Genomic DNA, 121896 nt, shown 5'->3' with positions numbered 1-121896 from the left:
AGCTGCCACACGGTGGGATCCGAGGGCAAGCTCCATTTCCATGCTTCCAGTTACAATGCAAGGGAGGGGATTTACTTCAAAGCACACTGATTTTATTTGGAATAAGGTTTGAAGTAGGTCAGAAAAGCTTCTAAAAACGGTGTATAAATAGGCCTAAAATAAAGAGTTTTCTCCGGATAATTGTGCCAAAAACGTAACGGTAGAGATATTCACTATTAATATTAGATAAGCCCTCATGGAAACTAGAATAAAAGAAGCTAATTCACACTCTATATCGGCAGTTACTTTAGTGCTCATGCAGCAAACGAGGTGTAGGCCTACCACAGGGGGTCTGAAACGTACAGCTCTTCAGAGGTTTTGGACTGACTTGCACGATTCCTGACCATTAACAATGCTGTTTAGTGCTTATGGAAGTTTTAATACAAAACAGAGGTCTAATCGGTTAGACCTCTGACTGAACATAACACCAGCATTTCAAGGGAGATGTTACAGTGTAAAATCTCATTTTTGAAGGACTACCTTTTAGCCAAAGTCAACTGCGGACAATCACCACAAGGTATTCTCTAACAATTACAGAATCATGAATATGTACTGTGCCTAAATATATTCAGCCATGAGGAAGCTCAATGTTAGCACGAAATTCACTCACCGAGATGGGTTCTTATTTAACAGAAAGTTAACCTCGTTTGTAAATGTAGTCTATTAAACAAAAAGGTACACTTTATTTTAAAGAATGTGGACATTTTGATACACAGACGTGAACAAATGAAGTGTTTACTAGCCACAAGAATTTAAACAAAATTCAAAAAACCCAAAACATACAACTCTTTGCAATGATCATACGCGGCAAGCCCTTTCAAAGCATACCCAAAAAAAAGATTGGCTAGAGATGTACTGCAAATGTCCACTTTTGATCCCGCTCCCTCACAGGCTGCATGTAATCGAAGGGTGGGGGATGCAACTGTGTACAAACTATGCTCACTCAACAGTGGTCTCCGTTTATCAGTTCAATCCAAGCAGCACACACTGCTAACACACCAACTGGCATGTATGATATAAAACAAAAATGATATAAAATCTGACATCTTCAATCCCAAAGCAATCCCTCACTTTTAATTCATGTTTCGCCTTTCAACGGGCCCAGGTATCAGCCCCTCAACAAGAAATCGTCACTTTGACCTGGACAGGAACTACAACACTTCCACTGCGAGTCTAGTCCATCTATATTCTTCTCACAAATAAGCGCCAGGAAGCGCCCATGTCCAGGTCAGCAGCTTTCGTGACTCCGAGGCTTGATAGACCAACAGTACTCCAGCAGCTGTCGGCTAGCTCCTTCACGCAGACCATGCTCCAGTCCTGGACAGAAATGCGGGGCAACACCACATTTAGGTAAAATAATGAGGCTTCTTCACATTGATTCCATATTCCGACAACGCTGGTGCCAAATCTTCCATTGTCAGAGTGTATTTCTTATCCTGAAATCAATGAAGAGAAAGGTTAAGCAAACCTAAACAATGTGTGGAAAATGAAGAAACTCAGAAAGTCATCAAGTACAAGATACAATAATGTAAACAGAATCTCATACAAGTAGAAGATGACCTCATATCAATCGGCGTGTGGACGGGCAATAGAAAAGATGAATGGGGAAAAAAAAAAAAAGTAATTTCATAAATTGCTTTTAAAAATCAGATTATAGTAAGGCGCATCAACACTGCATTAATGTCCAATTCACATGCAACTTGTTAACCGTTTAATAAGGAGTCAATTTTTGTAGAACATACAAAGCTGTCATATCACTGTTAAAAAAAGCCAACTCCCACACGGTTGCATGGAGACCAAAACTGAACCCCCCCCCCCCCCCGCCCCATCCAAATGATCGCCTACCACTTGTATTCTGCATCTCATTTTAGCATACACATTGGTGTCACTGGAGAGTTCAAGGTTTGGAAAATATAAAAAGATTGCAGACAAGGTCAAAATGGATAATTCGGCAGGTGGTGGGGGGGATTAAGGGGATGCAGATGACAGCACAGTCTGCAGTAGGCACAAGGTGGAAGTACATTGAACAATGATGAAGGAGTTGTGGCTTGTTCGAGTTACTCATTACTTCATGCTCCTTTCCTTTCGTTTTTGTTGCATATTAAACAAAACAGAAGATGATGGCTGGAAGGTTGGGAATTAATCCTAGCCTCTGGCATTGCTCTGGGCAACCGTCCACCGTTCTTCAGCCCGTCATGCTAGTTCAGAAAGGGCAAGTAATTGACCGATTTCCATATGGCTGGACCCCTTTTTACAATGGAGCAAACCGGCTAAGGAACAGTGTGGAAGATTGCCCAGCGCAGTGCCAGTGGTACAGATTTGAACAAAAACATCCACCCATCCCTTCTTTTGGTTCTAGTAATTAAGCATTCATTAATACAGGTCACAAAATGTTCACTTAGTAGTGATTAACTATTGGGGAGTAAGAAATGGTGCACTGCATATGTACAATTGAGGTGTCGAGTTACTGTTATAAGGCTGCCTAACAGTCTGCAATTTCAATTCTCCACCTCACCCCGATTAATGTATTGCAGAGTAGCCATTGCATTTGCATCCGCGTCCAAGAATTCCCAGGAACCAACCATGCCTTTAGAACTGTTCGACTACAATAAAGGAAGTGGGCTTCTTTTGAAGTTTGGCACTTTAGGCCCATTTAGGTTTCACCAACAGCAGTAGAACTGAATGAAAAAAAAAAGGTAACGAGAATACCAATGTCTACAACTTCAATGCTTTAGTTGGGGGGGGTGTCTATAGGCATGGTCGATGAGGTGTTAATTCCTTTTGAATGAGAAATGATCGAGGGCTCCAACTCAGACACGCCCACAAAACCAAAGTATGCAAAACCTCATTGGGACCAGGATCCTAAAGTTATGGGAGCAAATTAGAGAAAACAAGAATCACCAAGTGCAATTTAACAAATCGACTTCTGGGTGGGGCTTTAAAGAAGCTGATCTAGGAGAAGCATTTATTATTCGAGTTTCCCAATTTAACAATGCGCTGCTTTACATTTCTAGCTACAACGCTCCATTAAATAGACAATACTTATTTGAAGAACGTACAAACCAGAGAATGGCCTGGCACAAGGAAAAAAGCGAAAAAGCTGAGTACTATGTATGTTGCATACAAAGCCATAAACCAAATGGGTGTTCAAACACAAATAAAGCTTCATTCTAGTATGTTTTTCCCTTCCACTAGACCCAAGCCTGCCACAAACGTACCTTGCTTTTGTTGCGGGAGCTAACAGATGCTGTGCCCTTCATCTTGCAATGCTGCAACGCATCATTAGCAATGTCTGAAATGAACTTCTGTGCAGCCAGAGAAATTAATCGAATTCTGAAACAACAAAACACAAGTTGCCAATAATCCAACTGTAACTAAACCATGCTTTCAAAGCATACAGTGGTAAAAGGTTTATAGGTTCCGCACACTTCCAAGGGCTGTAGTGTCTGTTTATTACCCAATTTATCAGTACTCAATGTATTGACCTCGAGATGAGGATTCTGATCTTTGTCTGGTGCTAAAGCTTAACTCGCTGAGCTCTCTGCGGTGGTATAATCAATCATTGGGGCAGGATGCAAGCATTGTATAGTTACGCCAAAACACCAAGTAGACAGAAAAGAAAAAAGGGCCGTCTAGAAGGTTTCAAGAGTAAATGAGGACATCGCAGTTGGCCCACTGGAATTGAAGGTCGCGATTTGGTATAAGCATTCTAAATTGTTTACTGGCGAGAGAGCAACTAAGGAATTCCATGTTAAGTGTACATCAAAAAAAAAACTACTCCTTAAGTATAGTTCAAAGAAAAAACTAAACAGCATGACAAGGAGCGTAATATTATGCAATTATCTTTAAGGCTACTCAACTGCTGCCATTACAAAATAGACCCTTCTGGTATAAACATTATTGAAAGGCAACGTACTCAACATTTAAAAAAAAAATACATGCTTATCAGTGCACAGTAGATACTAGTAAACCGATGCAATTTCAGTCACTGGCAACAATCTTACTTTTTTAAAATGCTTTAATCAATATAAATTATTCATATCTAAAAAACATCTCTACAAAATTCACAAACTAACAAGTGTGTGTCAACAAGGTGACTTGTGCATAAAGTTTGACTGTAACAACTTATTCAATAATTACTGTTGTATAGTAGATGCTGTCATGACATGTCCCCACTCTAATGTTTTACACTAGGATTGATTCCGTTCGTACTAAGCTGTGTGTACTAAGCCAAGCTATATAGCTTATAGTCAAACCCAACATGTATGTTTCTCTTTATACATAAACAATTGTTTGGAGAACGTCAGGGGAGACTGATGCCGTATTGCATGAACACTACATTGGTTTATAAAAAAAAGAAAAATGTTGAGTTGGTCACAAGCCAGTATGTTTAAGCGTTAGACAATTGTGTCGTCTTTGCTTTAATTTCTCTGCATTCAATAGTACAAGTTGCCACCAGTCTCTCTTTAATTCGTACCCGTCTGTCAAATGCCAGTTTACGACTTATTCACCGGTTTTGTAGGTAGCCAGGAGCGAATCATCAGGTGAGAGTATTTCCTGAAGTTGCCTTATGCAAATCTTCTGTCCCAAATCTTTGCTTCCACTAATGCGGGGAGGTTAGTTCTTTGTTGATACACGATTTAAGCACTGCTCAATAGTTCATATGTTTGTTAATCGTGACTGAACTTCCTAGCGATCCGGCTTAGAAATATTCCAAACTGCTTGTGAGAAAGACTCACGAGCAGCTTGGAATAGTTCTGTTTCAGGGATGACTTCTGATTTGATTACCCTGAAGTCTCCCCCAAGTTTAGTGTACTCAACTGCTGCAACAAACAGTAATAGCATTCTGACAGTGCAAATGTCCATACGGGTGGCAGGGTAATTTCACTATAAAGATAGCGAACGTTACTCACCGCAGGGACTACCGTACTCTTGGCCCATAGGCTCTCTTCCACCATATCTTAGGACTTACTGTCGACCTGTTAGGTACACAGTGGGGCAGTCTTCCAGGAGAATATATTCCTTGTATAATTTGATACAGACAGCACCTCACCCCAGCCCCTCACCCAGACACCAACCTCAGCCTTGCCCAATCAGGTCCCTTTTCCATCCATCCAGTCCATAACAGAAGGACTAATTTGGCAGGTGAGGGTGTACAGAAGGACAGATAGGAGTAATAGCTATCATGACTATTACACACCTTTAACTACTACATCCTGCACCCCCTTCCTCCTTATCCTTGGGAACAAACCAAACAGTAACCCATAGAGGAAGATAACCCAACCTCCCCATCCTTGTATTTCCTGCACAGCAATGAAAGCGCCACTCAACATCTGCCTCCCCCCCACCCCCGCAAGAGTTCAGCAATGCTACGGTTCAGTAGCTTAAAGGCTGATTAATCATGCATGGTATACTTGTTAACATGTAAAATAGTCTCAGGAGGACCACCATTTAGCATAGGGTAAGGCTCCCCATCAGGGATAGCGGTAACTTGTTCCATAAGTCAATTGTGTCCTCTATGCCAGTAATAATAATATCGCAGAAAAGTGGACTGGCAGAAAAGAGTAAACTGCATTTAACACGAACATAAAGGCAAAATAATGCATAAGAGGATCAAATGCGTATACTTTAACAGCTTGCATGTCCGAACAACATTGGACCACAAGCTTTACATGGCTTTAAAACCTGCTTCTGGCAAGCTGGACAGGGCAGAAAGTGACGAGTTATCACATCAGGAATATAGTTCAGTTTAATTACTTACATTCGAGGGTCAGATGCCTCAAAGCCAGCTCGATTAAGGTAATATCCAGTTACTGCATCTGGAATCTGTTAAAAGAGGGTACAAAATGGCTAAATAAAATGTTTGAATTGGTACAGCACAAAACATACAACTATTATGAGAAGAGAGACTATTGTAGAGCTCCACTTGGACAGGCAGGGTAAGTTAAAAAAAACGTCTACATTACAGATGTACCTGAACAAATAAAAGTGTTAATATAGATACAATTTGTAAATTTATAAGTTTGCAATTTGATATATGCTTTTGATGCCATGCATTATATTTTTTAAACCCAGCTACAACATTAGAGTGAATTATGCCTAGTAATAAAATGCAGAATACCCACTTCAACAGATTGTCAGTTATACCCTGTTAGCACACCATGAGTTTCCACCGTGTTAACTTAAGCCATCACTACCTGCCCTATCCCAGCAGGTTTTACTTTCTGCTAGAGAGGAGGCCAATACTCCAACATTCTAGGGCCTGGATGGGCAAAAAAAGCTACAACCTGTGTAACCACAATAAAGATGTTCCTGCCTCGCCCCCACCCCACCCCACCCAGGGCAGTGGCTGCTATTGGCTTGCAGGCTGGTCCAAGCTTGGCGGGACTACCGGCCTACAAGCCAATAGCAGACAGCTCCGGGTAAGGTCACGGACAGTACTTTTATACACATTACAAATCTTGCAGAACCGGACAATAACCCCAATGTATCACTGTCTGGGCTGAAGTAGTAACTGGATTTGTGCTGGCAATACTTCCAATCAAGTTATCCCATATTTGCACAAAAAAATGCAAAACTGTCTATGGTGCTGGCTCCAACAACCACACAACTCCTCCCATTGCAACTGCATTTCTAGCTATAGACCTGGCACAAAGGACATGGCAGATATTAGCCCTGTAACAATACAAGTAAGACCCAAATGTTCCACTTTATCACTCAGTATATAAGAAGTAGCCAATCCCAAAATAATCTAAAATGTACAAACCTAGTATATTCCCAGTTTGAACGATGTATATACAATCCTAGTTTTGCTAATGGGTCCATTTCCATTTTAGCAATCACATGGTGTACAAAAACTCAGTATACACAATTGCAGTATACTACAGCTTTACCATTGCACGTTTCCAGCATACTCCTACTGGATAGAATTGCAGTACAGCCCCAGTTTGGGAACCCGTTTGTATACTTCCAGTGTGTCAACTAATGTATTCTGGGGTTGCTAATAAGAGTATAGGTATAGTATTTACAACCTGGTATATGCCTGGCAAACTTCAAGTTTATGAAAGAAGTAGATTGTACTGGTTTGCAGAATTCTAGCATACTCAGAATTAACTAGGACAATTCCACAGCAGTCTCCTAGGTTGACTTTCCCTGCACTCAATTTGCAGAACCCGAAGAGATTACCAATTTCGCAATCCCAGTAACATGACAGTATTAGTACACTCCAGTTTGCTATTAGCATTTCCAGTTTGCACAATCCCAAAAAGATTCAATTTTGCAATACGCCAGTATACTATTACAGAATTATTCGAGTGCACTCGCAATTTGTATAATCCAAGTAGATTTCCAGTCTACACAGTGGAGTCACAGTTCTGCTGCCCATCCTAGCGCATTCCTGTTTTTCGAGAACTAGCTTGGAAAGCCTGGTGCTAAGGTGCAAGGCAAGCAGTGCCTACATGCTTTACTCTGAAATGAGGCGAATACACCAGAATAATTGTCAACACATAAGCATGTGTCGCACCGTTTATGCCATGTCACTGCCAAGGCGATCCTTTCAGCCCAGTGGAATGGAGCACTATTTTTACGCATCTCCTTAGAGAATTGCCAGATTTCAATACAGCTTCAAGACACGCGATCTATTATGCGAATGGCTAGTTAAAGAATTCAGTTAACTAGGAAAATACCCATCGAAGACTAAAATATATACTTCCTTTGATTTTGTTTCTCTAAAATACAGCAATCTTAAAAACACTTTTTTCGCCCCCTACTTCCCAAACTAAGGCATAAGATACTCTTCGCTCAAATTCACATCTAAAGCCCTACTGGATGTGCTCCCAATAGATTCCCTTTGAGCACGCTCCGTGAACACCTACGGTGATCAAACAAAAGATATTCCCAGTTTACAGTATCCCAGTGTAGTTCAGTTTAAAAAAAAAATAAAAAACTTGAAATATCAATGAAGACACCCTAACCGTGCAGCTCCACTAATTGGGGGCACTGTCCCAGTACAATGCACTGTAATGCGACAGAAAGGTTGGCATATGAAAAATGCTTCTTTTCTTAGATTACTTTTAGGACCTGCAGGTTTCGAGTGGGTTGGGGAGAAACCAGCGGGGTTATTTTAGGGTATTTCAATATGGTCCTTTTTTCTTGCACTTCCGAGCTTTGTGAGGTCAATCAGAACATAGGCCCTTACCCTCACACTGGCCAAGCTAGGGGACCAAACAGTAACCCCAGCTAGTGCAAACACAAAGTCGACCTGGGAGTCCGGATCCCCGACATCTCCTGCTTAACAGTGAATGTTCAGGGGCTTAATTCGACAATTAAAGCCTAAAAACTGTCTTTCAGAAGCTCAAACATCTAGGTTCAGCGTTGGGGGAAGATAGGGTTCTTGGAGCACCAAGATGAAGCAGCACAATACACCTTTGAGGCCTACCCAAAGACATTTTGCCGCTAGCATCACCAAGACGAAGTGAGTTGCCATCCTCGTCGGAAAAGGGATTCGGTTGATAGTTAAGGGGATAAAGGGCCTAATTCACAAAAGCGTTTTAGAATGGCAAACCCCCATTCGAAAATGCTCTGTGAATTAGGCCCAAAGAAGGGAGAGATATATAGCACTTAACACTAGAATGGAGTGGAGGGCCAAAACCTGACCTAAGTTTCGGTCTACCCCCAAATACAGCACAGGAAGTCTTCTTTGAAGTCCTTGCACGCTCCCCGATAGGCTTTGTAAATAGGGAATCGGTTATAGCGTTTTGTTTTTTATTGCGTAGCAGACCCCCACCAGGAACAAAACGCTCCCATCGACGAGCACAATTTCCCCAACCATGGTGGGAATTCTGAGGGACCTCTCTGTGAGAAGGATCCTGGACACACATGGACAAACGGGACTACACGTTCTATTTAGCTGTGCAGAAGGGATTTTTTTGGCGCCTGTACAACAAAAGTGTTTCAAGGCGCCACAAGGCAAATGGGGAGAGACAAGGGGAGGAAAACATAATGGCAGAAAACACTGGTGGTCCTACTATGCCTTGCAACATTTAGATGTGCAAGTACAGTGAAGAGTAGTGCAGAGGAAGGGGGGGCGAGAAGATATGGGCAAGTGCTGGTGAGAGCCCTGGAGGGAAGTGCTGAGGGGTGCCATGGTGGCTAGGTGCTAGGGCAGAGGTGCCCCAAGGGTGGGATGCACAGCCACCCAGTGAGTAGCCCACAAGGGTAGTGCTGTTGAGGGGTGGGGGGCTCGGAGGAGGTGTGGTCGGGTGGGCAAGGGCGGAGGGGTGATTAATAGGGGAGGGAAAGGGGTAGAGAAAAGCAGAGTTGAGAGGTTTCCGGAACTTAAGGAGGTCCAGCTGAAGTCGGAGGGGCGGGGAGGCTGTTTCAGATAGGCACCAGCCGAAGAGAGAGAGCTGTCCCCCACACTCTGCTTGGAGAAGCGTTTGACAAGCAGGGAGTTGGAGTTAGAGGAGCAGAGGGCTCCAGCAGGGAAGTAATTAGGGACAGAAAGTTGGAGATGGCGTGGTCCCAGGCCCCAGAAAGCCCTGTGGATGATGCAGTGCGTCTTGAATTTGATCCTTGTGGCCACTGGGAGATTTTAGGGCAGGACAGATACAGTCCCTAGGATTCAGGCCAAGAATAAGTCCTGCAGCCCTATTCTGGATTAGCTGAAGGGAGCGTAGGAGGAAAGGGGGAGGTGGAGGTAGAGGCTGTCGCAATAGTCCAGCCTAGAGAGGACCAGAGCTCTGGAAACATTGAGCTTCTGGGGAAAGGTAAGAAAAAGGGAGAATTTCTCGAAGGAGATGAAGCTGGAAGTAGGACTTTTTGGGAAGGTCCAAGATGTGAGGGGTGAAAGAGAGGGGAGTCTAAGATGACCGAGGTTTTTGGCCTCAAGGGATGGAGAAAGTAGAGGGTCAAAGCAGGGCGGGCAGAGGGTGGGAGGGAAGCAGGGTGCAGGTGTCCCAATAAGGATCACTTTCTTACTGGCATTAAGACAGAGGGTGTTAGCAGCAAACCATGTCTGGATAGCTGTCAGGGATGAGAGAGGAGGTACAGTGAAGTTTGAAGGAGAGCTGCGTGTCATCAGCTACCAGTGGAAATGAGGAGAGAAGGAGATCAGGAGAGCAAGAGGGGCAAGATAGATGCTGAAAAGCCATGGCGATAGGATAGAGCACTGGGGAATGCTGCAGGTATGGAGTGAGGTGGTGAAGGAGAAAGGGCCCAGCTGCAGCTGGGAGAGATGGTTAGTGAGGAAAGGTCAGCCAATCTGGTGCCCGATCTGTGATGCACAGGGTATCGAGGAGTCGTTTTATCAGGATAGAGTGGTTGACCATGTCAAAGACACAGAAGAGGTCGAGGAGAATGAGAACATAAGGAGAGTTGAGAGTCAAGATTTGCAAGTATGTCTTCACAGGTGTTCAGAAGAGCAGTTTCCTGGATAATCAGCATCCACATTGATGGTCATGGAGGCAACCAGCAAGTTCAGTATGGAGGATCAGTTGAGGGAGGATTAACATCTTCAGGAGTTTACCCAAGAAGGGGGTGGTGGGGATAAGACTATATAGTTAGCCGGGCAGGATAAGTCAGCAGATGGCTTTTTAGAAGAGGGTGCCCAAGGGACTGTTTGAGGGATAGAGGGGAAGAGCCAGCGGCAAAGGAGTGGTTACAGAAATCATTGAGGGAGGAGAGGTTGTACTTAATAGTTCTGGAGGAGCAAGGGAGCACCTGTTTGGATAAGACCTTCATAGAGCAAAAAAACATCAGGTGCTATGGGCAGGAGGGAGGAGAGTGCAGGGGTGCAGGGAGGGGAGTCAAGAAGGTTGGTGTGGGAGTGACGGTGGTGGAGAGGGAGGACAGGATGTCCTGAGTTTTGGATGAGAAATGGGAGGCCAATGCGTTGCAGAGTACCTGGGAAGGAAGGAAAGAGGTGGCGACTTCAGTTGGATTGGCAACTTCCTTGCAGATATTGAAAAGTTCAGCCGTGTTAGTGGCTCCAGAGATGAACAAAGCAGAAAAGTGCGCGTCAGTAGCCAACCACCAACCACAAGAGTATCTATATACTTGATGCACGCACCAAAACTATTTTGGCAAGAGCACAGTTCTAAAGATAAACACCAGCCCAAGTTACCAATATACATAAAATATGTCACCCATGAAAGGATGCGTCAAAATACAAAATATCACTAAGTGGCATAACGAGATCCCTGGGTACGGGTGGTTTGGGTGTCCATATTGAAATACTTTCTAGCCGCACAACAGGGCCCCTCCACCTGCCCCCCCCATGTTGGATTGGCAGACAGACATGAAGACCCCAAAGTGGAAGGAGTGAGGCGGTAGCCTTAGAAACTCCCTCGCCACGCTCGCACCTTTATAAGGAGAGATTAGGCAGAATTTGGGGAAGGGGGCTACGACTGACATCAGAGTACATTAAGACAGGGTGGGCCAACTTCGCAGGATTCACATAGGCCTGGGGCTATTAACCCGACGCACTAAAAACTGAGGAAAAATCAAATGCGCTTTTGGGAAGTGGGAAATAGACGCACCATTAAAAAGAAGCTACTTTTGTAGGGAGGGGGAAACTCCTAACCTTTGCCGAGTGCAGGATGAAGTTTAAATTTGTAGATTTGGATCCACCAATGTAAGTGCTTTTCACATAGATCAATAATAAGAAAAATAAACAAAGGATAAATGGTTTATGTATTTGGTTTAGCCAAGTTGTCACTTTCTCATACTTTACATTTTCATTCATATAAGTTATGGGGTTAGTAAGTTCAGTGACTCGCTTTAGTATCCTGATCGGCCAATTGGGCCGTTTAGTTCAGCCCAAAGTGCCCCATCCTAATCAGCCTTCTCATTTAGCCTGGTGTGCCAACTCCATGGACTGAAGTTTTGCCCTTAGGGATTTTTCAAGACAATTCCAAAGGCCAATATAGAATCGATAGTTAACATTTTCTGGTGTATACAGCTGCGATTGATCAAAAGAATAAGGGAATGGGGGTGGAGCGGTGGCACATACAAAGAAACATCAATACGTTGATGTATACATTCTGTCCTTGATCTGTTAGTACTAGAAATTGTTTGGTGAGGAGGCAATGCTAGCCAGTCACTACACCCTGTGCCCCAAACAAAGGCAGCCATCAGAGTGGTCAGACTTCATTTTCTTTTCCAATGGTGGTTGGATAATTAGCTTAGAAATTCCAGTGGGAAAGAGTGGTTGGATTGTGTGATGGGGTCACTACCTGGTCTTGCGAAGTGATTGGTATATAAATGCAGAAAGGTTTCCAAGAGGTCCTTCTGGGTAGTGGCAGGTAAGGTAAATCCCGTTTAGCCGACCTAGGTGAAACAAACAAGTTAAAGCAATATATGAATAGGAAATAGATATCCGGTTGTGTTGTTTGAGGAATATTACCTTCTTTTCTTACGAGTCGGATCCTTTGATAGCTGCTCTTATGAGTTGGTAGAATCTGTGTGTCAGTATTTGTAATCCATATCTGATGCCTAGGCGATATGAGGCAAATAGATTTGTTGTGGTCAGTCAGTACCACTTAGGACGTGTCTAGCAGAAATCAATTAGTTGCACATGCGGCAATTCGCAAGCATAGCTAGTTCTGCCGATTTGATAGGCATTTCACAGTTAAGTGCTCCTCATGGTAGGCTTACAAACGTTAGCATTACTTGCATTATATTTTAATTACAGGGCGTGAGGTTGCCATCTGCTTTTCTGCACGTACCTTGAATTTCCCTGCTCCTCGCGTGCAGCCGCTGCCCGTCTCTGCATTTGTGTGCTGCTGTAAGCTAGTTGCTAATAAACGTTGGTTGCTCAAGCGACGAGGACGCTTTGCGTGACGACCTGTGACCAAAGTTCTTACGGTTGCCGTGGAACTAGGAGTTGGGCAGCTCTAGAATGGATCAACAGCTTGCATTCATCATCCGATTATTGTCGCATACTTACTTTCTTTTAGGCACGAACCTTTGGTACACATACAACGTGATGTAAAGAGATTTTTGGCAGTCTAAAGTAGCGTTCAAAACATAGAAAGGTATGTTTTCTTGTTCTTTTACGCATGGTTAAGTCTAAAAATACTTTAGATGACACATGAATTGCTAAATGGTGATGTTGATTTTCCTTCCTTTTCTCCCTCCCTCCCCCATTTGTTATGATTGGGTGGACCTTTGGAATGGGTATGTATTTAAAAAAACTATTTTGATATTCATTTCAATTTTCACATTATAATTTCTTGTCATATGATGTTAATACGTTTGGTGAAATGAATTTGCCTAAAAGGGTCATTATAGCCCTGAAGATGGTGTGATACACGCCGAAATGCATTGGCTTTGTTTTTTAGAATTGCAGACCTTTTGTTCAAATGACTGCCTGAATTGAAATATCAGGAATGTAAACATCTCCTGGATTTTATACAGGAACTCTTGCTTATTATTCTGGGACGATCATATATGTCTCGACAGTTTTCTTTAACAAAAATGAAGAAAATGGAAGGATATGAAAAATAATCTCATACAAGAGTACAATTACTATGCTCTTGTAGAGCCAACAGAGCGCCAGATCGAATGGAATATTTTCACCCCATTTCTTAAAGGTGAGGGTAATCCCATTTCAAGCAGAGTTACATTATCTATCGCAAGAGATGTGGTGGTTAGTATTAGTTGATATTGCACGAATGTGATCTCTTTGGCAAGTGGTGGGCAGGAAGTTGAAGTATATGCTCTGATGTGGCCTTATGGTTGGGAGAGGACAAAGGTGAGGTGTATTGTGCTGCCCCAAGTGACAATAGTTATATCATTTTCATAAGAAATATTGCATCTCTGTCTCGTAGTTCAGACCTTTTGTTGTTGCTCTGAATATATACATCTTCAATTTTTCTTAGATAGTTCTCGGTTGCCTGCATGAGCTGGGGGTTTCATTTGGTCAATAGCCAGGAATCTCAGCTTCTTGGTGTCTCTGATGTGCTCAGTCATCCAATGTTGTGCGTGGTTCTGGTTTGCTGATTGAACTAAGATTTTCTCTCCTCCTGAGTCAGACTTGTCGGATAGTACTACCCACATATATCATACTGCAAAAATATGATTAGACAACATAGGTGCTACGGCAGTTAAGAAAATTCTCAATATTTACTGTGTGTCACATTTATTTCCATATTTCATGGTCTTGTCCAAAGTATTTATAAATGGCAAACGGAAACCACATTTGTGAAAACCTTTGATTTTATATACGTTCTGTGAGCCAGTCGCTTCCTGGTTCTAGGTTCCTCATGTGACTGGGGCATCGTTTATTACTGAGGGTAGGTGCCTTGGTGAAAGTGATAATTGGTTTAAAACCAATATGTCCCATCAGTTGATCATCTGTCATGAGTATGTGCCAATGTTTGAGGGTTCTGGAAATCTTGTTACTGTATTCTGTGATAAATCTGCCATAATTGCCTGTGGCAATTTGGTTCTCTTTAATTGTCTGCTGTTAGGTCCTCTTGTTCTCTGCAAGATTTTAGATTCTGCTGTGGAAAGGCTAGATTGATCATATCCCTTTTTCCTAAACCTCTGACCAAATCTAGTTCTTGCCTATAGATTTCTGTCTAACTGCAATTGCTCCACAAAACAAAGATTTGGATACATACAGATTAGACACTGGATCACAAACGCTACAGTTAAAAGGGCTGCTACCAGTAACCCAGGGGAGCTAGAACTTGCAGTACAAGAATGTGGGGTGAAGGATAGCCCCCTGGATGCCATAAATAAAAGGCCAGAGTCATTTATGAGGGCTCACCAAAATAAAAGGCCAGCCCAGAAATTATGTCGACATAAGCCCATGGAACCCAAATCAAAAAGGAAAGAAAGTGGGCCTCAATTTCTAAATGCGGAAATGTCCGCAATTTCATGAACGAAGAGAAAGACATGTGTATATAAGGTTTTGACAAATCCATGGAGAGCTGCACCCACAGTGCACAGTATCTTCAATGTGATGCCAGAATTGTGTAAGCAGCCGCCGTGAAACGGAGCATTTTACATGTACATTGAATGAAAATGTCATTTAGTTTTTCCCTCCTCTAGAGAAAAAATTTGCTCAGCAAAATGCTCGCCAGACTCTCAAAGTGTGAACATGATTTCTGCCTATCACAAGCTCATCCACATGGACAATTTCAAAGAAATATGCATATATTGTTAAATTGTGTGCCTTGTAAGATGTCATTTAAAATGCATTTATGTACGAGTTTACAGGCTGTTTGCTGCAAGGGACATGGATAACGATTTCTTCAGATGTGAAGCCAAACTCCAGGGCCTCCCTGTTGGCCTGGAGATTCAGACCTGGTTGTCTTCAGCCATCAAGTGCCTGTCCTTAAAAATACAAGCCGGAATATTTGAGATCAGAAATGCGGGAGACCAGGTAGGTTCTGCAGTCACAAGTCCATAAAGAAAATCCATCACTAACTTATGGTATGGAAGCTTTACCAAGCATGCCGGATAAAATTTGGACAAAATTAGAGGGGTATTTTTGGTGTAGAGTTTTGAACTTGTCCCAGTTCACGCCGGTGGTAATGATTAAGAGAATTAAGTCTGCTTTTGGTGCAAGCGGTGTTTAAACTTAAATTGATGCACCATAGAAAGATCTGGCAACCATTTTGTCCAACGATCTTCAAAATCATCAACAAAGAACTTCAGGATGGAACAAATCCAAAATTGAGGTCATGGGCAATTAAAAACCAGATAACTCGCCCAGATCGACTGCACTGAAACAGATCTTGTTGAAAACCCAACAACGGTTGTCAAAAAGCTGGATGAACTGGATTGGATAGCTACCAACGACAAAGCATCTGCATATAAACTGACTGGCCTATAAATTCAAAAAAATTAAACCAACTCTTGGGTTATATGCAACGATTCCCAAGTAGAACACATAGGTCCACGTTTCTAAGAGCATGCTTAAACCTACTTCGAACCAACAAAGTCCTAGCAATAAGGAAACTCATCTACAAACAGATGCCGCTATTGCGAGACACCAGAACAAGTGGAAACACCACGGCATCTCCTACTATCATGCCCGGGCTTGAATGCAAAAAGAGCCATATTTTCCTGAATCTGCGAGTCTCTGAAGAGGAAGTTTGGTGGAACCGCTTGACGAGTGGTGAACAAACCTCAAAAACAATAACAGAGGCAAACTTTTTCCAGAACATTCACCTGGTACACAAAAAGGGTACTCTACCCTAAACGGCATGATGCTGAATTTGAGATATACAGCATGGGACAGGCAAGTTAGAATTCGACGAAAGTAATTCCGTCCCTGCGCTCCATCGTCGGAAGGATGCAGTAGAAGTGCCACTTGATGTGTTTTATCTTGTTAAAAAAAAAAAAAAAAACGATTTAAACAAGAATACAACAAAAAATAATTCATAATGCCCATTAGGCAGCTCTGCTTACGTCATGTGCCTGAAGAGGAGAACTGAAACTTAGAAAAAGGTGGGGGCCAGAGAGACAGAGGATTTGAAAACTGCACCTCGACTTAAATATTGGATACACACATTTTATCACACAAAATAGAAAGTATATTGCACAATGGTCATTGTAGGCTTTCATTAAAGGTGGCAGTTAACCCCTTCTAACCATGCTAAAACGATTTTGGTGGGATAAACACGTTATTAATGAAAATGTGATTTGCATCTTCCTGGATGCCTAGAGATGTGAAAGTTGATAAAAGCGTGCCTATGATAATTAATATGACGCCCATAAAGTGGCATATTTTTCACCGATATGGCTAAATGAAGAAAAACAGCATCTCTGCATAGGAAAGGTTTGCTGATTCGAGACTAGTTTATTTAATTCCAATTAAAATGTAGTTCTCAAAAATGTATTCATACGTGAAGATTTAAAAATTCAGGGTACTTGTTATGGAGAGATGTGTGTCAAAACAGGACCGACCCACCGGTCGAAGTGGGATGATGGAGATTTCTCCTCCCACAGCCATTCCAAATCAGTCCCCCATTCTCTTGTCCCATCAGCACACAGGTGGGTGGTGAACATCCACCAATCCCTTTTGCGAGAATCATGACACATTGGTGATGTAATTTGCCATATAATTAAGCCAGTTTGCATGAGAGCTGGACTTCTAATAATTCCCCAGAGGCAACCTGCTGCTGAAACCCGCAGAAACATCCCAGCAGAGGGCCCCCCAAGACTTGCATTGGAGGCAGGAGACATAGAAGCCGATTGGGAACCCTTGGAGGAAAGAGGGGAGACCCATGACTGACCCCCTTGGCTGTCCCAGCAGTGTGTTCTGAAGCTACCCGATGCCCAGTGCAGACCTCTCCTGTAAGTAGAACTACCCCCAAAAGCCCTAGATTGTATAGGCCATACATTTTTCAGCCTTGTTTTAGTTATTTCCCCATTGAAAAATCATCCTGTTTGCCTGTGTAGATCCTTAGCATATTCATCGAAGTAAAGTAAATCAATTAGTTCCCCATTGAATTCACGGGATCTGTATTGTTGGCATTCAAAAAACCAACAATCTTCCCACACAGGGTGTAAAAACGAATTTCCACATTGATCCCGTTCATTGATCCCCTTCATGTTTGGGTAGCCCCGTAGTGCCTGTGCAAGGTGCAAAACGAAATTGCTAGTGTATTCATTGTGCTCTAAAAAACGAATTTACCCATTTGCATTTTCTTTCTCATGTTGCATCTGTGATTCCAACCCCGCCTGTCCGTTTTAGGTGTAGAAAAACAAAAGTAATTCAAAACCAATTTTCCCATTGTGCTCTGCAAAACAAATTTTCCCATTACCTTTCTGTCTTCCAAATTGTTTCTGTAAAGCCTTTACGGATTTCATTGTGTTCTTTGTGTTGCCACAACATTAGTGGCTGATGTAATCCATTTGTGATATTTGGTTGACTAAATTAATAAATATATTCTTAATACACATCTGCCTGGTTCCTAGTCCATTGTGGCACTGGGCATTTGTTGGGGTTGTGTGCGAGACGGATAGGAGGCCTCATCAAAAAGAGCCTGAAATCAATAAATGCGCTTAATTGTGCGCCACATTCATTGTGGGGGAAGGAGCTCCACGACTTGGGTATGACCGTATAATAAACTGCAACAAGATAAGAACACTAAGAGGATCTCTCAAACATAAGCTGCTGGAGAAGTCTGAAAGGGGGGAAATAAAACTACATTACGTGATCAAGTGGGAACAAGCATTAGGACAGGAAAATCTCAGAAGATTAATGGCGGAAAATCTGGCAGCGAGCCCATAAGAGCTACAGGTGTACACAGATCAAGGAGGGTGCAATTAAACTATGCTTTTGGTGGTACCACCCCCCAGTGACATCCATACAAATCTACCTGATAAGCTCGGAACGGTGCTGGTACGGATGTGGGGAAGAGGGGGCATGATACGCATGTGGTGGAGCTGCCTCCGCGAGACAGATTTTCTGGCGAAGATGAAAGACATCACAGGCCACCAGGCTCCCCCACAACACTCAAGTGGCGATGATTCTGGCTGGTGTCCCAGATGACTACTCATTCCCACTCAGATCCACGATTGACACAAACCACCCAATTATTGCTGGTGGCGTAAATAACTAGCGCGTGGAAATGGCAGGACCACCCCCCACCTCTCAGATAACATTGGTGGGTTAATATTTGAGAGAATCACTGCTTTAGTGTCCAATTCGATGCCCAAATACTCTCGGGTTTGCTCCCCACCTCCCCTTTTAGAATTTGTAGAGGAGGGTAAGGAAACGTGTTCTTCATCCAGGTTATGATCTCTTTGCCGTTAACGGATATGTTCTTTGAAGACTAAAATGAAATGACGCTTAAGATAAAAAAACATGTATATATACACCAGACAACAAAGATTGACAGCTGCTGTGAGGTTTCATTTTAACTGCGACAGAATCCTACTGCGAGTTCCCCAATAGAGACCAAGAATGCTGAATAAATGCCTATACAATATACTTGCCCAGCCACTTCAATGGTGCGGCCTGTACATTCTGAAACAGTATTAATATTAACATAAATGGTTATTACCGTGGGCGTGTAATCCTCCAGCTGCATCAAAAAATCCACCAGCGGAGTAGTGGAAAGGACCGGCTTCACATCTCCATTTGCCGCTCCTGCAGGTATGTAAACCCCATTGGACATGGATCCTTCTGAAGGGGCAGCAGCTACAGCTGCAGACACTGGAACTGGGGGGGGGGGGGAGGTGGGGGAGAGAAACAATATCAGTTACCATACCCAAGCAGTATAGAGGCACTCCATAACTATACACGTAAGTTCTCAGTTGCTTGCTAGCTAGTTTTGCTCCACATAACTTCCTTACACATGACAACCAGCCCTTCTCGTTTGAATCACAAAAACAAGATGCAGGGTATCAAGACATCCAAGGATAAGTCTGCCCCATATCAATACAAAACAATGCTTTTATAGGACGGAAAACATCCACTAACATGGGTCTGCAAACAGGCGGGCTGAAAGAAGTTGTAGTCGAAAATGTGTGGAGAGCCAATTGTTGCATTACAGTCCGGTCCAGTCATTACACCCGACCTCTTCAGACGCAAAACCAAGGGATGGCACTAAGGCAAAATTCACAGTATTGCAAGCTCTATGGCGAAGAAGGAACGCCAGCCAAATCTACCTTTACTCCCACTTCCTTGAATGCCAGAAAGACTGAAAATAACAGAAGCCCACACTCTATGGTATTTCAGGTGCAATATCTGAAAATCACTGAAGGAACAAAACACGCCTTCACTGTTAGGTTACCCGTTGACTAGTCTGATGAGCTTATTTAAGGAAACTGTTCCCAAGTGTTCAGTCGAACCCAACCGTGAAATCAAACTACTTTATTAACAAAAGGTGTTCTAGGTCTATGCGTGTTTATATTCCATTAGATTACAAATCAATAACATTAAAACGGTTAGTTGCCAAGTATCAGGCATCACCCAGTAGGCAGGAGATACTATTGGGAAACAAGGGTCAGTGTACTGCAAATTTAACTTCCACCTGAAATCCAACTAACTTTGTTTATGACATGTGACGCAGTATACTTAATCTTGCCATATCTGTTCTAATGCCCCTTCATACACATTGTCAACAGAGCTTATGTTAAATAGGAAAATGAGTTGGCCTGAGGAATCAAATATAGGCCCTGGTAGACTGTGGGTTGCGGGAGGAAGAGAGCTAATTAGGCTCCAAGCAGAACTAACATGCTCCTAGTGATTTCAACCATGGTAATTGAAAAACAGGTCTACAGGAAAGAGTCAAGGCGAGAAGAGTATGGGATACATTACTCACCATGATAGTATTTCTATTGCTTTTATCTGCTTGGATTCACATGCTCTGCATAGTCGACATCTATTGTTAGTCGCAGAGTATTACAAGATTTGTTTTCGAAAGTCGAAAACTGACGTGGACAGGGCAGGTTAGTAATACTATCCCTCGTGTGACTTGTACTGTACCCATGGTCTTTCAAGCGTCGAGGTCCCTCAGAATTGTTTCTGACATGAGGTTGCATGAAGTGTAGCACGAATACAGATGTGATAAAGCAGACACAGTAATGAGCCAAAAAACACCTATGCATCTTCGACTCCAGTAGGGGAGGAAGTGTGGGCACATGTGAATCGAAGCAGATACAAGCATCAGAAATACGATTACGGTGAGTAATGTATCCCTTCTTAGATTTGTGGATCTGCTTTATTTTTTATTTTTTTGCAATTTCAGCGCACAGAGCCCTGAGACACCTAGGCGCTAGTTACAGAAGGTGCATAGTACATTAGGAAGTACACTTATTGGTTACAGGCAGAATAGGTGAGTGTTTACAGACTAGCAAGGCCTCACCTCATGGTGCGGGGGGGTCTATATCAGGTGTACTGGTACAAATAGGTAAGATGCAACATAGTATGGATGCACAGATTGGGAAAGCCTCACCTCAAGCATGCTCAGATCACATGCTCTGAATAGATTACCAAGCAGTATCTGGAAAAGGAGGTGGGATGTGAGAAGGTACAGCAGCAAATAGATGTTTTAGAACCGTATGTGCCACCTGTGGAGGGCGGATGTCTATGGAGGGCGGATGTCGGTGCAGAGCAGATGTCTATGGAGGGCGGATGTCGGTGCAGAGCAGATGTCGGTGCAGAGCAGATGTCGGCGGAGGGCGGATGACGGCGGAGGGCGGATGACGGCGGAGGGCGGATGACGGCGGAGGGCGGATGACGGCGGAGGGCGGATGACGGCGGAGGGCGGATGACGGCGGAGGGCGGATGACGGTGGAGGGCGAATGCCCTTGGAAGATGGGTGTGGATGGCGGAAGACTGTGGAGTGCGGATGCCTGTGGAATATGACTGCGGAGGGCGGATGACTGCGGAGGGCGGATGACTGCGGAGGGCGGATGACTGCTGAGGGCGGATGACTGCGGAGGGCGGATGACTGCGGAGGGCGGATGACTGCGGAGGGCGGATGACTGCGGAGGGCGGATGACTGCGGAGGGCGGATGACTGCGGAGGGCGGATGACTGCAGGAGGGCGGATGACTGCAGGAGGGCGGATGACTGCAGGAGGGCGGATGACTGCAGGAGGGCGGATGACTGCGGAAGGACAGTGAGCGTACAGAACGAACAAATACGAAGAGCCAATTAATGTGCTGAACAGATGAATGTGGAGAACACATGAGTGTAGAATACGGCTGAGTGAATTTGGAGAGCACATGAATGTAGAAAACGGTTGAGTGTAATGTGGGGATGAACATGGACCGCGGAGGAGCTTAGGGGACGACTGAGTACAGCTATCGGCTGAATCTGGCGAACGACGGAATGTAGCGAGCGGCTGAGTATGGCAAGCAGCTGAGTATGCCGGGCGACCGAGTGTAGTAAGCGACTGAGTATGGCGAGAGAACGCGTATGCGTCAAACGAACGAGAAATAAGAGCGAGAAAACGAGTACACAAAACAGATAAGTACATTGTACGGAAGAGTGAACGGAGCTGACGAATGCAGAACTGACAAAGTGGCGGATGAGCATCTGATGCGAATGAGTGCATAACAGATGAGCCTGGGGAGCGGGTGAACGCACGAAACAAATGAATGAATGGACCAGAACGCATGATTATGCTAGATGGAGGAGTACGCTATACGGATGAACCCGCTGACCCGATGAATAGAGCACAAGAGCAGATGAGAAACAAAACACATCGCACGGACCGGACCTGACCCCTGTGGATTGCGTGATGTGCAGTCTTTGATGTGGAACGCAAGGAACCGTTGTAAGAGCATACTTCATTTCACACCCCACGCTTACTCTCTCCTTACACCACCACTCAAGTAGAACACAGAGATACTATGACACCATTCGGTATAACTGTTCTCATATCAACATCCACCACTCACTCCCCATCACTCTAAATAAACATTGCTGGTTTCCCACCCCCAGCCAAGCGTTCTCGTCAGGTCTAACGCTGCCTCAATCGGACTGGATAACTCCCGCCAGACCGAACACATACTCCTGATTCCTCAACCACCACACCTATCGCTAGGAAGCAGCTACCACAAAAATGCCGCACCAGCTGCACACATACCTGGTGCGCACACGCACCTTTGACCCTCTCTAATCTCTCCACTGACCAGAACCTCGGTTCCCAAGGGCGTTCAACCTACCAGCGCCTTCAGACCACACCAATGGTATATAAGGCGCTATATAGCTATATAAATGCAAAATAACAATAACCTGTGAATCTGCTTTAGAGTGAGTGTCAATGCAATAATGCTATGTGAATGTATGAATGGAACTGCATATAACAGCTTTGCAAATGGCGTCCAGAGGGACGTTTGCAATGAAGGCTAAGGTAGCTCCATTACCTCTGGTAGAGTGAGCGCTGGGAGTGAAAGGTAAAACTTTTGGATAGGGAATAGCAGAGCTGCAGGCACTTATTTGGAGATGGCGTTTTTTGATATGCGATGGCCCTCTCTCCCAGGTGCTTTGGAAACAAAGAGCTGGTTTGTTTTCCTTAGGGATTTAGTTTTGTTCACATAGTACAAGACCACCCTCTATAAATCAAGTGTGTGGATGCTTCTTTTAGCGGAATTAAATGGATTTTGAAAGAATGTAGGAAGTTATATGGATTGATTAACATGGAACTTTGAAATGACCTTAGGTGAAAACCTACGATGTGTTCTGGGGACAACTTTGTCTTTGTGGATTATGAAGAAAGGATCTTGTACGGTTAAAGCCTGTAGCTCACTGACCAATATTATAGAGGCAATGGCTAATAGGAATGCAGTTTTTTTTAAGTCAAATGTTTTAGGCTGGCCTTATGCATAGGCACAAAGGGTGGACCCATGAACATGGGGAGCATGACATTAAGGTCCAACCCGGTGGCCAGTTAGAGATGGGAGGGTATGTCCTCTTTACCCCTTCCATTCATGATTTAATGACAGGAACCTTTCGCCAGGACACCTTGTTTTGTGAAGTGGTGTAAGCCGACAGGGCTGCCAGGTGTACTTTGATGGAGTTGAATACTAGGCCGGAGTCTAGTAGGTAAAGCATGTAATTTAGAATGTTATCTGGGGAACATTCAGTTGCGTTTAGGGTTTGTGGCTTGCACCACATCACAAATCTCTCCCACTTGTTGATAAAGCAGTGCCTGGTGTTTGGTTTCCGTGCCTCCTTTAGAATATCCATACACCTTTGTGGAGGATTTAAGCGGCCAAATTATATGACTTCAGGAGCCAAGCTGCCAAGTTCATATATGGAGGACGAGGGTGGAGGGATACTCCCTTGTGTTGTGTTAGCATGCTGTAGGGGAGGGGTACAGGAGCTCGATTGCGTCACATATCACCAGTTTGGCCAGATGTCGAAACCAAGGTTGTCGCGCCCACATGGAAGCAACCAGGATTAGAGTCACTTGTTCCTAGTGCATCTTGTGCACAATCCTGCTGAGGAGTGGCGTTTAAGGAAACGCGTAAGCAAATTTCCCAGACCAGTTCATCCATAGGGCGTTTCCCTTGAACCCTGGTGGGGAAACCTGGGCGCAAAGTCTGGGCATTGCAAGTTTAGGCTTGTGGCAAACAAATCTAACTGGGGATGACCCCATTGGGAGAAGACTCAGTCTAGGATATCCTTGTTGAGTTGCCACTCGTGTTCTTCTGGTAGAGGGTATCTGCTTAGAGAGTCTGCCAGAGCACCGAGTTCCCCTGGAACGTGTTGAGAGGTTAGGAACATGTTCCGCTTGAGTGCCAACTTCCACATTTTCTGGGATAGTTTGGACAGACAGAGTGTTCCTCCCGGCTTGTTTATGTAGAACATGGCAGTCGTGCAGTCTGAGGACTTGCACTGTTTGATTTGAAAGTTGTTGCTGAAAAGTTAGAAGAGCCTTGAGAACTGCCAGTGGTTCTAGGAGATTAGTGTTTTTGGGCTGTAGTGTGTCCACTGGCCGTGGGCTATGTGGAGGAGGAAGTGAGGCCACCCCATCCGGCAAGTGAGGAGTCTTTAGTTAGGATTGCTTGTGCTGGTGGAACTCAAAAAGGGTTTTCCCTTTAGCAGGTTGTCCCTGGACCACCAGCGAAGAGCCTGTACCAGGGTTAGCGAAACTACTACATCGTCCCACTGACCACTTAGCGGAGACCATTTGGCGAACCACTTCGGCATTGGGCTCAGGCGCGCGTGCGGAACCAAGTGAATGGATGAGGCTATCATCCAATGCAAGCGTATTGCTTTGTGTACACTTAACTGGTGACTGGCCTTGTAGCGAGGTACTTGCAACACCATGTTTTGTATTCCGTTTGATGGGAAATCCAGCTGCTCTTGTTTTTAAAATTGCTCCCAGAAATGGTTTTATTTGGCTGGGGACTAGACTGGATTTCTTTTCGTTGATGAAGAAACCCAAATTGAAAAGAAGGTCTATCGTTTTTTGTGTGACAGATATTTTCAGTGCACATGGAGAATTGAAATATGATAGAGGCCCATGAAGGCCGCGCCACGTCTGGGCGACAATGGAGTTGTCCATCGAGGGCAGTCAAGCAGTTGGATGCTGCTGCGGCAAATGCATACAGTAAAGAAAGGATGATAGGTCTACGAATAAACTTAACTAGTCAAACTCTGCAACTTGCGACCAACCACTATGGCAGAAAGAAGCAATCGGAGGGACCTCGACGTGTGAAGGACTATGGGTACAGTACACGTCACACTAGGGATAGTATTACTAACACGCCCCGTCAACTTACGTTTTTGACTTTCGAAAACAAGTATTGTAATACTTTGCATCTACAACTAGATTGTGCAGAGCATGCGAAGCAGATCCACAAGCCTCAGATATATATTAGAGAGACACACACTTTACTACAGTTCAATATCCACAGCGAAAGTGCCGACGATCATTCTTGGAGGGGGAGCCAATGTGGTTATAGTTAATATATGTCCCTAACGTGGACACTTGTGCTAGCCATTTAGAGAAATGTGATGGTTATGAGTCAATTTGAGGGGGTGTCTTTAAGATGACATTAACCCTAGAGTTAGACAGAGCTCACTCCACGCAGCACCATGTGGTTAGCGCAATGGTCGGAAGTTGCCCAAAGTCACTCACTGGTGGATGAGTGGAGTCTTGCACATCACCTGAACAGAGAAATCACATTCCACTCACAGGTCCAAAGGCCATCTGCTTGTATAGATTATATGAGGTCCTTTGTGGTCGATTCCAGTGCAACATCCCGCCTAGGACATTATTTGGCCACCCCCTGTGTTGTGGTCATTTACTTGGCCTTCTGGGACCACTCGCCTGCATCATTGGCACTTTAGAGTGGAGATAGTCCATGATCCAAATATCCATGATGAGATGGCACAAGAGAAATTAAATCTTTGACCGTAACATGCCCTCAGTACAGGACTTTCACATCTTTTAAGGTTTTTATAAGGGGTATAATGCCCCTTATAAAAATCTTAAGATTCCCAGACTATGTGAAAGTCCCCTACTGAGGGCACATTACGGTCAAAGATTTGAGTTACGGGTATATGCATGTCTAAGGAGTGGGTGGCCCTGAAGACCATACAGGCATCCCTTTCACGGCTTGAGCAAGAAATTGAGGGTGACACTAGGGAACTACTCCAAGATAACATGCTAATAAATCAAATGTTTTCTCGTTTTTACACGTCACAGCACCCCTTGAAAGCATTACAGAATACCTTGATAAGGCGACTCTGGTATGGCTAGATGAGATGCTGGGTGCCCAGCTTAACCTCCCCTTCAATGTGGAGGAGTTAATATTGTGTCGTAATATTGTCACTGTGGCGGATATCAAAGCACTTCCCTAAAGCAAGGTTCCTGGCAATGATGGCGTAACCAGCTAATTCTAATAAAGAATTTTCCGAGGAGCTTGCCCCTTATCTAATCCGGCTCTTCACATGCTCACTTGAGAAAAGGTGTCCTCCCAGACTGTACCCGAACCGCAGTCATAACAGTTCTGCGCAAACTGGGCAAGGTCCCCCTGTAGATGCTCCTCTTACAGACCCCCTGTCCCTCATCAATACAGACAAATGGTTTTCAATTTGCAGACAGGCTCAAACCACACATGCCCGCCTTGATCTTGCTGGATCAAGCGGGATTCATACCTGGCCGTTCCACACAAAACAACCTCAGGCTGCTCTTCGCCTTGATGCATAATGTGGACCTTTCAATTCCAGTAGTTATTGTGGCGCTTGACGCAGAGAAAGGCTTAGATTATATCAAATGGCCCTTTTTAATTTGAAGTGCTCTGCAGATCAGGGTTGGGTGTACATTTTCTCAGGTGGCTTAAACTCCTATATAGCAGTCCTAGAGCCGTTTCACGAATGGTATACAGTCTGAAGTCCTATCACCCTCCAGAGGGACCCGGCAGGGATGCCCATTGTCACCCCTTTTGTTTGCCCTTGCCATTGAGCCCCTAGCATGCTACATTAGAGAGTATGACAAACACAGGGGAATTAAGTTAAGTAGAATATCGCTGTACGCCGACTGCATGCTTCTGTACATCAAGCATCCCGCTTGCAATCTACAACCAGTTATAGACGATACCCGTTATAGACGATATGACTACCTATGGGAACCTCTCAGGGTTGAAAATAAATTGGGGAAAATCAAAACTCCTCGCGCTCATGCCGGCGGTCCAAAAAGATGAGGTTAACACTGAACTTGCATGGAGATGATAAAATTCGCTGTGTGGGCATCTCCATATCCACTAAAGTAGCAGGCCTATACAAGGATAACTACATCACGACCCGGTTTAAGGGTGCCGACAAGCAGTGCTGCCCTAGATCTCGGGAAGAAAACGCAGGGGTATTACACATGTTTTGGTCCTGTCAGATTATACAACAGTTCTGGCCGGAAAGTGCAAATCGAGTGACAAGGGGCAGGATAACCCTGGATAGAAGATCCCCGGAAGCATGCCTGTTGGACATATTCCCACGCAAGCGAGCGCACTTCATATTGCCAAGATGAAAGATTTAATTTATGTGCTAGCAAAGCGCAAAATTGCAATATCCTGGAAATCTGCAGGGAGCACCAATGTAGAAACATGTTGGAAGGACCTACAAAGGTGGTCCATGGCTGAGATGGTGGTCTGGTATAGGGCGGTCTACCAGGGAATCCGGAAAACAAATGACGATGTCAAGTCATGGAATGTGCTTACCCAGACGATGTAGATGCAGGAAACAGTCAGTGATAAACAGGGGTTGTTGCTTGTGGCACAGAGGCGGAAGGGAGGCAGGAGGGAACAGAACAGTAGACACTGGGATCGGACAAGACTTTAAGGCAACTTTTACGGTTTAGGGTGGTGAAAAATGGAAGGTATTTGGCGGTTTAATTATGCCATGCATGACGAATGTTCACTGTACATGCTGTAGTAAAGATGGCCAATAGAAATTGTTCAAACAATTTTTTTTTTTAAAAAAGACAGCACAACCCTAGAGTGCAAGGAGGCAAAGATAGATAAATAGGTCCTCCTGCCAATATACCCAAGCGGAGAGTATGGCACTGGGCAAAAAGGCGATTGTTCCCAAAATACTGTACATGTTCAATAACGTTCCATTGATACCCCCAAAAGGATACTGGCTTAGGGTCAAACTCTCATGACAAGGTTAATCTGAGCTGGCAGGCAACCAAGGGTGGCATACGAGAGGCTAGTCAGACCCTACGAGCTGGGAGAGTTGTATGTTCCCAATCTACACGCTTACCTGGCCGCACATGCACAATACGCTGCATGGTTGTTGACTGACCAGCAGGAATACCTTTCTGTCCGTATTGAGAGGACAGTCATGCACCCGGACTATTTAAAGGCTATACTATGGAGGAAGTGCACCTCAGTGAAGAACGAGGTGCAGACTATAGTCACTCAGACAGCCTGGAAGAAAATGCTGGAGAGGGTCGGTCTGTGTGGCCTGTATGCCCCAGCTTTTTCCATCTTTTTCATTGTAGGCATTCCCTTAACCCAGGACAACATTTCCCCGACAGCACTTTGAGGCACTGGGGTTAAACACACCGGGGGACATTCCCTGAAGAGTTTTACCGACCAGGGTTCTCCAGCCCCACATGGTGAGGATGCCATGTCGGCTGCTAAGGCCCAGTGTTGGCGAGCCCTGCAGAGCAGCAGCAGCAACCAGGCAGACACAAGTCTGCATCAACTGCCGAGCAGAAGTCTGCTCGGCGCTTTTATTAAGGTAGTCACATGCTTATTTATGCATGTGACCCGACTCTTGTGACTCAGCAAGAGCCCTATGGCGCGTTGCTGACGTTACAACAACGGGAACTTGATAACACTGCAGCAACTCCAAGAGAGGGGCCCGTGAACGACCTTGCAGCTTTTTTTTTTATATACGACGCTCAGGACCACAGTGAGGCAGCATACTGCGAGTGACCCCAGACACCCTCTATTCTCTCCCTTAGCGAACATGTAACACCAATCCCCAAACCCCCCGCCCACCCAAGCTGAACAAGGTTATCAGTTAGTTACAGGTTGCTCAGAACGCACACTGTTAGGCCTTAAGACGATGACAGGAGAGGTGGGAGGGTGCACTGCAGGACACATTCACTGACAAGCAATGGTCACAAGCGTGCACACCAACTAAAAATGTTGCCAACAGCAAATTTCCGTTAACACATTACACATTTCTTCAGACGCATCACCCCCAGTGCTGGTCATTGAGCCGGCTCTCGGCGGAACCGAGATCCGGCACCAGATGTGTAGCCGGATCTCGGGATCCGGCCAGAGTCAGCCACCCAAGCATTGAACCACGCTGGAAAAAAATTAAAAAAAATAAAAAGTCCGCGACGGCAGCATTGCCGTTTACCGCGGCTTTGGCACTGATGTGTAATTCACAATGCTCACTACATGTACAACTGAAAGGAGTCAGTTGTACATGTAGCGAGCATTGTGCTTTACACACCAGTGCCAGAGCAGCATAAAAGGCAATGCTGCCCTCGCAGGCGTTTGTTTTTTTTTCGTTTTTTTTTTTGGCACAACAAAATGAGCCAGGGCTCATCAAGGGGGCCTGGCCTAACTGCAAGGGTCCTGCTGGGCCGTTAGGCCACGCTCCCCCGAGGAGCCCCGGCTCAATGGGCCACTGGCACCCCTGCCAGGAAGCCTTTTGTAGTGATCAACACCCTCTAGGCTTGCCTGGCAGGGGACAGGGCCTCGCCTATTCAGCCTTACTGGTGGCGCTGCCCCTTGCCAGTTGAGTAGCAGCATCGTCACCATTAAGGATGAATAGGCGAGGCCCCTGGAAGCAGAGGCCCTGTTCCTTAAGACTGCAACTCCCGCGAATCTGCGGGAGCTTCAGTATTTAGAAAGCAAGGCCTCTGCTTCCAGCAGCCTCACATTTTCTCCATAATGGTGGCGCTGGCCCACGTGCATCACTTGATTAAAGGGATGCCTCGCAGGTGCGACGCCACCATTATGGCTGATAGGCATTTTTTTCTGGAGCCTGAAGCTTTCGCACACGAGGGAGAGCTTCCGGCTTCAGAAAAAAAATCCTTTTCGTGTAGTAGCCGGGGCTGGCAGGGGAGATTAGTGGGCCCAACAGGGCCCCGCCTCAATTCGAAATTTCGGAGCCTGCTGGGGTTGAGCCCCGGCAGGCCCCGTCCCACTTAAAGTCCTGGCTGGCGGTAAAAAAAAAGAGAGAACACAAGGAAGGTGGTGGCGGACAAGGAATAAGGAAATCCTGCACGTAAAGACTTTAAAACATTTTATTTATACCGAGACTTGCACCTTGTGGTGAAGGGCTAAAAGGAGAACTGAAACCACTTTTTTGCTTCAACTATTTTTGTACGGGGTCTTGGCTGCAGGGCCATGTAGAGAGAGACGTGTTCCCAGAGGAGCTCCAGATGATCCTGCATTAATCCGTCACAAAGGTGCACATGCAGATGCCTGCTGTGGAAGAAAACACATGTGCATGCACATGAACATATGGGGACTCTTTGAAGACCGTCAGTCACCACGGGAAGTGCTGGTGCTACAGTCCTGGGCATAATTAGGATGGCGGGGACCTGCGATGTCTGGATCTAAAATGGCGGACGAGCGAAGAGAACAAAGGAGCCCTTTGAGAGGACGCATCTGTAGGTCCGCAGTGAGGAGAAACAAAGCTGCACGACATACAGTTAACAGAAAACACAGCCGCGGTCCCAACATACAGTGTGAGCTCGTTGCCGAATAATCATAATCTGGGAAGTGACGCTCGGCACAAGGCAGAGTGGAGGAAGAAGGTTGATGCGGTTTATTGCCCAGCTGACTGCCTAAACTGATATTAACTGAAGAGAGCAACAAGAGGCAGTACCGCGCATACGTAGAATATCGCTGTGCTACCTGATCGCATAGGCGGCCGTCACAGCCTGCGTTCTGTGGTTGCAGGAGAAGATACATTGTGGCAACGAACATTCGGATACGAGCGCTGGGCTCGTAGGGTGCGGCGGGCAGTAATCACGAACTGGAAGGGTTGCTGGAACAGTGTGCGACTCTGTAGCAACGGCGCCAGAGACATCGAGTAGTGTCGAACAGTGGATGCTGCTTTCCATAACGATGGTTGCTTCATAAATAAAGCGAAATGGATAATATGTGAAAGGCGGCAACACATACAGCTGATGTTGCTTTTTATAACGTTGGTTGCTGTACAAGTAACAAAGCGGTATGGATAATGTGTGAACGGCGACAAGGTGAAGTGGGGCTGCACCCAAGCTGGGGCCCTGAGGCATTAAGCGGCCCAATCTGAGCACAGGAATATGCCGTGGAGGGCGAATAGGGGCTGGGCCCGATGGAACTTCACTGCGAGCTGCTGGAGTGACAGTGAAGGCGGATGACCTCAGGGCATTTGCTGGCCCACAGTCAGCATCGGGCGGCCTCCTTGACCAAGGGGCATGAGGAAAACACCTGAGGAAAGACCCCAGGCCAGACAGCCTTGGGGCTCACGGAGCACTGGAGGGAGATTGAAACAACCATAGTGGAGGCCGGGGGAGCGACACGGCATGGGCGCAGGTACGTGGGAGGACCCAACCCATTCTAAGTGTGGAATGAGTGATAAGGACACACCTGAACACAGTCAACACGGTCCCAGATACGCTTAGAGTGGCCTGGCGCCGCACAGACTTTTCTGAGGGGGGGGGGGGCTACCAGCCCACACCTAAATAGCATTGCATGATGTCTAGCAAAACTGTCAGACCCAAAAGCAAACAGCCCATGCTGGAGGCCTATGCCAAGACGCCTACAGGTGCAGAGGGCGGTAAAAGCAATGACACCACCGCTGCAGGGGCGGAGATACCGGGCACGATCCAGGAAGTGCTAGCAGCGATTGCAGACTTGAAAATTGCCTGGGAGACCAAATTGGGCCTGGCAATGAACGATTTGAAAGTGGGTCTTGATCTCAAGATCGGAGCGGTCCAAGAGGAAGTCAATCTGTTGAGACAGGATGTGCGGACGCTCGCAGAGCGCACTGGAAACCTGGAAAAGGAGGTGGCCCCGAACACAGCGGCATGCACCGCCCACGGATCGGATCTCCATGCTCTTGTGCAGAGTGTGGGCAACCTGGAGAACAGGGCGGAGGAGTCAGAAGGGCGTGCCAGATGCAATAACATTCGTATTGCTGGCCTGCCGGAAGGAATGGAGGGGCCTAACCCAACAGAATATGTAGAATCCATGCTTCTGCAGGAAATAACTGGTGGTGCACTGACCCAGGGGTTTGCAGTTGAGAGGGTGCAGAGAGCCTGGACAAGGAGACCACCCCACAGGAGCCCCCCCGTGGCCGCTGATAGCAAAGATCTTGAACGATCGGGAGAAGATACTTGAATTCTTCCGGAAGGGAGGAACGATAGAAAGGGAGCCGGCGAAAATCACGGCATACCCAGACTACACTCTGCACGTACAGCGAAGCAGGATGAACTTTGGGGCGTGAAAAAGAGGTTGAGAGAGGCCGGCCACCGATACATGTTGCTCTACCCAGCCAAACTGAAAGTGTTCTCCATATATGTGCTAGTAGGATCGGTTGGATGTAACCTTTCCAATCAGATGAGTGGGAGCTGCGGGGAGACTATGCCTGAACCCCTTAGTTGTACATTTAGTTAGGTCACTGTTAGATCGGTGACGCCCCGCGGGGTCCTAGTCCTCGGTTACGAGACAGGACCAGACGCGGGTGGGCCTGAGATCCAGGGGTGGAGCTGGGCATTTGTTAGGGCATTGGGGCAGGGTAGTGTGCAGTGGGGTAGAGGGTGGGTGGGATACGAGCCGGACTACGGGCCATCAGGGAAGACATCGGAGGTCAGAGTGGATGGGGAGTACATAGAGTAGATGGCATCGGGTAATCTTAGAGTGGCGACTTGGAATGTGCGGGGCCTCAATAGTTAACTAAAACGCAACAAAGTGATGATGTACCTAAAGAGGATGCGTATTGACATAGCCTTGCTACAGGAGACCCACCTCACCAGGGAAAAGTTGGAGGTGGTCAGAAGAAAATGGAAAGGTATCGTCATAGGTGCCACATACTCGGCATATGCAAGAGGGGTAATCACATGGGTGGCACCGCACGTGCAGTTTCAGTTGCTCAACTCGACTATAGACCCAGAGGGCAGAATGGTGGTGGTGGCGGGACTCCTGGAGAACAGGGAGGTGAATATCATAAATTTGTATGCCCCCAACCACGATACAGCGGCATATTTCAGGTCCTTAATGAAATTAGCCCTCTGGTGGGTGGCGCGATGGTGTGGGGAGGGGGATTTCAATTGCACCCTGAACCCTAGGTCAGAGGACAAATCAGGGAAACCGGCGCCAGCAGCTAAAGCATTGCGGACACTGTTGATAAACCTAGGTCTTGAGGACTCAGGAGAAAGCTGCACCCAATGGATAGGCAATATTTGCACTATGCTGCGCAACATGGCCTGCATACGAGGCTGAATTATGTGTTTGCTGATGCTGAGATAGCGAGAGAAATGGTGGGGGCGGAATACAAGGCCCGAGTATTATCCGACCATTCACCTTTGGTCGTAGAATGGCAACATCAACCCTCTCTAGCGCGTATCCCGACATGGAGGCTCAGAACTGAGGCTCTACGGGATTTCGAGAGGATCTGAGGGAGGCCATTGAGGAATACTTTGAGATCAACACGGGCAGTGTACGCTCTATGGGAACAGTATGGGAGGCATTTAAGGTGGTGGTGCGTGGGGTAGCTATAGCAAAATCCAAAGGGCTCCAAGGGGGTATTGAACGGGAACTGCAGGAAACAGAAAGGGCTGGAGGGCCTTATACAGAGCGAGGGGGCCCACCCGAGAGAACAGCGTCAAGATAAGGGACTTACAGTTAGCTCGTAGCGAACTCTGGGATAGATTATGCAAATTAAATTATAAGAAATATACAGAGAGGCTACATGCAGGGGGGGGGATAAGCCGGGTAGATTATTGGCTTGGTTATACAAAAATGAAACCCCCCGCTCGGTAATTAGAGAGGTCAGGAATGAGGAAGGTCAAATCTGTAATACCCAGAAAGGAGTAAATGAAGAGTTCCTCAAGTATTACAGACGATTATATGAGGACACAGGAGAGGATGCGAGTCAAGAAATACTGAAAATAATTGAGGACATAGGGCTGCCTACCTTAGATGAGTTAGAATGCACAGACTCGATGCCCCCCATCAGCTCGGACGAACTGGAGGCGGTGATCCAACACTTGCCTACATGTAAAGCGCCCGGGTCGGATGGGTTACCCAGCGAGTTTTATAAAACGTATAAACAGGAGCTACTCCAGCCGTTGCTGGCCAGGTTTAATGAAGCCTATGAGCAGGGAGAACTGCTGGCGTCCCTCCGCGAGGCAGTGATCATCCCGCTCCTAAAACCAGGCAAGCGGGATGTGGAATGCGGATCCTATAGGCCCTTGTCCATGCTCAATCAGGATAGCAAAATCCTTACGGCAGTGCTACCCAACAGGCTAAAGAAGGTGATAGGTAAGTTGATACACCCGGACCAAACTGGTTACGTCCCCGGTAGAAATATCACAGACCACAGGAGGCTGCACCAGGTCATTGACCAAACCGAGGGAGACTCGGGCGAGCTGGCCATCGTGTCACTGGACGCGGTCAAAGCTTTTGATTCAGTGAGATGGCCGTGGTTGAAAGCAACCCTGAAAGGATACGGAATGGGACCAGGATATATCAGATGGGTTCAGATGTTATATAGCTCCCCGATTGTAAGAGTTAAAACCGGAACCACAATTTCAGATAAAAGGCAACTCAGTAGGGGGGACCAGACAGGGATGCCCCTGGTCACCCATGTTATACATCCTGGCATAAGAGCCGCTGGCAATATGCCTGCGGCAACAATACGGGGAGGTGGGGATTCATACTACAGGGGGCACACACCTGATATCGCTGTATGCGGATGATATGCTTCTCTATTTGCGCTACCCGGAGGAGAATCTGCAATATGTGCTGGATCGTTACGCCACCCTCTCGGCCATATCGGTGAACCCCGGGAAGTCTAGTCTGTTCCCCTTGGGAAGGTACAAGAGCACTCCATTGGAGAGGCTGCCCATCTTGCAGATACCATGGCAGACCGTGACATTTAGGTATCTGGGCATAAACATTTACCACAGGATAGAGACAGAGCACAAACATAATACAGAGAAAGCGATGGAGGGAGTTAAGAATAGCATGGCGCTCTGGTCTAGATTACCCCTAGCCATGATGGGGAGGGGCAGCTCTGCTCAAAATTGTGGTTTTGCCCAGACTCTTGCATTTCTTTGTGACTATCCCCTACCTGATCCCCAGACGCTTTTTTGTGAGGCTTCATAGCATGTGCAGGGACTTCATATGGGGTAACACTAGGAACAGGGTGGCCCTGTGGAAACTACAGAACACATGTGATAACGGGGGCATAAACCTGCCGTATTTTGAACTGTGTTACTTGGGACAGTTGCTGTACGTGGCTAGGTGGTTGTCTGCGGAAGACTCGGCAGAAGCTAGGCTTTTGCAAGGCGAATCAGCTCCATACTTTGAGAGAGACAGTGTGGCTGCATAAAACTAAAATGGCGAGGAGGGGGGAGACTATTGAAATTGGGCTGGTAAGTCTGGCGCAGGACATGGCGAATGGTGGGTGACCCAGATCCGCTTTCTCAGCAGGCCCCGCTGGCAGTGCTATGCGGGGACGACTCCCAATTGTTTGAAGGGGTCCGCAGATACTGGGAACCAGTGGGCTTAGCCACCCTTGGAGATATATGGCAGGGTGGGGAGGCATTGGGATTCCAGAGGCTGCAGGAGGAGACAGGGGTACATAGAGGCCAATACATCACTTATACCAGGCTCATAAAAAAGGTGAGGGAGAGGTGGCCTGAGACGGTGGAAGAACCTGATGCCACCCTAGAAACGATGTATGATGTCTCGGAGGCTGGGCATGAAATATCTAGGCTACATGAGCTCCTGAGAGCGAAGTTAGGGAAGGAGCTGCTTCAACTAAGGCATGACTGGGAGGAGGAGGTAGGAGAACCCATGATAGAGGGACAGTGAGACAGAGCCCAAAGGTACCATAACAAGGTGTCCCAGAATGCGAGACTCCAGCAGATCCAGCTGTACGTCACCCATAGAGCTCATCTGACTCCCAAAAGGATAGCCAGGTTTGGGGGCGCGGCTATACAGAAATGCCCTAGGTGCGGGGAGGAGGCAGGGTTGCTGCACATGTTGTGGGCCTTCCCTGAGGTACACAGATTCTGGGAAGAAATAAAGATGAAAATGGCTGGTGGGGCTTGACATAGGGTCAGCTTGGGCATGTATGCTTGGGATTTTCCCCAGGCCACGTAATTCAAAGCATGTCAGTAAGATGAAGGACCTGGCCAATATCTTGGCTAAGCGCAGAATTGCGATGTGCTGGAAAGCAGCCCATAGGCCCAGAGTGGAGATGTGGTGGGCGGACCTCTTGAGATGGGCAGAAACCGTGGTATGGTTTGAAGCTGTCACCAGGGGAGGAGAGGAGGAAGTGGGCCCTCTGATAGCCTGGAGGCAACTGGTGACCTCAATGGCAAACCCCCCCCACCAGGCCAATCATGAAACAGAAGACTCTGATGAGTCGACCAACACTGAGATTCCTGAAAATGCACATGCAGAGGACGATGGTGAGACGGCTCGAGTTTGTGGGGTGGGAGGGAGGGGGAGGGGGAGGTTGGAGAATACCATTGTATAATGTGATGTTTGGACTTTGATTATGAACGTCCTAAAAAAGGTGCAATGTTTGGTGCGTTTAATAATAAAAATTGTTTACCAAAAAAAAAAAAAAAATCTTTTTGTACTACAAACTCTCCTAAAAGAGACCCACAGAACTTTGTCCGGACAATCCCGAATTGAAAGGCTATTGATCTTGTGTATTTTTCCATTATTGTACGATGGGAAAAAAAGTCTGACCGTACAATACGACTGAAAAATGCGAGCACCAAAAGGTCCGAACCTTTGGTGGTAGCATTGCAGGTAAGTGAAAAAAATAATAACGACTGCGGGGGCTGCAGGGGTTTCCCCCGCAACACCCTGCTCACTATACTTTACAGTGAGCAGGTGTTGCGGGGGAAACCCCTTCAGCCCCCGTAGTGTGTGTGTTCACATGAGAAAGGTGCAAACTTTTGGTAGTTTGCACCTTTCTCATGCAAACTTTCCGGCCGAGGCAAAATCAGCCGCGGTCGGATCACTTAGAATCATTTTTCCTAAGTGGTAGGGCCAAATAGCCAATAGGGTTTGGTCTAAGGACTATTTCTTTTGGACTTTTGATGAGCACCCTTACTTTTAGTTTGTTAGATAGGGAATTACTCTCATAGCGAGAGAGCCAGATAGCCGGTTTTCTTATTACATCTGAGTCCAATTACTCCTTCTGGTATGCCACAGCCCCTAGTGATTGGCAAACAGCATCTTTATTCTGCAGGCAGTCACACGCAATATGCGAAAAAGCCACTTCTAGCTAATAAACGAATGCCCCAGTGCTCATGTTCTTCTCAGAAATAGTTTTCTTTGTTGTTTCAGGCACATACGCTAGACCGATATTACTGCCATGCACATACACCCAACATTAAACAACTCCCACTTTTTCGACTCAATAGCCACCATAATTCAACTGTATCCGGGTTATAGTCAGATTCGAGGGGTGGTGGGTTGCCGAACTGCATCAGGATTGCTTAGACAAGTCTTACATCAGGGTTGACCATTGGAAAGGGCCTCTAACGCATTACTTCAGCATATCCAGGATTTACAACAATGAGAGGCATGTCGATTAAAAAACCCTGAAGATCGAAGGTGCCCTTTACTTCCCAGTGCACAATTAATATAGCAGAATGGACTAATGTCAAGACTGGGGGGGGGGGGAAGGGGGGGGGGTGTTGGGATCTTGAATGCTTCTCTGAACATAGCTACTTAGACCATTATGCCACTCACCCCTACTCACTTGTTTTAGACTTGGAGACACTGAAGGCTCCATTTGGTACAGCAAATGCTCAGACAATACAAGGGGAGATAATGGCCTTTTACGCCAATGAAGCTACAGTAGGCAACCAATCTACTTTATGGGAAACCTTTAAGGAAACAAAGTGTAATTTGTACATCCATCCCTTTTGGGGTAATTTCAGAAATAGTATGGATTTGTAAAACAGGGCAAGTCAACTAGAAAAGGTTGCGAGTGGCAGAGCAGAAATGGGGCGGGAGAATAGAACAATTGATGTTCTGCGTGGCAGACCGTTACAATAGCTATCAAGAATTGAGTAAATGTGATTATAGGACCCATTTAACTAGACATGATAAAACATGTCACACCTTGATGTGGTTGGTAAACAGAAAAATGGACCCAAGTAAATCTTCAAATAGAAAATGCTGAAGGTCAATTAGTTTGTGATCCTAATAATATTAATCAAGCATTTGCCTTATATTATGAATCGCTTACTCACAGAAACCCAGGGTAGGCCTGAATAGCAGTTATCGGACGAGGCCTCTGTTCCTGATCTGTGCAATATTACTTTACTGGGTGCTCCAATACAGACTTCCGAAATTGAATGGGCTAGGACCAACGTGAATAAAAGCAATATCCAGAGAGGCGATTGTATACCCGTCAAATGTTATCAAATATATCAAAGATCCAATAACACTATGGCTACTGGCCGTTTATAATGAAACATTTGAAAATTGATGCTTACCAAAAGAGGCAATGATTAGGACATAATTGAAAACGGACAAAAATTCCACCAAGCAAATTAAACCGATACCCTCAGCGATAAAATACAATTTGGGGCATTCAGACTCATTGGACACATATGAAAAATCACTGAGGATCAGTCAGGATTTACAATGGCAAGTACCGCAAAAGATTTTGATAATGGAAAGCATGTTGCAGGCAAGCGATCACTGGGCAATTATTTGTTTGGATGCATGCAAAGCGTCTGTGTCGACCGTTATTATGGGTGCAAAATGTGCAGTTACCACTAGCTAGTAAGAAATGGTGTGCAGGGGGGGGGCGTGGCTATCCAAAGACACCAGCAGATGCGGCACCGTTGAGCTACTGATCTTGGATCTCTCCCTGACCGCATTTAACACCCAATAAAGTAAGCAGGATCCCAAAATTGAAGGTGAACATCCCTCAAGCATATGTGCAGCAGCTGTCTGAGTTATATGGCAAACGGGCGAAGCATCCGAGGCTTGCCGAAGTCCTGTGGCTGGAGAACGAGAGACAAAATAACAGGTGCAGGCCTCCAGATAAGGTGCGTACCAGGCATTTTTACGCATGAAAATATTGTAAATACGACAGCTTTATTATTTTCCTGTGTACATTTAGACACAAGTTTAGAGCAGGGGGCAGTGCAAAGGTCAAGAAACCAGAATGCGTCTTTTGATTTTTATCTACATGGTTGTAATTGCAGGCCGTGGATAGTCTCTGAAATAGAAGGTATTTCTCTGAAGCCTTTCAAAAAAAGAAACTACACTGATTAAAATAAATGGTTTCTTTCCATTCAGCTTCTGCTGTGTTGATGCTCATGGAGCAAACAGAATCACTGTGAATATTTTTTAGCCTTGCATTTTAGGATTGTATAATTAATAAGATGGAAAACTAAGTTGCAATTGAGAATTAATCTTTTGTAACAAATTATGCTTTTTTCCAGTGAAAGCAAACCAGTATTGCACAATTGTACTTTTCAGAGTTTGTGCATAATAATGCGGCTGCACATAATTTGTACACTTATAATTTACACTACAATTATAAAAACAGTGCGTAAAATTAGGCACAGTCTAGTTTACATCCATTCCACCTTGCAGTCAAAGGGGTACATTACTATAAATGGTCAGTGGCAATAGAGTCTTTGCAAACAAATGAAAGTTACATTTGTAATTGAAATAGAAACTCAGCAAAACCTGCCCCTTTGATAATTCAGATAGGCATTTAACTTTATGTAGCACTTCATACATGGTTTGTCTAACTGTGATTATTATACCTCAGTCGATACTCTTGTTTACCGACCTCTGAAGGATGTTAGCCAATAAGATAGCTCAGCCGGTTGCTGTGATCTATGCGCGATCTGTAGGTTGTAGGTTAGAATCCCAGCAAGGCCAACTCAGTCTTTCATCCTTTCGAGGTCAATAAAGGAGTACTGACTTTGGTTTGGTGATAATTGTGATAAAAATGTTCTATGTACAGCACTTTGCCAAAAGCACTAAATAACCATTCGACCACGAGATTAGATATAGAATTTAGCATCGAGTCCTTGCCTCTCTGCACGGTTGTACCATAACATTGCTATACCAGGAGGTAGTAACAGCTCCAGAAAATGAGATTTTTCATTAAACACCCAAAGACAATTCTGCTATCGAACCTCAAAACAATTCATGTTTGCTTTACTATGCAATTGGCTAGGTTTTTGTGTTTTCCAAATGTTAATATATACAGGAGAGATCAACTGGACAGACCTTAGAGAAATAATGAAAGGTGTTTTCTGTATTATGCAGAAAGCTGCCGCATAGCAATGATTTCCATACCGTTTTTTGCACATGTTGGCTGGATGTCACATACATTATACTTTTGCAAAGGAGAAAAGTAATTTTTACTCTCGTGAAAACACTTATATTCTCAAAGTTTAAAAATAGGGAACAAAATACTCCAACCTCAAAATCTTATCTGGAGCCCCGAGTGGGTGCATCTGAGAAAGCAGAGAAGGTGGGCGGCCCTCGGTGGGGAAAGAGTTGCCAGTAAGGCGTCAGTGGTGTGTGAGCCTGGTCCCCTGCTCCCCACGGTGTGACTGGGAGCGGAGGCGAGGAGTACCGCGGCGGAACTCCAGGCCGTGGCAGGTGAAAAAAGAAATAACACATAGGGGAGACCCGCGGTAGAGCCAGAGGTTGTGGGCAGGGCAGCAAGGAGCCCACGGTGGAAGGGCTACCCGCCGGAGGCATAAAGGAGGGTGAGAGCAAACGAAGAGGAGGAGGAGGAGGGGAGCAAGCACCAGTAATAACTGTGCTGCTTGGTAGAGCGGCACTGCTAAAGATGGTAGTGCTCCCAAGGCTCCTCCATTACTATACTAATGTACCATATAATATACCCAAAGGCTTCTTTAAGAGATTGGACACTATAAAAGTCATAGTTTTCTTTGGCATAATTCGAGATGCCGGATGGCACTAACAAAATTGCAGAGGCCGTATGACAGAGGAGGAATTAAAGCTCCTCACTTGGAGGCATATTTCTTGGCGTGCCAACTGCAATTCGTCACAAATTGGCTGTCGGACAAGCAGACCCAAGACACCTTATTACTGCAGCTGTATTGCACCCCATTCTTCTTGCGAGAGGCGATATGGACCATAGCTCCCTTTGTCCTGGGACCTCGTCTGGTTCTGACATTGGGTAGAGTGATATGGCATAGAGCTTGTCACTTTCTAGGGAGGGAACCACCCTACTCTATTCAGGCCCCACTGGTGACAATTAAATGAGATCCACATAAGATTAAATATCAGAATTATTGGGAACCAATGGGTTAGGCCACAGTGGGTGACTTGTTACGAGATGGCAAACCAATTGACTTTAGTACATTCATTCACTTCTGAATTAGGCATATACATGGGGCAGCATGGGGGCGTGGCTACGAGGGCCATGTAGGAGGACGTGATCTGGAGTAGCTCCCGAGATTCTGAAATGATCCGGGTGTAAAAGTGCGCAACGATGGGCCGACGACTGCTGAAAATACACATGTCGGTGTGTGAATGATTGGGCCACGCTTGGTGAACTTTTGGAAGGTGTAGGAAGAACGGCGGCAGAGATCTGTGCGGAAAGGATAAGGAGCGCCGGAGACAAAAGACGACACAAAATGGCCGACCAATGTCCGGAACAAAGGAAGGAGCAGGCTGCACGCTGATCGAGCGAAAGTGGCGTACTGGGTGCGCAATTGTCATTTGTGCAGAACACAGGTCCTCTGGGTCATGTCGAATAGAACGGTGAGGCCGAAGGCGAAACAGCCCACCCTGGACGACTTCGCTAAGACGTCCCCTGGTCAAGACAATACCAAGAGCAAGGATAAGCCGCCTGCAGGCAGCATGACGACAACGGGCGCTAACCAAGAAGTCCTAGCCGCGATTGCAGACCTAAAGGCGGCCTGGGAATCTAAACTCGAATCAGCCGTCACTGAACTGAAAACGGCACTGGACCTTAAGGTCGGAGAGGTGCAGGAGGATGTTAATCTACTCCGACAGGACGTCAGGGCCTTGGCGGAGCGCACGGAGTCCCTTGAGAAGGATGTTAGCCCGAATACCGCGGACTGTGCCTCCCATAAGGCCGAATTGCATGCCCTGATACAGAGAGTGGGCAACTTGGAGAGCAGAGCGGAGGAGGCGGAAGGACGCGCCCGACGAAACATCCGCATTGTGGGCCTGCCGGAGGGATTGGAGGGCCACGATCCCACAGAGTTTATGGAGTCCATGCTACTGCAAGAGATACCCGGAGGAGCCCTATCTCAAGGACTTGCAGTGGAAAGGGCACATAGAGCTCTAACAAGGAGGCCGCCGACAGGAAACCCGCCTAGGCCGGTGATAGCCAAAATTCTTAATTACCGGGACCGGGAGAGGATATTGGAACACTTCCGCAAGGGAGGAACGATTATACGAGGAGCGGCAAACATCACGGCCTACCCGGACTATACCCTGTCTGTGCAGCGTAGCCGCATGAACTTTGGGACGGTAAAGCGGAGACAGAGAGGCAGGCCACAAATACATGTTACTGTATCCGGCAAAATTGAAAGTTATACATAAACACAAAACTTTGTTTTTTGAGACCCCGGAGGATGCCATGGGATGGCTCGATGCGCAGGGATGTCCCCAGGAGTCAGAAGTTCGGACGGAGAGAGAGCACGGAAGAGATAAGTAATGCACGAGGAAGGTGCCACAAGATCGCGCGGCACGGACCCGTGGGTAGAGAAGGTCAGACTATTGCACTAGATGTTCTGAGCACTAATTATTATTGAAGTAATGGGAGCCTTACAGAGCGGATCTCTTTACCCCACAATAATCTTAGTTAAGTGGCCATTAGGGCGACTTCACCCTACTGAGCTCTGTGCATTGTTTGGTGCTTGCAAGGCTAGATGTGGGGGTGCCTGAGTTCCGAGAACGGAGCTGGGCAGCAGTTGGGGTGTGTGGTGTTGGGGAAGGGACGGGTGGGAAGTTGGGAATTTGTTGTGTATTTAGTTATGGATAGTTTGAGCTGGTACAAGAAGCTACAAGTAAAGATGGAGAGCTGTATCTGTATCACGTGGGCAAGGGGGATTCGCTACACGGAAGGCAAGAAGACACTCATGAGCCATGGGAGACCTTAAGATCGTAACATGGAATGTCAGGGGACTCAACAGTTACTTAAAGAGAAACAAAGTCATGATGTACTTGAAAAGACAGAAGATTGATATTGCGTTGTTGCAGGAAACACATTTGACCCGGCAAAAACTGGAACTGGTGGGGAAGAAGTGGAGAGGTACTGTAGTAGGCTCTCCGTATTCTGCCTACGCTAGGGGAGTGCTGGTCTGGGTGGCAACCCACGTTCCGCTCCAACTTACACAAGAAATGGTGGACACGGAGGGGAGGTTGGTCATATTAAAGGCTTTGGTGGAGAATAGAGAGGTGTGCATTATAAATACGTATGCCCCCAACCAAAACACTGCAGCATATTTTAGAACCCTGTGTATTCATCTGGGCGCGTGTATGGGAGGAGCGGTTATCTGGGGAGGGGGATTTCAACTGCGTGCTCAACCCAAAGGCAGACAGATCTGATAAGATTGATAGGCCCACCCCAGCAGCCAGGGTATTGCAGACATTACTAGACGACTTCGGGTTGGCAGATGTTTGGAGGCTGAAACACCCTACTCGCATTACTCAGCTCCGCAGCAACTGCATACAAGACTGGATTACTTTTTTGCCACGCCAGATGTGGTGATAGAGACCACCCAAATAGACTATAGAGCGAGGGTCCTGTGGGACCACTCACCTCTGGTTCTGAGTTGGCAGTACTGCCGCACCAGTGCGCGGATGCCGACATGGCGCCTCCGGGCGGAGGCGCTCCGGGACCCGGTCTTCAGGGAAGATATCAGGGATGCGATCACACAGTACTTTGAGGTAAACACAGGCAGCGTGGACTCAGCGTGCACGCTCTGGGAAGCCTTTAAGGTGGTATTGCAGGGTGCTGCTATTGCTAAATCAAAAAGGCCTACAGGGTGGGGTCCTAACGGAGCTAGAGGAAGCGGAAGAGAAACTGGAACGGGAAAGCAACAGGGCGGGAGGGGATGCGGAACTTGTACTCGAACTACTTATTTATTTATTTAATGCGTTACAGTTTAACTAATAAACTTTACACATGAATAGCAATAGAATTCATTAATAAGATTAACGTTACACAGCTAAAATTTAACATTCTTAATAAAATAAAATATCTATAAATATAAATATCTAAAACTACAGCAAAGGTGTGCAGAGCTTTGGGAAAGGCTCTGCAACCTTAACTATAAGAAGTATGTTGAGAGGCAACATGCAGGTGGGGATAAAACTGGCCGCTTGTTGGCGTGGTTATCTAAGAGCAAAACCCCCAGGCTCCCGATTAGGACAATAACTAGAGAAGACGGGGAGATGGTCGACACCCAAGAGGGAGTCAACGAGGCATTCTTAGACTATTATAGGACATTATATGAGGACAGAAGAGGGGACAATCGAGAGGAGATTAGAGAAATCCTAAAAGACCTAGAATTACCCAAGATTAGTGCTGAAGAAAGGGAGGAGCTGGACGCACTGATTACCTTAGAGGAATTGGAGGAGGTGGTTAAGCAGCTACCCACCTGTAAGACCCCGGACGGATTCCCTGGCGAGTTTTATAAAACATATAGAGAAGAAGTACTCCCCCCCCCTATGCTAGAGATGCTCAATGAGTCTTGAGATGGGCCGGCTGCCGGAATCGCTTAGAGAAGCGTTAAATTGTGCCACTTCCTAAGCCTAACAAGCCAGGGCATAGCTGCGGCTCCTATAGGCCTTTGTCAATGTTGAACCAGGATAGCAAGATATTGACGGCGGTCCTGGCCAATAGGCTGCGTAGAGTTATTAGCAAACTGATACACCCGGACCAGACAGGTTATGTCCCCAGCAGAAATATGACCCACAACCATAGGCGACTCCACCGGGTGATTGAAGAGGGAAACAGGAGCGAGGGGGAAATGGCGGTGGTGTCCCTAGATGCAGTCAAAGCTTTTGACTCAGTGAGGTGGCCATGGTTGCTGGATGCCCTGGAAGAATACGGGATGGGGCCGGGTTGCGTTAGGTGGGCAAAATTACTATACAGTGAACCACTGGCCAGGGTGCGCACAGGATCGGTGATATCTGAGAGATGGCAACTCAGTAGGGGCACCAGACAAGGGTGCCCCTGGTCCCCGATGTTATACATTCTAGCCCTGGAGCCCCTGGCAGTGTACCTCAGACAACAATATGACATGGTTGGTGTTGAGGTAAGGGGAGAGAAACATCTATTCTCCTTGTATGCTGACGATTTACTACTATACTTGAAATATCCGGAAGAAAATATTCAATATATTCTAGAGGTTATGGAAAGGTATGCAGAACTGTCCGGCATAGCGGTGAACCCCCAAAAATCGAGCATGTTCCCACTGGGGAGCTACAGAGGAGACCCTCTGGAGCGGTTGCCAGTGTTGTCCGTACCATGGGCGGTTGATTCCTTCCGCTACCTCGGAATAGATGTGTACCATACGGTGGAGGAGGAACACTTGCATAATACCGAGGTGGCTGTGGGAAAAATCCGAACAATTATGAAGTTTTGGGAGAAGTTGCCGCTAGCGATGATGGGACGGGGGGGGCGATGCTCAAAATGGTGATCCTGCCCAGACTGTTACATTTCTTCAGTAATATACCATACTTGATACCCAAAAAGTTTTTTGTCAAACTGAATTGCATGTGCAGAGACTTCCTATGGCATGGCACTCGCAATAGAGTGGCGCTATGGAAGCTGCAGAACTTCCATGATAGAGGGGGCATTAAGCTGCCAAATTTTGAGGCCTATTATGTAGCTGGTCAGTTACAATATGTAACCAAATGGCTTTATGATGTGGTAACTCCTGAATTTAGGCTGTTTGGACAGGACTGCACTCCGTTTTACCTAAAGGAGATTATCTGGGTGCCTAGACTTGAAATGAAAGAACGCCCGGGTATGATGTTGCTTGGGTGGAAGATGTGGCGCAGAGTATGCCGACTGATGGCGAACCCGTACCCGTGTTCCCCACAGGTGCCGCTAGTCGCCTTGGCTGGGGGAGACAATCAACTCAGAATGATAATCAGGACCTATTGGGAATCGGTCGGGCTGGTCACATTGGGAGATGCATGGCAAGAGGGGATCATTAAGGACTTCGAAGAACTGGGAGAAGAGGCAGGCTTGCACAGAGGCCAATATGTCAGGTATCTTAGGCTAGTGCAGATTATTCGTAAAACCTGGCCAGAAACTGTACTGGCGGAGGAGCCAGACGGGATAATGGGAACAATATATAACACATCAGAAGGAGGGCACGAGATCTCTAGATTGCATGAGATGGTGATGACCCGGGTGGGGAAGGATTTGACTCATTTGAGGCTGGCCTGGGAAGCGGAGGTGGGAGCACAGATGACCGATGGGATGTGGGAGCGTGCTATGGGATCCCACAAGGTGGTGTCCAGAAATGCCAGATTGCAGCAGATAGTTATACATAACGCATAGAGCCTATATGACCCCGAAGAGAATATCTAAGTTTGTAAACACAGGAAGACAAGCATGCCCAAAATGCGATGAAGAAGACCCTGATATGACACACATGTTCTGGTCTTGCCCAGTGATCGAAGGTTTTTGGGGGGGAGGTGGCACAAAAACTAGCAGATAAAGGGGTCACGCCAACATAGATACGGCCTGGGCCTGCCTGTTGGGAGGGTTTCCCAGACCACGGAATACTAAACATGTTGGGAAACTGAGGGACCTGGCATATGTGCTTGCAAAAAAGAAGGATTGCCATGAGCTGGAAGCAGTACCACAAGCCACGGGTGGAGGTATGGTGGTGGGATTTGCAAAAATGGGCGGAGGCTGAAACGGTAGTATGGCAGGAGGCATGTAACAAGTGCGGGGAAGAAGAAGCGGGTAACCTGATGGTATGGAGAGTGTTAATAACAGGACTGTTTGGCACAATAATGGATTCTGCAGCTTCGGAAGGAAGAGATACCCGGCCACACGCAGCAGATACAGAATGAGAAACACAAACAAGCTCTTGAGAGGGGGGCAGGGGGGATTTGGGGAGCAGTAATGTGCATTAACTGATGTTCACGAGTCTGTTGTAAATAATGCTGCAAGTTTGGTTTGTATTGTTTATTTGTTTTCAAAATAATAAAAACTTTAAAAAAAAAACATGGGGCTGCACATCACACACGTTGCACTCCTCAGCGGAGTACAGAGCAGATGGCCGGGTATGGAGGGGGCTACAAGAAGATTAGCTCATAGAAACATACGATATAGCGTAGGGGGAACATACAGAATATAAGTTATTCATGTCACGGTGGGGAGATATGCTTGAACAGACCAGCGCAGTTGGGAAGAGGACTTGCAGGAGCAGATCACAGATGTAGCCTGGGGTCAAACATTGGCATTTCACAAAAGAGTATCCAGGAACGCAAGGCTCCAGTTGATTCAGTTATATTCGTATTTATTTTAATTTATATAGCGCTTTAATCCAAAGCACTTTACATGAGGAACAAGCAAATACATGACATTAAATCTAAACCGGAAAACAGTACAAGGAACAATTTACATTATTGATGAGGTTATGGGCAAGTGGAGAGGGACCAAAGTGAGAGGTGGGTAGGAGGTGTAGGTGGCTTCAGTGGTGTGAGAGGAAGCAAAAAGATGCTAGGGGGTGAGTGGAAGAGATAGGATTTTAGAGAAGTGCAAAATGAAGGGTAGGAGGTAAGCGGTTCCAATGGAAAGGAGCAAGAAGTTGGAATGAGCGGAAGCGGGAAGGGGCACAGGGTGGAGGAGGAGAGAGAAAAGGAAGTGATCCGCAGAATGGAGAGTACAAGAAGGAGTATAGAAAATGAGACGGTAGGGAGGGGCAAGACAATAGAGGGCTTTGAAGACTAGACAGAGGAAGTAAAATTTGAGCCAACCTAGTGAGTTAAGAGAAGAGGAGATGGAGTCCTGAAGGTGAGAGAAGGCAGGGGGAGTGGATAGCAGAGTGGTAGATAGATTTGAAAGGGGAGAGGAAGGAAGTCCAAAAAAATAAATAAAAACAAAATAAAAGTGGAGCAGTAGAAGAGTCTGGAGAAGATGAGGGAGGAGATTAGGAGTTTAGTAGCATGAAAGGTTAGGAAAGGATTCATTTTTACGGATGTTGTAGAGGTGGAAGCGGCAAGATCTGGCAATGAGAGAAATGTGTTGAGGTCAATGTGGGGACCAAGGTTGCGGGCATGGGGAGAGAAGGGGAGTTGGGAAGGGGGAAAGAGAATGAAAGGAGGAGGGGAGGAAGAGTGTTGGCAGGGGAAGAATCGGGAGCTCGGTTTTATCTGCGTTAAGAGTAAGGAAGTGAGAGGACATCCAAGATTTAATAGAGATGCAAGAAGAAAGCTTATGGTGGATGTCAGGAGAGAAGGAGGAGAAAGAGAGGAAGAGCTGGGTGTCATCAGCATAGAAATGGTGTGATACACCAAAGGAGGAGATAATGGGAGCTAGGAAAGAAGTATTGAGTGAGAATGTCACTCCAGGGCGTATTTGACCCCGAAGAAGAAGTTTAGCAAGGCAACGGAGCCTGCCCAAAAATCAGGGCAATTAATGCAGATCTGGTGCATATGTTCTGGGCATGCACGGAAATACGACTTTATTGTGACGAAGTTGCACAAGCCCTGGCCAAGGCGGGAACACCACTAGATACGAGCTCACCTACAGCTTGTTTACTTGGCATTTTCACGCGCCTGAAACAGGCGAGACATGTTAGTAGGTTGAAATACCTGGTATATATCCTGACGAAACATAGGATAGCAATGGGTTGGAAAGCATGCAAGGGCCCAGAGGTTCACCTTTGGTGGAGTGACCTCCAAAAGTGGACACTTGCTGAAACCTCAGTGTGGCAAGAGGCAGCCCGCCACGGCCAGGGAACACAAAATGTGGACTTAGATTTCTGGAAGCATACGGTGCAGAACTACACTCTGCATTCCACCAGTCCACTACCACAGCCCAAAATTCCACCGCCCCCACTTACATACTACATGTTGCAATCTTCCAAGCTACCATTTTCCACATTCTCGTGGTTCGAGATATCAAGAACCTAGAAAAACCTGGATACCTTGAAATAAACCACTACTTACTGGTACCATATAAACATGCTTAAGTTACATGAACTGCTTTTGTGAAGGTGCTTAAAGGGGCACATCTGCTACAAGAACTTAAAGCACGAATCCTAACACACGAAACCTTACAACTTTTGCTCACTGGGCGTTTGCCAGACATGCAGGAGCAACTTTAGGCTCATCAAAGGTTTACTGGGATCCCAAATTCAGCACCCCGATTTCAAGCACACCTCTGCAGGTCCTGCAGCCAGAGGGCAGTCCACTGAATCCCATCATTTGCCACTGGCTTTTGAGGAACCACGCGTTCAATACCAGCGTGCATTTATAAGCAAGTATTGCTAGGCAGCGCCTGCTCCCCATTTCCCCCCCTCCCCCTTAGCTGTCAATGCCCGGGTTCTCCAGAATGCTTCCCTGCAGGGTCTCACCGCTCGCTCGCCTCTCCCCCAGCTCTCTGCCGGGAGGGATACCGCTCACAGTGCCGGGCGCCGCTCCAGGGGCTGCTGAGCCAGCCCCGCTTCCTGGCGCTGGAGTTCCGACGGAGGCGGGCGCTCCGGAGACAGCCATGGCGGAGGGGATGGGCTTGGCTTCCAGGTTAGCGGCTGGGGTGCAGTTCAGCTGTTCCGGTTGCTCTCCGCCAGGGGCGGCGCTGCTCATGGCGGCCACGGTGCAGGCCCCCCGCAGACCGTGCTTGGGTAACTGACAGTCCCCACCTCTCCAGGCCAAGCACCCACGGCTCCCGGGTCCAAAGCTGACCACTAGTGCTGCGGCAGCGCTCTCCACCCTCCCCCCCAGAGGTCGATGACGTTCTCTGACGTCGACGTCAACTCTCGTTTGTCATTGGTCTCGGCGTGGTTTTTTTCCCCGCAGTCCCGCCTTCGTATTGAGACACAGCAGTTGCCGCTCAAACTTTGCGACACAAGGTTCTTGTTTATGGGCGGGACTACAAATCAGCCCTGTCAGAGGGAACTTGGAAAATAAAAGAAGGACTTGAAATTAAGCCACAGAGCTATGAGAAACACTAGAGAGCTAACTCGACATATACCAGCACTTGCCACCATGCTTGCGTACACTTTTAATTTGTTGCCAACCAGTTTCCGATCAAACAAATATGGTCGCCGTTTTTTTTTGTTCAAAAATTTTATTGAGTTTTTAATAGAGACAACACTAGACATTACACAATTGCTGCCATATCCCTCAGGGCGTGGGGGACGGGGGGAGGACAGAAAGTCATACATCAAATGACGAAAATGTGTAATATACAGAACATAGGACATGGATAGGGCTATAGGTAAACAGGAGGAGCCACAACATATGAAAAACAAGCGATGGATGAACAGAAGTCATTGGCAATGATTCATACTTGCCAACATTCAGTGACCAAAAAGATTTAGGATTTTTCAAGTTTGAAAAATAAAAATTCCCATAACAAGGATGTCACAGGAAAATACAAAACATACAAACAGCACAACATGCAAAGATTTTGAAATGTTAAAAATGTATAATTCTGAATGCTAACACCAAATTGTCGGCATATGCTCTGTGATGGTGTTACACTCTGCCACTTGCTTTCAATGGGGGGGTTCACCTGAGGGTTGTACTGGCAAGAGTGCAAGACAGAGTAATGCAGCTGTCAGGTCAGTGGATTGTTTCAAAAAAGGTAGCAGGCACTCCTCTCCAGAAAGAAACATGGCATGATAACCTGTTCTGATAGGAGAGTTTGCAGCACACGCTTTTTGCTCACTGTACCTTTCACAGATGGGAAATAACCATTTGCATATCAGCCTTTGTCCCGCCCACATGGGCAGTCCAGCACCGAAATGCTATGGCAATTCCTCTCTGAACAGGTCAGTGGATTGGCCTGAGTACAAAGTAATCACCTACCAGTCCACTGTATCATACTTGCCAACCCTACCGATTTAGGCGGTAGGATACCGCTTTTTAAGCAGTCCTACCGCCTACCGATTTTTTGACACCAAACACCGATTTTTTTTCTAAAAAAAAAAAAAAAAACTTTTTTTTTTTTACTTTTTTTTTTTTTGCCCACGCCAGCTCGGGGGAGTCTTTCAAGGGCTCCCCCGAGCTGGCGTACGGGGAGAATGCCCGGCATGCAGGCTTTTAATGTCAAAGGCACCCACGGCGGTGGGCTAAAGCGCCTCTCCGCCGCGGGTACCTTTGGCAAAAGGCGCCATTAGTCCCCCACCACGCCAGCTTGGGGGAGTCTTTCAAGGACTTCCCCGAGCTGGTGTAGCGTGAGACAGCGTGGCATGCAGGCTTTTAATGTCAAAGGCACCCACGGCGGTGGGCTAAAAGCGCCCCTCCGCCGCAGGTGCCTTTGGCAAAAGGCGCCATTAGCCCCCCACTACGCCAACTCGGGGGAGTCTTTCAAGGACTCCCCCGAGCTGGCGTACCGGGAGAATGCCCGGCATGCAGGCTTTTAATGTCAAAGGCACCCACGGCGGTGGGCTAAAGCGCCCCTCCGCCGCGGGTGCCTTTGGCAAAAGGCGCCATTAGTCCCCCACCACGCCAGCTTTGGGGGAGTCTTTCAAGGACTTCCCCGAGCTGGTGTAGCGGGAGACGGAGTAGCATGCAGGCTGTTAATGTCAAAGGCACCCACGGCGGTGGGCTAAAAGCGCCCCTCCGCCACAGGTGCCTTTGGCAAAAGGCGCCATTATCCCCCCACCACGTCAACTCCGGTGAGTCTTTCAAGGGCTCCCCCGAGCTGGCGTGATGGCAGAAGGCGTGGCAGGCACCTCATTGTCATTGAATGCACCCGCGGCGGCTGGCTCGTTCAATGACAATGGGCTGCTTACGCGCCCTATTCCTATCATAACCTCCTCGCCTGACTATTTTTGAAACTTTAAGATTCCTACAGAATTTTGGTCACAGAATGTTGGCATGTATGCTGTATAGACAAACTAATTAATGTGTTGCATGCTCTGTCCTGGAGCCTGCCTTAGAATCACATAAATTACTTGCCACTGTAAAAAGCAGTAGGATCTGTCACTGAAATCTGTAGGCGGCCTTGATCAGAGTGTGCTCATGTGCTCCGCCTTTTATCCAAGTGGGGAAGGGAAAGGGCAGTCATGTGTGTGTAGTTGTTGGCAATTGACTTTGCCTGACCCTTGTGTTGGGACATGTCAGGTAAATGGCTCTGGTATTAGTCCGTTGTGAGAAAGTGTTTATGTTGGAAAAGGGGGGGTAGAGTTTCTAAGTATCCTACTGGGCATGATGGGGAAAAGGTATCATAAGGAACGGGATACTGCGTCTCACCCTTCAATGTCCCACTTCCACTCCCCGAAGACCCTCCATCCAGGTGATCCTCCTACACTGGTACACCCCCAGTAACTGGATCCAATAGCGATGACTGTGTCCTGGCCCCCTGGATGACAGATCCCTGGGGACTAGCGGGTGAAAAACCTTCATGTTTCTCACATACCCTTCCTCCATGCGATGTAGCCGCATCTGTTTCACAGGGGAACCCGGAAACGAAATCTACATTCCCCTGGTCCTTACCTTTATCGGTGTTCCACTGTGAAACAGTAGTGTTGCAGGATTAGAAACCATTGCATGACACAAGGGTTGGAGTCTTTACATTGGCTAATTCAAACTAGGGGTGAATGGTCAGTGATGAGTGTGAACTTCCTTCCTAAGAGGTAGTATCTGAGGTGGATAATGGCCCACTTGATAGCCAAGGCCTCTAGTTCCAGCACAGAGTAATTATTTTCACGTGGGAAAAGCTTGCGACTTGTAAACAAGATGGGATGTTCTAATCCATTGCAAACTTGAGATAGGACTGCTCCTAATCCTGTAAGGGAGGCATCTGTTTGCAGTATGAACTCTTTAGAGAAATGTACTACCTTTAGAATCAGGGTCTAGCACAGGATTTGTTTTAAGGTGTAATAGCATATATCATCCTCGTCCGTCCAATGAAGTTTCGGGGGATCGGCATTCTTGAGTTCATCAGTCAGCGTAGCTGTTTTGTTTGAAAAGTTAGGGATAAACCTATGGTAATATTCTATTAGCCCTAGAAAGGCTCTAAGATCTCTCTTAGTTTTGGGTGTTGGTGTATCTAGGACGGCTTTCACTTTCTCATGTTGAGGCTGTACGTTCCAATTACCTACAAAGAAGCTGAACTATTTCACGGCTGATTGGGCCATTCTGCATTTCGAGGGATTAGCAGTTAGGCCGGCCTCTCTGAGTATGAAGATGGAAGAGATAGTCCTCCGGTTTTACTATAAATGAAGATATCATCAATATAAGCGCCACAGAAACCGGAACAGGGTTGTAAGATTTTATCCATGAGGCGTTGGAAAGTGGCTGGCACACTGTGTAAGCCGAAAGGGAGGACTTTGAATTGAAACAGTCCTAGGGGTGTTGAAAAAGCAGTTTTCTCGTTATCTGGCCCATATACTGGGACTTGCCAGTACCCTTTCGTTAAGTCTAAGGTGGATAGAAAGGTGGCTGCTCCGAGTTTATTAATTAGGTCATCGATGCATGTTATTGGATAGGCATCAAAGTCCTCTTCTCATTCTTCCCAGGGTTCCTGGAGCATGTCTAGGACATCTCTAGGCTCTCTACCATAAAGTAGTTTGAAAGGAGAGAATCCTGCAGAGGCCTGAGGGGTTTTACTTACTGCAAATAGTGACCAAGGGATCATTTGGTCCCAGTCTTTCCTGTCCTTATCTACCAATTTCCGTAGGATTAATTTCAGGGTTTTATTGAATCTTTCTACCAAGCCATTGGTTTGGGGATGGTACACAGAAATTCATAAGGTGGTAATATAGAGCAGCTCTTTGACCTCTGCCATAAACTTGCTGATCGGTTAGTATTTCTTTGGGAAAGTCGACCCTGGAAAAATACAGTAAGAGGTGTTTAAGGATTTGTTGTGTGGTATTGTTCTGCATTGGGAATATTTCAGGCTATCTGGTTGCATAGTCTACAATCACAAGGACATATTTGTTGCCTAATCTGGATATTCCTAAAGGTCCAATGATATCCATCCCGATTCTTGAAAAAGGGACTTCTATGATTGGTAAGGGATTCAGAGGGGCAGGTAATGGGATGTGCGCGCTGGTTTTTTGACAAATGTCACATGTCTGAACAAAGGTTTTGATATCAACGTGGCTACCTGTCCAGTAGAACTTCCCACTGATATGCGCCTGGGTTTTGGATTGTCCTAAGTTCCCCCCGGTAAGATGGGAATGCGCAATCTGTAGTACAACCTTTCAGTGGGTCTTGGGGATTACTAACTGAGTCTTCACTAAGCCTTCTGTGGATGTTTCCCTTCCATATAGCAACGCCTGCTTTAAGAAGAAAAAGGGGCATCCTTTCTCTATACCTTCGTCTTCCAGAATAGCTTGTAAGAAAGCTTCAGCTCGAGCTAGATAATTTTGCTGGGTGAAGGCTAGGTCAGGATGGATGGTAGGTTCTTCTCCCTTTCTTTCTTCGATGTTAACCGGTTTATCAGCTTCCCCAAAACCTTGTCACAATATATTACACGGCACAAGCAAGTCACGGATCTCCTTCCCGTACAATGAATGTGGCGCACAATAAAAATGCTTTTAACTTCTACAACACAGATTCTTTCTTAAGGAGGCCTCCAACCTGCCTCGCACCTAGCCTCCACCAGCACCCCGTGCCACAATGGACTAGGAACCAGGCTGGTGTGTTATCAATAAATATTTTATTAATTTATTATTTAATGTCAAATTAGAATAAACAAATTACAACAGCCACCAAGGTGTGGCAACACCAAATGTAGTGTCCTTTTTGGTTAAGCAGCACACTGAGACAACTCAAATATATACAGTACAAGGATTTACTTTACTTCTTTCATCACTACCATCAAAGAACAGTTCAAAACACCAAGAAAATGAATGCAAACATGCATGAAAGTGCATTTGCACACAAAATGATACTTGAGTCACAGCAACCCTCACCCCCCTAAACCTCCACTAGGCTTGTCAGTTTTGGGATGGCAGTGGCAAGGAGTGGGAACACAAGGTAAAAATCGGATTTTGAGTAGTGCTCACAGAAACAATATGGGGAGCAAGCAAAGAATGGGACAACTTGTTTTCGCACAATGAAAAAATAGCTTTTTAAATTATTTAGCACTGCTATGGGACAGAAGAGAAAGGACTTTGTACTACTTATACTTAGAAGACAGACAGGGCTTTAGAGAATACTAGCTAGCCACAATGGGAAAGTCGAACAGAGTAGAAAAAACAGTTTTCAGGATATTCAGCACATGTGCAATGGGAAAGAAAAATGCAAATGGGAATTTGATGGTTAAAATGACAGGCCAGCTCTGGGCAATGCAGTAGCTCACAATAGGGAAATCGTTTTTTTAGGTAGAATGACAGATGCAAACAACAGGTAGGCTCTGGGAAAAGGGGTAGAAAAGGGGAACCATACGCAGCAGACTCCGCATATCGACTCCATAGCGAGCCAAAACCCCACAACACCCCACATTCCATCACCCATGAAAGTCAACCCTACTTACATTCCCATTAAGGATGCTCTCATCAATGCCAGCTCCTTGGTAGCCCACACCACCGAGGTTGCAGACATTATCTCTGCTAACCACCTCGACTTCATCACTATCACTGAGACGTGGCTCCACTTAGCAGCTGGTCCTACTTTAGCTTTAGCCATACCTGATAACTACAACATCCTCTGTGCTGACAGAAAAAACGGAATAGGAGGAGGTGTGGCAATTATTGCTAAATCTAACCTAAACATCAGAGAAGCAACTAACACAACCTTACCTTCAGCCGAACTCCTTTCCGTCAAACTTCCATTAGCCGACACCCAAACCATCCCCCTACACATTATATATAGACCTCCAGGCGCCCTATCCACTTTTGAGGAGGACATCTCTCTTCTACTTACCACAAACACTAAACCCAAATCACAAATCATCATCATGGGTGATTTTAACCTGGGACTCAATGACCCTAACGACAATCACGCCATCTCTCTCAATGACACCATTATTCACTTAGGCCTCACTCAACACATTAACAAACCTACACACACAAAAGGCAGATACTTAGACTGGCTAGCAGATGCCAACTGCAACCTCTCACTGACAGACATCACACCTTGTGCTTGGACCTACCATCATCTTATCACCTTCTCTCTACCCAGAACTGTACCCAAAATGATACCGCCTCCCAGGACACCACAAATAATCTCTAGAAACAATCGCAACATCACCATGGAAAACCTTAGACCATTTCTCATGCCCATTACTGAAGCCAGCCTTCCCACTCAGAATGACAACCCATCCACCTTGGTAGATATTTACAACAACACATTGGAACTAGCCCTCAACCAGATAGCTCCACTCAAACAACGTAAAGTCCCTAACAACCTAAAAGAAGCGTGGGTCCTCCCCTTCTCAAAAAACCCAACCTAGACCCTAACATCCCCACGAATTATAGACCCATCATCACGGTCCCTTTCCTCCTCAAAATATTAGACAGAGTAGCCTACCTCCAAATACAACAACATTTGGAAGACAATAACCTCCTAGGCCTGCAGCAATCCGGCTTTAGACCCAGGCATGGGACCGAAACCGCCCTCCTGGATCTAAAAATCCAAATGGATGAAGCCAAAGACAAGGGCAATTTGGCCATCTTGCTCCTGTTGGATCTCTCTGCCGCCTTCGACCTGGTTGACCACCAGATCCTTACACAACATCTCTCCTCGGCTTCCGCATTCTCCCAGAATGCCACCAATTGGATTCAGTCATTTCTGTCTGACAGGTCGACTAGGGTCTTCGCCCCCCTCAGTGGCTGCTGACCCTATCCCAATCCAATGCAGAGTTCCCCAAGGTTCCTGCATCTCTCCCACACTTTACAACATCTTCACGAAGCTTCTCCTCGACCGTCTTGATGATCTGGGTGTCAGGTACACTAATTACGCAGACGACACCCAGGTCCGCATCACACTCACTGGTTGCTATGAAGAAGATGTTGCAAAGCTTAATGAAATCTACCTAGAAATCCAACCCTGGATGGCCACACACAGTCTCTGCCTCAATGACGATGAGACAGAACTGCTTATCGTAGGCTCCCAGGCCCGCCTCAATAAATTGGACTCTTGTTACCAATCTTTCACCATTGATGGCAACATTATAAAAGACTCCAAAAGAGGTCAAAACTTTAGGTGTGTACCTCGATTCCACCCTATTGTTGAAAAAACAAATAAATGCCACCATCTCATCAACCAACTACACCAACAAACTTATCAATGCCTGCAAACCTTTTCTATCCTCCTCCAGCTGCCTCACCTTATCTAGAGCGCTGATATTGTCTAAATTAGACTATTGTAACACACTCTTCCTAGGCACCATCACAAAATATCTGAACAGACTCCAGATTCTTCAAAACAATGCCTTAAGATGCGCTCTTAACCTCCCGTGCAAGGCTCACATCTCCACGACCAGCAAAGATGTCCACTTGCTCCCTATCCGAGACAGAATCAAGCTAAGAACTCTTGTCATTACACACAAGTGCCTGTCACTAACTGCCCTGCGCTACCTATATGACAAATTCCTAGGACACAGCACTACCAGACCTACCAGAACTCCCTACTTGCACCAACTCAAGGTCCCTAAATTGAATCTAAAAACAGCAGGAGGGTCCAGCTTCCCAGTTCTTGCAGCTCAATGCTGGAACACACTCCCTCTTGCAATCAGATCAGAAGCTTCCTTCTGGCCATTCAGAGCCATGGTGAAATCCTGGCTCTCTGCCTAACACTTTGCTATTTACTCACGCACCTCCTAGGTCTCCTCACTCTACCAATTACTACCGTATGTCTTAACTAAACCTGAAACTGATCACCATGTAACCCGATCCTCTATTATCTATTGTATTTATCTCATGCCACATACTGTACCCCTCTACTTGCACCTCTGAATGTATGTACTGTTTTTTTTGCTGCGCGCAACGATATGTAACTATGTTGTCCACATGATTATGCGCCCAGCTACCCGAGGGTTCGGATGCGCTCTATAAGTAAACAAACTAAACTAAACCAAAGGAAAATCGGTTTAGGGGTTAGAATGGCAGAGCAAGGGGAAAATACAGTTGCAGATTAAAATCGTTTAGCAGGCACAATTTAAACACAGGGACAAATTTGCTTCTCAGATCACAATGGGATTAATTTCTTTGGGCAACACTTTATAACTATACCAATTCATAAGGCGCTGGGATGAGATGGTGGGTTTCAAATTTCCACCATACAAATCCTGTGAAATAAATTGGGAAATTAATTGATTTACTTACAAAAACACACTTATGATTTACACAGACAAATGAGGGGTTTTTCAATGGGGATTTGCTAATATACTCAGGCAAACAAGAGATTCTTCAATGGGGAGATTACTGAAATACACGGGCAAACAAAGCATTCTTCAATGGGGAGACAACTAAAATGTACTGGCAATTGGGGAATTTTCAATGGGGGAAATATTGAATGCAATGCTACAAGAATAAAGGGCTTATGCAATTTAGGGCTGAGGTTATTGCTACTTACAGGAGAGGGCTGGACTGGACATCAGGGGACTTCAGAGCACCAATACTGGGACAGCAAGGATTTCCTGCTTCCTCCAAGGTGTCCCAAGGTAGCTACAAGGTCTCCTGGTTCCTCTGCAAGATTTAGGCCTCACTGCTTGGATGTTGCTCCAGCTCTTGGCATGTAGATCATCTCTGGGGTTAGTGGCAAGAGTCCTGATTTGCGGTGGAGTTTCCTTGTTATAGGGCAAGTGACAACACTAATGTGTCATAGTTCTCGCAGAAGGGATTGGTGGAGCATCACTAGTCCACTCCCATCTGTGTGCTGATAGGTTCAGAAAATGTAGGAGTGTTTTGGGACACCAGGGGAGGGAACCACTCCATCATCTTACATCAACAGGGGGCTGGGTCTGATTCAGGGACATAGAAATCTCACTTCATGACAAGTGCCCTTAATCTTCATATTTTAACACATATGACAGCATTTGTTAAACCTATATTTTGCCGTGAGTCCAATGATCCGACTTAGAAGTTTGTAGCTTATTCCTCTGCAGAGCTACAGTTTCCCTTCATTTACTCTAGAATTATATCAGTGAAAAATATGGCGCTCACTGGGTGGAATATGGATCATATTGTCATGATCTCTGCTTCCAAAAGGTCAGGGTTTTCCCAACTCCCTTGGAAGCAGATCCATAACCCAGGTTCCGAGTGCCAACCAGTCCCAATTGGGACCTTTTGGACCCAGTCCTGGCGCCAGTGGCACAAGGCTCATAAATATGCCCAGTCCCAGCGCTGGAAGCGCCGGGCTCATAATGCTTGGGTGGACTTACCTGCAGCAGACTATGCTGCTTACTTGCCTGCCAGTTGAATCTCTGATCCTCTTCTGTTTGGAACTACTTTTCCTGTTGGGTGGGGCAGGAGCCACTCCCTAGATTCAGAACACTGGAACTCTTCTGGAAAGCAGGAACTCTTTTCTTACCTAGGCATGGCTGTGGAAGGAGACACCTAAGCACTACAGGAGGCTATTTAAACCACACCCGATGGATGAATCTTGCTTTGCGTTATTCTGCATCCTCAGCAGCAGAACGCTCATCGTGTCTTCTGCATCTGATCCTGGGCCTAAGGAAAAAGGCTTACCATTCTGAATCCAGTCTTCAGCAACAACTATAAAGACAAGAAAGAACAGGTTAGCATTACGGTCTTCAGTGACAGCTCTTCACTTACCTGGTCCATCGGCTGTCACCAACGCCTCGCGCTGCATTCCGGCATCTGAAAGACAAAGGCTTACCTACTCTTCGTGCGCTCCGGAAGTCTTCACACTGCATTCCGGCATCTGAAAGACAAAAGCTTACCAACTCTTCGCACGCTCCGGAGGCCTTCGGCGCTGCATCCCGCATCTGAAAGACAAAACAAGGTGCGTTTAAAGACATTGGGGAACTTTAATACTCACGTGCCATTACTCCTTTCCACATCTAACCCAGTGGGTATTCCGGCACCCTGCAGCCGCCCCGAACTTGTACCTGCAAAATAAAAAGACAGTTAGAGCGCATCGTGAAGCAGGCAACAAGCGCTTACTTACGTGCTTCCAGGCGCTTCTATTCATCACACGGGCTCCATCTTCAACTCACTTCAGCCCGCCATCCGCCATCGCCGGAACCCTGCAAAACAAGAGACATCATTACTAAAGACTTTAAAGACATTAGAATTACTCGAAACTTACCGTTCGTGCAGTAAACGACGGACAGCAGTCCTCTGAAGTCAAGAGGCCTGCTCCCCTTATCCAGTGAAGAAACTGGTTACTGCACCCTGCCTCGAGGCAGATGGAGAGCACGGCGTTCACTTACCTAAGGTGAGAGCGTTAACCTTTGGGGTTCTACAGGAGAAGAGAAAGGGAAGAAGAGAGAGACATTCAATAACCCAGTTCATTAATCCCACATTTTCTATCTGCAGACATCTTACCCTTCGAGCCAGACATACAGTGCACAGAGGTCCAGCCCAAAGAGCCAGCCGTGTGTTACACATCACCTTTGAAGATACGGTATACGCCCAGTCAAGACCGGCGCCTCTACGGGAATCAGGTGAGCGTTACAGAACGCAAAGCCTACCACAAAACTCCCGTCCAGGCGCTATGGAAACCTCGGATACCGACCAGCTAGCCCAGTTACTTGGGGAACTAAGGGCAGAAGTGCATGCAGCCCGTCAGGAAACGAACGCTCTAAGAAGGGAACTGATTATTTCCAAGGAGCGAACAGATGATCTCGCTAGACAATTGCTACAGTCACAAGCCGGACAGACCCCGTTACCCGCATCTGGGGGAAATCTTCCTTCTACATCCTCTATGAATCCAGTGCAGATCAACCTACCTGGGAATGTACCTCTGGCTCCGCCCGAACGATTTTCTGGTGACCCAAAGAGGTTTGCAGTATTTATCAATCAGTGCCGGTTGCATTTCTTATGCCGGCCAGCAGCCTTTCCAACTGATCAAGCTAAAGTAGCTTTCGTGCTTTCGTACCTTAGTGGCAATGCGGCAGACTGGTCGATCCCTCTAGTAAATCAAGATGATCCGGTCCTCCATGATTTTCAAGCTTTTCAGCTCAGTATGGAAAAACTGTTCGCAAGACATTCACAGGGGCAGGCCTTGGACAATGAGCTTCTTTCGTTGCGACAAGGTAATCAAGACCTTTTGGCTTATATTGCGTCTTTCAACAGACTGATAGTGGAAACTCACTGGCCTGAGGACAAAAGGATTACGCTGTTTTATAGAGGTCTACGCGGAGAGCTCAAAGATGTGTTAGCCCAAGTAGTGAATCCCCCACAAGATTGTTCGGACTATATAGACTTAGTCGTTCAAATAGATCACAGACTGCAGAACAGGAAGGCCGATCGTTCCAAGTTTGATGCTCGAGTATTTTTCAAACCGCCAACTCCTTCCAAAGGAGTAGACTCCGGGGAACCCATGCAAATAGGGGGTCTGAAAGGTCCTCTAACACAAAAGGAGCGGGAAAGGAGAAAACAGTTGCAATTATGCCTCTATTGCGGAAACTCAGGGCACTTTCTTCGAGACTGTCCGGTGAAACCTGCCAAGAAGGCAGTAGGAGCTGCAGTTACCAAAGTTACAATCTCTGAGCAGGGAAACGACCTCGCCCGACAAGAATAGAGGTCCTCTTGCCGAGCGTGAAAACCAGTTCCGTGACCTCGCATTTCATGATACCTATGGTCCTCATTAGCCCTGATAATCCGGATCGATTACATGCAATTGAAGCTTACGTCGACAGCGGTGCCATCGGCAATTATGTGGATCATGAAATGGTTTTGAGGATGAATCTAACTCTTTGTCCCAAAGCTGTAAAGGACCTCATTACTACGGTGGATGGTACGGAGATAGCCTCCGGGCCAGTAACGCATACCACTCAAGAAGTGACGCTAGTCAGTCAAGATGGACACCATGAGAAGATCGTGTTCGATGTGATCAAGGCCCCTCAGTTTCAGATTATTCTAGGAATACCTTGGTTAGAGAAACACAATCCTCTGATCGATTGGCGAGCAAGAACGGTCCAGTTTCTAGAATGTGTCTCTACTTGTCACCCTCCACCTGGTGTTGCACTGGCAGCAATTTCTTCAGAGACTCCCCAGTTACCTCCCGAATACCTAGAATACCAAGATGTTTTCCGGAAGGATCAGGCTAACTCTCTACCTCCTCATAGGTCTTATGACTGCCAGATCGACCTGATACCTGGATCTACTCCTCCTTGTAGTAGAATTTATGCCCTCACCGAGCCTGAGAACCTTCACCTTCGACAATACCTGGATCAATACCTGGCAAATGGGTTTATTCGTCCTTCCAAGTCCCCTGCTTCTTCAGCTTTGTTCTTCGTTCCAAAAAAGGAAGGAGACCTTAGAACTTGTATAGATTATCGCTCCCTGAACCAGATCACCGTTAAGAATAGATATCCGTTACCTTTGATCCCTGAACTCCTGGACCAAGTCAGAAAAGCATGCATATATACAAAGCTGGATCTTAGAGGAGCTTACCACTTGGTACGAGTAAAAGAGGGCGATGAATGGAAGACGGCCTTCCGCACCAAGTATGGGCTATTTGAATATCAGGTCATGCCCTTCGGACTTTGTAATGCCCCGGCCGCCTTTCAATATTTTATGAACGATGTCCTCAGAGAGCTCATAGATGTGTGTGTTGTTGTTTACATTGACGACATCCTCGTTTATTCTTCATCGGAATCTGAACATCGGAAACACGTGAAAATGGTCCTCGAAAGATTGCGTCAACACAAACTTTTTGCTAAGTTGGAAAAATGTGTTTTCAACGTGACTGAAGTTGAATTCTTGGGATTCATATTATCACCTGGTGGAGTGCGTATGGATTCAAAGAAGGTCGATGCAGTTCTCAAATGGCCATCACCATCCTCCGTGAAAGGTGTGCAAAGCATGTTAGGCTTCGCTAACTTTTACCGCAGGTTTATCCCCGAATTCTCTCAAATAGTCCAGCCCATCACTGCCTTGTTAAAGAAAAACAAATGTTTTGAATGGTCTACCGAGGCGGAACAAGCTTTCCAGGATTTGAAGACTAAATTTATCTCTGCACCAATCTTAAAACACCCTTGCCCCGAACTCCCCTACATCGTGGAAACTGATGCTTCAAGCCTTGCCATGGGGGCAGTTCTATCACAAAAGGACCCGGTAACCAATCAGTTGCATCCCGTGGCATTTTGGTCCCGCAAATTCTCGCCTCCTGAAATCAATTACACGATTACTGACAAGGAACTTCTGGCTATCAAGTCTGCCTTTAAGGCTTGGCGGCATTATCTGCTGGGGGCCCGACACACCGTTACTGTGATTACGGATCACCGAAACCTGCAATATTTGAAGACCGCAAAAGCCCAATCCTCTAGACAACTCCGTTGGGCATTATTCTTTGCTGAGTTTGACTTCATAATTACCTATCGACCTGGTACAAAAAACGGTAAAGCTGATGCCCTTTCTCGGATGGGAGTGGAACAACACTTGATCAACCCTAAACCTGTACCAATCATTCCCGAACAAAGAATTCTGGGTGTAATCGCCACAGAATCCATAGAGGAAGTTAAGGATAAAGCCAGGCAACTTGTAACTCCAGCAGACATACAGAATTGGCATCTGCAGGGAAAGAACTTTGCAGTAAAGGACAACTTATTGTATTTCCAAGAACGATTATAACCTACCCAGCACAGATTTACAGAAAAAAGTAATCTCTTGTTATCACGATTCTTTAATGGAAGGACATCCCGGTATGGCCAAGACCTCAGAAAAGATCAAATGCTACTTCTGGTGGCCGTCTTGGAAAAAAGATATCAGATACTTTATAATGTCCTGTGGAGTATGCGCCCAAAACAAGAGTCAAAAGGAAAGACCAGCAGGCCTCTTACGCCCTATTGACATCCCACCTCGCCCTTGGCATACGCTTTCTATGGACTTCATCACCGATCTACCTCCATGCTCCGGATACAATACGATTCTAGTAATCGTGGACTTATTCTCCAAGATGGCGCATTTCATTCCGCTCAAAGGCTTGCCAACAGCAGCAACTCTGGCCCGAGAATTTCTCGAAAACATCGTCCGACTGCACGGTTTTCCTTCGGTTCTAATTTCGGATCGAGGTAGTCAATTTATTTCTCATTTTTGGCGAAGTTGCTGTCGGTCGGCTCAAATTGATGTGAGACTATCGACCAGTCACCACCCTCAGACCGACGGACAAACCGAGAGGACCAATCAAACTCTGGAACAGTATTTACGCTGCATGCTGCAACAAACTGAAAAAACTTGGAAAGACATCCTTTGGATAGCCGAATATGCCTACAATAACTCTGTCCATTCGGGAACTGGGAAAACCCCGTTTTTTCTTTTGTACTGCAGTCACCCTCGAACCTCGGAGTTGGATCCCCTCCAAGATCTTGAAACACCAGCAGTAGACTACCTGCATTCTACAATCACCCAAGCCTTTAAGGAAGCTGTTTCTCACCTTCAAAGGGCTAAAGAACAATACAAGAAAGGAGCAGATCAACATCGGAAGGAAGCCCCTCAATATCAAGTAGGGGATCAAGTCTGGTTATCCACCAAATATCTACCTCTAAAAGGGCCGCGCACATTCAACCCAAGATACCTTGGTCCCTATTCCATCACTACCATAGTAAACCCAGTAGCGGTCAAGTTGGACTTGCCCCCGCACATGAAGATACATCCGGTCTTCCACGTCTCTCTATTAAAACCCGTGCAACCTCAAACCCGACTAACCAAATCTCCAAAACCTATCCTAGTTGATGGAGAACTCGAGTTTGAAGTCAAAAGCATTCTGGACTCCAAGATCTCCAAATCTAAACTATTCTACCTAATTGACTGGAAAGGCTACGGCCCCCAAGAGAGATCCTGGGAACCTGCTGAATATGTCCACGCTCCTCGCCTAATCAAAAGATTTCACCGAACATTTCCTGACAAGCCAAAACCCCCGGAGAAGCCCGGTTTGGGAGGGGCCTTGAGGGGGGTACTGTCATGATCTCTGCTTCCAAAAGGTCAGGGTTTTCCCAACTCCCTTGGAAGCAGATCCATAACCCAGGTTCCGAGTGCCAACCAGTCCCAATTGGGACCTTTTGGACCCAGTCCTGGCGCCAGTGGCACCAGGCTCATAAATATGCCCAGTCCCAGCGCTGGAAGCGCCGGGCTCATAATGCTTGGGTGGACTTACCTGCAGCAGACCATGCTGCTTACTTGCCTGCCAGTTGAGTCTCTGATCCTCTTCTGTTTGGAACTACTTTTCCTGTTGGGTGGGGCAGGAGCCACTCCCTAGATCCAGAACACTGGAACTCTTCTGGAAAGCAGGAACTCTTTTCTTACCTAGGCATGGCTGTGGAAGGAGACACCTAAGCACTACAGGAGGCTATTTAAACCACACCCGATGGATGAATCTTGCTTTGCGTTATTCTGCATCCTCAGCAGCAGAACGCTCATCGTGTCTTCTGCATCTGATCCTGGGCCTAAGGAAAAAGGCTTACCATTCTGAATCCAGTCTTCAGCAACAACTATAAAGACAAGAAAGAACAGGTTAGCATTACGGTCTTCAGTGACAGCTCTTCACTTACCTGGTCCATCGGCTGTCACCAACGCCTCGCGCTGCATTCCGGCATCTGAAAGACAAAGGCTTACCTACTCTTCGTGCGCTCCGGAAGTCTTCACACTGCATTCCGGCATCTGAAAGACAAAAGCTTACCAACTCTTCGCACGCTCCGGAGGCCTTCGGCGCTGCATCCCGCATCTGAAAGACAAAACAAGGTGCGTTTAAAGACATTGGGGAACTTTAATACTCACGTGCCATTACTCCTTTCCACATCTAACCCAGTGGGTATTCCGGCACCCTGCAGCCGCCCCGAACTTGTACCTGCAAAATAAAAAGACAGTTAGAGCGCATCGTGAAGCAGGCAACAAGCGCTTACTTACATGCTTCCAGGCGCTTCTATTCATCACACGGGCTCCATCTTCAACTCACTTCAGCCCGCCATCCGCCATCGCCGGAACCCTGCAAAACAAGAGACATCATTACTAAAGACTTTAAAGACATTAGAATTACTCGAAACTTACCGTTCGTGCAGTAAACGACGGACAGCAGTCCTCTGAAGTCAAGAGGCCTGCTCCCCTTATCCAGTGAAGAAACTGGTTACTGCACCCTGCCTCGAGGCAGATGGAGAGCACGGCGTTCACTTACCTAAGGTGAGAGCGTTAACCTTTGGGGTTCTACAGGAGAAGAGAAAGGGAAGAAGAGAGAGACATTCAATAACCTAGTTCATTAATCCCACATTTTCTATCTGCAGACATCTTACCCTTCGAGCCAGACATACAGTGCACAGAGGTCCAGCCCAAAGAGCCAGCCGTGTGTTACACATCACCTTTGAAGATACGGTATACGCCCAGTCAAGACCGGCGCCTCTACGGGAATCAGGTGAGCGTTACACCTATTTTGCATATTTGCTCAAATTTGTATAGTTTTCGAATACACACGGAGGGCCACATGATGTTTTCCTAAATGACCTGGGATGTGTAGGTCCCACCAAAATCGTTTTTGGGTGGGGAGAAGCACCAATCACCTTTTCAAAATTCCTATCATGATTACTGTCCAACAAATATTACCAATGTTATACAATAAAAAGCATTTCTCACATTTTACACAATGGTTAATCAACTTCCTTCATGACTCCTGCCCCCCCTTGCAGTCCCTGTCCCTGGCTGTGAAGTCAAGAGGGATCCTGTGTTGAGATTAGCTTTACACATTCCAAGAGCTAATTGCCAGTTAAGGCATGTTCTTTTGCGGCCTAAGTGGCCTGAGTCATAAAAACGGTGGAGCCTTCTATTCTTTGTATATTTAAGGGAAAGCCCTCCTGTTTGAAGGGAAACCAGGCCTACATCCCCATGACAACAAGCTTTGGAATCTAGTTTCATATTTGAAGACACAGGCATAGAGAAACAAAACCAAGATCAGGCCTGCCCCCACCTAGCCAATATGGCCTTTTAACTCCATTCTACTTTCATAAAACCCTTGCAAAGTAGTTTCCTGCACAAAGTGGTTGAAGAAGGGCAACATAATTATATTTTTAGAGACTTTAGTTGTACATCTGGATGCTCAGAGTGTTACTTTAAAGGCACAATTGAAATGTCACTTTGATAATTCCAGCCGTGAAAAAGCTTTCATTTTCTGGAGCAGTTTAACCCAGTTCAGGCTCCCAACATGACAGAAACCAAACTCTTATGTTGAAAGGTTTGCGCACAGTTTGAGGAGCATATCTTTAGTTGAAAGGGAAAAAACAGAATGTATTCATTTTATTAAATGTTCATGACAGAAGACATTCTGCTCCACTGCAACTGCAGCACACAATGCTGACATCCCATTGAGGGTTCTGTGGACTATGATTTCTGAGACTGTTATTTCAGCCCTCCAAACCTTTGGCAAACTTTGTCTCATGTCTTTCCCTCATGCCAGGCAGTTGGAATTCTAAAATGTTATGACGTTTTGAGGCTCAATTTCACTCCTTCTCGCTTTGATTTCATAGCCTCTTTTTCCACATTATTCCAGCGCAAGCCTTTTACTTAGGGGTATGTCCCCCACTGACTCTGGTCTTTTCTTTATGACATTCAGGGCTCATTTCACCCCTCATAATCCCCCCTCTGAGCTCTTTGATGAGTTGATGCAGAAAGAAGAGATAGGACATAGCGGGGTATCCATTTTGTATTGCCTGGGTTTGTCCTAGGGATCTCTTTGGGAACACCACTGCTCCTGGGTTAATTCCAGGACTCTTCTTTAGAGCATGTCTTCTCTTTTCCGGGTCCTGGTAGAGTGGTGCTCTGGTCGGTCCTCTACTCTTTTCAGATTTTTATTATTTTTCCATTATTAGGTTTTATCCAGGGCCTCCCCCGTTCTGGCGGCTCCCCTCCGGCCTGTAGAGGCAAGGAGTTACTTTATCTGCCATGAAGAATGGAGAGATTACGTATTTCATACAATCCAATTTTCCCAGGTAGGGATGTAAAAATTGACAACAAAAGAAGAAAAGACACATCACAATATATAACATTACAAACATTGTTTTACATACCAATCATTTACAAGTACTTCAGAATAAGGATAATAGTTCTACTCCCTGTAAATGTATGATTTTCTTCATCAGGGTTCCAATTCTTTACCTTTTACTTCTCGGATAGTTCCTGGGCTCTATCCTCACCAGGTTCTTCAATCAGTCGCAAGTTCTGCCTGGGGTGACAGCTCTTCAACTGATTGATGTGCACCCATTTCTCTTCCGTTTGTTCTCCTTTAGGGATGCGGATCTTATAGGCGACAGGTGAGATTTTATCCACAATTTCAAAGGTGCCGTGCCAGGAGGGAAGGAACTTCTGCTCTTTGGTCTGGTTCCTTTGAAAATTGTACAAGTAGACCCTGTGTCCTACTTGGTACTCTTTCTTAGTGGTCTTTAAATCGAAGTGGGTTTTCATCCCCTCTGCCGATCTTTCCAGATTTCTCTGATCGTACGCAAAAGCATGCTGAAGGTGTTTTCGCAAATTCTCAATATATTCAGGTGTCGTGGATGCATTGATCCGGGTCTGCTCTTGAGTTCTGTAGAGCAGATGGTGAGGTAGCACCATTTTTCATCAAGTCATTAGCTCGAATGGAGACATTATTGTCACAAAAGATGGTGTAGACCAGATGGCCATCAGGATAAGCGGTAGTCGGATGTCCCAACTAGGCCCAGAGTATGCCACAAACTTCTTTAGGATGCCCACACTCGTTTTATTGTACCTCTCAACTCCCCCACTCGAGGCTAGGCAGTAGGCAATGTGGAGTTTTCTCTTTACCCCAAGTATCTCCCACATCTTTGTCACCACCTCACTGGTAAAGTGACTTCCTCGGTCCGACTCAATCCTTTGGGGAAGGATGAAATGTGAGAAGATGTGATTGATTATCAGGGCAGCTGCTGTTTCTGTCTTGCAATTTGGGGCCGGGAGACATTCCACCCACCTGGTAAACAAGCATGTCACGGTTAACATGACTCTAGAGGAGCGAATCACAGGCACGATAAAATTTACTTGCAAATCTGACCAAGGCAGTGTCATCCCCCTTTTCTGTAGTGGAGCTCAGTGTGTGAGGGAACCTGGCTGAAATTGCGCACACACAAGACACCCCAGGTCAAGGTACTGATCCATGTGTGGCCAGTATGCGACCTCACAAAATTTCTAAGGTTCTATGAAACCCACTATGACCAGCTGTGGCCGCGTCATGGGCGTGACTTAACATCAGATTTCGGAATCAGGTAGGTACCACCCACTGGTCACATCCAGAGATGGATCTCAGTACCAACAAACCGTCTTGGATTCAGAACTTTTTGGAAAACTTCATCAACACCCGGGGATCCTCTTTCCCGATGTAATCCGATTCGGTCAGAGGAAGGTTCACAGGGTCTTCAATGTGTTGATAATATTTCCAAATAATCAGATCCCCTTTCTGTGCCATAATCAAATGAGCATCTGGGGTTTCCTTACTCCAGTGGTCGAAGTGTATGAAAATAAGTAGCGGAACTATGTTCCCTGCCGGCTTCCCCCCTCCCCACAAACCCCATCACCATGCCCCCACACTCAATACAAACCCCCAAACACATGCACCTGGTGTTTGAGGGACCGTTCAGTGCAGTGCATGGGAATGGTTTCTTTTTAAAGTAAAAGTATAGGAACAGTCAAACTTAATTTTAAAAGTAGAGGAGCACTGCTCCCAACTGCTCCCGCTCACTTCGACCACTGCCTTACTCCACTGGGCAGTTAAGAGTTCATTTTGGGCAAGTCTTTGGGACCTGGTAACAGCAGCGACCTGGATTTCCCCCAACAGGGACTCGATCCCCATGAGATCCCTGTGGATGGCTCCGGTTTTGGCCAACTGGTCAGCCAAGTCATTTCCGGTTTTGTCTGGTCCATCTATTCTGGAGTGGCCCATGATCTTTTTCCAGTAGATGGTCATCTCCTTAGAGGTAACCAGATCATCAATGGCTTGTATTAATTTGCCATGCTTGAGCGGTTTATTGTTTGCACTCAGCATGCCCTGACTTTTCCAATTTATCAGGTGCTCCACGAACCCATTTCTGACATAATCTGAATCAGTGATTATGACCAGTTCGTGGAGTTGGTGTTGCACTGCAGTGAGGATACATTGATGGACCGCCATCAACTCTGCCACCTGACTACTTCGTTGACCGATCTTGTACCCAGCAGAGGGCTCCGGGGCATCATTCACCCAAGCATTCCCAATGCCAGCCACTAGTTCCTTTTCCCTGTGGTTGTCAACATGGTAGGAGCACCCATCCACATAAACTGTAGGTATCCCCTGGAATGTGTCTTCCTCATAGAATTTGGGCGGGGAAGTCAGGTGCACTTCCATGTTGTCTTCAGCTTTTAGCCTTTCGTCCTGGAGACCGTTTTCTTGGGCACAATCATGCAAGTCAGCCCAACCTTACGCGAGGGGACTCATCTTGTTTTGGTGATATCTGACCTCCACAGGAAAGCCTTGCATGAACAGAATCCAGGAAGTAATTCTAGAATTACTCACGTTCCCAGCCCGGATCCGGTCACTTTGGAGATATTGCAAGGGCTGGTGAGGAGTCTCGACAATGATGTGCTCCCCCTGGATAAACAGGCAGTAATTCTTCAATGCCCACACCATTGCCAGGAGTGCCTTTTCACAATCATTTAATTTTTCCTCCACAGAGGACAAAGTCTTACTCGCATATGAGATGACATTGTTGACCTTGTCGTGCTTTTGATATAATACTGCTATTAAGCAAGTATTTGAGAACCCCGTCTCCAAGAAGAACTCCTTGTTTTTGATGGGGTAAGCCAAACAAGTTGCTTGTGAAAGACTTCCTACTATAATTAGTAAGTCCAAGAAGGCTTCTTAGTTCATGCAGAGTCGTAGGGTCTTTTAATTTCAGTAAGGCTTCCATCTTTTTCGCCTGAGGACTGAGACCCTCAGGGGTGATTTCATGCTCTAGGAAGTTCACGCGGGTCTTACACCACTGTGCCTTCTGGAAGGACAGTTTTGCTCCGGCTTTCTTTAACTGGGTCAGAACATAGAGTATTTCAGCTATGTGTTCCTCCACAGTTGATCTTTTGATTAGAGCATCATCTACGTAGGCCAGGTTTCCCCTTTCACCCAAGTCGGGCATGGCCTTATGCAGAAAGATGTTAAATTTGTTTGCAGAGTTTATGTATCCAAAGGGGGTTCGGGTCCACCTGTACTGCTGCCCCCGAAAGCAAAGGCCAGCTTGTGCTGGTCTTCCCTACTCACAGGTACTGTCCAGTAACCATTGGTCATGTCAATGGCCTTATACACCTCTGACCCTTGGATCTGGGTCAGTCCCTGATCGATGTAGGAAAGAAGCCTTCGAGACATGTGGATTTGTTTGTTTAACTCTCTAAGGTCTGCACACAGTCTCCATTGGCCATTAGGTCTGAGTATACCCAATACCAGGATATTAAAGGTACTGTGGACTGGGCGAATCATCCCACAGGATTCTAAGTTCTTTATAATCTCTGTGAGTGACTACATAGACGCAAGGGGCAACTGATATTGCTTCACGAATACAGGAGCCATCCCAGGGTCCGTTGTTATGGAGGTGGAATGTATCTTGGTGCGACCACAGTCGTACAAGTCCACGGCAAAAATCTCTTGAAAATCCCAAAACACCTGTTTCAGCTTCTGCTTTTGTTCCTCAGTCTCACAGGCATCAGCGAGGTTGAAGGTTCTGTCCTCGCTTTATTTTAACATGAATAGTGAATTGTCATACCATCCTGGGAAGGTGACCTCTTCTCCAGTTTCAACTTCAACTGCATATGGCAGCAATTGTGCTAGCTGAAATGTTTTTTCCAGGATTATTGAAGCCCATGGGGTTACCCTTCAGTCAGGACCAGGCTTTGAATTTAATTAGGTCCAAATTAAATGCAAATCGATTGAGAATGTGACTACCTAAGTAGATGGGACATCTCTAACAACCCAGCAATTATGATCTATGCTTTTGTCATCAATGGGCATTTTTAGCATACACATGCTAGGCAGCAGATGTTTGGAATTTGGAGTTTCCAGGCCCATGTCCCACTTATCAATCAACATAAATGTGGGAATGGTCTGATCTTTTGGAGTTTCCTAAATAATGCTTTCCTGATGAAGCTTTTTCCATTATTCAGGCATACTCTAGTGAGAACAGGGTCCCCCCTCATTTACCTGAATGAGCAGGAGAGGTGGCAATCTCAAACATAGATTCAGTAACAACCCCAGGGGCAGGGTCCTCATTGGTTGCATCCCCCCTTCATTAAGAGCTTCACAATCAGTCTGGTAGTCCACCAGGGCAGCTATCAGCTCAGCCCTAGACTTATCCTCAAAGTCTAACTCCCTGGCTTCACAAGTACTCTGGAGAGCCTCTAAGCTCATCCGAGTCAATTTACCATTTGCAATAGATTAAATTTCTTGTAATGTAGTTATCTAGTACACAACTAAAAACCTCAACTACACAAAGTGTGGATATTTTGTAAGTGGCAAGGTTACACACTGATTCTTACAACCATTAGCATCCCACCACTGCCAGCAGTGTAAAGACTGGAGGGGGGTATCTGTACTCCTGCTCTCTATATGGCAGAGGAGAAGCACAGAGGACCCCAGCCAATAGTCTCTTTGCGGTAGTGAAGTCAAGCAATCAAAGTCTTCAGCTCTCAGGCGGTGGTGCAGGCTGGTTCTTAAGTACAGTTTAGACCCCAAGCACCCACAAAGGAATGTCCACACACTATGGTAGTGATAACACAGTCTTTATATAATTAAGGTTCGAGGTTATATACACAATCACAATAACTCACTTTGTGCTCAATTAATCTAGAATGGCAAATATATACACAGTTCTAAGTGGTACCACAATTACTATCAGTTTTCACTAAAGTGCATCAACTGTACAGTGGTCAAATGTCACACAAATCAATGAATAAAGGGAACCAACAATAGACATAGGAGGAAAGCAGGTTGGTTAAAACAATAGGCAGAATACTGGCCCTGTTACCTAGACACAGTTCTGTGCGAGGATCCCCCCACCTGGGCAATCTGTAAATAAAGATATAATACACGCCCAGTCCATATATTGTTTCTACAAGTCTTATTTCATTCTTAATAGTTCTACCACCCCAATGTACCTGGAATAGCAGAGTTCGATGTCGGGTCGTCGACGGATCCTTCTTGTGCGGCTCAGGAGCCACAGATTGTCGAGATCCCCCGAAGAATTGGTGAACAACGCATTGAGTCAGAACTTCGGTCCTGGCAGTGCTCGTCGACGATCGGTCGTGGACATCTTGTGAGGATGAGGCATGCGGGGCACCTCAGCGTCGATAGTTCGGGACCGCAAAGAGTTTATGAAGAACTTTGGTCCAGCAAGGGCGTCAGCGTCTCTGCGGTCTTCAGGTGGCGAGAAACCCACCAGCGGTTTCTCCTTGGCGTGTTGGCGGCCTCGACTTTCTCCGATGGGACAAAGTGGTCGATGTGGCGGGAGAGAGATTCCTTGGATTCAAAGTGTCTTAATCAGGTGGAGCGTTGCGACTCTGGTCGTCTGCTGCTCGGCGTCAAGCAGTTCCCGCGTCTGGTCAATACGGCTTCGATGGGCCTCCAACGGGTATAGCAAACCTGCGAACCTGGTCGACGACGGTAGATGTAATGTCCGGTGCTTTTCTTCGTTCTCCTCAGCGGTCCCCATCTCCGGTCGGCAGCCTGTCGAGGGTCTGACTTCCAGGGAGCTTCGGCGAAGGTTAGCGGTGCACGATGGCCCCTCGTAGCTCGGGAAGAGGTCTCCTAACCAGGTCCTCTCTTGGATCAGTCTCAACGTCACGGCGGCTTTCAGATTGCTGTGAAGGTAACAGCAGTCAACCTTCTTCTTCGGGCTCGGCTTTGTGATCAAGCATCAGTTTCGACTTCAGCTTCTGAACGAAGTCTAGCAGTTAGAGGCCCCCAGATATACTGTTCTGTCTCTCATTCATTCTGCTGGGTCACACCCAGGCAACCAATCACTCAGAAGGGCATTCAGCAGTCAGGCAGCCAATCAGGCATACAGTGCATTTGGGCCATTTCCCTCACTTTCAGACACTCACAACAAGATATGTGTATTGTGATAAGTACCCAGACATTCAGCACTACACACTGCATTCATACCAGTTTCGGGCAGGGCTGTCTCAGTCATTGTGTTTCATACCAGAATCCAGACATCCACAACAAGAAGTGCATATTGGTCACACACTCCATTCACCCAGGTCCCATCCCAAGGGTGTACCCACAACATACACTCACTGGGAAGGCTCCAGCCAGTCTGGCCTGGACTTCCCCACAATACCATATATGGAACTTCCACCCAACAGCCAGTCATGGATAAGGGACAGAGTCAGGGCTTCCAGGTCCTTTGGAAAATAAGGTTACAGGCAATAGAAAGCAAGAGGCCACAGGGCCATCTTGTTTCCTATCAGGAATCAACTGATTCCAATGGTGGGGCCGGGGTATCCCAAAATGGAGATACTCAGAGCACCTGTCAAATTCAGCATGGAGCTGCCACCAGCCAATACACTGCTCTGTGGGCCACCCACAGGTGCCCAAAAACATACACTAGGGTTACAGGGTTGTACCCCCACCCATGGGTGCCATAAGGGTATCCCAAGGGTTGGTTCACCATGACCAAAAGAGAGGAAGAGCTGCACTGCCAGGAGTCCCACATGGACTCCTGGGCAGAAAATATCACAGAACACATGAAAAAGGACTACAGGACAAGGACAGGGAGGCCCTGTCCCTCTAATGCAGTTCCAGAATCACAACCCCCACTGCCCGAAGACCGCTCACCCAGGTGATCCTTCCACACTAGTCCACCCCCAGGAACTGGATCCAAAAGCGATGGCTGTCTCCTGGCCACCGGGATGAAAAGTCCCCGAGGACTAGCAGGTGAGACACCCTTTGGTTTCTCACATACTCCTCCCCTATGCGAGGTGGATAGGTTTGTTCTTCTCCGAAGTCCTCAAATCTGAGGGTTCTGGAGAGGACAAGTGGAAATTCTATCCTGGGACTCTTACATATCCACCGAGTTTATTTTCGGCTATGCTGGTAGGGGCTGTATGTTACCCTTAGTTCCTTTTGAGTAGCCTATGAACTGGGATTGAGGGGTTTTAATACACATACTGTCTCTATGACGGTCTGTTTCCGTCCATTCCCATACTGGGGAGGTCTGGGAATAGAAATCAGATTGCCACCGATCTTGTGGTGCCAATTCTCTGGGTGGAAGAGGAGGCTCTTGAAGAAGGGTGGAGAATTCTGGAAAGTCTCTCCCTATAATAACCTCTTCCGGAAGTCGAGGGATAATGGCAGAGGATACTAATCGGGATTCCCCTCTGATATTAATGTACACCGGTACTCCGGGGTAGATCTCGTTATCTCTATGTACACAGGTGACTCTAACTATGGTTGCATGTTCTAGATCTGCCAGAGTGACCAAATCAGATATTATGGCTGTCTGTTTACTGCCAGAATCAATGCTTTCACTACTTTCCCATTTACCAGAGCTCTCAGATATGTAAATTCAACTGGGGATCTGTTATGCATGTGCGAAAAAAAGCTATGAAAAAACATGGCGCCGGTGCGCAGCCATGTTGGACATTCATTCTCTCGTACACAATGGAGGTCTGTGCTCCTTCTAATTTAGTTAGCAGATCCGGGTTCTGCCATGGTTGTAATGTTTATATTTGGAAGCTGAGATTCACACTATAGAGGATAGTCGGTGCATTGTGTGACCAAGGACGCACCGAGAAGGGAGTTGAAGCTATGCAGGTGCAGTGATAAGAGGTGCTGGGAACAAGCACAGAAGAGGCGATCTGGGTTTTTCCACTATTAACTGGATTTTTCCACTCTGTGCCCCCATGCTTGTTGTCCGTCCTTCGGCCGGGGACGGTTTGCAACCAAAGGGAGGCGGGGACCTGTCTCCCGATGATAGAGAGGGCATCCAGGTAGTAGAAGCAGATTGGAAACCCCGGGTGAAGAAGTCTTGCTGAGAGGGAGGCCAACCCCGCTCCAGACCCCGTTAGTGTGTGTTCTCTCTGCCTATCTGCCTTGGGACTGGGTAGTGTCGTGATGGGCGAGATGAAGCTCTCTTCCTCATCAATACTAACAGTGATGTGTTTTTTCTATCTTTTCTAACATATATTTATATATATATATATAAATATATATATATATATTCTAACTGTATACATTTATAGTGTGGATATGCATGTTTTATTAGACAAATATAGAATAAAGGGCCTGTAAAGAGATGATCACATTCTTTTTATTGGTTGTTTGTGTGAGTCATTGCCTCTCTGAGTCTGAGAACTTTTCGATAAGTGTGGTAAGGTAAGTGGTGTCTAAGGTAATACACACTAGAAAAGCAAAACATTTTGGTGCTGTGAGCAGGGTCTTTGTGCTGTTTTTCAGGCCAATTGTAACGCTCACCTGATTCTCGCAGAGGCGCCGGTCTTGACTGGGCGACTACCGTATCTTCAAAGGTGATGTGTAGCACCCGGTTGGCTCTTTGGGCTGGACCTCTGTGCACTGTATGCCTGACGTGTAGAGTAAGATGTCTGCAGATAGAAAATATGGGGTTAATGAACTGGGGTTATTGGGGTGTCCCTGTCTCTTTCCTCTTCTCCTCTCCTGTAGACCCCCAAAGGTTAACGCTCTCACCTTAGGTAAGTGAATGCCGAGCTCTCCATCTGCCTCGGGGCAGGGTGCTGTAACCAGTTTCTTCACTGGATAGGTAGCGCAGGCCTCTTGACTTCAGAGGACTGCTGTCCGTCGTTTACTGCACGAACGGTAAGTTTCGAGTCATTCAAATGTCTTTAAAGTCTTTAGTAATGATGTCTCTTGTTTTGCAGGGTTCCGGCGATGGCGGATGACGGGCTGAAGTGAGTTGAAGATGGAGCCCGTGTGATGAATAGAAGCGCCTGGAAGCACGTAAGTAAGCGCTTGTTGCCTGCTTCACTATGCGCTCTAACTGTCTTTTTATTTTGCAGGTACGAGTTCGGAGCGGCTGCAGGGTGCCGGAATACCCACTGGATTAGATGTGGAAAGGAGTAATGGCACGTGAGTATTAAAGTTCCCCAATGTCTTTAAACGCACCTTGTTTTGTCTTTCAGATGCGGGATGCAGCGCCGAAGGCCTCCGGAGCGTGCGAAGAGTTGGTAAACTTTTGTCTTTCAGATGCCGGAATGCAGTGTGAAGACCTCCGGAGCGCACGAAGAGTAGGTAAGCCTTTGCCTTTCAGATGCCGGAATGCTAACCTGTTCTTTCTTGTCTTTATAGGTGTTGCTGAAGACTGGATTCAGGATGGTAAGCCTTTGCCTTTCAGATGCCGGAATGCTAACCTGTTCTTTCTTGTCTTTAGAGGTGTTGCTTAAGACTGGATTCAGGATGGTAAGCCTTTTTCCTTAGGCCCAGGACCGGATGCAGAAGACACGATGAGCGTTCTGCTGCAGAGGTTGCAGAATAACGCAAAGCAAGATTCATCCACCGGGTGTGGTTTAAATAGCCTCCTGTAGTGCTTAGGTGTCTCCTTCCACAGCCACGCCTAAGTAAGAAAAGAGTTCCTGGTAAGAAAAGAGTTCCTGCCTTCCAGAAGAGTTCCAGTGTTCTGAATCTAGGGAGTGGCTCCAGCCCCACCCAACAGGAAAAGTAGTTCCAAACAGAAGAGGATCAGAGGCTCAACTGGCAGGCAAGTAAGCAGCATGGTCTGCTGAAGGTAAGTCCACCCAAGCATTATGAGCCCGGCGCTTCCAGCGCTGGGACTGGGCATATTTATGAGCCTGGTGCCACTGGCGCCAGGACTGGGTCCAAAAGGTCCCAATTGGGACTGGTTGGCACTCGGAACCTGGGTTATGGATCTGCTTCCAAGGGAGTTGGGAAAACCCTGACCTTTTGGAAGCAGAGATCATGACAGTACCCTCCCTCAAGGCCCCTCCCAAACCGGGCTTCTCCGGGGGTTTTGGCTTGTCAGGAAATGTTCGGTGAAATCTTTTGATTAGGCGAGGAGCGTGGACATATTCAGCAGGTTCCCAGGATCTCTCTTGGGGGCCGTAGCCTTTCCAGTCAATTAGGTAGAATAGTTTAGATTTGGAGATCTTGGAGTCCAGAATGCTTTTGACTTCAAACTCGAGTTCTCCATCCACTAGGATAGGTTTTGGAGATTTGGTTAGTCGGGTTTGAGGTTGCACGGGTTTTAATAGAGAGACGTGGAAGACCGGATGTATCTTCATGTGCGGGGGCAAGTCCAACTTGACCGCTACTGGGTTTACTATGGTAGTGATGGAATAGGGACCAAGGTATCTTGGGTTGAATGTGCGTGGCCCTTTTAGAGATAGATATTTGGTGGATAACCAGACTTGATCCCCTACTTGATAGTGAGGGGCTTCCTTCCGATGTTGATCTGCTCCTTTCTTGTATTGTTCTTTAGCCCTTTGAAGGTGAGAAACAGCTTCCTTAAAGGCTTGGGTGATTGTAGAATGCAGGTAGTCTACTGCTGGTGTTTCAAGATCTTGGAGGGGATCCAACTCCGAGGTTCGAGGGTGACTGCCGTACAAAAGAAAAAACGGGGTTTTCCCAGTTCCCGAATGGACAGAGTTATTGTAGGCATACTCGGCTATCCAAAGGATATCTTTCCAAGTTTTTTCAGTTTGTTGCAGCATGCAGCGTAAATACTGTTCCAGAGTTTGATTGGTCCTCTCGGTTTGTCCGTCGGTCTGAGGGTGGTGACTGGTGGATAGTCTCACATCAATTTGAGCCGACCGACAGCAACTTCGCCAAAAATGAGAAATAAATTGACTACCTCGATCCGAAATTAGAACCGAAGGAAAACCGTGCAGTCGGACGATGTTTTCGAGAAATTCTCGGGCCAGAGTTGCTGCTGTTGGCAAGCCTTTGAGCGGAATGAAATGCGCCATCTTGGAGAATAAGTCCACGATTACTAGAATCGTATTGTATCCGGAGCATGGAGGTAGATCGGTGATGAAGTCCATAGAAAGCGTATGCCAAGGGCGAGGTGGGATGTCAATAGGGCGTAAGAGGCCTGCTGGTCTTTCCTTTTGACTCTTGTTTTGGGCGCATACTCCACAGGACATTATAAAGTCTCTGATATCTTTTTTCCAAGACGGCCACCAGAAGTAGCGCTTGATCTTTTCTGAGGTCTTGGCTATACCGGGATGACCTTCCATTAAAGAGTCGTGATAACAAGAGATTACTTTTTTCTGTAAATCTGTGCTGGGTAGGTATAATCGTTCTTGGAAATACAATAAGTTGTCCTTTACTGCAAAGTCCTTTCCCTGCAGATGCCAATTCTGTATGTCTGCTGGAGTTACAAGTTGCCTGGCTTTATCCTTAACTTCCTCTATGGATTCTGTGGCGATTACACCCAGAATTCTTTGTTCGGGAATGATTGGTACAGGTTTAGGGTTGACCAAGTGTTCTTCCACTCCCATCCGAGAAAGGGCATCGGCTTTACCGTTCTTTGTACCAGGTCGATAGGTAATTATGAAGTCAAACTCGGCAAAGAATAATGCCCAACAGAGTTGTCTAGAGGATTGGGCTTTTGCGGTCTTCAAATATTGCAGGTTTCGGTGATCCGTAATCACAGTAACGGTGTGTCGGGCCCCCAGCAGATAATGCCGCCAAGCCTTAAAGGCAGACTTGATAGCCAGAAGTTCCTTGTCAGTAATCGTGTAATTGATTTCAGGAGGCGAGAATTTGCGGGACCAAAATGCCACGGGATGCAACTGATTGGTTACCGGGTCCTTTTGTGATAGAACTGCCCCCATGGCAAGGCTTGAAGCATCAGTTTCCACGATGTAGGGGAGTTCGGGGCGAGGGTGTTTTAAGATTGGTGCAGAGATAAATTTAGTCTTCAAATCCTGGAAAGCTTGTTCCGCCTCGGTAGACCATTCAAAACGTTTGTTTTTCTTTAACAAGGCAGTGATGGGCTGGACTATTCGAGAGAATTCGGGGATAAACCTGCGGTAAAAGTTAGCGAAGCCTAACATGCTTTGCACACCTTTTACGGAGGATGGTGATGGCCATTTGAGAACTGCATCGACCTTCTTTGAATCCATACGCACTCCGTCAGGTGATAATATGAATCCCAAGAATTCAACTTCAGTCACGTTGAAAACACATTTTTCCAACTTAGCGAAAAGTTTGTGTTGACGCAATCTTTCGAGGACCATTTTCACCTGTTTCCGATGTTCAGATTCCGATGAAGAATAAACGAGGATGTCGTCAATGTAAACAACAACACACACATCTATGAGCTCTCTGAGGACATCGTTCATAAAATATTGAAAGGCGGCCGGGGCATTGCAAAGTCCGAAGGGCATGACCTGATATTCAAATAGCCCATACTTGGTGCGGAAGGCCGTCTTCCATTCATCGCCCTCTTTTACTCGTACCAAGTGGTAAGCTCCTCTAAGATCCAGCTTTGTATATATGCATGCTTTTCTGACTTGGTCCAGGAGTTCAGGGATCAAAGGTAACGGATATCTATTCTTAACGGTGATCTGGTTCAGGGAGCGATAATCGATACAAGTTCTAAGGTCTCCTTCCTTTTTTGGAACGAAGAACAAAGCTGAAGAAGCAGGGGACTTGGAAGGACGAATAAACCCATTTGCCAGGTATTGATCCAGGTATTGTCGAAGGTGAAGGTTCTCAGGCTCGGTGAGGGCATAAATTCTACTACAGGGAGGAGTAGATCCAGGTATCAGGTCTATCTGGCAGTCATAAGACCTATGAGGAGGTAGAGAGTTAGCCTGATCCTTCCGGAAAACATCTTGGTATTCTAGGTATTCGGGAGGTAACTGGGGAGTCTCTGAAGAAATTGCGGCCAGTGCAACACCAGGTGGAGGGTGACAAGTAGAGACACATTCTGGAAACTGGACCGTTCTTGCTCGCCAATCGATCAGAGGATTGTGTTTCTCTAACCAAGGTATTCCTAGAATAATCTGAAACTGAGGGGCCTTGATCACATCGAACACGATCTTCTCATGGTGTCCATCTTGACTTACTAGCGTCACCTCTTGAGTGGTATGCGTTACTGGCCCGGAGGCTATCTCCGTACCATCCACCGTAGTAATGACGTCCTTTACAGCCTTGGGACAAAGAGTTAGATTCATCCTCAAAACCATTTCATGATCCACATAATTGCCTATGGCACCGCTGTCGATGTAAGCTTCAATTGCATGTAATCGATCCGGATTATCAGGGCTAATGAGGACCATAGGTATCACGAAATGCGAGGTCACGGAACTGGTTTTCACGCTCGGCAAGAGGACCTCTATTCTTGTCGGGCGAGGTCGTTTCCCTGCTCAGAGTTTGTAACTTTGGTAACTGCAGCTCCTACTGCCTTCTTGGCAGGTTTCACCGGACAGTCTCGAAGAAAGTGCCCTGAGTTTCCGCAATATAGGCATAATTGCAACTGTTTCCTCCTTTCCCGCTCCCTTTGTGTAAGAGGACCTTTCAGACCCCCTATTTGCATGGGTTCCCCGGAGTCTACTCCTTTGGAAGGAGTTGGCGGTTTGGAAAATACTCGAGCATCAAACTTGGAACGATCGGCCTTCCTGTTCTGCAGCCTGTGATCTATTTGAACGACCAAGTCTATATAATCCGAACAGTCTTGTGGGGGATTCACTACTTGGGCTAAAACGTCTTTGAGCTCTCCACGTAGACCTCTATAAAACAGCGTAATCCTTTTGTCCTCAGGCCATTGAGTTTCCACTATTAGTCTATTGAAAGATGCAATATAAGCCAAAAGGTCTTGATTACCCTGTCGCAACGAAAGAAGCTCATTGTCCAAGGCCCGCCCCTGTGAATGTCTTGCGAACAGTTTTTCCATACTAAGCTGAAAGGCTTGAAAATCATGGAGAACCGGATCATCTTGATTAACTAGAGGGATCGACCAGTCTGCCGCATTGCCACTAAGGTACGAAAGTACAAAAGCTACTTTTGCTTGATCAGTTGGAAAGGCTGCTGGCCGGCATAAGAAGTGCAACCGGCACTGATTGATAAATAATGCAAACCTCTTTGGGTCACCAGAAAATCGTTCGGGCGGAGCCAGAGGTACATTCCCAGGTAGGTTGATCTGCACTGGATTCATAGAGGATGTTGAAGGAAGATTTGCCCCTGATGCGGGTAACGGGGTCTGTCCGGCTTGTGACTGTAGCACTTGTCTAGCAAGATTGTCTGTTCTCTCCTTGGAAATAATTAGTTCCCTTCTTAGAGCATTCGTTTCCTGACGAGCTGCATGCACTTCTGCCCTTAGTTCCCCAAGTAACCGGGCTAGGGGGTCAGTATCCGAGGTTTCCATAGCGCCTGGGCGAGAGTTTTGCGGTAGGCTTTGCGTTCTGTAACGCTCACCTGATTCTCGCAGAGGCGCCGGTCTTGACTGGGCGACTACCGTTTCTTCAAAGGTGATGTGTAGCACCCGGTTGGCTCTTTGGGCTGGACCTCTGTGCACTGTATGCCTGACGTGTAGAGTAAGATGTCTGCAGATAGAAAATATGGGGTTAATGAACTGGGGTTATTGGGGTGTCCCTATCTCTTTCCTCTTCTCCTCTCCTGTAGACCCCCAAAGGTTAACGCTCTCACCTTAGGTAAGTGAATGCCGAGCTCTCCAACTGCCTCGGGGCAGGGTGCTGTAACCAGTTTCTTCACTGGATAGGTAGCGCAGGCCTCTTGACTTCAGAGGACTGCTGTCCGTCGTTTACTGCACGAACGGTAAGTTTCGAGTCATTCAAATGTCTTTAAAGTCTTTAGTAATGATGTCTCTTGTTTTGCAGGGTTCCGGCGATGGCGGATGACGGGCTGAAGTGAGTTGAAGATGGAGCCTGTGTGATGAATAGAAGCGCCTGGAAGCACGTAAGTAAGCGCTTGTTGCCTGCTTCACTATGCGCTCTAACTGTCTTTTTATTTTGCAGGTACGAGTTCGGAGCGGCTGCAGGGTCCCGGAATACCCACTGGATTAGATGTGGAAAGGAGTAATGGCACGTGAGTATTAAAGTTCCCCAATGTCTTTAAACGCACCTTGTTTTGTCTTTCAGATGCGGGATGCAGCGCCGAAGGCCTCCGGAGCGTGCGAAGAGTTGGTAAACTTTTGTCTTTCAGATGCCGGAATGCAGTGTGAAGACCTCCGGAGCGCACGAAGAGTAGGTAAGCCTTTGCCTTTCAGATGCCGGAATGCTAACCTGTTCTTTCTTGTCTTTATAGGTGTTGCTGAAGACTGGATTCAGGATGGTAAGCCTTTGCCTTTCAGATGCCGGAATGCTAACCTGTTCTTTCTTGTCTTTAGAGGTGTTTCTGAAGACTGGATTCAGGATGGTAAGCCTTTTTCCTTAGGCCCAGGACCGGATGCAGAAGACACGATGAGCGTTCTGCTGCAGAGGTTGCAGAATAACGCAAAGCAAGATTCATCCACCGGGTGTGGTTTAAATAGCCTCCTGTAGTGCTTAGGTGTCTCCTTCCACAGCCACGCCTAAGTAAGAAAAGAGTTCCTGGTAAGAAAAGAGTTCCTGCCTTCCAGAAGAGTTCCAGTGTTCTGAATCTAGGGAGTGGCTCCAGCCCCACCCAACAGGAAAAGTAGTTCCAAACAGAAGAGGATCAGAGGCTCAACTGGCAGGCAAGTAAGCAGCATGGTCTGCTGAAGGTAAGTCCACCCAAGCATTATGAGCCCGGCGCTTCCAGCGCTGGGACTGGGCATATTTATGAGCCTGGTGCCACTGGCGCCAGGACTGGGTCCAAAAGGTCCCAATTGGGACTGGTTGGCACTCGGAACCTGGGTTATGGATCTGCTTCCAAGGGAGTTGGGAAAACCCTGACCTTTTGGAAGCAGAGATCATGACACCAATGTACCCTGTACAAATCATTGGAACTTGGACTCGTACAGGCAATCATTGGTGTATGGTTTGAGGAAAGAGTGTGTGTGGAGGTATTGGTTATAGGGACGTGAAGAGTTTATTCATATCATGAGTTCCCTATTTGGGAAAAAGGGAAGCTCTGCAGGCGTAAACTATCCGGTGGTTGCGATTCCAGGGTGGACTAAGAGTCCATATGATAAATTGGCATAGGTCTGGGTGTGTGGTGCGGGTCTGAGTGAGACCTGGGATACACGTTTATGAGAGTCTAGCCCAGCTAAAGTGGCAATGTGCCTGTAACAGAGCAAGGTAGAGCGAGGAAAGGAATGCACCGCCCTAGGTAGAAGGGGATGGATTTTGCTGGATGCATTTAGAAGAATGCATCAACGGAATGAAGAATTGCAAGTGCAGGTGTTGCAATTGGGGAAGGAACTGGCTGCAGAGAAACAGATTGCTTTAATGCAGCAGCTCCAAATGAAATTGTGCAATGATAAAGCAGACAAATATCAGGCGGTAGTCGAGAGAGCTGCCGTCAGAGTTGCTAAATATAAATATCAAAAGAGAAGGGGGAAGAGTGAACACCCGGAAAGTGGCAACGATAATTGCCTCTGCAGCGGTTGATTGGTACCCTGATTGATGGGATGGTGATGTTTTCGATAGTACTAGCTCAGAGAGGGGGTCGGAGAGAGAGACTCCATTGAAGCCCGGGCCCGATAGGAAGAGTGTGACCGCATAACCGATCTTGCGTCGGAGAGCGGGACCCCATCCGAATAATCCCAGAGGTGGCATGGTAGATATGACCATGCTGGAGGATTACACACAACAAGAAATTGGGGAAATAATTAATCGATTGAAGCAGCGGAACGGTGAGCCATCGCTGACGTGGATGGTCAGATTATTTGATGGAGGGGCTGCGGGTCTAATGGTAGATAGGACGGATGCCTCTAGGTTTTTACCCTTGTCCTATGAGACTCATATTTAGGAAGCATTGCGTGAAGGACCCCAGGCCGATGATCAAGGAGGGGACCCGCAAGTGTCGATATTACAGTTAGCTGCTCAGGGATTTAACCGTAAGTGCCCCATCATCTAAGACTGGCCGAATGAGGCGAAGAAATGGTACACATTGCGAGAGGTGGTCCAAAGGTTAAGAGAACATGCCATGAAGGAGGCCATTCATATTGATGCTCCCGCCCATATGGAGGTCGTGGCATTGTCAGTGTCATCCAGAAACGTTCTCATTTGAATGGCACCTCCGGTATATAAAAATGTTATTATGACTTTATTGGTTGGGATGACTGGAAAAAAGGCAGAGGAGATTGTGGATGCTATCAGGCAGCTGGCAGATTTAGGAGAATGGGGAAAAAAAGTGAAGATAAGCCCAGACAGAGAGAGAGAGAGAGAGAGAGAGAAAGCGAGAGAGAGAGAGATAGAGAGAGAGAGAGTGAGAGAGAGAGAGAGAAAGAGAGAGAGAGAGAGAGAGAGAGGAACGCAGCGAGCAACGAACTCCTGGACGGAGGGTTGACAGTCAAGACTCTTGTATATCCAGGAAAGATATGTTTTTAGCACTCTTAAAAGATGGAGTAGCAAGGGATGACATTGATGGAATTGAAACGCATGAAATGTATCAATTATGTAAAAAAAGAGGGTTATATGGCAAGGAGCGGTATAAACAGGTGAAGAGACAGGATGTTGAGATATCCAGGTAAGATATGTTTTTAGCACTCTTAAAAGATGGAGTAGCAAGGGATGACATTGATGGAATTGAAACGCATGAAATGTATCAATTATGTAAAAAAAGAGGGTTATATGGCAAGGAGCGGTATAAACAGGTGAAGAGACAGGATGTTGAGATATCCAATGCGGGTAACGCTCCATCAGCACCGCCTGCGGAAGAGGCAGATGAAGAGGAATCTATGGGAACACCCTTACCATATCAGCCAACATATGCGGATTTACGGAAGGTAGTGAGCGCAATTTTGAAGACAGAGTCAACATAAAAATAGGATTGTGGTCAAACTCCAGTAGCTGCTGCCAGATTAAGGGGCTGATTCATGGAACAATTGTGCGCCGGAATAGGTGGCGCAAGCGTGACAAATCCAGCGCATGCGTGCGATTCGCACACAAGCAATTCATGGAAGTCTCTGCGCCTGTTTTTCCTGTGAGCTGCGCCTAATCCGCGCCTACCTAACACGTCACTGCGACATCCCGAACACTGTGTGCGACGCGCACAGTGGAAGCGCACAACGTGTAGCACACACACCAAAAAGGGGGCGGAAAACGCAGAATGGGGAACAACGCATGAAAATGAGGGCGTAACTGGGGAAGCACTGCTGGGAAATGCATGGAACGCCCACACGCTCGTGAACAACACGTATTCATGGAATCGAATAGGGTAAACACGTCCGCCACACGAAAGCAGGCGGAAGCACCCCCGCACAGTATAAAGGTGCGTGCAAACAACAAACTTGCATATAAAGCTAAGATGAATGTCCCGTTTCTCGCAGCAGTGATCGTGGGACACTGCAGGAGGAGGAGAATAGCCAGGCCCCGCATTTCTATGCCCAGGACCAGCCTTTTTGGGATGCCTGATGACCAGGTCTATGGCAGGTATAGGTTTCCACCTCATATCATCCTAGAACTGGTCACTGAGTGGGAGGACGATCTCACATCACCCACCTTGTGCTCCCAAGCACTAAGCCCCTTGGAAAAGGTGCTCAATGTCCTGCATTTTTTGGCCGCTGGGCCATTTCAGCAGACAACTGCTATAGTTGGGGGCGTCTCACAGGCCACGCAGTCACGCTGCCTATACCAGGTGTTGGCAATCATGACTGCGTGCCCCTCAGTCCGCAGGCACATATACATGCCCAGAACACCCGCAGAAAGGCAGGCCGTTGTCCAGGACTTCTACATGGTGGCACACTTCCCCAAAGTCCTCAGTGCCATAGATTGCACACATGTGGCCCTACGTCCACCTAGGGCCACTGGGAACATCTACTGCAATCGCAAGCACTGGCATTCCATGAACATACAGGTTGCATGCGATGCCCAGGTAATCATCACCTCTGGCTATGCAAACTATCTTGGGTCTACCCATGACAGTTTCATATACAGAATGTCCACCCCTGAGCCGGGCCCCTGAAGCTGGGAAGGATGGCAACACATGGCTCATTGGTGAGTAGAAATGTCTGTGCACTTGCATGCATGTCACACACAGACAAATACACAAGCCCAACTAATGACAACCATCATCACCTCCCCAGGGGACAGTGCCTACCCTCTGAGCACCCACATGATGACGCCAATACGGAACCCCACCACATCACCCCAGGTAAGATACAACGCAGCCCATATTGCAACCAGGGGCAAAGTGGAGCGCACATTCGGACTGCTCAACTCACGCTTCCCCTCCCTTGACCGCTCTGGCGGGCAGCTACTATATGCACCCCCAGTAGTGTGCAGGATCATTGTGGCAGCATGTGTCCTGCACAATATTGCAACACGGCGGGGCATACCGGTGGACATCGTGGTGCCCCCACATCTCCAACCACACGCACATGCGCATAGGCGGGGAAAGGTCACGTGGCGAGGCAGCCCGGAACCAGCTTGTGGCCACATTTTATACCTAAACTCCCACCCCTGCGGAGTGCACAAAGGCCTGACACACACCATGTGACAATCGATGATGATAAAGGGACAGTCAACTGTCACAACCTTACCACCCTAAGAATGTTTCCATGGAAGTGCTACATTGTGTGCATTGTGTGCATCCCTAGCTACTTAAACATAACCAATCCGGTGTGACCAAAAGGAACACATGCAAGGTGTATATCTCACCACTCCCCTGCAAAACACGCCATGAAAATCACTGGTATGTCACTCAAACCCTCCCAACCCCCATGACCCTCGTCGGCCACACCATGACATGGCATACAACAGCAAAAGAGCAAACCAAATGCACAACACATGAGAAAATCGCCACAAAGTGCCACGTGATAAATAGAAACAGGCCTGAGACAATTACACCTGACATGGAATCAGAAGAAATGACTGACCAACAACCTTGCACATATACAAAGTCATACACAAATGCATGCCACCAGCGGTAGCATCAACAAAAGACAGAATGCCTGTTGGCATTCACATTGGGCAATCCAAATCCACAAATCCCAAAACCGTGTGCAGTGTGTGTGTCCCCTGCAACACACGTTCAGCACACAACACAGTGAGTGGCCTTTGCGTTGGGGATACACCTTGAGCATCACATAAAAAAGGACAAGCTACAAAAATTACCCTGTGACGCATGTACACAATCCGAAATTTGTAAGTGATCATGCACTGCAGGGACACAGCATATCAGAGAAGGCAATCTGTGTGCACGTGTGGGAATGGATGGGTAGTTGTATGTGTGGTGGTGCGTTGTGTAAGTGTGTGTGTCAGTAGGGACATGCACTCAATACATGCATGTGAAATGAAGTGACCCTCAGTGTCCTGTACACATCACATGTAAACATTGCCCTTGTGGACCCCCCCAGTGTGTCAAACGACACCAATCCCCTGACACCTGAAAAGTAAACCCAACACAGGAACATCCATTGACCAGCAGAACACATCATGTACATAGTACCCCACATTGACAATGTCAGACAGTGACCAATCACTGTAGCTCAAGTGTTCCAACTTGACATTGTCACCACACGGCCCCCTCCAATCATCAGTGTGGCTTTGACAGCTAAAAGGTGCAGGCTACCGCCTACAGCATGAAGTGCATCAACCACGTATACAGGCAAGTAATGAAAAAACATCGCAATCAACTTTAAAAAAAGCACAGTTCAAAAATATACTCACCAAAATTGATTTTAGACTTGCCGTGGAGAAGACATCCTCAATCCCCACTAGGGGTGTATACACAAGTAGGACTGCAGACTGGCCACAGATATGACAAAAGTCCAATGTCCCTGTGTAATTTGCTGTCACACCGATCCATCCTTGCAAGCCCATGGAAAGGGGAAGCAGGAGTGGCATATGTGTCAGGACCCCAAGCCACAAACACGTTATGTTATGTTACTTTGCATTTATATAGCGCCTTATGTACCATTGGTATGATCTCAAGGCACTGGTAGGTTGAACGCCCTTGGGAACCATTGTTCAAGTCAGTAGAGAGAGAGAGTCATAAGGTGTGTGTGTGCACCGGATATGTGTGCAGCAGGTGTGGCAATCGTATGATAGCTGCTTCTTAGCGGTAGGTGTGGTGATTGGGAGATCAGGAGTATGTGTTCGTTCTGGCAGGGTGATACTAGACTGATTCTGGCTGTGTTGGGCCTGAGGAGAAGGCCTAGGCTGGCGGGTGTGCAGCCAGCTGTGTTTAGTTAGGATGATGGGGAGTATGTGGAGGTGTTGGTATGAGGACAGCTATACCGAATGTGTCATAGTATGGCAGTGTTCTAGTTGAGTGGTGGTGTATAGAAGAGAGTAAGCGTGGTGATGTGATATGGTGGTTTTCAGTAGGTGCTTGAGATCGAGCGCCTTCATGCTCCATTCATTCCATGCACTCCAATCATTCCATGCACTCTAACCGTTCCATGCTCATCAACCGTTCCATGCACTTCACCCGTTTCATGCACTCCGACCATTCCATGCACTCCGACTGTTCCATGCACTCCAACCGTTCCATGCACTCCAAACATTCTATGCACTCCAACCGTTCCATGCACTCCAACCGCTCCATGCACTCAAGCGTACCATGCACTCCAACCGTTCCATGCACTCCAACCGTTCCATGCACTCCAACCGTTCCATGTACTCCAACCATTCCATGCACTCCAACTATTCCATGCACTCCAACCATTCTTGTACAATGTCCATTCCATGCCCCCTAACAGTTCCAAGCATTCCATCCGTTGCATGTACTCCCTCAGTTCTATGCACTCCATCTGTTCAATCAGTTCCATGTATTCGTGTTGATCCATGCACTTCGTCCGATCCATACATTCCATCCGTTATACCCACTTCTTCCGTTCCACCCAACTTCATCCGTCCCACCCACTTCATCCGCGCCGCACACTTCACCCGCCCCGCACACTTCATCCGCTCCGCACACTTCAACCGCTCTGCACACTTCATCCGTTCCACACACTTCATCCGTTCCACACTGCACACTTCAACCGCTCTGCACACTTCATCCTTCACACACACTTCATCCTTTCCACACACGTCATCCTTTCCACACACGTCATCCTTTCCACATACGTCATCCTTTCCACATACATCATCTTTTCCACAAACGTCATCTGCACCACACTCTGCACTCGCACCACACTCTTCATCCGCTCCACACTGCACACTTCAACCGCTCTGCACACTTCATCTGTTCCGCACACTTCATCCGTTCCACAATTGTCATCCTTTCCACACACTTCATCCTTTCTACACGCTTCATCCGTTCTACTCTACGCTCTTCATCCTTTCCACGCACTTCATCCTTTCCATGCACTTCATCCTTTACACACACTTCATCCTTTCCACACACTTAATCCTTTCCACACACATCATCCTTTCCACATACGTCATCCTTTCCACATACATCATCTTTTCCACACACGTCATCCGCACCACACTCTGCATCTGCACCACACTCTTCATCCGCTCCACACTCGTCATCCGCTCCACACTCTTCATCCGCTCCACACTCTTCATCTGCTCCACACTCTCCATCAGCTCCAAACTCTCCATCCGCTCCACACTCTCCATCCGCTCCACACTCTTCATCCGCTCCGCACTTTTCATCTGCTCCACACTCTTCATCTGCTCCACACTCTTCATCCGCACCACACTCTTCATCTACTCCACACTCTTCATCCACTCTAAACTCTTCATCCGCTCCACACTCTTCATCCGCTCCACACTCTTCATCCGTTCCACCTACTTCACCCGTTCCACCCACTTCATCCGTACCACTCACATCATCAACTGTTGCATGCACTCCAGCCGTCCCATGCACTCCAATCCGTCCCATGCATTCCATCCATCCCTTGCACTTCATCCATCTCATTCACTCCATCCATCCCATGCACTCCATCCGTGCCATGCACTCCATCCGTCCCATGCATTCCATCAATGTCATGCACTTGATTCATCTATTCCATTTGTTCGATTCATTCCATGCACTGTGTCATTCCATGCCATCTATCTGTTCCATGCACTCTATCTATTCTGTGCACACCATCTGTATCATGACTCATCCTTTCCATCCTCTCGTCCATTTTATTCCTATCATCCGCTTCGTTCCTCTCTTCCATTTCATTGATTTCATCCATTTCCTTAATTACATCCACTTTACTGCTTTCATCCAGTTTATTCCTTTCATCTACTTTACTAATTTCATCCACTTCATTCGTTCTATTCAGTTTATCCGTTATATTTTACATTGGCGGTTATTAGTTTTCGATTTCTCGCTTGGATCATGATGCTGGATTGTTATTTATGATAACAATGATAAAGCAGCTTTGGGCTAAGGTCATTGATTGCTGTTATCCAGTTTGAGTTAAAAGTCGATTTTAGGGGAAGAGCCATGTTTTCAGTAATTTGCGGAAAGAAATGAGGTCCTCGGTGAGTCGGATGTGCGGTGGAAGTGCGTTCCACAGAGTGGGGGCCAGGGCTGAGAATGATGATCCACCCTGACTGAGTTGGTTTGACTAGGAGGCTGGCAGAGCTTGATCTTAGAGTGTGTGGAGGTTGGTAGGGTTTTAGTTTGTCCTGAAGATATTGAGGTCCGGTTTTATGCATTGCTTGGTGAGAGATGCATAAGGTTTTGAAGGTCACGCTTCGGGCAACCCGAAGCCAGTGCAGGGTTTTGAGGGCTGGGGAGATGTGATCTCTTGGGCCAAGTGCTAGTAGCAGTTTGGCTGTGCCGTTTTGTGCTCTTTGTAGTTTAGTCAGTTGGTACGCGTGGACTCCAAGGTAGAGGGGTTAGCATAGTCCAGTCTTGACATAACAATTGATTGGACCGCGGAGAGTCTATCGCGAAAGGAGAGGTATGGAAAAATGCGCCTAAGAGTTTTAAGGTGGTAGTGGCAGGACTTGGAGACGTTGTTGACTTGGAGCGAGAGGGTTAGGTCAGAGTCTAGGGTGCATCCAAGGTTTTTTACTGAATTTGAGGGTGTCAGGGAATTGCCCATGGCAGATGGCCAGGGTAACGGGTGCGGAAGAAGTTTGGTGTTGCCACATACCATGATTTCAGTTTTGGAGGGGTTGAACAAGAGGTGGTTTGCGGTCATCCAGTGATCTATGTCGAGGAGGCAGGAAGCGAGGTCGGTCTGGCAGTTGGGTTTTGAATTGAGGAGTTTTAGAATTAGTTGTGTGTCATCGGCGTAGTTATAGCACAGGATATTGTGCGAGCGGATTATTCGTGGGAGGGTGGACATATAGAGGTTAAACAGGAGGGCAGATAGGCATGCTCCTTGTGGAACTCCAGTGTTGACAGGTTGGGCGTGGGAAGAATAGGTGGAGAGTAAGGTTATTTGGTTCCTATTGTGGAGGAAGGATGCTATCCATTTGAGAGCGTTGCCACGGATTCCCAGGGAGTGGAGGCGGTCAAGGAGGATTGAGTGGGTGATTGTGTCGAAGGTGGCGGATAGGTCAAGAAGGATTAGTGTGGTGCATCCCGCTGAATCAGCAGTGTTTTTAAGGTCTTCCCAGATTGAGGTTAGGGTGGTTTTGGTTCCGTGTTGGGCTCTGAAACCTGATTGAACGGGGTCAAGGAGATTGTTGGCTTTGACAAAGGCATTTAGTTGGGAGTAGCCGGTTCGGTCAATGAGGTTGGCAAGGAACCTGGTGTTTGAGATAGGGCGGTAGTTTTTGGGCTCGAGAGGGTCGAGGGAAGTTTTTTTTAGAAGAGGCTTGACATGAGCAGTTTTGAACACATCGGCAAAAATTCCTGAGGAGAGGGAGTCGTTTATGATGGTTCTTGCATGTTCTCCTGCACAGGTAGATGCAAACATTTCTTTGAGGGTTGTGGCTGGGCAGGGGTCGAGCGGGGAGCCGGATGATTTGCGGGCAGAGAGAAGTTTGAGAAATTGGTCAGTTGATATTGGAGTGAAGGAGTCGAAAGTCAGTTGGGTAGCGGTGGGATGGCAGGTAGGGTGGGTGGATTGCATGGTGGGTGTAAGAGAGCTAGTTTGTTGGTTAGAGAGTTTGGTGTAAAAGTGTAGAGAGAGTGAGTCACACAGTGATTGTGAGGGGGTCGGAAGGGTAGTGGTACATGATGGTTTGGTGAATTCGGCGATGATTTTGTGAAGTTCTTTGCTGGGGTTTTTACAGTTTAGGATTCGGGAGTTGTAATGGGCTTTTTTAGCATTCCAGATTTCGGCCTTGTAGAGGCGATGGTGCCGGGCCAAGGAGGATCTGCTCAGGGCTGTTTTGTCATTCCGCCATTTGCGTTCTAGGGATTTATATAGCTGTTTAGTGGTCTTCAGTTCTGGTGTGAACCATCTAGGAAAAAGGCCATGGCTAGCTGATGGTTTGCAAGAGGGGGTGAGCGGGATTAGTGAGGTGTTGAGCCATGAGTCAAAGGCATCGGAGGCTAGGGGTTCGTTGGGTAGGCGGGTAGGGGGAGGAGTCTGAAGGAGTGCATCGGCTAGGTCGGGAAGTATTTTTTGTTTCTTCCAGCATTTGCGTAGATTCGGGGATTCTGGTTCAGGTAATGAGAGCGGGTTGGGTGAGCGAATAGTGAAAGAAACAATGAAGTGATCGGACCAGATGATAGGGGTGGGGGGGTTTAGATGTATAAGGTTGTGGGAGCTGAAGATGGCATCAAGTGTGTGTCCTCTATAGTGAGTGGGCCCGTTTATGTGGGCATTGAGGTTAATCGCGTCTAGGCCGTCAACCAGAGAGTGGGTCATAGGGTTGGTGGGGATGTCAAGCCATATGTTGAAGTCTCCTAGAAGGGTAAGGGTGGGATGGTTTAGTTGGAGGATGGCAATAGAGTCACAGAGGTTGTTTGAGAATTGTCTATCATAGCCAGGGGGTCTGTAGATAATTAGGAAGCTGTGGAAGAATGAAGGGGGGAGGGATAGTTTTACAAGGAGTGATTTGCAGGAAGGAATGGATGGCTGGTTGTCGATGATTGAGACATGAAGGCGATTGCTATTCCTCCTCGTCTAGAGGGACGGTTCAGTGGGATGAGGGAGTAGTCTGAGGGGAAGGCTTCATTGGCGATAGGGGCTAAGTCGTCAGAGAACCAGGTTTCCGTGATAAAGACCAGGTCGGTTTGTCAGAGGCGAGGCGGTCAAAGATGCTGTGTCTGTTTTTTGCTACAGATCGGGCAATAAAAAGGATGCAATTTTTTTCGGTACAGGAGGATGATGAGGGAGTTGCGGAGGTGGGGGGTGGGAGAGGAGAGGGTATAAAAAGGAGAGCTAGAGGGGGGTGCTTGGTGGTTGATGGGAAGAGTAGGCGGGCAGTTGAGTTGGTGGGTTTGGGGGGGAGGGGTTGGACTGATGTGACGGGTTGATTGGAGTTAGGTCGGAGGATTTGAAGGTGGGGTGTGGGGGGTGAGGAGTTTCAGTTGTGGTCGGTGAGAATTCGGGGTAGAGGGGTTTCAGGTAGTGTGAGGCAGGGGGTCTGGGGGGTGATGATCGAGATTGGGAGGACGAGGAGGTGGGTCAAGACAGGAGTGGCGATGAGTACTGAGAGATTGAGAGAGACCAAGTACGTTTTCTCTTTAATGTTTTTGTTGCGGTTGGTGTGTGAGAGAGGGTAGGGGGGTCGGAGGGTAAAAGGGAAGCGGCTACTGTTCTTGCCAGGGCGAGCGTTGCAATTTCTAGGGAGGGGAAGGCATAGGGTTGAGGGGAGATGATGAGGGGAGTGGGGGGAGGATGGTAGCGGTGATGGGTGTGATTGGGAGGTTAGGCTGGCCATTAGTCGGGGGGGAGGGGGGAGTGGCTATGGTGATAGTAAGCAGGTGGGAGGAGGGGAAGGGAGGAGGAGTGGTCTTAGGATGGTTGGCTCGCCATCGTGCCCCTCTGGCTTGGTGTTTGGATAGGGGATGGGTAGGGGATGTGGTGGAGGGCAGGATGGTTTGGGGAAGGGGGGATGTGAGGTAGGGCGGGTGGGCGGGAAGGGAGTCGGGCGCGAGGGGGTAATTTTCGGCGGACCTTGGCGGGTTGGGAGGACTCATGGTTTGGGTTAGTTTGAGCTGTGTTATAGTTGGCGTTGGAGGATTTTGTTCACATCTTCCCACTTCAACTATACCACCGGATGTTAGTTGTAAACACTCGCTATGATTAACTGTACTTCCAGCTGTACCACAGCGATAGTTTGCACTTTCTAAATTCAGCTATACCACCGGGTGAGATTATTCACAGTTGCTAAATTTAAATAAACCACAGGGTGATATTATTCACATATTCTAAATTCAACTATACCATAGGGTGGTATTCTTCATATTTCTAAATTCAACTATACCATAGGGTGAGATTATTCACAGTTTTTCAATTCACTTATACCACAGGGTGAGATTATTCACAGTTTTTCAATTCACCTATACCACAGGGTGAGATTATTCACAGTTTCTGAGTTCAACTATATCACAGGGTAATATTATTCACAGTTTCTAGGTACAACTATATCACAGGATGAGATTATTCACAGTTTCTATTTAGATTTTTAGAATGCAACTAGACCACAGATATGCTAATAGGCCGAGTTACTAAATGCAACTAAACCACGGATATGCTATTAGGCAGACTTTCTAAATGGAACTAAACCACGGATATGCTATTAGGCAAATTTTCTGAGTGCAACTAAAAGACTGATATGCTATTAGTGGATTTTCTAAATGCAACTAGATCACGGATATGCTATTGGGCAGACTTTCTAAATGCAATTAAACCATTGATGTGCTTTTAGGCAGATTTTCTAAATGCAACTACACCAGAGATATGCTATTAAGTGGACTTTCTAAATGCAAACTGGACCACAGATATGCTATTAGGCAGACTTTCTAAATGCAACTACACCACAGAAATGCTATTAGGTGGACTTTCTAAATGCAAACTAGACCACAGATATGCTATTAAGCAGACTTTCTAAATGCAATTACACTACAGATATGCTATTCGGCACACTTTCTAATTGCAACTACACCACAGATATGCTATTTGGCACACTTTCTAATTGCAGACTAGACCACAGATATGATATTAGGTGGACTTTCTAAATGCAATTACACCACAGATGGAAGAGTTTACAACAGTTTAGCTTCTGGGGTTGAGTAGTAGGGTAGTATGGCGTGAAATAATTGCTTCTGTCCCCGCCCTTGCCAATCTTACTTATTGTTGGCTTCTTCCTTCTCCTGCGGATAACTGCAGATATGATCTGGAGCCGTCACTGTAGCAGCCGTCCTTTGCCTTAAGGTCCTTAGCCGCTGGGGCTGCACGGGCAGAGGGCTGCCCAGGGTGGGTCGGTAATGCCTTGGGTAAGATGGTCACTGGACCAATCAGGGCACGGTGGGCGGGCCGGGAGGCGGGAGGGAGGGCACCAGGATGTGTGGAGCGGCAGGGGTTGCGCAAGGGGAATCAGGTGATCCGTGGATGGGGAATGGGATTTAGGCTAGCAAAATACGCAAAATAGGTGACAATGGAGGGCTGATTCACCCGAAGGAGCGCACGGTTCAAAGGGGTTTCAGATGTTTCCGTGGGTCGCTAGACCCCGGGCACACGGTCACTGGACCAATCAGGGCAGTAAAATAAATTAAATTTAAATATTTACAGTAAAATAAGTAGATGGCCTGCTACTTCAGGGGCACTCATCGGACGAAATCACACGAGGAAATGAGGCCTCAGACTATGGGACGAGCACTGGATGCTGCACACACAACCTGCTGGCCAATCGGGGCACAGTGGGTGGGTCGGGAGGTGGAAGGTGGGCAGACTAGGAAGCGGGCTGCAGGAGAGGGCTGTGGGAGTTAAATTAGGCAGCAGAGGGGCTAATTTACAGTAAAAATAAGCAGATGGCCTGACACTTCATGGGCACTCACCAGACGAAATCACACGAGACAAGCTTGTATAGGCCCAGCTGGAACACACAGTGGATGCTTTCAAATGCCACAAAGCACCACACTGTCACATGAATGCACAATAGACAAACAATATTATAAAACAAAAATAAAAATGGCCACATACGACCCAGTGGTGGGGGGACACCCAGGAGGGGGGAGGTACAGGGTGCACCTCAACACCCACATGTGATGATGTTCAGATTATAAAAGAAAACCTCCATGGGCTCAAAGCCTGCACGCCCGACCTGTGTGGAAGATAAGTCGTCGCCCTCGTCACCCTCTGGATGGAAGTCAGAAGGTGGACGTGGGACAGTTGCCTGACCACGCCTATCCGCAGCTTGCTCCTCCATGGCAGCAAGAATGCAGGTCTGGTAACCCCGGTCCTGTGTGGTAATGGCACGTAGGTCAGCATGCATCACCTCACGTGATACGCGTGCTTTCTCTTGCAAGGTTGCACGTGTAAGACGGAGTTCTGCCTGCATGGCCTCACATGACATTTGGAGCACCTCCCGGATATTACGTAGCTCATCCTCACTTCTGACCGCTGCCTCTCTGACATCGAGAGCACACCCAGAGTAGATCTTAGGAATCAGTGTTTTTCCCTCCGGGCCTCCCTGTGTGCCTCTGCCTGAGCAGCAAGTGCAGAGTCACCATTTCAGCCCGGTGTGCCCTGTTTGAGGCCGCCAAGCCCAGCCTGAGTGAGTGGCACGTGGACTGCGTTGCCTGCTACTGGAGCTCCACCTGCGTTTTAGGGGGGAGCATGGATTGGGCCACACTTTCCGTGCCTTGTGAAATCATCTCAATAGCTGCCCCCTGTTGCTGTGAACTGGCATACATGGCATGCTCCCACACAGTGCTCGCCGGTGGTGCACGGCCAGCATTTTGCCAGACATTACACCTGCGGGACCCAAGAAGCTGTGGTCCTTGCTGGATTGGCACTGCCCGCGGCTGCAGGACTGCATCCCTCCATCAACCTGATGCCCCAGGAACATGAGCAACTGGTGTGGAGTGTGACTGTGCACCCATAACCACCACAGGCGGATGTTCCAACACTTCCTGTGCCCCTGAGGGCACTACCCCCACTGCAGGTGTTGTGGCCAGAAGATCATCCACATCAAGATCACCCACCGGCAATGAATCGTTGTGATGCGCATCTAATTCAACATTGTGCTCAGAAGGGTCATCAGAGCTCGACTGATTGCCAGCCCTGGACATGACGGTCTGGAGCAGAAATGGGTTCTCGTGGTCTACCACGACCACCACTTGTGCTGGGTTGTTGATGTAAAATCAACCCTGTGTCTGGAATTACATCCTCATCCTCTGGCTCCATTGCGTCATCACCTGTAATGTAAACAAAACAAACATGAGTACACATGTCAGCAGCGCATAACACACACACACATAGACATCACTACAATCACAGCCAACACATGAAGCAGACATGTCATACACAACTCAAACTCCGGCATGCATCCAGTGGCATTGATATGCAACGGCATCCCAAAAGCAGAAATGGATGCATGTAAATTGCAAAGCCTACACATATACTGAATGTAGGATATCACCTGCATCACAGACAACCTCTGGCAGGCACAAATCACAGGCAGAAATGACAGATGTCAACAAAGAGATGGCACGTAGCATAAGCATGTTGGAACAGCCAAATGACCACAGCTGCAAGTGAATCAAAACACACCATGACACACGTAATATGCATGTAGACATGCATCACTAAATCATCATCACCAATATAGCTTCATCGATCTGCAGCTCGGCCCGTACCGGGCGTCATGGGCCCTGAAGACATCGTTAATGTCCCGAGCAAAGCGAAGGCCTTCAACGAGGTATGAGGGACCATAACGCCCGGTACGGTCCTAGCTGCCGGTCCATGAAGCTTTCAGAACACCCTTCAGGGCCTGATTCAGCACTTTGTGCAGTGAATGTGCCAAAAACCATGATTCAGTGCATCAAATCACTATGCCCAGGATCCACCAGTATTCTCAAGTGGGCCTGGGCGTACTCGTAGTGCACGACAGTGCACCTTCAGGATTGTGCCGGTTTAACATAACGGGCGGAATGCTGAAATCTCAGCAGCATTTATGTAAAATAATGACATTTTTGTAAATAAAAAAAAATGCTGCTGAGAACACATGTGTAAATAAACACTTTCACACACACCAAAGTAAGTAGCTACAATGTTGCCCAACACAATGTTGAAGCTGCTTGCACATGTGTATGTGAAAGTGTTCACATACACCCGTATTCATATACACAAGTATGGTGTATATGAACACCTTCCTATACAGCAAAGCAAGCAGCTCCAACAATGCACTTGGTATGCACTAATTGATTTAGCAAACGCCTTTTTTACTATATCAATTGCGGAAGATTGCCAAGAGCAGTTTGCATTCTCATGGAACGGGAGGCATTATACATTCCAACGAATGCCAATGGGATATATGCATAGTCCTACCATTTGTCACCGGCTGGTGGCAGAACACTTAGATAAGATTCCGTGTAAACCTGATGTGCACATTTCACATTACGTTGATGATATTTTGATACAGGGGAAAGATGAGCAGAGTGTGCGGATGCACCTAGAACTCCTTATTGAGGGACTGAAGAAATAAGGTTGGGAAATTAATGAAGCAAAAACCCTAGGACTGAGACTGTGATGTTTCTTGGGATTCAATGGCATAACGGGCACTGGGAGATGGTGCCGAAGGCCAAACAAAAGATTATTGAGTTTTCTACATCCACGAATAAAAAACAAGCCCAGCAGTTTATAGGTTTGTTTGGGTTCTGGCGGCAGCATATTCCAAATCTGGGACAGATTCTGGAACCTCTCTACAAAGTGACCCGGAAAAAGTTTAATTTTGAGTGGGGGGAGGAACATGAAAGAGCATTTCAAATAGCAAATGATACTATTCAAAGAGTACTGGATTTATGGCCACTGATGCCAGGGGAAGTAGAATTACATGTGTCAGTGAATGAAAACTGCAAATTGGAGCTTGTGGCAAAAACAGGACCAGAAACGTATTCCTTTGGGATGTTGGAGACGTAAATTACCCGATACGGGTGATCAGGGAGAAATAAAAGTGATTTTGATCAATAGCGGAGATAGTATGCTGCCTATCCATAAAGGTGACAGAGTGGCGCAGCTAATCATTGCACCTATAAAAACCTCCATGGTAAAAAAGTGGGTGCCTCCCACTGTGATAACAACACGTGGGGAAAAGGGCTTTGGCTCCTCCGATACTATGGTCGCAGGAGCAAAGGTCTGGTTTGAAAAACCTAATGGGCCCCCAGTTCCAGCAGATGTGATTGCAATAGGGGAGGATCAGGTTGTTTTAGTGATGGAACTGGGTAAAAGGAAATGTAACCATGTCCTGGCTGACAAATGTAATTTATGTGAGTGATGTATTACGCTGATATGTTGTTCTTTTTCTGACATTTTGTTTTTAGGCCCTGATCGTGGTGTTTGCCTGTGCGCAGATGTGTGGAGTGCTTTCGGGAGGGTCCGGGGTCACGCGAGAAATGGTGGCAAGTGCTTCCTTGATGCATCTGAATTAGATCATTTGGACGACGAATGGTGACACAATTGTCGCCAGACCATCTGTTGCCAGTATCAATGCAGGGCGTCATGGTTCTCTGAGGAAATGTCATGAGCACAATGTTTTGCCATATGCGGTTGATTCCACGTCTTTTTTTTGTTCGACATGGTTACACTTCAATTGTGAATCAACGTGAGAATATGTGGATTTTCCTGGCCCATTAGGTTTTAAATATCTCACACTTTTATTTGACAGATGTACACGATGCAACTAACTTGATTTCAACGTGCCTTGGGCAGTGCCTCACCTGTCCCTGTATTGAGGTGCATTTTTGGAATACTGCAAAACGATTCCGACGTCTAAAGTCATTTGTCCATTTATGAGTATTGGCGATTTTGTGCAGACACTGATCGCAAGTGGAGAAATATGACTTGTATTGTTACATATAATGTTGCTCCTGCCGAGGTATGCTATGTGAGGACTTGTGATTCTCAGCGCATTGGGAAATGTAAACAGGTGGAGCTGATAAATGCGCAGAAGAGTACTGGATTTGAAAAACGTTTGTGCATTCGTTCGCACCTGTATGCCTTGATGTATCTAATCACATGTTTTGCAATTTCACTTGTTTGCCAGAAAGCCATATTCGACATGTTAATCTTCACACTGAATCTGTTGGTTGTCTCCATAAACATCAGTCTGGCTTGAGAGCTGCCAGAAGCACGGAAACTGCTCTCCTGAACATCTGTGAAGACCTGCTCTCCAACCTTGATTCCAACACCCCCTGTGTCCTCATCTTACTTGATCTCTCTTCTGCCTTCGACACGGTCAACCATGCCACCCTGCTCAACCGTTTCTGTGATAACCTGGGTATCACCGATCAGGCCCTCGCTTGGCTGATTTCTTTCATCTCTGATCGACCCTCCCAGGTCCAACTTGGGTCCTTCCTCTCCTCCATCTCATCGGTTGTGTTCCCTAGGAGTCTACCCTCTCCCCCTGGCTGTTCAACCAAACCTGGCACTTCTTGTCCACTGTATTGCCAATCTCTGCCCCAACTTTAATTTCTATGTGGACGATACTCAGCTAATTTTCAGGCTCCATTCAGCCACCTCTTCTCCTTCTCTCATCTCTGACTGTCTGTCTGCTATCCAGGAGTGGTGTGCCGCCAATGATCTCTGCCTTAATGCCAGTAAGACTGAGATTCTCCTCATCCGCACACCCGCTCCCTCGTTTCCTGTCACTCTCTGGCCGGCCTCTATTGTCCCTCTTCCTGCTCCCACCTGTGAGGCTAAAAACCTCAGGGTTATCTTCGACTCCACACTCTCCTTCTCTCCACACATCTATGACGTCTCTAAGAAGTCACACTACCAGCTGCACCTCCTCAGAGGTATTCTTACTATCCTCTCTTGGTTCTCTCTAGGATGGACTACTGCAACAGCCTCTTTCTAAATCTGCCTGCCTCTACTCTCCATCCTCTGAAACTCATACAGAACAGGACTACGAGACTTGTCCTTGGCCTCATGCCCAGGGATTGTATCTCACCCGGACCAAAGTCTCTGCACTGGCTCCCAGTGGCTGCGAGGATTAAGTTAAAAACCCTCTGCATTGTCCACAAAGCCTTCTGGGGCCTGGGGCCTCAATACCTTCGACTCTCTCTTCCTAGATATCTTCCTTCTCGAGCTCTTTGATCATCCGCCTCCAACTCTCCCAGGGTCAGTCGCTTCTCCATCAAAGAGTTGGTGGTAGATCTCTTTCTTCAGCTGGGGCCTCCCTCTGGAACTGCCTCCCTGCCGCTCTGAAAATTGAGGAGAACTATCTCCGGTTCCGGAAGCACCTCAAGACCTTCCACTTTGCTTCTGCTTTCTCCCCTCCTCTCCCCTGCTGAACTTCTGGCTGAAACTGCACTGGTCACCTGTCTACCCTCTATTCTCGGGCCCAAGTCCCCTCCCGCCAGTTGCACACCTGCACTGTCCCCTTGGCAACCCTTGCACTCTTGGGCTGTTTCTGTACCCCTACAGCCCCCTACCAGTACTTGACACCTGAGGTCTGCACTTACCCTTCACCTGCCACCAGCTGGCGGCACTTCTTATTTATTGTTCTTATTTATTTACTGTTTATCCTATGTACTGCACTTCCCCTCTCCCCCTCACACTTTTCCCCTTCCCCTACTCTTGCGCAATCTCAATGTCACCTGGCCTAATAAGATCATTGTCTCTGTCTTCCCTCTGTTCCCCGCCCAAACCTTGTCGCGCATTGAAACACTTGTGTATAGGCCGCATTATAAATGCCATATCATATCATTAAGCTCCCGGTTGGATGGTTATTTTCCTGTGGTTACAATACCTATCCTTATATCCTTGCTAATATTTCAGGTGGTCCTTGTGACTTAACCCGCCTTAGCTTGATGATGTTTCCTTTACAGCCTGCTATTCACTGCTCCATGTGGGCCGTTCATCATATGGGTTTGTCTTCTGATTGTGATTCCAATGTTCGATTGCTGTCTGAAGCAGAGGTATTGGCTTTTGCTTTCTCTTTGGTGGGAGTATTTGGGGTAGCCGCTGAGGGCTATAAATCTTTGATTTAACTAGTTTGCGTAGTAGTGAAAAGTCTTAATGAAACTTCTCAGGCTTTAACCAAACTTTTGCTGGATAATAGACATTTTAAAAAGGCGGTTCTACAAAATAGGGCTGCTATTGACTATCTGTTTTTGAAACATAATCTGGGGTGTAGTACCACGAAAGGAATGTGTTGCTTTAATTTAGAAGATCGCTCCCAGTCCATAGAAAAGCATATTGTTAATCTGCGTAGTTGTAATCTGACTTGTATCAGATTTGAACAGCATGCAACGTAATAGTTAAATGAGACGCAGTAAATGAAAACACAGGAAGTCAATGGCGTGCGACTGATCTCTTTTATTATCAGCACGAAACTGGCGCTCGAGGCGGTAACCCCGCCTCTTCCCCCCAACATGTGGGGCGAAACCCACGTCAATACAAAACAATAGAAATGGGACTTGGCTCCCGGACAACAACATTAATGGTAATTAAAGAGGACACAACATCTTCCCCCCACTTGAACAATGGCTGGGGTATCAGTTCATCTTTTCTATCCACCTAGTGTGTTTACGTATGTTTTTTTTTTAACGGTCTCCGCCTTGGCCTTAGTGTCAGGCTGGGGGAGGTTTCACTGTCGCTGTCATCTGCGTTGCGATCTTCCCCTCTATATTCAGAGTCTAGGTCTGAGGACCCTTACGTAGCAGTCACGGTTGAGTTCTCGATTTCAGGGTTGCCCTCAAAGATTTTGAAGAACAAGGAGTTTCTCGTGATGGTTCAGTGCGGGCTGGCCGCTGTTATCATGGACCTATTTGTGTGAGTCACTGTCATGGGGTCGGGTTTGAATGCTGGGGTGTCTTTGGCATTTTGTGTCTGTCGAACAAGCACCTGATCGCCCACTTGAATGTGGCTTTATTTTGCCTGTCTCCTGTGGTCTGAGTATGTTTTCATGTTTTTCCTTGTTCGCCTTGTCTATGGCCCTGGCGTCTTCAATGATGGACACAGGTGGACGGACATGAGGGTTGTGTGGAAGTCTTGTCCGTATGACTCGGCCGAACATTAAGGCAGATGGGCATTCACCTGTGGAGCTGTGCGGGGTGTTTCGGTATTCCCTGAGTAGCGTGCAGATGGCTTGCATAAATGACCCATTGGTGATGGAACAGACTTGGAGTGTTCGCTTGAGGTTGTTCATACATTTTTCAACCATTCCGTTGGCTTGTGGCCACAGTGGCGTTATTTTTCTGTGCTGGAAACCCAGGTGTTCTGCAAACATTGCAAAGTCATAACCACTGAAAGGTGGTCCATTGTCCGACTTTACTGTCGAGGGAATCCCGTAGTCTGCAAATGTCTTGTCCAATGCAGGTATCACTGCCTGCGCACTGGTGGAGTGTATAAGGTGTACTTCTGGGAAGCGTGACATCTCATCTACAATTACTAATGCATATTTCCCATTGGCTAGTGGTCCAAACATGTCAACCGCCACCTCGTCCCATTCTTGTAGCAGCATTTCTGAGGGTTTTAGTAGCACTGAGAATGTTCGCGGGGCAACGGCTTGACATGCAATGCACTTGTTCAGAAGTCATTCTACTTTCTCATCCATTTTTGGAAACCAGACTTTTGTCCTGAGCTGTCTCTTTGTGGATACCACTCTGCGGTGTCCAGCGTGAGCTATGTCCAGTATTTGATCTTGTAGGCTGGATGGAAGGACAAGCCTGTTTTCTTTGAGTAACAATCCCTCCGGGGACGTGGACAAGGTATATTGTATGAGTTTGAACGTGCACAGTTGTTCTTCTTCCTGGTCAAATAGGCTAGGCCTGTCGTGGTGTCTCCTGTGCCACAGGCCTGATTTTATGCACTCTTGGACGGTTTGTATGAGTTTGTCGTCTTTCGTGGCTTCCACCAGTTGGGCTGCGGAGATGGATTTTGGTGCATTGTCAATGAGTTAGTTGATGTACTGATTTGCTTTTGCCGACTGACACTCCTCTTGAGCCAGTAGTGGATATCTGGACAGGAAATCTGCTAGATTATTGTCTTTCCCTGGGCGGTGAATAATGGTGAACGAATATTCTTGTAGCCTCAATCCCTATCGGTCTATTCTAGGTGGCATTTTGGCAGCATTTTGGCAGTAGGTTTTCCGTAGATGGTGGTGAGTGCCTGGTGGTCTGTGACAACGGTGAACGGGCGGCCGTATAAGAAGAGATGATAGTGTTCACACGCCCATACTACTGCTAGGCTTTCCTTTTCAGGCTGGGAGTAAGCGCATTCTGTGGGCGATAGACTCCAGCTCACGTATGCCACTATGCGTTTTGGTAAGTTTGGTGATGCTCCTGGTCTGGATTGTGCAAGGATGGCTCCAAGCCCCACGGGGCTGGCGTCCACGGTGAGTTCTGTGTCATATTTAGGATTGTTATATGCCATGCATGAGGCAGAGGCAATTCGGCGCTTGATTTCTTGAAATGCATCTTCGCATTCAGTCGTCCACTCATAGTCTTGGTCTTTGCCTGTGAGAAGTCTTAACGGAGTGCTCACCGATGCAACATCTTGGATGTATCGGGTCCAGTAACTGGCCATCCCTAGAAAAGAACGTACTGCTGATGTGGAGGTTTAGGTGGGTGCGTCTACCAGTGCTTGTACTTTCTCGGGATCTGGTCGCATGTCTTTATTTGAAAATATGTGTCCAAATAATTTTAGCGTGGTCTTGCCGATTCCGCATTTCTCGGGACTGAGTGTGAGATGCGCGTTCTCTAGCGCCATGCAAACTCGTCTGAGAGTATCATCATGACTTTCTTGGTAGGTGCCAAATATAAGGATATTATCGCTATAATTTAAACAGTTGGGGATGTGTTTAATTATTTGATGGATCTCATTCTGGAAAATTTCAGCAGCAGATGATACACCGAAACTCAGTCTCTTGTATCTAAACAAGCCCAGGTGTGTGGAAAATGTGGTGATGTACTGTGACGACGGGTGAAGTTCAAGTTGATGATAGCCTTTGTTCAAGTCAAGCTTTGAGAAGATTGTGGTGCCATGTATCAGGTGCATCATATCAGTCATTCGTGGTGCCAGATGCCGTTCTCTTTCAATGGCCACGTTTGGGGTGCGCATGTCAACACAGATGCGTATGCTTGATTTGCTGTCTCTTTTGAGTACTGGTACTATCGGTGATACCCATGGCGTTGGCCCAGATGCTGGCTCGATGATGTCCTGTTGCAGTAGTGACTGTATTTCATCCTCGACATGTCGCTGTATGTTGAGCGGGATGCCCCGGTAGTGTTGAGTGGTCGGTGGTATCTGTGTGTTGATGTGTAGTTTGATTTGTCTGTCTTTTAGTCGGCCAAGGCCTTTGAAAAGTGATGGGAACGTCTTTTGGATCATGTCTTTTGAACTGGAGGTGTAGGCGTGCATGATCTGGTACATAATGTTGATTAAACCCATTTGTATGGCTGTTCGGAAACTTAATATGCTTCCCCCTAAGACATCTCCCTTGATAACATAGATTTGTACCTTTTGACGCTGTTCTTTATATTGGCACGTGGCGGTAAACATGCCTTTACAGTCGAGAGGTTTATTGGAGCCATAAGGATAAATTAGTGTGTCAGCTTGTTTTAGCTCTTTCTTCACATTGAGAGACTTGTATACTTGATGACGTTGATGGTGGCACCAGTGTCAATTAGAAACTCTAAATTTTGTCCATTTAATTGAAGCAACAATGTTGGGCTATATTCGACGGCTTTGTTGTTGCCAATGGCGTGTACATAGGCCCTTTTCAGATCTCCGCTGGACGATGATGAGTGGGTGGCCCTTCTTCCTTGCAGTGATTCATCCAGGTATCTTATTCTTTGTCTTGGTTTTCGATGCTGGGAATCATGCCTGCTCTTGCGATGACTGGACTGTCTCTCCTTTCTTCCCACCACCGGGTCGAGGGTGTGTGGTCACGTGATGAGCTATCTGAGCGACGCCTGCTGGGCGCAGTGAATTGACTCGTGCGCCGTCGTGGGCTTTCCCGCCTTGGATTTCGGCCATCTTGTCTGCAAGACTCTCTGCTGGCATCGTTACTTTGGAAGAATTTGATGTTTTACAGACAGACTGAAAATGGTTTTCTCCCCCACATTTGTCGCAGTGGTGCCCTATTGCGGGACACGGCCCTACATGAGGAAATCTGAAACTGCATCTGTAACATTTCTTTTGTTCTGTCGTGTCACTTGGGGTGCGAATGGGGCACACGATTGCGGCATTGCAGTCTGTGTGATTGTGATATTGCCAAGCGATTCAGTCTGTAGCTCTAATGCTGAGTCGGCCCTTGCTATTTGAAGGATTTCTTCCAATGTTCAACTTTTTTGCAGTAGCTTTTTGCGAAATTCAGGGGACCCACATCCTGCAATACCCTGAGAATTGAGAGCGTCATCAGTAGAATATCTATCAAAGTCACAATATTTGGCTCTTTTCCTTAATCTCACGACAAAGTTGTCCATGCTTTCATTCTTTTCTTGTGTAGTCGTGTGGAAAATATGTCTTTCATAATCAACGTTCCTTAGGGGTGCAAAATATGTATTTAACGAGTCAATTATGCCTTGATATGAATCTGTGTTGGTATCAGGCATTTCAAATACGATGTCACGTACTGTGGGTCCCAGTGATTGTAGTAGGATTCCTTGTAGGCAGCGTTCTTCTCTCACCCCAGAGGCATCAATGTAAATTTGAAGTTTGTTCAACCATCTGGCCCATCTGGGTGCCAGGCTGCTTGTGCCTGACATTTCAAAATGTGGCATTGCTTGTAGCTGGAGGGATTCTGAATTTCCTTCTTCTCTGTTGCTGACAGGTCTGGGAGTGGAGCTGGCCTGGGGGCTTTGGAGCCCACTGTCCGAGTTGCCTTCAGACATGATGATATTACCTGTGATTGGCTGGTGAAGTTCTGAGACTGGCAGTATTTAATGTCCTCTACGTGCTGTCACTTCAGTGCTGCTTGGTGTGACACGTGTTGAAATGAAGTGAGTTGATGTTAGGCAGCATGACTTTCTTGCCTGCAGTTGGCGAGTGATGCTTGACACCCGTGACGGTTGTGTTAAATGTTTCAATTTCCTTCGTGGCGGTGCTGGAGCTGCAGGCCTGAAATGCGGCGAGCGCCTGGTGTGTAAATGGAACGCTCGCGCTATGCGAGATTCCTCTGCGGCGGCCCCGCATGCGAAATAAACTTGCTCTGATATGGAAGTGAGACCGTGAGGTTGAGCGCTGCCGTGGGTTCACGTGGCAGTCTGGATGCGGTCCTCACACTTCACCGTAGCATGGTCGTGCGTGTTCAGCTTGGATCATCGTTCCCCAGTGAATGGATCCTCGTAGCCATTGTTGTAATCTGACTTGTATCAGATTTGCGCAGAATGCAACGTGATAGTTAAATGAGACGCATTAAATAAAAACAAAGGAACTCAATGGTGTGCGACTGATCTCTTTTATTATCAGCGCGAAACTGGCGCTCGAGGCGGTAACCCCGCCTCTTCCCCCCCAACATATGGGGCGCAGCCCACGTCAATACAAAACAATAGAAATGGGACTTGGCTCCCGGACAACAACATTAATGGTAATCAAAAGAGGACACAACATGCGTGAGTTAATTTCTCAAGTTGCTCAAGACCAGGGCAGGAGCTTGTGGGATCAGTTGTTTTCCTGGATTCCTAATTCGTTGCGATAGATTTTTGTGTGGATTTTTGTTATTTTGATGATTTTTGTTATTGGTTGTTGCATTTCTTGTGTTCCAAATTTATTCGGCATGTTTTGCCAATGGCAGAGACGGAATGGATATCCATTGGGTTATGGTGAATGAATGTCCAAAGGGTGGAGTGTTATGCGTGTGCGAAAAAGAGCTAACAAAAAACATGGCGCCGGTGCACAGCCATGTTGGACATTCATTCTCTCGTACACAATGGAGGTCTGTGCTCCTTCTAATTTAGTTGGCAGATCTGAGTTCTGCCATTGTTGTAATGTTTATATTTGGAAGCTGAGATTCACACTATAGAGGATAGTCGGTGCATTGTGCGACCAAGGACGCGCCGAGAAGGGAGTTGAAACTATGCAGGTGCAGTGATAAGGGGTGATAGGTACGAGAGCGGAAGAGGCGATCTAGGTTTTTCCACTATTAACTGGATTTTCCACTCTGTGCCCCAATGCTTGTTGTCTGTCCTTCGGCCGGAGATGCTTTGCAACCAAAGGGAGGTAGGGACCTGTCTCCCCTTAAGAGAGAGGGCATCCAGGTAGTAGAGGAAGATTGGAAACCCAGGGTGAAGAAGTCTCGCTGAGACGGAGGACGCTCCGCTCCAGAACCTGTTAGTGTGTGTTCTCTCTGCCTACCTGCCTTGGGACTGGGTAGTGTCGTGGTGGCCGAGATGAAGCTCTCTTCTTCATCAATACTAACAGTGACATGTTTTTTCTATTCTTTCTAACATATATTCATATATATATATATATATTCTAACTGTATACATTTATAGTGTGGATATGCATGTTTTATTAGACAAATATAGAATAAAGGGCCTGTAAAGAGCCGATTATATTCTTATTATTGGTTGTTTGTGTGAGTAATTGCCTCTCTGAGTCTGAGAACATTTCGATAAGTGTGGTAAGGTAAGTGGTGTCTAAGGTAATACACACTAGAAAAGCAAAACAGGATTGGCATAAACATATGCTAAAGCTTTCTAGATCTTCCTCTTATTCTTCCCATTCCTCTCCTCTTAGGCCTATTTCCATAGGCTCCTCCTTTGGATTTTTGGGACAATGCTGGGCCAAATGACCTGTCTCCCTACATGAGAAGCAGATGGGTGGTGATGGTTTCATCCCTCTGGGTTCTTCTCTCCTTAGCTTTTCCTTACCCTTAATGTCATTTTTGTTTTATTTCTACCCTCTCTTTCGGGGTCAAGTCTCTGGTTTTAAGGAGTTCTCCCCGTTCTAATCTCAGGTTTTGAGAGCAGTAGGTTGGTTTTTGATCTTTTCTATCTTCATTTTTATGTAAGGAATAGAAATGTTTTCCTGCATCTGAAGGCTTTTGGGCAGTCTCAATAGCCATGTTAAGAGTGGGTGATTTAATTGCAATACAGCTTTCTGTAGAAAAGGCGGCAACGAGTTGGTAAACTGTTCCAAGATAATAATTTCTACTAACTCCTCCAGGGAAACTGTGTTTTTAATCCGCTCCCCTACTTACTGGGGGGGTCTCACTGTAGTTTAATCTGATTGACCTTCATTTTTGTCGATACAAATTACTGGTCTGGCCTACTCTTTTAAGGAGTCCTTCCTTGATGGATATGAATGTAGCTCCCAAGGCTAGATTAAGTAACTGATAAGCGGTTTGTAGCTTGCCTTTCGAAAGAGGTCCTAGGTAGCATTTCTTTACGTTTTCTCCCCATTCCAGTTGTTCAGCAAATCGCTGAAAAAAAATGTTTAAAAAACCCTAGGTCTTCTCCTTCCCCTGAGGTAATAGGGGTCTGGCTTGTAATTTGCCCAACTTAGTCAACTTTTCTTGAAGGAGGGCTTCGGCCTGTATCTGATGGGCAGCCAGTTGAGCCATGACTGCTTCAATATAGGCTATATTTTCAGGAGGGGTAAGGGTTCCCTCTGTTGGGTTTTGGACTCGAAGAAGAAAAGGGTTTCAACCTCTTCAGAGAAGGTTTCGAAGTCGTCTGACCCTTTTGAGCTTGATTTTGATGAAGGGGGTTTGGTCCCAAAAAAATAAAGGTTTGGGAAAAGGTGTGTTTAAGGGGCTAGGTCTAATGAATATATGGGAGGGTTTTATTTTAAGACTATTCGGTCCCACTGTTGTATTTGATAATGGGCCATCGGTAGGGTAGGGTGTCTAGTAGCACCTGGGTTTTGAAAAACAGATTCTGTTGGCTACCTGAGATTTGAAGTTGGGAGAATAAAGTCTTGTCAATGGTGGATATTCGATCAGAATCAAGGACTTCAATAATCCTATTCTTCCCTTCCGGTGGTATCACAATTACTAGCATGAGTTCTCATCTTTTATCAATTGAGTTAGATCCTACCCCAGACACCATATGTAGGGGAGGCATGGTATCACAAGTATGACACTGATACAATGGGTACAATTTGTAAAACCTTTATTGAAGTTGTTGGGGCTGGAGAAACTCCTACTTTGCCCTGTAACTAAAATGGGAGTAGTCTCGACCATCAACCGATAAACAAAACGGTCCTAGTGGAGTCCGTCAAATCAAAATGACCTAGGCTAACAAAACCTAATGTCTGTTCTATCTTTTGTAAAAAAAAAGCGTATAAAGGAGAAATGTATGGAAAGGAAAAATCACTGTTCAGAAGAATAAATGAGGTTGAACCAGCTCTCCTCCCCACATAAGACTTCACGGAGTAAGGCTGTTCCTGTAGGTAGGATGACGCACTCTGGCTCGGTGTTCAACACAATTAACAGGTTCAAAACGTGGATTGAGTGCCGCCTAACCTTCCACGTTAAAGTCTCTTTTCCTGACTTCCAAATAATGTTTCACCAAAAAGTTCACCTAGGTCCTCCTCTGCTAGGCTCAGACCTCTCACAACAAAGTGCACGTAGGTCCCCCCTCTGTCGGGGTCAGAACTTTCACCACAAAGTTCAACAAAAACTTGCAAGGGGGCTCCCTTCCCCTAGCTTATTACACTTCGGTTCTCCCTGTGTCGGACACAGAGCACTTTCGGATGTAGAAGACTTTTTCAATGTGTGTGGCTTTCTTTACAGACCACCGCAGGACCCCTTCGTCTCAAAGCTCACGGTTTAACTTTCACTCTGCCCCTCTTTAGGAGTTCATATTGCTTAATTCACTTTTGCTGTTCATTTGTTTTATCACTTCAAATAATGTACCTTTCACAGAGACTTTTGAGTGGGCTACTTCCTTTCGTCAGACCACTCCGTTACTTAGTATTGCTGATTTCATAGCTGTCCTTACTTCACAGTTCATTCACAGGTCTGCCTTTCTTCACGTCTCATCCACACGCGTGCAGCCTTCACTTGCGACATAATGTTGCTATTTCAAACTTGAACACACACCGGTCTCAGGTGGCTTGCCAAGTCGCCGGCTGTGTGTGTTTCTTTCTTGGTTTTCGTGATTTCCATTTCATGAGTAAGGTTAGTACCACAGGCTTGGCCTTAACTCCCCAACTCTGCCGTTCACACAGGAGGGTCGCTGGCATCCTTGAAACACAATGCAGCCTTCTGATGTAGGATCTGGCTTTCTCCAGAGGCAACAACCTCCAGTAGGGAACTCTTGGGGTTTTTGACCCACTGCTCTCGTTCCTTGGTCCGTCGCTCTGCTCCAGTAGGTTTGCCTTCATCCCAGAAGTTCTGCTTGTACTCGTGTTCCGTCTTGCTCAGAGTGTGTCTCTAGGGTCTGCCTTTTATTTGTGTGAGGAGATCTAATTGGTATCAGGTGTATGCACTTAGAATCAAGTGCCTGACTTTGCCTGACCCAATTAGAGGGACATGCCCAGTACGATGTGTAAAAGTAAATGTTACTCTCAGTCACCTGTGGGATATATTGACCCAACTCAGCTGTATTTCCCCACATCACCAAGCTGCATTTCAGCAGAAAACAACAAAATGGCTGCGCTGGCTCCAGTAAGCAGCATTGCACCAAGACTGCATTTTACAGCAACAAAAAGATGGCTGCACCATCTTACCAAGCACACAATGGGCAGAGTGGAACAAGGGGACACACTGAGGGAGCGTGCCAGTGTGTTCTTACATATAGAAAGGAAATAGAGTGAAAAGGCAGTGCTGTTTTGCTGCCAGCCCAAAGTTCCATAGAAAAAGGGAATATGTAATCTCTAAAATGATGCCGCTCTGATGCTCTTGTCCTCCGATTCCTTCTCACAACAGGTCATTAATAAGACCCTGCTTTTGCTTACTACATTCACATTGCGCTCCAGCAGACAAGCATGACTTCTGAATGACAGGCCCTGTCAAACCAAATCTGAGAAAATTCCACAAAAGCTTTATTTCAGCAGCACGGAAAAGCGCTTAACTTGTTCTACCAAGCGTCAAAAGAAATCATAGCTTTCTGTGCACATGTCAATTTCATGGAGACCTTTGCCTTGTACAGACTGTTGTATAAAACAGCTACAGAAAGAACCATATTGAAAAGGCAGATGCAAAAACTGAATTTAAAAAAAGAATTGCCAGCTTTCACCCCATGTGTCAAAATGGGCTTGTGCAAACCAAAGAAATAAATGCCCGTTTTAAAAAGTAAAATGTTGAATGAAAGCTTGTCTGTGCCTAGCAATGTGAAGTAGGGTCGGCTGCTGGGAAACACATATGGGCTGTTTATTCAACAGGTTTGTTTTTTTGATTCAGGACCAAATAAAAGAAAATAAAAGGTTTTAAGCTGCCTTGGCCGGATTTTGCAAGCTGCCAAAAACGGGTTATTCCAGTTGGTAGAGCTAAGGCTTCCCCCAAAGAAAGGGAACCAGCATAAACACTCAGGTTTCTGCTGAGAGGATGACAGAGACAAAAGGGGCCTCTCTCAGTAGATACTAACACCTCCATGATAATTACTAGGTTGGACAGAATCTGGTCTGGGCTGAACCCTCTGACAATGGAACTTCCAGGACAAGGACATGTGAAAAGAAAGTCACACTTCCTCGTGATTTCTACAGGAAGCTTCAAGGGACTCTCCATGAGGACCCTGTCCCTGAAGGGGGGGTAGTCTTGGAAGGCAGGCCCACACATGGGGAACAGATTGAACATTTGCCTCCAAAGACTATTTATTAATAGAAATGTAAAGACTTTTATCTCTGCAGCAGGACTTTGTAAAGATGCAAAAATCTTGCTGTTTAAAAGTGATTTTGTGGTTTGTAATTTGAGACATTGTAGAATTCACTGACACCCTGGGGACAGAAATGGCAAAGAATAGGGGATTGTAAGGAAAGTATCCATGATGCCATTGCGAATTTTAATACTTACATCTCTTATGATAATCCACACACGTGTATAAAGTTACAGAATGTTAGGCTGAATCTTTCATACTCAAAATTACCAAAAAGTATTAGAAGGGCGAAACAATGTCTCACAGAGTTCAGAGTTGGAGTGGAATGGTCTGCATAAAATATGTAACCTGTTTATGTAAATTGCTAAGAGACTTCAACTGTATAAACGTACCATTTGTGGAAAAATCAGATTTTAGCTAAAGTAACTGTGGGAGGTTTTTGAACATTGTAAAACTCACATCATAAATCTGACATTCTGCCTTGAAATCTAACCAGTTGAGAGCGAGGCGGGGACTAGCACCCCTGACCAATCCAGTCGGTTAGAGGTGGGCTTAGTTAAGCCTGCCCAGCCATATACTTTGATGATGTCACTATGCATTATAAATATGAGTCCTTGAAAAGACTCCAGACACACACTCTTCCTGAAGTCCTGCACTGCGTTCCTGTTCTGCTCCATCCATCCTGCTGATCCCAACTACAAGGCCTAAGCATTGCTGACCCTTCCAGCAAGGCCTCAATTCTGAAATCCCACTAAAATCCCAAATAACCAAAGGGGAAAGCTGTGGTATTCTTTTGGGAAGCAACCTGAATCCGCCTGGCTTGCTGGTCATTACCTGCATGCCCAATGCAATGCTGCCATTCAGCTGTCCTTTGCCAGGAGAATTACCATCCAGTGACCCGAATTGCCCAGCTGTTCGCTACCCGGTGACTTGACCTTGCCCAGCTGTCTTTTGCCAGACGTGCCAGCCATGTGGTGATCTGACCCTGTTGACTGTCCAAAAATCCCAAAACTCAAAAGTGGACTGTGAGTATAATCCTTACCCCATAGAAATACCTAGCCTACCTTGTCTTGCCTTTGTCTCTATCCCACTACCTAAGCAATTCTATTTTACCCTGATAACTTGTTGAAACTGTTCTCATATCCTGTCCTTAACATTTAAGTACTAGCGCCATCTCTTTTCAATGTTGTCTTGTGTAATCCGAAACCATTAGTCATATTTCGAGTGATCAGACTGGTTTCCGCCAGGGTTGGGCGCTGGGGTGATAGGGTTGAACTTGCGAATCAACATTGGATCTTACTGTGTCCTTCTTTGTTGGTCTAGTCTGAATACTCTAGTTTAAAGTAAAACTGTTCTTGTCACAACTGATTTCCTTTCCTATTTCACAACTTAATTTTCCTCAAAGCACACCTTTTTATATCTTGCATAACTCATCCAGTTTCATAGCTAGAGAGACCTATGTTCACCTCCATAATATCCCTGTGATATACCTCTATTCCCCAGCCCAAAACCTGCACTCCAAATCAGAGTATTTCACCCATTTTAATTAAAAGCCGTTTGGGTAATTTAAAGCGGGAATTGAGAAAATTGCAAGTTTCCCCACATGTCATTTGGCTGCAGCATACTCTAAACTTTCCACTCATTTTTTAATTGTATGCCTTCTGCTGATCCATTGCCCAGTGATATAACACACATGCTATTGTGATAAAACATATGGATATTATAATTTAACCACACATTAATTAAATATTTGTAAAATTCAAGTGTTATTTTAGGCCTTTGCTAAGGGTTTAAGGTCCGTTTTTGCCTCTTATTCTGTGACGGAAGGTCAGGTTTTTATTCCTGATTACCTGCTGCTTTTTTCTATCCACTCAGAATTCGATTATCTGTGGGTTGAGGGTACATTGCAAGGGGAAATCTTAACTTGAGTGCTATCTTTCCTAAATCAAAAGTGCTCCTATTCAACCGTGCTGCATATATGGTCTAAGGGAAGGTTAACCAAGTGCATTGCCTTCATTTTCATTGTAATTATCACCCATTGGTGATTGCTGCCCCATATTAAAATTACCTGATATTGTATTTTCACCAACCGGCCTGGTTCATGGTCCATTGTGACCCGGGGTATTTGAAAAAGGGGGTGTGATACGAGTTGTGTACCATCCCAAATTGAATTCGCATAAAATAAGGAGAAAGGCATCTCAGTTGTGCACTACATACTAGGCTGAGACCAAGGTGTGTGTCGCCTGATTGAAATCCTTAACACACCCTCTTCCTCGACCCAGTGTTTGTGTAAAAAAAGGCAGCGGGGGCATTGGGACTTCAGAGAATCCTAAAAAATAGAATGGGTTAGATAAACAAAATAGGGGGGAATACCGCATCTCGCCATCGGCTGCCTCGCCCCCACTCTCTGAAGACCCCTCCCAGGTGATCATCCCGCACTGGTCCACCCCCAGGAACTGGATCTAAAAGCAATGGCCGTGTCCTGGACACTTGGATGTAATGCTCACATGATATCCACGGGGACGCCACTCAGCCGGTCCGGACTTCCGACCACTTCGAACCCTTCCCTGGACTTGCTCAACCAAGCACTGGGACTGAAACACAGTATTATCAGAGGTCAATTCCCTATTGGTCTTGCTTGTCTGGCCCCCCTTTTCTTCCCTGGGTCCCAACCTTCCCTCGGACCACTCCTCACCTTGTTTTTTGATGTGGGGCGCTCTCCGTCCTGCCTTCGGTGCAGGGGTGCGTTGGATGATGCGGGCTGGAGGGTGCCTAGTTGCTTCACTGGCACAGGCCCGGCAGACGGGGCTTGCTGCGGCTTCAGCCCGACCGGTAATTGGAATGAGTCTTACAAAAGTTCTGATGGCTCTAGTCCCTTTAATACTGTGTCTTTCTTTCCTTAGGTAATGAAGGTCTTCAGGATGGTGATGCGCTGCTGAAGTAAGTAGGACTGCGGAGCGTGATGCTTATTGGCTTCCCTAGCACTAACCAATGTTCGTCTTTTCTGTGTCCTTTTAGGTGCCGCAGTAACCCAGCATGGAAGCGAGCTGAGGAGATGAGCTGCGGTGAGAAAGCGCAATGTGCGGCGCCTCTTAAATGTTTTGCGCTAACCTGATGTGTCTTTTCCCCTTTTTCAGATCGGCGGGATGCTCCGGAGAAGAAGTTGTCCGATCGACGGGAGTTCAGGTAAGGATTAAACTCTATTTGCAAATTCGAGAGAGCTAAGTATTGCAGAATGCTTACTAACGTCTTTTCTTCTATTCTTCTCCCCTTTGGTAGGGCGCAGCGTGCCGAGATGGAGATGACTCTGCCGTAGGAATCCGCAGGACTGGGAAGTGCTGGACAGAAGTTGGATGCTCTTCGAGGTGAGTATTGGCAACAAAGTTCTTATTCTTGCAGGTACGCTGGCGCTGAAGAAAGAAGTGGGCCTCTTCAGGAGATCCGAGCACGGTTAGTGTCATGCTGCAGGTGCAGAGAAACGCAAAGCATGTTTCTCAGGCCGGGTGTGGTTTAAATAGTATGTAGGTATCCCAGGCATCCCTGGGCTGAGCCACACCAGAAAGACTAGGCCGCTCATCCAGTTCAAGGAACTGAATTACATGCGGGCATCCCTTGCCCCATAATACATTGCAAGTCCAATACTAAGTGGATCTCAGGACTGTGTGTGAGCTTGGTGCCAAAGGCGCCAAGTCTGAGTCCAAGTTGGTGTCTGGGGAGATGGAGAGGCCCTTAGGGGCCGACTAGGTGGCCGTGACTTGGCTCCAGCCTGATATGCCGGGGGGCTGGAGGCAGGAATCGTGACATTGCATGACAAGTCTCTGAGGACTAGCGGGTGAGACACCCTTTGGTTTCTCAATCTTCCCCACGTCAGTGTCCACACGGTCCTAACATCACGTAAATACAGGGGAAGCACTCCTTGTTGTGGGGAGTTCGGGTGACAGCGCCGGGTGTTCACCTTCCTGGGGGTGCCAAGACGATTCTCTGTGCTACACATCAGTATCCTGTACAGCCCAGTCATGAAAGATCACCAGAGAAGACCAGGCATGTGGGGTCTGCGAGATACAATCCATGACAGTATATTTTGTAAGCACCACAGGACTAAGCCAGCTTGTGGCTTCCATTGCTTCTATAGTCCCTTTGCTTTTTACGTATCTCAGGAGTGCTTTAAGCTCACTCCTTGTAATTACTGGAACTGGACGTACTTTATGTTTAACAGGTATTGTGACTTTCTTCAGAACTATCTTGTCAGTGTATTGTGTTACGCAGACCAATTTCTTATAGAATACTGCTTCATGAATGTGTGCACGGGCAAGCCATTTGAGAACTGCCCGTTACAAGCCCTCAAATTTAAATGAAACATTATACATGCAGAATCAACAGCAAGCCGATGCCTTCCGAGAGGAGGATTACATATCAGGGATGGGATGTCCCAGGCTAAATCATGATCATCTCAGCGCCCCAAAGGTTCCCTTAGGTGCTCCATCTGCAGGTTAGAATTCCCAACAACAATAATATATTTTTCCTGAATTGATATTGGCACAAACTTGGTATGTATTAGACCCTGAAGGCATTCCAGAGTCGCCAAGCCATGTGATAAGCAGGGCCCGTTATGAATGTTTATTAAGCAAATCAATTTATCATGGCCAACCCGAATAAGCAACATTTGATGGTCTAAGCAGTTTGTCTGTACAACCTCCAATTTCCAGTTGTTCAGTCCAGTGACACGTCAATCCATATTAATAAACCTCTGGACGCTGTCTTTAGGACCCTTCCTTGCCAGAATGTGAAAGGACTGGTATCTTGGAACACAACAGGATTAACTGCCCAAGATTCTTGGAATACATTGATATGAAACCTGCGGAGAATAGACACCAATCCTGGGCATCCAACAGTTTACAAATTCCTACAACGTTCCAAGAAATGAGATTGTAACATTTAGGAACCATAGAAGGGGCAGTCGACCCCACAACTTGGCAGTCAACGTCTTCCAGACAACTGCAGCTCTCAGCTTCCACTAACAGGTAGGCCTTGCTCCCAAGATTTGGCGCACTCGCCCCCTCAGTTGTTACCCTGTGTAATCCTGGAGAATCAAGCTTAGCAGGAGCCATGTCCTCAGAATGGAAATGAGTGGGAGCTCTAATTACAATTTTTTTTTTATGCTACGAGGCACCTAAAATCAATACTTAAAAGGCCCATTGCAAGAGACTTTGATGTGAAAACAATTTGAATTAAGGATTACACCATGCCAGTATCTCACAATGTTGTCTCTTATAATGGAAGAGCAGTCTTTTGTGTGGCGAATCCAGTGAGAACATATATTTTTTAATGATTCTGAAGATTCTGAGGCCCCATTCCCAAGTCTGGTTACATTCACCATATAAACTGAACAATCCTGCTCATTGACAGCTTTCACAACCATTTTAGGGGTACTAACTGGCCCAACCCTCTTGCCTTCCCCACTGTTGGTTAGCACCGGACTGGCTTGGTCCCTTATTGAGATTGTGGTTGAAGCCATACTTTTGTCTCTGGCTCAAAAGGGGTGAGCACACAAAAGGTTGTGCCACACCAGCTCTAGGAGGGGGCTCCTCATTCAGAAAAGTTGGCCAGCTAGAAGCAAAACAACGGGAGGGGGGCCAAGACTGCTGGAGGGTTACACTGCAGAAGTGGCCCAGAAGTGTCGACAGGCAATCAAACGCCTGGAACAACCATAGTTTCCTCCAGGGACAGGACCTTAGCCTTAATCTCTTTAAACAAATCACACACTTCAGTCAGCCATAGTTCCACCTTCCGATGGACCAACTGTTTCGGGTCCGTTAACAGTTCTTCAGTTTTCGGGGCTAGTTTGTACCCATTTAAAGGGGCACCCGACTCTGCCACATTAGTTTGGGTACTATTGTCATGAAGAGGATTTGCCAATGGAGGTTGTATCACAAACAAAGTTTTTTTGGATGAATAGGATTTCCCCACAGCCTTCCTGGCAAGACAGTCGTCCAAGGAGGAGCACTCGAAGCAGGATCAGCAGTATTGTGTGCAGGCAATGCTGTGTTAGGGGCCAAAGCCAAAATAGATGGAATACCTTCTGAAAGGCAACCAAATCAATTGGTGAGGGTAATAGAGGTGGTAGATCTTGCGCCACCGACGCCGCCTTCGGCACCCTCAACAGTTGTAGACAAGGCGCTCTCGGCACGGGTAAGTGCCCCCACCAAACCTCCACCCCCCTCAGGAACAAAATCGTCACTGGAGTAAGAGACACTTATCTCCTCTTAAAAGTGCGACAGGTTCCGGATCGCCCTTGTGGTCAACCAACTCCGACAGGGGTAATAATGATGGCAAGAACGTACTTTTCCGGCTGATGAGTTTCAATGATGATGGGCCCAATACCCACTGCGACGGTCCTTATATGATTCACTGGGATAACGTAATAGCACCTTGCCTCTTGGCCCTCGCAGGTGGGGGGGATAGTTTCAAAAGGGCCCAGGTGATCTAACTCATTCCGCATCCATTTGGAATAACCTTTCTTCCCTGTGTCTTGCTCTACCTCCATGTCAAAGAAGGAGATATGGTCGGCATCTGCCGACTGGAAGACACAATTGGATTTCAGATTTGAGGCTGATGCAGGGGCAGTAATTACCTTTGTGGGGAACACACAGGGGACTTCGGATGGGCACTGCCCAAGCCAATAATATCCACGAAAAAGTATTTTATCTCCATAATCTCAAGAGTTCCCTTCCATAATAGGCTTAAACATCCTGATGATCTTATTTTTGCTCCTACCCACAGTTGAGGCCCCCCCTCCTCTTTCCTTTTCCACATAATAATGGGGAATGTGTAAATTAGTAAAGGGTAGGGCAACAATACCAGCACAGAGCTCCAGAGGGAGACACTTATTTATTTATTTATTTAAATTTATATAGCGCGCAAGCAGCCCAGGGGCATTGAGGCGCTGTTACTTGCAATAACTTAGTTACATGGTACATATGATGGCGATTGTTGACACATTATGAGTAGTACAGGAAATCATACTGTTGTTACAAATATTGCATTTGGGCGTAAATTACAAACCTAAATGATAAGTATTTGTGCTGATGTGTCGGTCCTTATGTGAAGAGGGTAGTTTTCAGTGTTTTGCGGAAGGTGGTGAGGGAGTCCTCGCCACGGATGGTGGGAGGTAGGGCATTCCAGAGGGTGGGCGCGAGGTAGGGGAAGCTGGACCCACCCGCTTTTACTCTTTTCACTAGTGGCATAGAGAGCATGTTGGTGTACGGGGATCTGGTTGGCCTGGTGGTGGAGACAGGGTGGATCCTTTGAGAAAGGTAGGCAGGAGCAGTGAAGTGAATGTACTTGTGGGTCAGTGTCAGGGCTTTGAATACGATCCTTTCCTTTATTGGGAGCCAGTGGGCTAGTTTCCTGGCTTCAGAGATGTGTTCTCTTTTAGCAATGCCTTGGGCTGCCCGGAGAGCATTGTTCTGTATTACTTGTAGTCTCACTAAGTTTTTGTTGGAGGTTCCAAGAAAGAGTACATTGCAGTAGTCTAGCCTGGAGCCGGTGATGGCTCTGGCTATGTTGGTGCAGTTCTCTTTGGATAGAAAGGGCCTGATTGCGTTGATATGTTTAGCATGATATGCAGCTGCGG

At 46.7% G+C, this 121896-nt stretch overlaps 1 protein-coding gene across 1 annotated transcript; it reads right to left on the bottom strand.

Annotated features, from left to right (window-relative positions):
• Positions 1–698: 698 nt before the first annotated feature.
• TAF10 (TATA-box binding protein associated factor 10) lies at positions 699–50273 on the bottom strand. The gene is made up of 5 exons (XM_069640344.1): positions 49769–50273; positions 19065–19222; positions 5801–5865; positions 3258–3372; positions 699–1475 (listed from the first exon to the last, which is right to left on the bottom strand). The coding sequence occupies exons 1-5, from the start codon at positions 49995–49997 to the stop codon at positions 1386–1388; spliced, it is 657 nt and encodes a 218-aa protein (XP_069496445.1). The 5' UTR covers positions 49998–50273; the 3' UTR covers positions 699–1385.
• Positions 50274–121896: the final 71623 nt, after the last annotated feature.

The sequence above is a fragment of the Ambystoma mexicanum genome, chromosome 7q (assembly GCF_040938575.1).
Source record: "Ambystoma mexicanum isolate Mex_15411 chromosome 7q, UKY_AmexF1_1, whole genome shotgun sequence".
Lineage (NCBI taxonomy): Eukaryota > Metazoa > Chordata > Amphibia > Caudata > Ambystomatidae > Ambystoma > Ambystoma mexicanum.
This window is presented reverse-complemented; position numbering and strand designations above follow the sequence as displayed.

Coding starts and splice junctions, on each gene's coding strand:
- TAF10 (XM_069640344.1), bottom strand. CDS start 49,997: ATGAGCAGCGCCGCCCCTGGCGGAGAGCAACCGGAACAGCTGAACTGC. Junction 5,866..19,064: donor TGGAGGATTACACGCCCACG/GTAATAACCATT, acceptor CTCTTTTAACAG/ATTCCAGATGCAGTAACTGG. Junction 1,476..3,257: donor GCTCCCGCAACAAAAGCAAG/GTACGTTTGTGG, acceptor CATTGATTTCAG/GATAAGAAATACACTCTGAC.